At 33.7% G+C, this 109,909-nt stretch overlaps 19 protein-coding genes, 1 long non-coding RNA gene and 1 other non-coding gene across 23 annotated transcripts; 10 read left to right on the top strand and 11 right to left on the bottom strand.

Moving 5' to 3' along the window:
- Positions 1 to 12,727: 12,727 nt before the first annotated feature.
- LOC106394370 (sister-chromatid cohesion protein 3) lies at positions 12,728 to 18,367 on the bottom strand. The gene is made up of 21 exons (XM_048753530.1): positions 18,204 to 18,367; positions 17,907 to 18,108; positions 17,690 to 17,802; positions 17,525 to 17,617; positions 17,276 to 17,439; positions 16,969 to 17,205; positions 16,729 to 16,873; positions 16,461 to 16,639; positions 16,229 to 16,374; positions 16,014 to 16,141; positions 15,724 to 15,900; positions 15,311 to 15,472; positions 15,021 to 15,221; positions 14,807 to 14,944; positions 14,526 to 14,720; positions 14,269 to 14,413; positions 14,089 to 14,195; positions 13,840 to 13,977; positions 13,473 to 13,738; positions 13,256 to 13,380; positions 12,728 to 13,117 (listed from the first exon to the last, which is right to left on the bottom strand). Exons 1-21 carry the CDS (start codon positions 18,213 to 18,215, stop codon positions 12,888 to 12,890), a joined length of 3,303 nt encoding a protein of 1,100 aa, XP_048609487.1. The 5' UTR covers positions 18,216 to 18,367; the 3' UTR covers positions 12,728 to 12,887.
- An 874-nt stretch (positions 18,368 to 19,241) lies between these two features.
- Positions 19,242 to 22,200, bottom strand: LOC106394372 (trafficking protein particle complex subunit 13-like). The gene is made up of 9 exons (XM_013834944.3): positions 21,618 to 22,200; positions 21,442 to 21,544; positions 21,220 to 21,371; positions 20,929 to 21,136; positions 20,396 to 20,470; positions 20,177 to 20,293; positions 19,851 to 19,895; positions 19,679 to 19,777; positions 19,242 to 19,550 (listed from the first exon to the last, which is right to left on the bottom strand). Exons 1-9 carry the CDS (start codon positions 22,115 to 22,117, stop codon positions 19,530 to 19,532), a joined length of 1,320 nt encoding a protein of 439 aa, XP_013690398.1. The 5' UTR covers positions 22,118 to 22,200; the 3' UTR covers positions 19,242 to 19,529.
- A 60-nt stretch (positions 22,201 to 22,260) lies between these two features.
- LOC106394380 (classical arabinogalactan protein 26-like) lies at positions 22,261 to 24,269 on the top strand. Of its 2 annotated transcripts, XM_013834952.2 has the most exons (6): positions 22,261 to 22,406; positions 22,482 to 22,521; positions 22,630 to 22,923; positions 23,038 to 23,121; positions 23,477 to 23,557; positions 23,651 to 24,269. In XM_013834952.2, exons 5-6 carry the CDS (start codon positions 23,535 to 23,537, stop codon positions 24,123 to 24,125), a joined length of 498 nt encoding a protein of 165 aa, XP_013690406.2. In that variant the 5' UTR covers positions 22,261 to 22,406; positions 22,482 to 22,521; positions 22,630 to 22,923; positions 23,038 to 23,121; positions 23,477 to 23,534; the 3' UTR covers positions 24,126 to 24,269. The 2 variants fall into 2 exon arrangements, with proteins under 2 accessions (XP_013690406.2, XP_048609252.1); XM_048753295.1 differs by having other exon boundaries at positions 22,328 to 22,521.
- A 125-nt stretch (positions 24,270 to 24,394) lies between these two features.
- LOC106394377 (protein NETWORKED 3C-like) lies at positions 24,395 to 26,148 on the bottom strand. Its single transcript, XM_013834948.3, has one exon. It carries the CDS (start codon positions 25,264 to 25,266, stop codon positions 24,628 to 24,630), a length of 639 nt encoding a protein of 212 aa, XP_013690402.1. The 5' UTR covers positions 25,267 to 26,148; the 3' UTR covers positions 24,395 to 24,627.
- A 3-nt stretch (positions 26,149 to 26,151) lies between these two features.
- On the bottom strand, positions 26,152 to 27,792 carry LOC106394375 (zinc finger protein CONSTANS-LIKE 13-like). Its single transcript, XM_013834947.3, has 4 exons — positions 27,162 to 27,792; positions 26,872 to 27,054; positions 26,539 to 26,771; positions 26,152 to 26,443 (listed from the first exon to the last, which is right to left on the bottom strand). Exons 1-4 carry the CDS (start codon positions 27,657 to 27,659, stop codon positions 26,353 to 26,355), a joined length of 1,005 nt encoding a protein of 334 aa, XP_013690401.2. The 5' UTR covers positions 27,660 to 27,792; the 3' UTR covers positions 26,152 to 26,352.
- A 991-nt stretch (positions 27,793 to 28,783) lies between these two features.
- Positions 28,784 to 30,347, top strand: LOC125585008. Its single transcript, XR_007321883.1, has 2 exons — positions 28,784 to 29,336; positions 29,907 to 30,347. It is a non-coding gene; the product is annotated as an uncharacterized LOC125585008 (long non-coding RNA).
- A 2,013-nt stretch (positions 30,348 to 32,360) lies between these two features.
- Positions 32,361 to 32,984, bottom strand: LOC106394383 (glutaredoxin-C13-like). Its single transcript, XM_013834955.3, has one exon. The coding sequence runs from the start codon at positions 32,888 to 32,890 to the stop codon at positions 32,582 to 32,584; it is 309 nt and encodes a 102-aa protein (XP_013690409.1). The 5' UTR covers positions 32,891 to 32,984; the 3' UTR covers positions 32,361 to 32,581.
- A 1,422-nt stretch (positions 32,985 to 34,406) lies between these two features.
- On the bottom strand, positions 34,407 to 34,913 carry LOC106394382 (putative glutaredoxin-C12). The gene has a single exon (XM_013834954.3). It carries the CDS (start codon positions 34,844 to 34,846, stop codon positions 34,535 to 34,537), a length of 312 nt encoding a protein of 103 aa, XP_013690408.1. The 5' UTR covers positions 34,847 to 34,913; the 3' UTR covers positions 34,407 to 34,534.
- Positions 34,914 to 38,266: 3,353 nt separating this feature from the next.
- Positions 38,267 to 40,889, bottom strand: LOC106394374 (zinc finger CCCH domain-containing protein 32). Of its 2 annotated transcripts, none has more exons than XM_013834946.3 (7): positions 40,525 to 40,889; positions 40,261 to 40,403; positions 40,012 to 40,074; positions 39,813 to 39,935; positions 39,444 to 39,734; positions 39,100 to 39,378; positions 38,267 to 39,035 (listed from the first exon to the last, which is right to left on the bottom strand). In XM_013834946.3, the coding sequence occupies exons 1-7, from the start codon at positions 40,622 to 40,624 to the stop codon at positions 38,661 to 38,663; spliced, it is 1,374 nt and encodes a 457-aa protein (XP_013690400.2). In that variant the 5' UTR covers positions 40,625 to 40,889; the 3' UTR covers positions 38,267 to 38,660. The 2 variants fall into 2 exon arrangements, with proteins under 2 accessions (XP_013690400.2, XP_013690399.2); XM_013834945.3 differs by having other exon boundaries at positions 40,261 to 40,406; positions 40,525 to 40,881.
- Positions 40,890 to 47,491: 6,602 nt separating this feature from the next.
- On the top strand, positions 47,492 to 48,387 carry LOC106395401 (nuclear transcription factor Y subunit B-5). The gene is made up of 2 exons (XM_022702284.2): positions 47,492 to 47,597; positions 47,731 to 48,387. The coding sequence occupies exon 2, from the start codon at positions 47,736 to 47,738 to the stop codon at positions 48,201 to 48,203; it is 468 nt and encodes a 155-aa protein (XP_022558005.1). The 5' UTR covers positions 47,492 to 47,597; positions 47,731 to 47,735; the 3' UTR covers positions 48,204 to 48,387.
- A 2,482-nt stretch (positions 48,388 to 50,869) lies between these two features.
- On the bottom strand, positions 50,870 to 51,794 carry LOC106395615 (REF/SRPP-like protein At2g47780). The gene is made up of 2 exons (XM_013836019.3): positions 51,476 to 51,794; positions 50,870 to 51,396 (listed from the first exon to the last, which is right to left on the bottom strand). The coding sequence occupies exons 1-2, from the start codon at positions 51,764 to 51,766 to the stop codon at positions 51,013 to 51,015; spliced, it is 675 nt and encodes a 224-aa protein (XP_013691473.1). The 5' UTR covers positions 51,767 to 51,794; the 3' UTR covers positions 50,870 to 51,012.
- A 383-nt stretch (positions 51,795 to 52,177) lies between these two features.
- On the bottom strand, positions 52,178 to 52,946 carry LOC106394778 (translocator protein homolog). Its single transcript, XM_013835337.3, has one exon. It carries the CDS (start codon positions 52,833 to 52,835, stop codon positions 52,287 to 52,289), a length of 549 nt encoding a protein of 182 aa, XP_013690791.1. The 5' UTR covers positions 52,836 to 52,946; the 3' UTR covers positions 52,178 to 52,286.
- Positions 52,947 to 53,049: 103 nt separating this feature from the next.
- LOC106390417 (dol-P-Man:Man(5)GlcNAc(2)-PP-Dol alpha-1,3-mannosyltransferase) lies at positions 53,050 to 55,662 on the top strand. Its single transcript, XM_013830869.3, has 12 exons — positions 53,050 to 53,304; positions 53,397 to 53,569; positions 53,646 to 53,717; positions 53,800 to 53,957; positions 54,040 to 54,106; positions 54,175 to 54,228; positions 54,408 to 54,496; positions 54,598 to 54,714; positions 54,813 to 54,922; positions 55,004 to 55,082; positions 55,175 to 55,231; positions 55,332 to 55,662. Exons 1-12 carry the CDS (start codon positions 53,163 to 53,165, stop codon positions 55,501 to 55,503), a joined length of 1,290 nt encoding a protein of 429 aa, XP_013686323.2. The 5' UTR covers positions 53,050 to 53,162; the 3' UTR covers positions 55,504 to 55,662.
- A 2,621-nt stretch (positions 55,663 to 58,283) lies between these two features.
- Positions 58,284 to 61,246, top strand: LOC106396677 (putative indole-3-acetic acid-amido synthetase GH3.9). The gene is made up of 4 exons (XM_013837142.3): positions 58,284 to 58,698; positions 58,816 to 58,917; positions 59,636 to 60,459; positions 60,523 to 61,246. The coding sequence occupies exons 1-4, from the start codon at positions 58,403 to 58,405 to the stop codon at positions 61,083 to 61,085; spliced, it is 1,785 nt and encodes a 594-aa protein (XP_013692596.2). The 5' UTR covers positions 58,284 to 58,402; the 3' UTR covers positions 61,086 to 61,246.
- A 498-nt stretch (positions 61,247 to 61,744) lies between these two features.
- Positions 61,745 to 61,815, top strand: TRNAG-CCC. Its single transcript has one exon. It is a non-coding gene; the product is annotated as a tRNA-Gly (tRNA).
- Positions 61,816 to 62,237: 422 nt separating this feature from the next.
- LOC106450416 (glutathione S-transferase F8, chloroplastic-like) lies at positions 62,238 to 63,379 on the bottom strand. Its single transcript, XM_013892061.3, has 3 exons — positions 63,133 to 63,379; positions 62,987 to 63,035; positions 62,238 to 62,901 (listed from the first exon to the last, which is right to left on the bottom strand). Exons 1-3 carry the CDS (start codon positions 63,283 to 63,285, stop codon positions 62,453 to 62,455), a joined length of 651 nt encoding a protein of 216 aa, XP_013747515.2. The 5' UTR covers positions 63,286 to 63,379; the 3' UTR covers positions 62,238 to 62,452.
- Positions 63,380 to 63,884: 505 nt separating this feature from the next.
- Positions 63,885 to 65,209, top strand: LOC106396064 (universal stress protein PHOS34-like). Its single transcript, XM_013836360.3, has 4 exons — positions 63,885 to 64,247; positions 64,345 to 64,439; positions 64,708 to 64,829; positions 64,924 to 65,209. The coding sequence occupies exons 1-4, from the start codon at positions 64,064 to 64,066 to the stop codon at positions 65,009 to 65,011; spliced, it is 489 nt and encodes a 162-aa protein (XP_013691814.1). The 5' UTR covers positions 63,885 to 64,063; the 3' UTR covers positions 65,012 to 65,209.
- Positions 65,210 to 65,346: 137 nt separating this feature from the next.
- On the top strand, positions 65,347 to 67,699 carry BNAC04G00170D (E3 ubiquitin-protein ligase RFI2). The gene is made up of 6 exons (XM_013836357.3): positions 65,347 to 65,744; positions 66,201 to 66,373; positions 66,503 to 66,558; positions 66,665 to 66,690; positions 66,787 to 67,075; positions 67,169 to 67,699. Exons 1-6 carry the CDS (start codon positions 65,543 to 65,545, stop codon positions 67,527 to 67,529), a joined length of 1,107 nt encoding a protein of 368 aa, XP_013691811.1. The 5' UTR covers positions 65,347 to 65,542; the 3' UTR covers positions 67,530 to 67,699.
- Positions 67,700 to 67,763: 64 nt separating this feature from the next.
- LOC106396065 (NADH dehydrogenase [ubiquinone] iron-sulfur protein 5-B) lies at positions 67,764 to 68,887 on the bottom strand. The gene is made up of 2 exons (XM_013836361.3): positions 68,683 to 68,887; positions 67,764 to 68,127 (listed from the first exon to the last, which is right to left on the bottom strand). The coding sequence occupies exons 1-2, from the start codon at positions 68,830 to 68,832 to the stop codon at positions 68,026 to 68,028; spliced, it is 252 nt and encodes an 83-aa protein (XP_013691815.1). The 5' UTR covers positions 68,833 to 68,887; the 3' UTR covers positions 67,764 to 68,025.
- Positions 68,888 to 69,132: 245 nt separating this feature from the next.
- Positions 69,133 to 74,814, top strand: LOC106396062 (DExH-box ATP-dependent RNA helicase DExH8-like). Its single transcript, XM_013836356.3, has 14 exons — positions 69,133 to 69,395; positions 69,615 to 69,792; positions 69,951 to 70,124; positions 70,262 to 70,409; positions 70,921 to 71,229; positions 71,549 to 71,695; positions 71,770 to 71,950; positions 72,299 to 72,576; positions 72,662 to 72,784; positions 72,861 to 73,005; positions 73,135 to 73,391; positions 73,483 to 73,671; positions 73,742 to 74,275; positions 74,370 to 74,814. The coding sequence occupies exons 1-14, from the start codon at positions 69,239 to 69,241 to the stop codon at positions 74,580 to 74,582; spliced, it is 3,033 nt and encodes a 1,010-aa protein (XP_013691810.1). The 5' UTR covers positions 69,133 to 69,238; the 3' UTR covers positions 74,583 to 74,814.
- Positions 74,815 to 76,012: 1,198 nt separating this feature from the next.
- LOC106396927 (pectinesterase inhibitor 6) lies at positions 76,013 to 77,157 on the top strand. Its single transcript, XM_013837439.3, has one exon. It carries the CDS (start codon positions 76,407 to 76,409, stop codon positions 77,025 to 77,027), a length of 621 nt encoding a protein of 206 aa, XP_013692893.1. The 5' UTR covers positions 76,013 to 76,406; the 3' UTR covers positions 77,028 to 77,157.
- Positions 77,158 to 109,909: the final 32,752 nt, after the last annotated feature.

Below are 109,909 nucleotides of genomic sequence, written 5' to 3'. Positions count from 1 at the left end.
CAAAGTTTCAAACCTCTTTGAACTTCATCATATTTGGTGAAGGATGCAAACATGCATTAACCGTATTTTCATATTTTTGAATTTTTCTCAAAATCTATGGCGTTAACCCCTACGAAAATATTGAATTTCGGTAATGCTCTATTTACTGAAGCCTATGATCTTTAGTGTTGTTTTTAAATTTTAAACACATTCTACATTTGTATTAATGTATATTAAACTCTCTTTCATGGTACATGGGCATCGTTTTAATTTTTTGTCAATTAATTTACTCAAACTTCATAACAGTCCTTAAATGGTGGATAACCACTATAAAATCGTTATTTGCTAGAGAAACGGACACAACAAAAATTCAAACCTCTTTGAACTTGATAATATGTTGGTGAAGGATGCAACTATGCATTAAAACAGTATTTTCATATTTTTAATTTTTCTCAAATCTATGGGTTAACCCTACGAAAATATTGAATTTTCGTAAATGCTCTATTTACTGAAGCCTATGATCTTTAGTGTTGTTTTTTAATTTCTAAACACATTCTACATTTGTATTAATGTATATTAAACTCTCTTCATGGTACATGGGCATCGTTTTAATTTTTTGTCAATTAATTTACTAAAACTTCATAACAGTCCCTAATTGGTGGATAAACCACTATAAAATCGTTATTTGCTAGAGAAACGGACAAACAAAATTTCAAACCTCTTTGAACTTGATATATGTTGGTGAAGGATGCAACTATGCATTAAAACAGTATTTTCATATTTTTGAATTTTTCTCAAATCTATGCGTTAACCCTACGAAAATATTGAATTTTCGGTAAATGCTCTATTTACTGAAGCCTATGATCTTTAGTGTTGTTTTTAAATTTCTAAACACATTCTACATTGTGTTAATGTATATTTAACTCTCTTTCATAGTACATGGGCATCGTTTTAATTTTTTGTCAATTAATTTACTAAAACTTCATAATACTCCCTAAATTGGTTGACTAACCACTATAAAATCGTTATTTGCTAGAGAAACGGACACAAGAAAAATTTCAAACCTCTTTGAACTTCATCATATGTTGGTGAAGGATGCAACTATGCATTAAAACAGTATTTTCATATTTTTGAATTTTTCTCAATATCTATGGGTTAACCCCTACGAAATATTGAATTTTCGGTAAATGCTCTATTTACTGAAGCCTATGATCTTTAGTGTTTTTTTAAATTTCTAAACACATTCTACATTTGTATTAATGTATATTAAACTCTCTTTCATGGTACATGGGCATCGTTTTAATTTTTTGTCAATTAATTTACTAAAACTTCATAACAGTCCCTAAATTGGTGGATAACCACTATAAATCGTTATTTGCTAGAGAAACGGAGACAAAAAAGTTCCAACCTCTTTGAACTTCATCATATGTTGGTGAGGATGCAACTATGCATTAAATAGTATTTTCATATTTTGAATTTTTCTCAAAATCTATGGTTAACCCTACGAAAATATTGAATTTTCGGTAAATGCTCTATTTACTGAAGCCTATGATCTTTAGTGTTGTTTTAAATTTCTAAACACATTCTACATTTGTATTAATGTATATTAAACTCTCTTTCATGGTACATGGGCATCGTTTTATTTTTTGTCAATTAATTTACTAAAACTTCATAACAGTCCCTAAATTGGTGGATAAACCACTATAAAATCGTTATTTGCTAGAGAAACGGAGACAACAAAAATTTCAAACCTCTTTGAACTGATAATATGTTGGTGAAGGATGCAACTATGCATTAAACAGTATTTTCATATTTTTGAATTTTTCTCAAACTATGCGTTAACCCCTACGAAAATATTGAATTTTCGGTAAATGCTCTATTTACTGAAGCCTATGATCTTTAGTGTTGTTTTTAAATTTCTAAACACATTCTACATTTGTATTAATGTATATTAAACTCTCTTTCATGGTACATGGGCATCGTTTTAATTTTTTTTCAATTAATTTAGTAAAACTTCATAACAGTCCCTAAATTGGTGGACTAACCACTATAAAAATCGTTATTTGCTAGAGAAACGGAGACAACAAGAGTTCGAAACCTCTTTGAACTTCATCATATGTTGGTGAAGGATGCAACTATGCATTAAAACATATTTTCATATTTTTGAATTTTTTTCAAAATCTATGCGTTAACCCCTACGAAAATATTGAATTTTCGGTAAATGCTCTATTTACTGAAGCCTATGATCTTTAGTGTTGTTTTTAAATTTCTAAACACATTCTACATTTTTATTAATGTATATTAAACTCTCTTTCATGGTACATGGGCTTCGTTTTAATTTTTTGTCGATTAATTTAGTAAAACTTCATAATAATCCCTAAATTGGTGACTAACCACTATAAAATCGTTATTTGCTAGAGAAACGGAGACAAAAAAAGTTCCAAACCTCTTTGAACTTCATCATATGTTGGTGAAGGATGCAACTATGCATTAAAACAGTATTTTCATATTTTTGAATTTTCTCAATATCTATGGGTTAACCCTACGAAAATATTGAATTTTCGGTAAATGCTCTATTTACTGAAGCCTATGATCTTTAGTGTTGTTTTTAAATTTCTAAACACATTCTACATTTGTATTAATGTATATTAAACTCTCTTTCATGGTACATGGGCATCGTTTTAATTTTTTGTCAATTAATTACTAAAACTTCATAACAGTCCCTAAATTGGTGGATAAACCACTATAAAATCGTTATTTGCTAGAGAAACGGACACAACAAAAATTTCAAACCTCTTTGAACTTGATAATATGTTGGTGAAGGATGCAACTATGCATTAAAACAGTATTTTCATATTTTTGAATTTTTCTCAAAATCTATGCGTTAACCCTACGAAAATATTGAATTTTCGGTAAATGCTCTATTTACTGAAGCCTATGATCTTTAGTGTTGTTTTAAAATTTCTAAACTCTCTTTCATGGTACATGGGCATCGTTTTAATTTTTTGTCAATTAATTTAGTAAAACTTCATAATACTCCCTAAATTGGTTGACTAACCACTATAAAATTGTTATTTGCTAGAGAAACGGAGACAAAAAAGTTCCAAACCTCTTTGAACTTCATCATATGTTGGTGAAGGATGCAACTATGCATTAAAACAGTATTTTCATATTTTTGAATTTTTCTCAATATCTATGGGTTAACCCCTACGAAAATATTGAATTTTCGGTAAATGCTCTATTTACTGAAGCCTATGATCTTTAGTGTTGTTTTTAAATTTCTAAACACATTCTACATTTGTATTAATGTATATTAAACTCTCTTTCATGGTACATGGGCATCGTTTTAATTTTTGTCAATTAATTTAGTAAAACTTCATAACAGTCCCTAAATTGGTGGATAAACCACTATAAAATCGTTATTTGCTAGAGAAACGGACACAACAAAAATTTCAAACCTCTTTGAACTTGATAATATGTTGGTGAAGGATGCAACTATGCATTAAAACAGTATTTTCATATTTTTGAATTTTTCTCAAAATCTATGCGTTAACCCCTACGAAAATATTGAATTTTCGGTAAATGCTCTATTTACTGAAGCCTATGATCTTTAGTGTTGTTTTTAAATTTCTAAACACATTCTACATTTGTATTAATGTATATTAAACTCTCTTTCATGGTACATGGGCATCGTTTTAATTTTTTGTCAATTAATTTACTAAAACTTCATAATACTCCCTAAATTGGTTGAATAACCACTATAAAATCGTTATTTGCTAGAGAAACGGAGACAAAAAAAAGTTCCAAACCTCTTTGAACTTCATCATATGTTGGTTAAGGATGCAACTATGCATTAAAACAGTATTTTCACATTTTTGAATTTTTTTTCAAAATGTGTAAATCTCTACGAAAATATTGAGTTTTTCGGTAAACGGTCTATATACTGAAGCCTATGATCCTTAGTGTTTTTTTTTACATTTCTAAACACATTCTACATTTTTATTAACGTATATTAAACTCTCTTTCATGGTACATGGGCATCGTTTTGAATTTTTCTCAAAATCTATGCGTCCCTACGAAAATATTGAATTTTATGTAAATGCTCTATTTACTGAAGCCTAGGATCTTTAGTGTTGTTTTTAAATTTCTAAACACATTCTACATTTGTATTAATGTATATTAAACACTCTTTCATGGTACATGGGCATCGTTTTAATTTTTTGTCAATTAATTTACTAAAACTTCATAACAGTTCCTAAATTGGTGGATAAACCACTATAAAATGGTTATTTGCTAGAGAAACGGACAGAACAAAAATTTCAAACCTCTTTGAACTTGATAATATGTTGGTGAAGGATGCAAATATTCATTAAAACAGTATTTTCATATTTTTGAATTTTTCTCAAAATCTATGCGTTAACCCCTACGAAAATATTGAATTTTCGGTAAATGCTCTATTTACTGAAGCCTATGATCTTTAATGTTGTTTTTAAATTTCTAAATACATTCTACATTTGTATTAATGTATATTAAACTCTCTTTCATGGTACATGGGCATCGTTTTAATTTTTTTTCAATTAATTTAATAAAACTTCATAATACTCCCTAAATTGGTTGACTAACCACTATAAAATCGTTATTTGCTAGAGAAACGGAGACATAAAAAGTTTCAAACCTCTTTGAACTTCATCATATGTTGGTGAAGGATGAAACTATGCATTAAAACAGTATTTTCATATTTTTGAATTTTTCTCAAAATCTATGCGTTAACCCCTACGAAAATATTGAATTTTCGGTAAATGCTCTATTTACTGAAGCCTATGATCTTTAGTGTTGTTTTTAAATTTCAAACACATTCTACATTTGTATTAATGTATATTAAACACTCTTTCAAGGTACATGGGCATCGTTTTAATTGTTTGTCAATTAATTTACTCAAACTTCATAACAGTTCTTAAATTGGTGGATAAACCACTATAAAATCGTTATTTGCTAGAGAAACGGACACAACAAAAATTTCAAACCTCTTTGAACTTGATAATATGTTGGTGAAGGATGCAACTATGCATTAAAACAGTATTTTCATATTTTTGAATTTTTCTCAAAATCTATGCGTCCCTACGAAAATGGTAAATGCTCTATTTACTAAAGCCTATGATCTTTAGTGTTGTTTTTAAATTTCAAACACATTCTACATTTGTATTAATGTATATTAAACACTCTTTCAAGGTACATGGACATCGTTTTAATTTTTTGTCAATTAATTTACTCAAACTTTATAACAGTTCTTAAATTGGTGGATAAACCACTATAAAATCGTTATTTGCTAGAGAAACCGACAAAACAAAAATTTCAAACCTCTTTTAACTTGATGATATTTTGGTGAAGGATGCAACTATGCATTAAAACAGTATTTTCAAATTTTTGAATTTTTCTCAAAATCTATGCGTTAACCCCTACGAAAATATTGAATTTTCGGTAAATGCTCTATTTACTGAAGCCTATGATCTTTAGTGTTGTTTTTAAATTTCTAAACACATTCTACATTTTTATTAATGTATATTTAAATCTCTTTCGTGGTACATGGGCATCGTTTTAATATTTTGTCAATTAATTTAGTAAAACTTCATAATAATCCCTAAATTGGTTGAGTAACCACTATAAAATTGTTATTTACTAGAGAAACGGAGACAACGAAAGTTCCAAACTTCTTTGAACTTGATAATATGTTGGTGAAGGATGCAACTATGCATTAAATCAGTATTTTCATATTTTTGAATTTTTCTCAAAATCTATGCGTTAACCCCTACGAAAATATTGAATTTTCGGTAAATGCTCTATTTACTGAAGCCAATGATCTTTAGTGTATTTTTTAAATTTCTAAACACATTCTACATTATTATTAATGTATATTTAACTCTCTTTCATTGTACATGGGCATCGTTTTAATTTTTTGTCAATTAATTTATTAAAAGTTCATAATAATCCCTAAATAGGTGACAAACCACTATAAAATCGTAATTTGCTAGAGAAACGGAGACAAAAAAAGTTCCAAACCTCTTTGAACTTCATCATATGTTCGTGAAGGATGCAACTATGCATTAAAACAGTATTTTCATATTTTTGAATTTTTCTCAGAATCTATGGGTTAACCCATACGAAAATATTGAATTTTCGGTAAATGCTCTATTTACTGATGCCTATGATCTTTAGTGTTGTTTTTAAATTTCTAAACACATTCTACATTTAAATTAATGTATATAAAGCTCTCTTTCATGGTACATGGGCATCGTTTTAATTTTTTGTCAATTAATTTACTAAAACTTCATAACAGTCCCTAAATTGGTGGATAAACCACTATAAAATCATTATTTGCTAGAGAAACGGACACAAAAAAAATTTCAAACCTCTTTGAACTTGATAATATGTTGGTGAAGAATGCAAATATGCTTTAAAACAGTATTTTCATATTTTTGAATTTTTCTCAAAATCTATGCGTTAACCCCTATGAAAATATTGAATTTTCGGTAAATGCTTTATTTTCTGAAGCCTTTCTTTAGTGTTGTTTTTAAATTTCTAAACATATTCTACATTTGTATTAATGTATATTTAACTCTCTTTCATGTTACATGGGCATCGTTTTAATTTTTTGTCAATTAATTTGCTAAAACTTCATAACAGTCCCTAAATTGGTGGATAAACCACTATATAATCGTTATTTGCTAGAGAAACGGAAACAACAAAAGTTTCAAACCACTTTCAACTTCATCATATGTTGGTGAATGATGCAACTATGCATTAAAACAGTATTTTCATATTTTTGAATTTTTCTCAATATCTTTGCGTTAACCCCTAAGAAAATATTGAATTTTTTGTAAATGCTCTATTTACTGAAGCCTATGATCTTTAGTGTTGTTTTTAAATTTCTAAACACATTCTACATTTGTATTAATGTATTGTAAACTCTCTTTCAAGGTACATGGGCTTCGTTTTAATTTTTTGTCAATTAATTTACTAAAACTTCATAACAGTCCATAAATTGGTGGATAAACCACTATAAAATCGTTATTTGCTAGAGAAACGGGGACAAAAAAAGTTCCAAACCTCTTTGAACTTCATCATATGTTGGTGAAGATGAAACTATGCATTAAAACAGTATTTTCATATTTTTGAATTTTTCTCAATAACTGAAGCCTATGATATTTAGTGTTGTTTTTAAATTTGTAAACACATTCTACATTTGTATTAATGTATATTAAACTCTCTTTCATGGTACATGGGCATCGTTTTAATTTTTTGTCAATTAATTTTCTAAAACTTCATAACAGTCCCTAAATTGGTGGATAAACCACTATAAAATCGTTATTTGCTAGAGAAACGGACACAACAAAAATTTCAAACCTCTTTGAACTTGATAATATGTTGGTGAAGGATGCAACTATGCATTAAACAGTATTTTCATATTTTTGAATTTTTCTCAAAACCTATGCGTTAACCCCTACGAAATTATTGAATTTTCGGTAAATGCTCTATTTACTGAAGCCTATGACCTTTAGTGTAGTTTTAAAAGTTCTAAACACATTCTAAATTTGTATTAATGTATATTAAACCCTCTTTAATGGTACATGGGCATCATTTTAATTTTTTTCAATTAATTAAGTAAAACTTCATAACAGTCCCTAAATTGGTGGACTAACCACTAAAAAATCGTTATTTGCTAGAGAAAGGGAGACAACAAGAGTTCGAAACCTCTTTGAACATCATCATATGTTGGGGAAGGATTCAACTATACATTAAAACAGTATTTTCACATTTTTGAATTTTTTTCAAAATCTATATGTAAATCCCTACGAAAATATTGAATTTTCAGTAAATGCTCTATTTACTGAAGCCTATGATCTTTAGTGTTGTTTTTAAATTTCTAAACACATTCAACATTTAAATTAATGTATATTAAACTCTCTTTCATGGTACATGGGCATCGTTTTAATTTTTTGTCAATTAATTTACTAAAACTTCATAACAGTCCCTAAATTGGTGGATAAACCACTATAAAATCGTTATTTGCTAGAGAAACGGACACAGCAAAAATTTCAAACCTCTTAAAACTTCATCATATGTTGTTGAAGGATTCAACTATGTATTAAAACAGTATTTTCATATTTTTGAATTTTTTCTCAAAATCTATGGGTAAACCCTACAAAAATATTGAATTTTCGGTAAACGCTCTATTTACTAAAGCCTATGATCTTTAGTGTTATTTTAAAATTTCTAAACACATTCTACATTTGTATTAATGTTTATTTAACTCTCTTTCATGGTACATGGGCATCGTTTTAAATTTTTGTCAATTAATTTAGTAAAACTTCATAATACTCCCTAAATTGGTTGACTAACCACTATAAAATTGTTATTTGCTAGAGAAACGGAGACAACAAAAGTTCCAAACCTCTTTGAACTTCATCATATGTTTGTGAAGGATGCAACTATGCATTAAAACAGTATTTTCACAATTTTGAATTTTTCTCAAAATCTATGTGTAGATGATCCCTACGAAAATATTTTGTTTTTCGGTAAATGGTCTATATACTGAAGCCTATGATCCTTAGTGTTGTTTTAAAATTTCTAAACACATTCTACAATTTTTTAATGTATATTAAACTCTCCTACATGGTACACGGCATCGTTTTAATTTTTTGTCAATTAATTTAGTAAAACTTCATAATAATCCCTAAATTGGGGGACTAACCACTATAAAATCGTTATTTACTAGAGAAACGGAGACAAAAACAAGTTCCAAACCTCTTTGAACTTCATCATATGTTGGTGAATGATGCAAATATGTATTAAAACTATATTTTTTCATATTTTTGAATTTTTCTCAAAATCTATGGGTCCCTACGAAAATATTGAATTTTCGGTAAATGCTCTATATACTGAAGCTTATGATATTTAGTGTTGTTTTAAAATTTCTAAATACATTCTAAATTTTTATTAATGTATATTAAACTCTCTTTCATGGTATATGGGCATCGTCTTAATTTTTTACAATTAATTTAGTAAAACATCATAATACTCCCAAAATTGGTGGACTAACCACTATAAAATCGTTATTTGCTAGAGAAACGGAGACAACAAAAGTTCCAAACCTCTTTGAACATCATCATATGTTGGTGAAGGATTCAACTATACATTAAAACAGTATTTTCACATTTTTATTTTTTTTCAAAATCTATGTGTAAATTGCTACGAAAATATTGAGTTTTTCGGTAAATGGTCTATATATTGAAGCCTATGATCCGTAGTGTTTTTTTTTATTTTCTAAACACATTCTACATTTTTATTAATGTATATTAAACTCTCTTTTATGGTACACGGGCATCGTTTTAATTTTTTGTCAATTAATTTAGTAAAACTTCATAATAGTCCCTAAATTGGTGGACTAACCACAATAAAATTATTATTTGCTACAGAAAAGGACACAAAAAAAATTTCAAACCTCTTTAAACTTCATCATATGTTGTTGAAGGATGCAACTATGTATTAAAACAGTATTTTCTTAATTTTGAATTTTTTTCTCAAAATCTATGGGTTAACTCTACAAAAATATTGAATTTTCGGTAAATGCTCTGTATACTGAAGCCTATGATCTTTATTGTTGTTTTAAAATTTCTAAACACATTCTAAATTTTATTAATGTATATTAAACTCTCTTTCATGGTACATGGACATCGTTTTAATTTTTTGTCAATTAATTTAGTAAAACTTCATAATACTTCCTAAATTGGTGTACTAACCAATATAAAATCGTTATTTGCTAGAGAAACGGAGACAACAAATGTTCCAAACCTCTTTGAACTTCATCATATGTTGGTGAAGGATTCAACTATGCATTAAAATAGTATTTTCACAATTTTGAATTTTTTTCAAAATCTATGTGTAGATAATCCCTACGAAAATATTTAGTTTTTCGGTAAATGGTCTATATACTGAAGCCTATGATCCTTAGTGTTGTTTTAAAATTTCTAAACACATTCTACATTTTTTTATTGTATATTAAACTCTCCTACATGGTACACGGCATCGTTTTAATTTTTTGTCAATTAATTTAGTAAAACTTCATAATAGTCCCTAAATTGTTGGACTAACCACTATAAAATCGTTATTTGCTAGAGAAACGGACCCAACAAAAATTCCAAACCTCTTTAAACTTTATAATATGTTGGTGAAGGATGCAACTTGGCATTAAAACAGTATTTTCATACTTTTGAATTTTTCTCAAAATCTATGTTTTAACCCCTACGAAAATATTGAATTTTCGGTAAATGTCATATATACTGAAGCCTATGATCTTTAGTGTTGTTTTAAATTTTATAAACACATTCTAAATTTGTATTAATGTATATTAAACTCTCTTTCATGGTACATGGGCATCGTTTTAATTTTTTGTCGATTAATTTAGTAAAACATCATAATACTCCCTAAATTGGTGGACTAACCACTATAAAATCGTTATTTGCTAGAGAAACGGAGACAACAAAAGTTCCAAAACTCTTTGAACTTCATCATATGTTGGTGAAGGATTTAACTATGCATTAAAACAGTATTTTCACATTTTTTAAATTTTTTTCAAAATCTATGTGTAAATCTCTACGAAAATATTGAGTTTTTCGGTAAATAGTCTATATACTGAAGCCTATGATCCTTAGTGTTTTTTTTTTTAATTTCTAAACACATTCTACATTTGTATTAATATATATTAAATTCTCTTACATGATACACGGGCATCGTTTTAATTTTTTGTCAATTAATTTATTAAAACTTTATAATAGTTTCTAAATTGGTGGAATAATCACTATAAAATCGTTATTTGCTAGAGAAACGGACACAACAAAATTTCAAACCTCTTTGAACTTCATCATATGTTGGTGAAGAATTCAACTATGCATTAAAACATTATTTTCATTTTTTTGAATTTTTTTCTCAAAATCTATGGGTTAACCCCTACGAAAATATTGAATTTTCGGTAAATGATCTATATACTGAAGTCTATGATCTTTAGTGTTGTTTTAAAATTTATAAACACATTCTAAATTTGTATTAATGTATATTAAACTCTCTTTCATGGTACATGAGCATCGTTTTAAATTTTTGTCAATTAATTTAGTAAAACTTCATAATAATCCCTAAATTGGTGACTAACCACTATAAAATCGTTATTTGCTAGAGAACATACACAACAAAAATTCCAAACCTCTTTGAACTTCATCATATGTTGGTGAAGGATGCAACTATGCATTAAAACAGTATTTTCATATTTTTGAATTTTTCTCAAAATCTATGGGTTACGAAAATATTGAATTTTTGGTAAATTCTCTATATACTGAAGCCTATGATCTTTAGTGTTGTTTTAAAATTTCTAAACACATTCTAAATTTGTATTAATGTATATTAAACTCTTTTTCATTGTACATGGGCATCGCTTTAATTTTTGTCAATTAATTTAGTAAAACTTCATAATACTCCATAAATTGGTGGACTAACCACTATAAAATCGTTATTTGCTAGAGAAACGGAGACAAAAACAAGTTCCAAACCTCTTTGAACTTCATCATATGTTGGTGAATGATGCAACTATGCATTAAAACAGTATTTTCACATTTTTGAATTTTTTTTCAAAATCTATTTGTTAATCCCTACGAAAGTTCCAAACCTCTTTGAACTTCATCATATGTTGGTGAAGGATTCAACTATGCATTAAAACAGTATTTTCACATTTTTGATTTTTTTTTCAAAATCTATGTGTTAATCCCTACGAAAATATTGAACAACACTAAAAAGTGTAAACTTCACTATATAAAGTATTTACCGAAAACTCAATTTTGTAGGGGTTAACCTGCAGATGCTGAGAAAATTTTTAAAAAATATGAAAATCCTTTTTATTGCATAAGTGCATCATGAACTCACATAGAATGATGGTCAAAGAGGTTTAAAATATTTATTTTGTCAATTTCTCTAGAGAATACATATTTTATAGTAGTTAGTCCACTGATTTAAGCCGTATATAAAATTTTATTAAGTTAATTATTAAAAATTTAGAGCTATGTACCATGAAAGGGAGTTTATCATACATTAATAAAAATTTAGAATGTGGTTTGAAAATTTTAAAAAACACTAAAGAGCGTACACTTCAATATATAGAGAACTTACTGAAAACTCAATTTTGTAGAGGTTAACCTAATAACCTTCATATTTTGAGAAAAAAATCAAAATTTAAATAAATTTCTGCTACTTATTTCTCAAGGAAAATCGTTTTTTTTCTTTGCTTTAATCAAAAATAGAAGACAAATAAATTTAAAGATCAAATTTCTATTAGTCTTCAAAATATTAATTGTATGATCTTTCACTAAATACAAAATTTTAGTCATGTTAATGTATTATTCTTCTATCTTTCATAACTGAATGTGAATAATTGATTTATAATTTGGCTCTCTTTTTCAGAATGCAAATTTGAGATACTATAAATTTGTAAGACATCACGCAGGATTTTGTTAAAGAAAATTGTTACTCCCTCACATGGGCACATTTATACGAAACCGAAGATGAAAATTGCTGAGAGATGATGAATCAATCAACCGATCAATGCAAATTATGTTTGCTTCTTTTACTTTTCTTGATTTTATGCTTTTCAGTTTTTCCTTGTTATAGATTTTACATTTTCATGGTATTGTCTGGATCGATCTACCAATAAACCTTTAAAACAAACACTTAGATTACCATTCATATAACACAGAGCAAGGTTTTGTTTCGTTTCTCCTACATTGTATCAAACAGAATACTAGAAACACTTTAATCTGTCCAAAAGCACATACAAATAAACCGATAGCCGTACACTCTCGAGTCAATTGTCACTTGGACCGTTCTCCTCTTACTGCCCTCCGTCTTGCAGCCGACCTGATTGTCTCAATAAGAGGAGCGTCCTCGTCTACAAAATCTCCCTTGTCTTCTTTGTCCGAGCCACCACTGATGGATTCATCGTCATCGCTTCCGCTTTCCTCATCAAACAGTCTCTTTCGCTCTGTTTCAGCACGTTTTTTGGGCCGTCCCTTTCGTTTTACAGCTACTCCTTCCTTGTCGTCTGTGAAAGAAAATCCCAAACGTCACAAACAATCCATTCAGACATTTTTTTTTTGTAATTCAAGTTACGTAGGACTACACTCATTGGCCGGATTTTGATTAAACAATCGGACGATGTCCAAGTGCACATATAACATACCTTGTACATCCTCGGTTTTTAAGCATTTCTCCTCCAATGTTTCTAAGAAGGTAAAGCAAGGACGCCATCCGCTGGGGTCTTCATCTGTATTAACATGCACCATACGCCCCTGAACCTCCCTCTTACTGTTCAGCAACCAAAAAAGAACACACAATTCAGGTTATTTTGTTATCTATTAGCTTCCTACTTACTAGCTCAAAGAATTTGCCAGTCTTACATGTCAATGATGTCCGGCACTGAGAGTCTCGTTGCAAATGGAAGGATAGCAACTTCCAAAAACAACATTTGTTTCGGTGCGTCCCTAAATGCAAACTCAACACCTTCCTTGACCACGCTCAAAATCTCCAGTCTGTGTTTGTTGCGAGCAGCACCAACATACATTCCTGATAGCCGACCAGCAAGCTCCCGGCACACTTGAAGACATTTTTCCACTCTTGATTCTCCACCGTCACAAGAAAGTTCGCTTTCATACCGTTGATATCCCTGCCCAATTATTTAGTGTCAGCAATTTTTCTTCGAATAATAAACTTTGTGTCTTCCTAAAATAATCATCAACGTTCCATAATCTCTGCAGAAAGCTTTACCCTTTTCAAGGATTCCATATAGATACTGGAGATGTCATCTTCTGTTTTCCTTAAGCATGTTATAAGATTCTTTATGACTTCTGTAACACTAGGTCCATGCATAACAAGATGAGATATTATCTCTGGTCCTAGATAGTCCTGCGACAGACAAAAAAAAAATTACATAGCTTTCAATCACTACATGGCTGATGACTGATAAGTGATAACTATAATATTTACAGCAGCATGGTCAATGCACTTGGTGATTACCTTCGGCACCACACCACAATTAACCAACTTGCAGGCAGCAATGGCTGCAACATCTCTGTTCGTCTCAGCAACATACTCCTTATTTTCATCCTCCTCATCAGTCTCATCTGTTTCAAAGTCCAGCAAACGTAAGTACGTCACTTGAAAAATCAAGAAATGATCAAAGCAAATCATACTCACCTGATGTGTTAAAAATTTCTTCACAGAGTTTCCAAAATTTCTTGAGAATAACACTCTCTGGACAATATCCTAACATTTCAAGTTTACTAGACTCAAAAGTTGACTTTCTAAAAAGACACCACTCTTCCGCAAGTAAAGCACAAATCTGCAGCATTGAAGTTTTCATTGGTTAGGCGAAAATGACTCATTGCTAGATGACACAAACACATACACTAAAGGAAATGTGTCTATTAGATCGGAACGTCAAATCATCTTACCCTGAGAGCTAGCTGATTACCATATTTTCTCGATTCCTCAACTCCATTTAGGAAGTAAGTAAGCTCCGCAAACAGGATATCGCGTTTTGATATAAGGGAAGATAAGGAAGCTTCGGAGACAGTTTCACAATTTACGACGGAGTGCAGAGACCACACCACGTACATATGCATGTTCAGGAGGAGAAAACAGATAACCTAGGCAACCAGCAATCGTTTCATTAAAGATGTGAGGGACAAACAATAAGATATAGTAATAGCTCTAAACGAATTTCCTTGCCCACCTCTTCGTCCAAATTTCTGAAATCATGGAGCGTCATAGCAAGCTCATCGTACATGCTCTCACCAAGAACAGGCTTTAACAACTGAAGCTCATATAACCTTTTCAGATTTACAAGGAGGGAGTATTCATCATTTCCATCCTGCACAGAAAACGGATGTCAGATAGCATCCGTAAAACAGAGTACAAATATAATCGGCAAAGGAAGTAAAACATACCTTGACTTCTTTAATTGCAGAAGTGAGTTTATCGAAAAGCGTATCTTCAAGATCTTTAAGCTTCCCACGGGAAAAATCTTGAAGTTCCCCTTTACTTTCCGACGCACAAAATGTTATAGCCTTAACGCAAGATCTTAGTGCTTCCTTCTCCCCGTTCATGAAAAACGCATCCTTAATCAATCGGACGGCGGCCTTAAAAGTCTGAAACAGAGGACAAAATGTAAATTTCACTAAGAGGGTCGATAACAGGGGAAAGAGCATCCTATATGAAACAAAATGCTTTTAGCCACCTGCTCCTGTCGTTTAAGAGAATAGAGCTCGAGTTTCATAAACATAACAATCTCCACCAGAGATGACACTTTCGCTTTGTCAGCCATGAATTTACGTAGAAGTTGTGGATAGTTCTTCATCATTGCAACCGTTATATCTTTCCTGTTGTTCTCAAACATTTCCTGTTATTCACAGCAATGAAACATCAATGTCACCATTTTCATAATCAAGAACGAAACGGGAGTAACAAAGACTAAAAATGGAACACAGTAGTCCATTTTAGTGCAGTTGTCCCTCATGGTATAGTTCAAGAAAAGAAATTTAACCAAAAAAAAAAAAGAAGAGAAATTGGTATATGGACTACTGCTTTTGCGACGTCATATCATCGGCACAATAAGAAAATTTCTCAGAAAGAGCAAAGACAGAATCTTACTCGCTGAGCTTTACTGTGATACTGCTTTCGATTATCCGTTGAAGGGATTATCTTCTCTCCGACAGCCTTTCTGATTGACGCAAACAGAAGTCTGACCAAGTTTGTTGAGTCTTCGTCAGTAGTAGACCCAGTCCGAGGATTCTGATCCAAAAGCATAGAGATGATACACTTCCAGTCCTGCAAGAAAAGCAGCATCACGAAGATGATACAATAAATGTGCAACAGTGACATACTAGGTACACAACTGCATAATGAATGTGTAACAGTGTAGGAATTTCTCTTAGACCTACCTTCATGGCCTTCATGTACTCCCAAACATCATCAATTACATAAACGCTTAAGATTGGATCTGTGGAAAACTCCCGTAATATTTGTAACATTCTGAAGATATGGATCTCAGAGGAAGAATCATCATGACCTGAAAATAGGATGTGATAGCTGTGAACCAAGTTGTCACTGAAAAAAAATCATAGTGCTCAGAATTTGGCTGATATAAAGGGAAAACCTGTAAGACCGGATGGAGAACTGTTGAACTTTTGTGCGATCAAGTGGTCATACACTAACTCTCCAATGGCACGTCTAATTTCCTGGGGTTGATCAATAAGTAGATCGTACAAAGGGCCAAGGTCGTCATCAGGAATCAGCTGGTGTCTGTAGGACAACAGAAGATCTACTTTTAATGCAGGGCATTCAAACATATATATATGGTGAAAGGAAAATTATCTCGAGGGTAATACCTTAGCAACTGCTTTACAAGGCCTATAGCACAGACAGCTGCAGACAAATCAACATCATCAGCCATCTCGATCATTCGATTGGAAAATCTCTCAGTGAATAGACCAAGAGTGGGGACGTTTTCATCCATCTCATAAAGTTTTCGCAATGCCAGGAGAGAAGCTTTCCTCACTCCGGCAGCCTCGGATAATTGAATACAGAGAGAAGATCAGTGACACTATAACGAATATACAAAATTAATAATCTTGAAGAGAGAAGAAAGGAGCTTACTTTGTCATTAAGCGTCCATCCAAGATACTTTAAGTAGAGATCTTGTAAGAAAAGAGAAGGATAAGAAGAGATCCAAATGCCCAGAGACTGAATGCATGACATCCTAATATCGGGGTCAACATCTCGATATCGGTGTACAAACAACCTTCAAGATAAGATATAATGATTTTGGTCAGCAAGACTTAACATAAAAAAAAAAAAAAAGGAGCTGAGGGTATAATGGTTATGGATTCTTCTTACCCAGTGAAAATTTTGCGCATCATGTCCTCCAAAGTAGTAATGTGTTGGTGAGTAAGAGACAACCTTTTGTTGAGGGAGTCAAGAAGAGGGCCGTCAGGTCTTTTCTTGGTTTCAGCATTCAATTGCCTTTGGGTGGTTTCACGCTGGGAACCGAGAGTGTTGGCTACAGAAATAAAGGAAGTGACTAGTTGGAGACCCATAAGCGTGGCAGTTTGGCGGTAAACTCGAGGAGGAGTACTGCAATACAAGTAGAAAATAAAAAAAAGTGGGAGTGGGAGGGATAAGGTAGTAAAGAAAGAAGAGAAACCATGAGAGTGCGATAATGAAGTCCATGCACTTGTCAAACAAGACTTTATCAAACAAAGGTCCATTCTGGGACTCGGTAATCAAGTAATTCCAGAAAGAAACAAGATTTTCTTTGAAGTTCTTGTGCTCCTTCTTTCTAGAAGTGTGATAATCTTCAATTTCCCCCTAGAGGCAGGCAATCAAAAGAAAGAATAATAATAAGGAAAGTTTGTCAATAAAGGAGAAAAAGAAGAGAGAGAGATGATATTACGGATCTAGCAAGATTAACAAGAGCAACGACAACATCATCGACGTCAGTCTCATCAAGCAGGTCTTCTTTGATGGAGTATTTAGCACCGCAAGCCTAACAAAATGGATGGCTAATGAGATGAGAGAGGGAGTTATATGAAGAGGAAGAGGAAGAGATGGTAACCACCTCAAAGAGCATGGACAAGAGTTGAGAGGTAGCAAGGTTAGGAGAGTTTTCATATCTTTCAACCCAGATCTTGACGGCTTTAGGAATAAGATCCACGTTCCCTTTCACAACCTCTGTTAGAAAACAAAATGAGATTGATTACTCTAAAAACGAAGTGAATCTGAGGCTAATAGCAGTGGTTGGTGGTGGATAATAAATGACACAGATCTCCTATTACCTATGAGATTCTGATGGGGAGGAAGGGTGCGACTACGCTTGGACTGAGGACGGGTTTCCTGGAAATCGTCATCATCGAGCTCTGGGCTTTTCTGGTCTTCGCTGGCGCTCCGCTCCTGTTTCTGATTCTGATTCTGATTCTGATTCTCTCCGCCGCTGTCGTCATCCTGATCCTGATCCTGATCCTGATCTCTTCTCCTTTTCTACGCATTCATACATATTAGAGCAAAAGTAGCGGCGGATTCAATTGAAACGAAGCATAATAATAATTAGCTAAAGAGAAAGGGGGGAGACTCACAGCGCCTTCCATGGTTCCGCACAAAATGTTTCTACCTTAGGGTTTGCTAACCAGACTGGAATTAGTAAAGTCCTCCTCTCCCTCTCTCCCTCCCGCCAATGCCAACAAAATATCCCCTCTCAATTTCTTTTATTTTATTTCCCCTTTTCAACTGGGTGATGCCTGGTAGGCCTGGGACGGATCGGATATCCGGGCAATTTTAAGGTATCCGGATCCGGATCCTTATCCGGCGGATCCATAATTTTACTATCCTTATCCGGATCCGGGGTTCTCGGATATCCGGGTGTCGGATATCCTCCTAAAAATTGTAATATCCGGCGGATATCCGGATCCGGATTTGGATCCTTAAAATAAATAAAAAATAATATTAATATATATATATAAAATATTAACAATAATTTAAAATATATATATATAACATCTTTAATTATTTCTATGTACAATATTACAAAATTTACATAAAATTTATATATATTATTATAAAAATGAAAATATATTAAATAAAATTAATTTTTATATATATATATTACTATTTTTGAAATATTTATTAATAAAACTTACGGATCCGGATATCCGGACTTAAAAATTAAGATATCCGGATCCGGATCCGGCTTTGACGGATCCAACATTTTACTATCCGGATCCGGATTCGGCCCCTCCGGATATCCGGATTTTCGGATCGGATCCGGATCGAATCTCGGATCGAATCCGGATCTCGGATAAAAGTCCCAGGCCTAATGCCTGGTAACTCTTTTACGCAATTATTATTTATGGTGCGACTGTTTCTCTTCCAAATAATTTGTCACCAGTGAATAATATTAGCGACATTTTGCTTTTTCACTAGAGCAAACATGCTATCACTATATATTTCGATTGGTGATCAGTGACACCACACAGGTTTTACATTTTTCTAATTTTTGCGCATTTAAAGCAAATATTTGTATCTTTGTTTTTAGTTGAATAGAAACATCAGGATTTACATTATAAAACCAAAGCTAATCGAAACCACCAACATTGTAGTTCTATGTCAGCCAAAAAAAAAAAAAACCAATACATCTTTTTCATGTCTGTAGATTGATCCTTCATTGGGTGCTGCATACATGATTAACAAATTACAACCAACAATCAACTTTTAAGAAAAAAAAAGCAAATAATCCGCAACAAGATGCAATATGTTAGTAGCCCTTTACTTCTTTTTTTTCTGCATCTAAAAAGCGCATAACCAAACCAAATTTATTTTAAACTAATCGTCAAAAAAAACTTGAACGACACACATGTGTTGCAATTACAAGACCTTTGGAGGAATAACAATCACTCGGAAGATTACTAATCCGACTCTACAAATATCTGCAGTACAAATTTCCAACAACAGTTATTATCCAATTGTGAGGAATCAACAATATCATTGATTTCATATATGAAAAAATGTGGGAGTTGATGCTACCAATGAAAAAGATGGTAAGGAGTACACTAACCTCCATCTCTGGAACAAGCTCGTAGGTTTTCTTCTCTCTTGTGTCCAAGGCTGTGATCCCACCTATTTTCTGGACTCCCAGTTTGGAGGCGATCAGGTTCTGTAAATATTTACATACATTCGGTGTTAAAAGGCCCTTGAGATCATTTTGGAGATATTCAGTTTTGTCATACCAATTGGAAATCACTGGAGCCAAATGCCTCAAGCCTTGGTAACATCTGCAAGAGTTTCAACGGTGTGACTTTCTTTCGTACCACACACACAAAAAAAAGGGTGCAACGGTGAAGCAAAAACACTTCAACTAGCAGTAATGTTAAGTTTGGGTTCAACCCATTGCATAGCCAGTGTGTGATTCATAGTTCTGCCACCGAACTGAACATGGAAGAGTGTAATCTAAACGACTAACAACATGGATTTATGATGACTTTATACTACAAAAGTTTGTAAATGCATTCAATAGGCAGACACAATAGGGGAAAATAATGTATAGATAGGATACCAGTTTCTGGAGACCGTTAATGGCAACCGGCTTCTCCATCTGTGATTCATCTTGCGACAGTGAAACCTCGAAGGGTCCCAACTGCCTATCAGTTTGGTTTGTGAGATTCAAGGATGCCTAAGGATATCATTATACGCTCAGTTTAAAACCAATGTATATTCAGATTCAATCTTTTGGGCACTAAAACATTAGAGAAAGAACAAAAAACAGTTATATTACCGAAAAAGGTCTATTCAAGTGTATAGTAGTTGGAACCTCCACAACTCTCATATTAATCTCTTTGCGGCTGACTGGCTGAGAAGAAAAAAATGTGTTACAACAAAAGAAGTTTGTTAGATGAGATGAGAAGCTGAAGCATGAGCATACAGATGACGAGTACAAGGACATTCAGAGAATTTCATAAACGTGCTTTTATATGTGTTAGAAGTTTTCAGTTGCCGACATAATAGAGATAATGCATTAGTTTGTTTCCACTATAATGATTTCTTTTTTATCAAGCAAACGATCTCAGATATGTAGAGCAAGGTGGTGAGTATAATACTGCTATATAATGATACCAATGCAAAGCGATTTTCCTAGCTGTTCTAATTGGCACCAAATCTAACAATGACACTTGTCCAGGTAGTCTGTATGCTTAAACTAATGACTTCATCAGAATTGGTGTCACAAATGGCCGCAATAAACAGATACAATCAACAAAGAAGCAAATATTCAAGTCATGTTTTGACATAGCAAAAGATGAAGTAACTTACAGCGCCAAGAATTTGTTGGGTCTGTAAGCGACCAGGTTCACCCAAATTTGTGCGCCATGTAATCTGAAATTTACCGAGAATACTACTTCCCTGGAATTTGGTTTGGCCAGAAACATCAGCAGATGGGACTAACTTATAGAGATAGTTGTGGATGCCCCCACCAGATCGGATTATAACTGGCGGATTAGGAATTATTCCACCAAGATCACTGACACGCAGAGAGAGAGAGAGAGAGAGATTCAGTGATTAATTAAGCATGATAACGAACGAGTCAGTGAAAATGGGAGAGACCTGGATGGGGGATGTTGTGAGGAAGGGTCATGTAATCTGAGAGCAGTCCATTGCTTGGCAGGTTCAAAATCAACTTGGTCCATGAAGAGGTTTGCTTTTGTATGGTTCTCAATGCAAGCCTCTAGAAACGTAGTCTCCTTTACAACTCGAACCTGCAAGGCGCAACAATCAGACAAGGCTAGAGAGAGAGAGAGAGAGAGAGAGAGATGGGATGATAATAACCTTGGTCCTGACAGAGAGTGGGTTAGCAACGACAAACTTGAAGAACTGGGGAAGATATTTACGCTCACCATCAGCATCATTGTACAAGGCAGAGCAAACCAACCTAGCGAATTGAGTGGGGGTGAGTCATTGATAAGAAAATAAGAAACAAAAGAGAAAGTGAGAGGAAAACACACGTGTGAGCTCCAAGCTCTTTAACATCGTGTTCCACAATGAAGTCATAGCGGCCACCAGTGCGTATGGATTCAACCGGAGACTTGGACGTATCGAGCAGAAGAATCCTCTGCCTCTCTGTCTGAATCTCTGCCTTGATGGTAACATCCCTAACTTCGGAAGTGGAGCTGTTGTTGACGCTTATATAGCTACAGAACGTCTCTCCCAGATAGATCGCCCCGAATGACTGCGGCAGAAGCAGAAGACCTGAGAGACCGATTGGATCCGTTGGGTGGTTTATGAGGAATCTGTTGCGGTAACTCAGATCGGAGTCGACGCCCTCCGCAGAAGACAAATGGCGTCGGAGCAAGGAGGCGGAAGTGGGATCGTCGGAGAAGTCCTCGCCGGCGAGAAGATCGAAAGGGTCAATGCGGAGGGGTGGGTCGACGTGGAAGGAAGGCTTGCAGAGTCGCATCACCCTGAAGGCGAGCGAGTGCGGTCCCTGCGTCGCGCCGGTGCTCATCCTTTCCGATCTCTTCCGATTTTACCCCTCTGTTAGTTAATACTAGATAGAGATGTTGATGTCCGTCTGTTTTAGTTTCTGCTAGAATTGAATATTACAATCTGATTGTGGGCTGCCCTCAAAATAAAGCAAAACAGGCCCATTGATGTTAAAAGCGTCCATATTAAGATCCAGTAACGAAGCCGATACTCTTCTCCTTCTCCCTGCTGAATGCCACCGTTAAATTCCAATACTCCTCCATCTCTCCACCGCATCGCATCGCCCAAGTCGCTGACCTCGCACAATGGCAGTATGTATTTCTTCTTCTCACTTCCTTTTGACACTAATACTAAATATGGTCTAATGCCATTTCGTTGCTGCCAAGATTCACGCACGATGCATCATTTCGTAACGCCGTCGTAAAGGTTAACACTTTCACATCTCTTCTCCATTCATGAATCGAAGCTACAGTCTTTATATTACTGCCTGTTTCTTATTTCATTTGACTGATCCGTCCGTGGTTGCTTCCTCAGCCTCAGGTTTACTGCCCTTGATTACTCACTCCCATCCCATCCCGTGGCAGAAACAAGCAAAGACAGTTTACCAGCACTCCAAGGCATATGTCTTCTTAATGGAGATTATTCTATTTTCTCAATGATGACCCTAATCGAGTTGATCGTGTGCCAGTGCTTTTTTTATTATAGGAGATGGCAAGAAGCTCTTGACAAACGCTCGTTGTCTCCAACATGATACGCCTGTTTACTTTTCTTCTTCTTTTTTTCAACTTTCTTGATCAAGTTAAAGTTGATTGAAATTATATGGCTAAGGTTAGTTTTACCATCTATCAAAGTTACTTATGCATGTGGCTTTAATATTAAAGTTTAATTTGAACCATCTACCTAATTCTCTTTTAAACTGCCTTCGCATTTTATAATGTACAGCTTTGACCAAGTTATTGGAGACGAAAAGCTCTCCAGTCTCCGCAACATATGGGAAATATTTCAGCTTCATTACTCATTCCTAAGGTCTTGACCTGCTCCAAGTTTACTTCATTCTTTCTTCATATCTCTAGGAGATTGAATTTGATAGAAATTTTGGCATGACAATGCCCGCCTTTGTGTTGAGATTAGTGTGTAATGAGGAAAATCATAGCATGAATCTTAGAGCAAAGTCAACATATTATATACATTTCAATAGTGATGAGAAATGAAATGCCTGCTGCTCTTACATTTTACAGAGAATCTCTGCTTATCTTTTTAACTAAACCTAAGATTATTGCAGAAACAAGTTAAAGCTAGCACTCACTTCAATATTCACTCACGGGTCTCTCTACTTGTTTGTTTGTTTGTTTTTAATTATTTACTTTGCGTTTTTATTCAGAAATCAAAACAAAACAAACACTCCGACACCAAATCAAAACCCGACAATTCCACATTTCATGTGCTCTGCCCCTAGCAAAAGGTACACAACCAAACCAACCAATCTTGTCTTTTACCACCTCTATAGCTGTATACCTTTTATAATTCAGTTTCTCATCCTTTTTAATCTCTAAAGGTCTCTCAGAAACAGAGAGAGAGAGAGACTCATTCACAGAAAGAAAATCATGGGCGTCTCTCTGTTCGTTGGCCTTACCCTTCTCTCACTCTGTCTGCCCACTTCAACATCCGAGCTTCTACAGTTTCAGCTCTCCACCATATCAGCTGCACCTTCGTTTTTGCCCGAAGCGCCTTCTAGTTTCTCAGCTTCACCTCCGGAGGCTATGTCTCCGGATATCTCTCCTCTGTTCCCTACTCCGGGTTCGAGCGAAATGTCTCCTTCTCCGTCAGAATCTTCTGCCATGCCGACAATCCCCTCAAGCCTTAGCCCACCAAACCCAGATGCTGTGGCTCGTGATCCTCTGCTTGACACTTCTCCAGTGGGGTCTCCTCTGCCTGCATCTTCCTCTGTTTCTTTGGTCTCTTCACCACTCTCTCTACTTCTTGTGTTCCCCATGTTGCTGCTGCTACCTTTCTCCAGATTCTCTAGTTAATCACTTAGAAACTGAGAGTAAGGCCCTCTTGACATCAACCTCTGCCAGAAAAAAAAAACAAAAACAATGTATTTTTCTTGTAATTTTGATATTATTATACCTTTTCTATTAATTGTTCGTATGAAAATTGTAATTTTGATTGTTTTTGAGGCACAAAACCCATAAACACGAGAGTTACAAGTAGGAACAACTGCACCAGGCCAAATGGCAGAAGAGTACATCATGAGCAATTTTCATACGAACAATTAAGGGTTTTGTGCCTCAAAAACAATCAAAATTGATCGATCGAAATTATAAATAATAAGTATCTCACATGTAGATGTCTGAAACTGTCGCTTGCTTGTTGTGATTGAACAAATAAGACATGCATATTAAGTAGGTAGAGGATAATTACGATAATCCAGGTTACTATAGAGCATGAAACTAGATGTTTCAATCTTACATAAAAAGAGAGTGTTGAATCAAACACATAAAGAAAGTATTGTACACAGTGCTCATGAGGTTACCATGATGGCGCATTTCCATTGTAGAACAGCTTCCCGAGGAACGTGTAGTCGAGATGGAAAAAGCTGAGTTTCTTGAGAGACACACTGGGAAGAAGACGTCTCTTGAGACTCAAGTTCTCGTCCTTGAGGGTCTCAACAGTAAGGGAAAGCTGCCTAATGACCTCTCTCTTCTCTTCGTCCTTCTCTAGCAGCTGTCTTTTCAAAGCATCATTCTCTTGGATGAGCTTCAACCTTTCTTGTTCCAGTTTCTTCGAAGTGGAGGAGGCGGCTTCAACATCATCTTCGTCAGGGTCTTCAATCTCGGAATGGGGATCATCAAGGAGCTCGGAAAGGGAGTGGTCGATAGGGGAGGATTTAAGGTGATGGAAACGGTGGGCTAAGGAACGGTGAGCACGATAGAAATCGTGGACGAAGGCGATAAGCTCAGGACGTTTCTTGTAGTATGTCTCGGCTCGCTGCGCAAAAGAATCGGCGTTACCCTCCTCAATAAGCGACAACATGGCATTGGTCTTGGAATCAAGCTCTGCAAGTGTGGAATGGAGCCATTGAGAATGCTTAGAGGAGGTCGTCGTCGTTGTCTTGTGATGACTCTCGAACCACCACCATCTTCTTTTCTCTTCTTCCTCTCCAACCATTTCTTCTTCACCAAAACACTTATCTCTCGTATAGCCTCTCTCCCTTCTTATCAGTTGGGTGCGAATAACAGTAAATCTGTTTTCAAATTTTGAATATCTCTATGTCCGCCCCCTTCCCCCCCTTTGTAAATATACAGATTCGAAAATTTACTCTCTTTTTTATTTATTTTTTCCAGATTTCACGGCAATCAATACGTATGTATATTATGGATCAAACTCGTAGATTCTCGGTCTCATATCATAAGCCCATTAACATAATCTTTTTCCCTCTCCTTAATAAAGCCCATTATACAGAGGCAGTCTTCATTGGACGGAGGCAATTCCATACAAATGGGCTTCAGAAGATTAATCAATCATAATGCTCAAACTAAACTAATAGAGTCCATCCTCTCTGCTTGCTCAAATAGTTACATTACAAATAGCCCCCCACTTCATGGGGCCCCCAATTTAAAAAAAAAAACTTATATACATATAAATGTATACTATATAAAACATAAAAATGTTAAAGATATTAAGTAAACTATATTATTAGATAAAATTTATGATTATTCATTTTAAGAATAAGCATTTACAAAATAAAATATATAAACTTTTTTTTTATTTTTACTAAAAATTAGATAAAATTTCAATTTTGTAACGTTAGATCCGGCTCTGCTTCCGGGCCTTCACCATTTGCTTTAGCAGCTTCCGACACCATGTGAATGAATCATTCCTACATGCTATCTTGTATTTGGTTGGAAGAGAATATTGTCTTTAGGCCTCATTGTCTAAGCTGTGTGTGTACATAGTTTCGGTAGTCTTGGCAAAGTCCCATACAAATAGAGAGAGACGCAAAACATGAGAAGACAGTAGATTGTACTAGTTCTAACTATGATCTCATCTCTCTGGTGGTTTTTCTTTTTCTTATACAGCATAGCAAGTTTGGTTGGTAGTAATGATACATATATGTTTCTCCTAGCTCATAATAATACAAATAAAAAGGACTCATCTCATCTCATAGTAGATGTACAAGACATTACAATCAAAGACCTGTTGCCTGCCTGCTACGAAACTAAGCAAACTTGCTATCATCATCAACATGATAGATTATGGATGTGACTTAGCGAAACGTCCCCTGATTCTTGTCCTGCTTTCTGCACGAACCTTGCGTGATTCATATCTAATGTGCTTCTCGTACCTGACATTTTGATCAAACACCCCCAGTGTCTAATTCGTGTGTTTCTAAATTAAGAATAAGAGATGAGGAAGGAGTTAGGTCAAGAAGATAGTTACCTTCGAGATTTCTTCTTGGCTTTGTAGCGAGAGAGAGCAGAGTTTCTCTCAAGACTGTTGATCTCATGTGTCAACCTTGTCGTAGTAGTACTAGTGGAAACCGGAACCATCACAGGCGATGACTCTTGTTGTTGCTGTTGTTGAGTGCTGCAGCCTCTCTGGTTTACATTATTATCATCTGAATACGGATAATAGTCTTCTTGTTGATCCTCGAACCATTTCAGTCCACCCACCTTAAAAAAAAAAAAATTGATTTTTTTTAAAAAAATTGAGAGACCGACCAGCAGAACTGACCAATAAGAAGAAAACAGATGTAGAAGAAACAAATAATACCTGAGATTCAAATGTAGAAGAAAACAGATAGTCATCGTTTCCCGGTTCAAGAAAGAGGAATCCGGTGGTGTCGAGCTCAGCATCAAGGGTCTCGTATTTGAGACAACTAGGCTCGGATCTCGAGAGTTCACGGAGCTGTCTGATCATCTCCTCTTTGTGTCTCCCGCAGGTGGCGTGGCGATTCTACGACAGAGAGAGAGAAATAAATAAATTTTCAAAAACAGAGGATTCATTTCTCTTAAAAGAAACAGTTTTTTTTTTTTTTTTAAGATAAGCATCATGATATGTACCTTAGGGAGAGGAGGAACATCCATGGCCCGGTAATTGTGACTCGACCCGTCCGAAGCAACCAGATCGTTAAGGCTAACGATCTGCGGAGGGGTCTGCTCCGATCCTCCTCGGGGATGGGGAAGGAACAGAGCTTTGTCACTGAGGTCATCGAGGCCCACGAGTGCCAGTAGCTCTGTCACGGAAGGACACCCCGAAAACCCTTCCAAGGGTCTGCGGCTGTGAAGCGAGGAGGAGGAGGTGTGGTGTTGCCAGTCACAGTTCTGGCATAGCACTGAGCTTTCCGTGTCGCAGAACACGGAAGAGGGAGAGTCGTCGCAGGAGTCGCAGAGGAGTGACCTGAAGTGTTTCGAGAAGAGCTGGTTCGTTACGTGGACTTGATTGTCGCAGGCGAGACATAGCTTGGCTGAGTCTGCTTTGCAGTAGACGAGAGCCACCGAGGACTCGCAATAGTCACAGATGCGATGATGGGATCCTTCTTCTTCTTCTTCTTTTTCCATTTGAGGAGACGGTAAGGCTCTCTTTTTTCCTGTGGTAGATATGAAGAAGGAGAAAGAAAGAAAGAATCTTCTTCTTCTTCTTCTTTCGGATCTGATATTTTTTTTGAAGGAAATGCGATATTTTCTTCCAACTAGTTTGGTAGCTTTTTATTTCTCGTGTACAAGTCACAACCAAGTGACGTTTACAGTGACGCCCATTTCTTTTGACAAGTCAACTTTTCTTGGGCAATAAGTTAATCTGCAAACAGTGAACACACAAACACACTCTCCTGCTTCCCGTGAACTGAAAAGGTAGACGACCCCAACCTTTTTACACACTCTGTGGATTAGGCTACCATAAAATACTTTGCTTGGTTGTACTCAAACATATTAAAAGACAAAAAAAAAAAAAATTATTAGGCTCTAAAAAGAAAAAATAGTAATTAGAGGCTTTGATCGATCGGTGGCTTATGATAATGTTTATTTAGCTTGAGTTATAGGTCTAATTCATAAATAACTCGAAAATATTATCAATCACGTATTAAATTTAACTTTCTGATTTAAAGGTTGAATTATTATGTATTATGTTTGAGTTAAAAACTTGAGTTACATTCTTTACAAAATTGTTAAATCAAAACTTAACTCAAGATCATGAGTGTCATTTTTCAGAGTTACAGTTTTCACTAATTTTAAAACTTCCAATTATATAAGTTATTCTTATTTCATTTGATTTATTTTCTTAGTGATATTGAAACAAATAATATTATGAGTAGTTATAGGAATTTTAAAAATATATATATTGCAACTTACTTTCTGTCAAATTTTTACCTTTTACATATTAATAATATAAAATATTATAATTTATTTATTTTTGAACTAGGTTAATATTCTTATGTTACATTTTTTACTTTATTAAAAATACTATACTGCAATTTATATATATAAATATCAGCCTTTAGTAAAATAGTAAATCTTATTTTTAATTCAAATTTACTATATAAATTTACAGTTTTCTCACTTATTATTTACGTCAAATTATAATATATACTATAACTCAACTTTAATTTTACATGTCATCGGTTGGAGCCAAATTAAAGAACTGAAGAAAATATTAGTCAGTTAAAAAAAAAAAAAAAAAAAAAAAAAAAAAAAATATTAGTCTAGAAAAAAGTAATACTAGAAAATTCCCAAACATCGTGGCCAAATAGGGACGATAGAGAAGGAAAGCTCGTTGTTGTTTGTTAATCAGTGTTGTCGATTTGATGGATATTTTAAAAACACGGCAAAAATAAACAAACAATAAATAAAAGACTTTGCCACGTTACCGACATAGCTAGAATGCTCGAAAGTGAGCTCATTTTTTGTTTCTTTCGTTTGAATGATACTACTAGACGAATTGGAACGGATCCCACGATATTAAAACCTTATCGCTCCTCAATTAGTTCATCATCTTAATTTGTTGTCTACGTCGATGCAACTAATTAATTAGACTTCTCTCGAACCCTACTGTTTTTATTTAACCGATATAACTAAACCATGACTGATTGATTGACCTAGTTAGCTCGAAACATGAGTGAAAACACTATCTCGAACATATCAGCGATACATGATAATCTCTGTCAAACTTCATCTCCATTAAGACAACGTGCGTACTCCTCTTGATGAACACTGACACATATGCAGCGATCCATAATCTAGGTTTGCCTTTGCTTACTTTGTATTATGGCTCAAAACTAATGTTACTTAAGTTTATTATCATTCAAACAATGTATATACGACTTTAACAGTATTATAAAATTAAAAATTTAACAAGAAGTATTTTTAGGTCATATCATTTAGGTAGTATTTTACTGTTGTGCTTATTTGTGTTGTTAGATTTGTTTATTCCGTTCGTTAATCAAATTCACTCTTCATGTCCCTATAATTAATGCAGCCAGTGCTTGAAGTTTTTGAATGTGATCTTGTTGAGACATGTGGTACTACATCTCGCATGTCTGATGTGAATTGCACCTCTCTTTGTACTAAATCCAGCTGATTCGTAATCTTATAATAATTGATTACACTATACCTGTTCCGTGTCAACTAATAATTGCCAATCTGCCGGAGCATTAGAGCATCATTAACCCTATAACTTCATTTAAGTTTTTTAATGAGTTGTTTAATAATAAAAGTAAATCAAGAAATTTAATTAAGAAATCCAAAGATTTTGAGATTTATTGGGAGTTTCTAACTCTGTTTCCTAATCCTTAACCTTCGTCGGAATCGAAGACGAAATTGACGGTGAGCTTCGTCGAAATCTTCGAAGAGGCAGTCGACGGATGAGGCTTCATGAAGGAAGGAGTCTGGGGCGGGTCTATGTTCGGTGCGACTTTCTTCCAAGACTCCACAAACGTTCGTCGACGGAATTTCCGTTGAAAAGGCACGAGCCGTCGCCGATTTCGAGGATCTGGCGGCGATCCGTCGTAGAGGAGGCGAGAAGCTTGTCTAAACATGGAGGTGATTTGGTGATGATGAATCCATGTCGCAGATGAGAGAGAGGAAGACGATAAGAAGAAAAAAGAAAGAAAAGAAAAAAAGAAAAAAGAAAAAAGAAAAAGGAAAAAAAATCAAAAACACAATATGCTGACACGTGTGGTAAGGATCTCCTTTGTGATCGGTTGCAAAAACCATGAATTAAAGATCGGTTATATGAATTTAATTTTGTTTCCATTTAATTAAATGCCTAATTTTCTTTAAAAACCCTACCAAGAATCTGGGATAATGGTGGTCTTATAATCTTCCTATAGATGCATGCATAGTTCTATAACATTTCTATTCATGATGCCAGTACTTATAATTAAGACATCCGTGTATAGTTTAAACTTAGATAAATATATCATTCACGAGATGACATAATAAATAAGTGGAGGTTGTATCTATATGTAAGAGAACTAATAGTAATCACAACCAATATGGCTTTGGAGTCCTTAAGCATCTGCTTGAGCGAGCCATCCACGTGAAAGGAGATCGATGATGCCTTTAGCTGAACCGACGTACCTCCCCCTGTCAAAACTGCCCGCTAGAACCGAAGGCTCTGAAGTAGGGTCGTTCCATGTCTCGACCTTGTGGGTCCTTGGTCAAGCTCATGGATTGCAGAGCTCGCCGCGAGCTCGTAGAAGAGAGTCTTGATGGTATGACACATGCAACACGAGCTCTTCGTGAATTTACTGCCATTTTCGTCGACGCCAGATCTCTTACCCGTTTCATCGATTAAGAAATATTATAAGCAACATGGTCTGCCCACAAAGAAAACTTGGGTTAATTGATGCTGAACCCAAGGTTTACATTGCGGTGTTTTCTAATGTCATATTTTCATGCTTTTTGTTCAACTTGTAATTTGATAATGTTTTAATGCGTATTCTGTGGTTGGAGAATGGAGAATACTACTAGAAACTAAACTGAAACTGAATGTTGTATCATTCCACTTTGGTGAATACTAATATTCCACGAGCTTTCCTTACTTTTTAAAAATGGACCACTTTATAAGTGATCATCGAGATTCTGTCTATATATTCTTTTGGGTCTCATGTATAATAGCGACAACAAGTGAACGATGTGGTTCTTACGTCTTACACGTCCTATACACAACTTCCGATTATATTCTCTCCCAACTCCCAAGATCCCAAGTAGTTGGAGGCCAAGAAAAGTTGTTCCATATATCTTGTAAAGCCCCTTCTACTTTTCTTATTTCCCTTCGGCCTTTTGAACTCAAGAGAATCACATTTTCAGAAAATCTCAAAAGTCTATTTTGAAGGCTTTTACTCACTTTGGTTCGATAACTTTGAAGTATTCCTAATCGTGCCATCTTGGTAACTTTAAGATATACGGAAATAATGATGCTTTATAATAAGAAAACGAGAGATTCTCAAGAAAAGAAAACTAATGATTTCTTGTAGCGATCATGATATATTCACGTTGGACCGCGAAAGATCTTCTATTCTCTTACTCAAGTTGCTTTAGTCACATTTAGGCCATCAGTGATATCTTAAGCATTGCCCAATTTATCCTTCTCTCAAATTTTCAGGGTGGAAACTGAGTCTATGATAGCATATATTCAAAACAATTGGAGTTATATATGCTCCGTATATTGGCAATAACTACGAAAAAACACCCTCTAATAAATGTACGCTTTTGACCCTAATCATATCTACCAATGAATCTGCGTTGCTAGATCAATGTGTGCTAATTAATATGCCTATTTAATTAGTTAAATTACAATAACCAGAATACGAGTTCATGTGGTTAATTAGCAAGTCACTTATAATTTAACGTCGGATATTTTCCCTAGATAGTAACAGATTTTTTTTAAAAAGTGATTTATACAATGTATCACAATTTTGTAAATTTTTAAATAAAAACTTGGAAATAACATAATCATATAGTATCTTCTTGTTGAATAGCCAATATGAATACTCTCATCTTTTATATTGTTATGTGAATATGATGCATAAATATAGAGTAGATACTTGTAAGTATTTCAATCCTAAACGAAAATTGTGAATGGAAACCCATGATAATAGTATTATCAGAACTCATGTGTCGTCGTGAACAGAAAAAAAAAGATGATGTTGTTGTCCGTTGGTATTTCTCGTAGTTAAAAGTAGATATGGGAAGTCTTGTCGATCTTGGAGACCCAAATTATTAGTGTGGCAAACAACAAAACTAAAAGAAAAAATTAACATCTGTTGAATACTCTTTTCATTAGCATAAACAGAGATTTTTATTTTTATTTTTGGTAATCATAAACAGAGATTTATACGTACATCAACATACACCAGTTGATTAACTAGACTGAAACATGAAACACAAAAATAAGATACATATGTGATATGACAGAAGAAAAGCGCACACCATAGCTATAAGGGTTTTTATTGTCACGAAGGATCTCTGATTGGTCCAGTTAGCTAGTAAAGGAGAGACTGATAAGGTTTGATCAAGGGGACGAGAGAGCCACTAAGGTGGAGGGACATGACTTCATTGGTGGAACCAACGAGCTTGCCACCTACGAAGACAGCTGGTACCGCCGTGGAGCAGCCTATCCGGAGAAGAGCCTTCTCGATCTCACGGCAGTCGGGGTCGGTGTCAATTTCGTGGACCGTTGGTTGAACCCTAAGGTCACGGAACAGGATCTGAACGGCGTAGCAGAGACAACATGAGCTCTTCGTGATGATCACCACTCCTCTTTCTGACGACATTCTCATCACCTTGTCCATGAGATCTGATGTCTAGCTAGGGTTTAGTTAAGTTTTTTATTGTCTGATCGATGTATGTGTTTGTTTGGTTTGCGTTTGTAAAATGCTTGAAATCTGCTTCGCTATTTATAACAAGTTCGTGAATAAATCTTTACTCTTATTTTGAACCAAAAAAAAAAAAAAACTTTAGACTCTTATTTTTTATTTATTTTATTATTTTCTGGTTAGAAAGAACATTCAAAAAGTTATTATGAATATTATGATAAAATATCAGAAATGAAAGATAAATATCACAGTTACAAAAAAGAAGAAGATAAATATCAGATGCCTAACAGAAAAAAAAAAAAAAAAAAAAAAAAGCTAAAATGACGGCTATTTGAGTGTTTTCTTCTTCTTTATATTCTCTTTGACTGTGCCCGAGTTGTACACATTACTATAGAGTGTATAGAGCAAGGCTGCAGTTGTTTGGATCGTCACTTAACCGTTGATGGGTTGTTCTATACCATTCGAAACATTGTTATTAACTTCACATTTTTATGGGGTCAATCGTGAATAATATCTGACACTGCACGTCGCATAGATGGGTTTGTGTGTGTTTTCTGCATGGCCTGGCCCGCGATAATTTTTCGGATCAAACAATTTGTTAAAATTTGAGTAAGCCGTTTTCCTAAACCGGTATGCATACCAATTTAAGAAGACTAGCGTTTTACTAGCTAGCTAGCTCGTACGTGCCGTATGATTCTGAAACGTACCAGCTAGCTAGCTCGTACGTACCGTATGTATTCTCTTGACAAATCTCCTTTGATCGATGATTGAATCTATGATTCAAATTCAATCTCCTTTGATCGATTATTTGGCTCATTCTCCTACCTTTTATTATTAATGAAGTTTTCAGTGACAAAAAAAAAAAAGATCGATGATTGAATCTTTGCGCCAAAGAATGTTAAAATGAAAGAAGATGCGAGCTCTTACGGTGAGAAGTCCACACACACGCACATATATAGCAAAATACAATATGATTCTGAAACGTACCAACTTGCCAAAAGAATATTGATTCGTTTCTTTATTTTTTCTTATATTCTTAATTAGCTTTCTTCTTATATTACTGATCTCTTCTTTCCAAATGTCCCTATTGCCGGAAGCACGAATCGTACGCTTAGATCCCACGCATGAGCTAGTTTTTTTTTTTTTTTTTTTAAAAAAGGGCTTTTTATGGGCTGCTTTATTCCAATTGTTTTATGGGAGTAGCTTTTCATGTGCTTGCATAGTTCTGTTTTATTCAAGCGATGCTGTTATGCATAGTTTGATATTAATTTGTATATCGTTCAGTTATTCAAGGGATACAGTTTTGTTTTGTCCAATCATCAAAAGATATATTGCTAACTTACTCGGTTTCCATTTACCTTACAAAGTTATGTTATAATTGATTAGCTGGTCCGTATCAACTAATAATTAACTAATCTCCCGGAGCATGGTCTTCTCTGGTTTTTGTTGGGGGCAAACTCAAATGCATAATCTTCTTATATATATGCATGCATGGTTCTATTAACATTTTATTTCATAGTGCCAGCATTTAAGACACATCCCCACAATGTATAGTTTAAAGTTTAAACTTATATAAATATATCATTGATCACGATATGTAAGCGAATTAACAGTAATTAATCACAACCAAATTGCTTTGGAGTCCTTTAGCATTTGCTTGAGCGAGCCATTCACGTGGAAGGAGATGATGTCTTTAGCTGAGCCGACGTACCTCCCACCTATGAAAACCGCCGGGACAGCCTGAGTAGAGCCGAAGGCCCCAAAGAGGGCTTGTTCCATGTCTCGGCCTTGTGGGTCCTTGTCGAGTTCATGGACCGCAGGACTTGCCCCTAGCTCGTAGAAGAGAGTCTTGATGCTATGACACATGCAACACGAGCTCTTCGTGAAAATCACTGCCGCTTTCTTCGATGCCAGATCCCTTACTCGTTCCATTGATCAAGAAATGTTAGAAGAAACAACCTTGGATTAGTTGGTGCTGAACAAGCGCCTGATATTTATAGTCCCTTGTGTGCTAGATTTTGGATATTTAAATCCCATGGATAAAACATACTTTTTTTTGTCACGAGGATAAAACATACTATTATATAACTTTTTTATAGAAAAGGTATATAACTACTCTATGACCAAAAAAAAACACGTCTAGTAAATTCTAAGAAAATATACCAAAATAAATTACCCCCTATACATAGCCGTGCTTAAGAAAAAATAAACATTAGCCTAGAGCATCAAATATTTCCTCTTTTTGTAACTTGGCTTAAAGGCATCTATTTTAAAAAAAAAATTAAAGCACTTCTTAAGATTTATTTCATTTAATTAGATATTATAGAAAACAACTATAAAACATAGCATCGTTAATAGTTTTATGTGTAAGCAAAAAGCTAAAAACAGATATTAAAATGAAAAATGCAATATATGGAAACAGTTTTTTTTCTCTAAAAACTGGGTAAATGATTTATTCTATGGTTCTGTTACATTTTAGATGAAAAAATGATTTGTTCTATGGTTCTGTTGCACTAAGCTAGGATAGCTTTTATTATTGTAGATTCATAAAAAAAAAAAATCTATCGCTTTGCTGCCCCTATATTATGTTTTTTTTTTTCTGAAACGAAAATGTGATTAAAAGGCTAGCCAGGCATATTTTCTCTGAAATAAATTACCCCCTATATTATGTTTTCTTTTCTGAAACAACCCCCTATATTATGTATTTCAGGTTCTATATGTTTAAAAGTTACATAAAGCAGGTGTGTCTGCGACGACAGGCAGCAGCATCACATACCCTTACCATTTATTTATTCATTTGTTTAGAATATTTAACGCTTGCTTTTTTGATAGTTAATGAAACATGTAATCTAATTTTGAGATTTATAAAGGTTAGAGTATCTGTAAAGGACAGAACTTTTAAATTAATCCCACCCTTTAAGACCATTCAAAGTGACACATAAATTATTAATTAAAAAATATTAAATTAAATAAAAAATAGATACAAAAAATAAAAACGCTAATTTTAACAACGTTAACGCTTCCAGAGAAACTCTAAACCCTAAATCTTAAATTCTAAACCCTATACCCTAAATTCTAAACCCAAATTCAAACCTCTAAACCCAAACCATATACCCTAAACCCTAATCCTAGACTCTAAACCCAAATTATATACCTTAAACCCAAAAAATATACTATAAACCGAAATCCTATACCCTAAACCCAAGTCTTAGACCCTAAACTCAAACCGTAAACCTTAACCCAAACCATATAGCATCTAAGTTTGGGGTTTGGGTTTAGGGTTTACCGTTTGGGTTTTCGGTCTAGGATTAGGGTTTAGTTATAGGTTTTGGGTTTAGGATTTACGGTTCGGGTTTAGGATTTACCGTTTGGACTTATGGTTAAGGTGGGTTTAGGGTATATAATTTGAGTTTAAGATTTACGGTTTGGGTTTAGGGTCTACGACTTGGGTTTAGGGTATAGAGTTTAGGTTAATAGTCTAGTTTTTGGGTTTAGGGTCTAGGATTAGGGTTTAGGGTATAGGGTTTGGGTTTAGGGGTTTGGATTTGAGTTTCGAATTTAGGGTATAGGGTTTAGAAATTAAGATTTAGGGTTTAAGGTTTAGCTGGAAGCGTTAGCGTTGTTAAAATTAGCGTTTTTATTTTTTTTAGCTATTTTTTATTTAATTTAATATTTTTTAGTTAATAATCTATGTGTCATTTTGATTAGTCCTAAAGGGTACGGCTAATTTAAAGGTTCAGCCCTAGGGTTGAACCTAAGTTTGTCCATCTGTAAAAGCAAAATTTTGGTGTTGACCGTGTGGACCGGTGTTGTGTGTCATCTTTGTTGAAATTCTGACATCACAAGTTTTTCCGTTCTTATATCACAAGGCCTTAATTTGTCTCCTCTTCGTCAAATTAAAGATAGATATATCAAATTTCCTAAAACTAGTTAAATACCTACCTAAATTAGCTTAATATTTTAAGGAAATAATTATATCGTTAAAATTTAATGTGTTAAATGTTGGTTCTCACAAAAATGTTAGGGTTAACACACTTGTAGATTAGTCTCTAAAAAAAAAAATCATGACTTTTTCTTGCATTTTTATTTTCTTTTTCTTATTTTTTAGTTTATATGTTTTGATAGTCGCTTACGTTCATTTCATCTTCTCCTTTTCTTTTTGGTAAAGACCTTCATTTCATCTTTTTCTTACATTCATTTAAAAAAAAATTAATACAATTTCGTAATTATATAATCTACTAGTATATCATTTACTCCCTCCATTTCAAAATAGATGATGTTTTAGAGAGTTTTTGATGTTTCAAAATACATGATGTTTTGAAATTTTATATTAGTTTTAGTTTTATTGAAAACTGTGTGGCCAATAATGTTTTATAGTTTTTGTGATGATTGGTTGAATTAATTTTATTTTATATTTTTAATGCTACCTTTTAGATAAAAGGTGAATGTCTTAATTCTTGTGCATTTAATCAAAACATTAACTATTTTGAAACAGATGGAGTATACTCTTTTGTACTCCCTCTGTTTTTTAAAGATGCACATTCTAGATTTTTCACATATATTAAGAAAACTCATTAAATATGCATTGTTTTTTGTGAATAACAAATTTTCATAATTTTTACCCAATAGAAATTCAATAAACACCATTAATTTTTTTGAAACTTACAATTTTTCATAAAATCATACATTGAAAAAGTAAAAAATGTATTTTTTTAAAACAAATTTTTTTTCCAGGACATACACATCTTTTAGGAACGGAGGGATTAAATATCTTCATCAAATTCAGGTATGACAGATAAAAAGAGATAAAGTTCCTTGTAGGGATTCAAGGACGTGGCAACACAAAGGACCGATTTATACTAAATAGATTCTTTTAAGTTAGCATCCCGACCGTCAATTAGATTTATAGGTCCTAATTTAGATTCTTGTCTTTTTTTTAAATCAGAATCATCGCAAGGCGTTGACTGTCATGAGGCATACACTCTACCTGCAAGAAGATTAGGCCGTCACCGGCAGGGGAATTTGGAACGCTTTTATCTAATCATGTAAGATTTTCGATGGGCCGTTAAGGCTAACAGGATAATAGATGGGCCCTCCATGGAAAAGGCCGCTCATAGTTTTTTCTTCTGGCTGTTTCCTTTTCCTTCCCTAAACTAGTTTCAGCTTTCATTCCAAAACATTCTCTAAAAATGAACAGATACAAGTATACAACATTAACGTGCCAAGCTTCAAAATGAGCCCTAACTAAACTTAACATGTATCTGGTTCACCACGAAAAAAGAAAAACATAATCTAATGTGTGAAGCAGACACATCAACAAATTAACAACACACATGATACAAGCTACAAATATACAGCACATGAAAAGTTCATCATCATATTTAAGTCACCAATTCACAAAGGAAAGGATAAAAGAACATATAAAAAAAAGGGCATTTGAGTTCATTCTTTTTTTTTTCTAGTGTTTTCTTTCAGCCGCAATGGGTCTGAAGTAGAAGCACGTACAATATAAAGAAACCTCACTATACAAACCTTATACACACACATAAAAAGAGCCTTTTCCTGTTTTGTTTTCGATATATGCACATATACATTTCCTCTTAAATATATGTGACTCTCAATCGGTTCTTCTGCTGAATGAACTAGACTTGTTCTTTTTTTTAGGTAGGGGAGACTATAATCTCACATCACATATGCTTCTACATAATAATAATAATATTAAGAATGATGATGCAAACCACATTTTTCAAAAGGATCGACGGATTTCTCGACCTTGTCTTGTGATTCTGCTACCGGAAAGGGAAAGAGAGGTCTGGCTGGAGAGCTGGAGGTCAGTGAATGGTGGAAGTGAGACGCCAATCTGGGAGAATATCAAACCTGCTGAGATGTTGTTAGATGTGCTTCTTGATCCCGACAAGTAAGGATCCCCCGGAATGAGCTCAGCAGAGGAAGAAGAAGAAGAGGCCAAGAGAGAGGTGACAGGGTAAGGAGCCACGGGTGCATCAGCGAGGGAGGATGCAGAAGGATTGTATCTGATGGTTCCCACTGGATGATCAAATTTACATGTTGATCCAAACTTACAGAAGCCGTTTTGTACGTAGAAAGTGCAACGTTGCACACCCTGTTTACAAAACAAAATGGATTACTATGATGACCATTGCGACAGTTATAGAAAGGGAGCATACCGGACGTAGAGGAAGACCAACGGAGCTGAGGTCGCAATTAGGTCTTGGTGGAACCCGATCTCGAGGATGATGAAACTTGCATGATGTTCCAAACTTACAATCGCCTGTTTTCAAATAGTACTGGCACTCTGGTTCGGCTGGTCTCTCTGGAAAGCTCTCTTCTTTCAGGGTAACAACACCTGATGGATAGACCCCGGGAGTGGTGGAAGAGAGCTGTGTAACTCCATACAAAGAAGCTGCGTGCTGAGCACCAGGAGAAAGAGCAGGGCTCACAGGTGCCTGCATGGGAATCAAAGTCTAAGAAAGAAACGTATTTGATGAAACAAGAATCAAGAAGGGGCTACCGAGTATGGATTCCAGGCTTGAATAGGAAGGACCCCTGGGGTGGTTAATAGCATTGGACCGTAGGCGCCTTGCATATAAGAACCGGGAAGAAGAGGTCTCAAGCTAGAGGAAGGAGGTCCAGGCATAAGTGAGTGCTGCTGCACCGATGAATAAAACTGAGGTGCAGAAGCTGGAGGTGGGAGAGTTGCAGTTGCAGAAGCAGCAGAAGCAGGGTGAGGATGATGGAATTTACAGGTAATACCAAATTTGCATTGCCCCGTTTTCAAAAAGTAAGAGCATTCGTTTTCACCCTACAAAGAGAAGAGAAGAGACCCTCTATCAGATTAAAAGAGAGAGAGAGGGAGGGAAAGAAAGAAAAAGAATTTTACCTGGCGGACAGGGTAGCCATAGATATTGAGAGGAACGTGGGTCATGGAACCACCTGCTGCATTCCTTGGATGGTTGAATTTGCATGAAGCCCCAAATTTACAGGTTCCAGTTTTCAAATAAAACTGCCAAGAAACACTTATTACAAGAGTCAAATTAAAAAGAAAGGAGAAAGTTTGAGTAAGAGGTTGTTGGGGGTACCTGACAAGGGAGGGCACCCAGGCGTTCAGGATACTGTCCTGTGGCTCTAACAGTTGCTTCAACCTACATTATATACATAGAAGCAAAGAGTCTGAGCCATAGCACACCAAAAAAAAAAAAAAGGAATACATATTCTCAGCAGAGAGTAAGGAGGACATAAAACAGGGATAGCAGAGTAAGAATTAAGTTGATTCAAGAGAAAAATACTAAAAGCCCACATTACAGATCAAACAAAAAAGAAGATTGTACCGAGGCACGATCGGGAGGATGGTTGAAACGGCATCTAGAACCGTAACCACAGACACCAGTGCGCATGTAGTAGGCACAGTCAGGAGCACCTGCTCTCTGCGGGTACGCTTCACTACCTAACCCTAATCGCCACATCGATGATTCTGCTGCAGCACATTTTTTACAAAGACAAAATCAAGAACAAAAGCAAAAGAGAGGAGACTGTTTTGTTTGTTAAGGCGCATGCGAATCATAAAAGAAGAAGAGAGAGAGAGAGAGAGAGACCTTGGAGGAGTAGTCCGGTGTCGGCGTCTCCTGGGGTCCATTGAGGAGGAGCATGTGAGCCATTCATCGCCGTTGGAGGAGTGCGTCCATACATGTCCATCGATCGGAACCCTAGGGATTTGCTGTACACTAAAACTCTCTCTCACCTAACCTTCTACACAAACAAGAGAGTAATTAAAAGAAATGTCAAAGCAAGGGTCATCGACCAGCGAAGAAAGCACCCCCCAAGTCTATAGAGAGAGAAAAATAAGAGAGGTTCAGACAGTGACTGATTCTCTTTCTTCTTCTTCTTCTTTCTTATGACTACCGTACTTTCTCTCCAGTGTTTCTTTTTTTAGCTTTCAATTTCTCTCTTCTTTCCTTTTTTTTCTTAATTATTTCCTTTCTGAATATAAAATATATAGAGTCTGATTGGAAACACTTTGTAGTAATTAGGTGAAAAACAAACACTTTGTAGTAATTAGGTGAAAAACAAATAGAGTAAAAGTTAAGAAAAAAAAAGAAGTGGAAACTAGAGTTGAATAAGAGTAAAATAAACACATTTTATTTATTTATATTATTTACTCTTAAGTTCAATTTCAAATAAGCGAGTGTAAAGTTTTACTTGGAAGCATCAAAAGACTAAAAATGTTGGAATAAAATGGAGTGACTACTTTCTTTTTTTTTTTCATTTGAGTGGTGAAATAATAGAGTAAATGAGAGTAAACTAATTTTACTCTATTAATTTTACTGTAAAAGGTCGATACAATCACGCCCATAATAATTTCATATTTTTTCCTTGTTTTATCTTTGGTCCTTCAAATTGAAAATAATATACTTATTTGCTAGGAAACAAATTATAATTTAATCTCTCAACTTTTTTGTTTTTTTAAAGGACGGACGGTAAGATTCTTCAACGGAAATAACGCGCAAATGAATGAAAAAGAGACGGTTATATATCATCAAACTTCATCGCGAATGGTTTTGTTTCAAAACGGTGGATTCTATTCCTTAACCGTCACTAAAAGTTTCTTCTAGTCGTCAGCCAGAGCCGTTTCAAACTTTATATTGTTCAAAAAAAAAGAAAATAAGACCTTCTTTAATAATCTGAAATTATTTAGATTTTTTTTTTACAAAATATCATTATAATATAAAATAAATACATCAATTTAATTATTTTATATCTAAATAACATAATTTCTAGTTTTTAATGCAAATCATTAACCAAATCATTGAACTTGATCATTTGGCATTTTTCAATGCAAATTCATCGATCAAATCATCAAATTTGATCATTCTTTTAACCATTTTTCTAGCTTTTTCAGTTTTTTTTTTGTTTATTATATCCACCATCAGAATTATAATCTATAAATATAATAGAGAAAAATCTGGATAGTAGTTAGACAAAAAGTTATATACTCTTTGATTAGACAATGCACTCTTTTTTGCTTGTCGACAGAAGTTGTAGACTAGTTTTTTCTTTGTGTTTGCTATTTTTGTTAAATAATGGTGAATAAAATATATCTTCTTCTCCCTAGTTATAATCACTAATTGATAATTGTTTCCTAAACATAATCAAATCATAATACTAACTTTCTATACTACCATTGAATATTCAAACAGACATCAACAACTATTTCTTATTTTCCAAAATATATAATTGATATACAGACTAATTACTTTCTAATTTATTGCATTTTAGTTGGTTATATAAACAAAATAAAGAATTGTAATTTATATTTATTGGTTATAAATACGAAATTTAAATTCAAATATAGTTATTATAACTTTCTTATAAATGTATGATTTTAAATTTATAATTATTATTAAAACAAAAAAAAATTGAACCCTTTAGAATTTTGGATCTTGTTCATCCACTCCAATTGTATCTGCTAAAAGACTGCCATGTAAGCTCCGGATCTCACAACTTCACAAGGCAACAAAACATGACATTCATTTTATCAAAGCCCATTAGTAACTTACATAAAATGATTTATATATCTTTTGGCGTCCAAGTTATGTTCTGTGTGCTGAACAATTTCAATCTTCAAAGTCTATAACCTGATGAGCACTAAATCTGCGTTCGATAAGATAACATAACAACTCCCCATATCTCCTTTCAGCCATACAATGAGAAGATAGCAAATTAAAAAGAGCAAAACATTTGTATGTAATTATGTCATTTGCTATATCGACTCTTAACTTGCTAGATTCCTCTCGATTTCGCACTTTCTCTTGAGTTATACACACACAAAATGTCAATTTCATATCAAAGCTGAGTCTCATCAATGTTCGAACTCAAGCGGATGCGCTTTGTTCTTGACTGTTTGCGTCCCCTCGACTTGCGCCCGATACTCCTCCTTGGTTTCCATTCTAGCATATGGTTCCAAGGGGATTCCTTGTTCAATCTCGGCTTTTTGAAAACCTATGCATTTCTCACTTGTCCACATAAAATTGGGATAGGCAAACCAAATGTAACCAGGTGTGGCTCAACATCCAGTAAAGTTGAAACGGTCATACTCTGGGACTAGAGGAGGGATAATTGACCGGTATTGATCGTGGAAACAGTTGGGGCTCTCCATGTAGATGTGGGGAATTCAATTACTCATCGACAATATCTTCCATGTCATTATCTGAATGAAATGGCTCCATCCGAGAAAATCACTAATCTTCACACATTCTAAAGTTAAATATTTACTTTATTATTTTAGTTTTATTTCAAATTAGTTCAAAGTTTTATTTGATTTCTAATATAGTTTCACTACTTATATTTTTGTATTTAAATTCATGTTTTAGTTTTAAAGTATAATTAGATCTTGATCCGCACGGTTGTGCGTGTGATTATTTTTATTTGTACACACATAATTATTTGTTTTACGTGACTAATTGTAATGTTTACAATTATATTGTTTGATATAATATTTTAAAATACAACAATTTTATAGTACACATACAATAAACTTTTTTTTTTAATTTTCAGTGATAGCATATTTTATATTATGTGATACAAAATTCTGAATTGAAATATATTATTGGTAAATGATCAAAATTTTAATTGAAAAGTATTATACTAAATTAATATCACAAATTGAATACAAAATTCTACATGATTTTAGTTATAATTACAAAATTAATTAGATATTTAAAAAGTTTTTTATTGAAAATGAAATATACATTAAATTTTTAAATAAACACGAAATTAACAAATATTTTATAAAAAATATTAGGTGAAAAATGAAATTTACATTTATCTAAATAAATACGAAATTAATTAAATATTTAAAAAGTTTATTTTAATGAAAATGAATAATATATTTATATTGTAAATAAGAAGATATGAAAAGATTTTATTCATATACAATTTCAGAGAAAATATAGAAATATTTATTTGATTTTTGTTTTAAAATAATTAAAAATAATTCATATATTTATAAAAAATATAATTTAAACAACTTTGTAAGGGGTGGTCCAAATAAAAAAATCACACATGAACTAAGTCATGACTTTTGTTTTAATAGATAAAATGTACAGTGTATTCTACAATTTCAGAGAAAATATAGAAATATTTATTTGATTTTTGTTTTAGAATAATTAAAAATAATTCATATATTTATAAAAAATATAATTTAAACAACTTTGTAAGGGGTGGTCCAAATAAAAAAATCACACATGAACTAAGTCATGAATTTTGTTTTAATAGATAAAATGTACAGTGTTGAATACACTGATATTTTTATTTTTCGAACAACAACACTGATCATATTCTTAGAATCAGTCTTTAAATCGTGTTTTTATATAAAGCCCAAATTTAAACCTAACCATTACAATCCTGAAGGCCATATATATAAAGGTCAAAGTTGAGCCGAAGCCTTGTAATCAGTCCCCAAATGTCACTAATTTTAGTTTAATTTGGATTCGGCTGCAGATTCGACCTCATATGTCCCCCGCGGCCCGTGATAGGCCTAACCGGTATTGGATGTGTAAAATTACAATCCTAACGTATGGAAACCTGGTTATACAAAATTCGAAACCCTGATTAAAAGTTTAAAACCTAAGAAAACGAAAAATCGTTTGATTAACTTATATCATTGGAGTCTCCTCAGTCAGTTACTAGAGTTTAATATTGTGCGGCCGAAAGGAAATGAAGCGAAATTAGACTGGTCAAGACAGAACAAAACTAAAAAAAAGTTTGTGTAGAGTGAGCTCCAAATACATTTCCGGGTCAGGCCTAGGCAACATATTTCAGATATGTATAAACATGTTCGCCAGTTGATGTGTTTATATTTAGATTCTAATTGAATTAACGAGAAACTAAGGGTATAATTAACGGGAGTCCTTAGTGGATTTTTTAGGTGGTGTGGGTTTCATGTTTCTTGTAAAAACCGATTCCAAAAGTCATGAATTAAAAACGATTATGGAATGTTTTTTCCACTATTTGCGGGCTCCACCGACACGTGGAGATCCGCGATTTGTTAGCTTTAATTTTTTTTTTTCAGATAAAAAAAATTGCCTAAAAAGCGATAATAATGGTATAAGAGAGAAAGAAAAAAGAATCTAATACACGTAATTAAGTAAAAGACAAGACTAATTTTGTATTTAAACTATTGAAATAATGCTAGTGGATGGACCCACTCACAAAACAAGAGTCGCACGCTTAATCTAATTAAGTACGTTGATTAGATTCACTAAACTCAGTTTTTTTTTGACAATCTTAATAACTAAATAGGAAATAAAAATGCCATGAATAAATTATATACTTTTGCGAAATCAGTTTATTTATTCAAAGTATATCAGTAGTATTTGTTTTTTTATCAAGCCATTGAGAGAATATATATCTTTATCAAAGGGATATATATTTAGTGATCAACTTTAGAATTTAATATCTAATACAGTACTATGTATGTATACTTTTAGTTTCGTTATTAATTATAACAAGTATACTGTTATTCTTACCTAAATCTTATATATGGAACATAATCTTTTACCAAAACAAGTATGGCATATGATTTGACAAATAAAATGTGCATATAAGCTTGACCTAGCTTTCTAAAGAAAATGGCTTTCATTAACTAAAATAAATGGATATATTGTTGGTGCAAAATCTATCCGAGCCACACTATTTGGTCAGGACTCAAGAGAAACAGATAGTTAAAAGTGAAAATTGATTTAACGAGCAAGTAAAATATTATAAATGCTTAAGAATATTGTTGTGAACTGCTTTCGAATATAAATGCTTTGAGCGTCATCATGTAGCAATTAGTCAATTATATAGCCCAAAAACGTACATAATTTGTTTAGCCGCTACAAGGTGGTCCAATCCATCATCTCCAGACACTTGTCCTCAGTTTAATAAAAAACAATTATATTATAATATCTAAATTAACCACCTGACTTAGGTTTTTGGGGAAAGCAAATAACATAAAATAAAACCTAAATATCATACTTCTAGAACATTATACTCACCAAAAATCAAAATCATTTAATGTTTCCTGTCAAAATACATATTGACATATTTTTAGAATATTTCTTCCTGTAACTAAAAAACATATACGGGAATGTTTTGATAATATGCTCAAGTACTTGTCCGTCAACGAGAAGGCAATAAAGATTTCATAAATGTTTTTCGTGTCAAATACATGATTTTCGTATATAAATTAACAAAACACGTAAGTGTAAACAAAGGATCGTCGTTATCTTTAAATTCAATAACACTAAGAGAGGAGTGGCAAATTAATTTCGTGTTATGCTTTTAAAATAAGCTACAAACTACCTAATATTAGGCTCTTCAATGCTTATAGACCACAAGACGTGCTCTTATATGGTCCACAGGACCACAAGTTAGATATTGGTGCTTATTAAATTAACTCTTAGTTCTTAATTATTTAATTCTTAATACTATATAAGGTACTAACTATAGATACTTACTGTTATAAATGTATCTGATCTTTATATTAGCACGTTCCACAACAAGTACCAAATTTACATATTTAATAATAACCTTAGAAAACACTTCTTGTTACCCAGTTTTTTTGGTCAAATTTTTTTTTTTTTGGTCAAAACTTCTTGTTACCCAGTTATATTCACATTTTCCCAACAATAACCCAGCTACTCAGTTACTCATTATTACTATACGATATATGATATGATGGGCTTGTGCACAAAAAAAAAAAATATGATATGATGGGCAAAAAGAAAGAGGAACAAATTATGCAAGGACTGAAATATATATATATTTGACCCAAACAATAATTTTTGAAGAAGCTTTTGTTCAGAAATGATATTTGTGCTAACGATAGCATTTTCTATAAATATACAAGGCACTTCGATCAGATTACGTGTAATAAACAAATTTATAACGTAATGATAAAAACGTTATAAATAGTATTTAAATATTATTTAAAAGTGCGAGTGACAAAAAAGAAGATTTAATTCGTTTTTATTAATACATACCTGTCTTAAAGAAAAAGAAACTAGAGAGAGCATACTACAAAACATAATCGATTAAAAAGTTCAAGATAAATTAATTAGAAGAACTAAATTAATAAAGACGCAGAAGGAGAAATTAGCTTGACCTGCCACATTGTCTCCCCAGTGAGGCTTATTGACCTAGACCTCTCCCATTGGTTGTATGACACGTCCACACCGTTGATGACTGAACATAAATACCCTTTATTACACTCTATTAAGATCGTAGAAACAATAAAAATGAAATAGAAAAGAATCGAATAGAAATAAAATTTTAAAAATGATGAAACATGATTATTTTTTATCAAAATTAATAAAAAATTGATTTGTTCTATAATTCTCTACAAACAAAGAAATGAAAAGAAAAATATTTTTTTTTATGAATGGTAAAAAATTTGAGAAATGTTAATGAACGTAGTGTTCTTCCTTGTTCCTTTGGTCACCGATCACAATTGTATAGATTATACTAATAAATCTATTTTTTTCTTTTTCTTTTTTTTGGATCAAAATATAAGCTTATTTATATATTGTTTAGCTCCATTAATTGTCTACTTATAAATAAAGCTAATCTGACAATACAAATCCATGTCAAAAAGACTATTTATCAGATTTATACATACTAATATAATGTAAGAACCTCTCCGTTCCCTGCTCTTTCTTTTGTGCCATTATCACTTGGCAAATTACATATTTTCGTTTCAAAATTTTAGTATCAACAGCTGTTGATATACACTTATAACGATCTCTCCTCTGTTTTATAAGGTTTGATGGCTGGGAACTATCCTTCCTTCCAAAACCCAATCCCTAGATTCCAAAATTACAACTTTGCGAGCACCTCCTCTCATCATCATCAACATCATGATGGTTTAGTGGTGGAACAAGAGGAAAACATGGTGATAAAAGAACAAGACAGGCTACTTCCGATAGCAAACATAGGAAGGATCATGAAGAACATTCTCCCACCAAACGCAAAGATTTCTAAAGAAGCAAAAGAGACTATGCAAGAATGTGTCTCCGAGTTCATAAGCTTTGTCACTGGAGAAGCCTCCGATAAATGCCACAAGGAGAAGAGAAAGACAGTTAATGGAGACGATATCTGTTGGGCTATGGCAAATCTAGGGTTTGATGATTACGCTGAGCAGCTCAAAAAGTACTTAAATCGCTACCGAGTTATTGAAGGAGAGAAATCTAATCATCACGGCAAAGGAGGAGCTAAATCTTCACCGGATAACTAATTGATCAATGCATGGTTAATTGTTTGATTTCCCTTTTATTTATATGCGCTTGTTTGTTCTTCGACTCTTATATATGATATGTGTATCAGTGTATGTGGTTTGAGGCTGTGGAGAGATCTGTGCTAGTCGTTCTTCTTGAGTTTGTTATCGTGAAATTTAAGGGTTTGATTTTATTTTAGTTATTCATATACATTCATAAAGTATGTATAGGAAAAATTGATGATTATGGTCTATAGATTCAGAAAGTGGGGATTGGTATTTATGTCCATATGCTATATGCGTATGATCAGCGACACATGAACCAATATTAGGAGGATGAGTTTTTCTGCTGTATAACTTGGCCTTCTCTTTTTGATTTTCAAACGAATTCAAGTAAAGTCGACTGATATAAAATAAATCTTCGCAGAACATCATTCGTGCAAGTTTTGCCATAACCCACCTAAACGGCCATCTCTGATCTTATTATTCAATCGTGAATGATGGAAGGTAGAGGTAGACCGATGTATAGTGCAAAATCACGTTCGTTTGTAGGTTTTTTTTTTTGGAAAGTGAAAATCTAGAGAATGAGGTTCTGCTCTAGATTAAACCTACAATAAGATCAAATTATATATCATGTAAAATTTCAACACAGTTTAGTTTTGTACTTGTTGAATTTACATATATATTAATATAAATCAATTAATTTTGAAGTCGCAACTGGCTTGTTCAGTATATATAATGTTATCACTGTTAGCATTTGCACACAGATTTTCACATTAACTAATCAACACTGAAATGTCATTCCGTACAGATATCACAAGTAGATAAAAATTTACTATTTCAGGTGATATTTCCTTAAATCTAATCAATATTTAAACTTTATGTAGCTTTTTTTGTCTTCTTTTAGATTAATAATTTTTTTAAATCGTTTGATACGAAACCTTTCCAGAACCTTTTTTTTTGTCATCTTTTAGATTAATAATTTTTTTAAGCCCACAAGGTAAATATCACCTTTCGGAGCCTTTTTTTTTGTAACACCTCGGAACCAAAATTTAAAACGACAAAAACACAAGACTACACATAAGTAAGGTGACAACGTGATACTAAAATCTTCTTGGAGCACACCAATAATCCACACCGATACGAAGCTGAACGATGACAGAAGCCAAGATGAACGAGAAACTTTATATGTAGTTATGAATTTACTATAGAGAAATTCTCTAGGATAGTTTTTTTAAGTTTTTGTCACAAAAATAGCCATCAATGAAGAAAATGATCAAAATAAGTTTTATTAAAGAGTGAAAATATATTTTTACCCTAAGATTAACTAATCTATACTGAAAGTTTAGAGTTAGTGGGTGGAGTTTTGAGGATAGAATTTCAAATTAAAAAATATATATATATATATTAAAATTTTCAAAACAAAAAAAAGCTATTTTTGTCATTTTTTTTCTTGAGAACTATTTTTGTGATAAAAACTTAAAAACGATTATCCGAGAAAATTGTCCTTTACTATATTTTTGGTACTTCACTTCTTCTTTTTAGACATCATTGGTACTTCACTTTCTAAACAGTAAAGAGTACTCTTAATAAAAATATAAGAATAAATATTTGTTTTGGGAAGTTCTTAGGATGAAGTTCTTATCGGAATATAAGAACCTGTTTCTTAACTTTTAACTAAAAAAGTTAAAAACCGGCTCTTAAATAAGAGTTTTAAGAGCCGATTTTTAGTTTTTTTAGTTAAAAGTTAAGAGACGATTTCTTATATTCCGTTAAGAATCTCACTCTAAGAACCCTCCAATAACCATGCTTAGTTGATTTCTTAAGCGAGTGGTCCATAAATCCAGGACAATTCTCACTTGTCCTTCTTTTCATTTTTATAAACCCTAGCTCCCTCGGACCATCCAAAAAAAGAAGGTTAATTATATATATAAATAGATACTCATGTCTGACTCATGCTATCGTAGTGAGATTTTCCTTGCTTTGAGACCCTCGGCCTCGGGTATGTGGCCGAGAACTGAAAGATCTCCTTCTTTCGTGGAGCTTATGGTCATTAAGTTTTCGAGAAATGAGTGTCTATGTTTTAAAAGGAAAAAAAAAACTGGATGGTTGAATCAGGTATATTTTATAGACACTAGCGTACGGTACATATATTACTGAATGTAGTGAATCAAAATACATTTACAAAAAAGTGAGATGACGCTCATGGCAATAGGCAATAGCACATGATTTGGAAAGGATGTGGTGCTCTTCATTTTGACATGTGATAATAAACTTATTGGTGTTGAAAACATGGGTGTACTAATAAAGACCTTAGCAAAATCATTGCAAATGCAATATACATTTGACAAAATAACATAGGTGTATAGGTAGCTACATAAGGAGCTTCTTTCAGAACCAAACTGTGAAGTTTTAAACTTAATATGTAAACCTTTTTTAGATGAGAGAGTACTAATCTTTTCTTTTTGGCAATTTGGTGGCCATTCTTTAGGTGATCAACGTGGGAACCTGATCAGTTGGCAAAATAGGTTTGCCTTGGAGATTGCTATCAAAAACTATGGTGTCTCTCATTCACATACAAACTCTAAGGTGATTCTTTCGCTCACTCCTGTTCTCTGCGTCTCTTTAAATAAAGAAGACAGTTCGTTAGAGATATTGTCTCTTACACTCTCGTTATTCTTTTTAAAGAAAAGAAAAGGCAAATTCTTTAAATGAAATACTGAGAGAAAATTGAAGTGACAGTTGCGAGAAAAGGGAAAACAAAGAAAAACAAAGTTACATATGTAGAGTGAACTTATAATAGAAGGAATGTTTTTGGCTTCTTCAGTCACTAGTGGGCTCGACAGTGATCTTGTTCCAAAATATCAGAGATTTTCTCGATAGGAATCATTGGTAGATACTCGGCGACGTAGTAGTCTCTGTCCCCAACGTAACGAACGGCGTCGTTATACTTCTCCGACCAGTAAAACGCCGTAGGTATCACTAACTGCGCAACTTCGGGGAATAACGGCACACGATTCAACAAACGCCACACCGTCGCTGCGTAATACTCCGCGACTGGCTCGTACTTGTCGAGAACGCTCCTGGCGATGCTCTTGGTCGTGTCCAGGACGCCGGCGCGTTGCACCTCAGCGGCCACGGTGAGCGCTTGGCTAGAAGCTTGCTTCACCAAAGAGGGAACGTATGTTTCCACATCGTAGAAAACATCGTCCACCTGCAAAGCATCAAGTGTCATCTCCATTGGTGAAAAAATGAGCAATGTTTTAAAAATTCGGAATAACTTTTTTTTTTACCTTGCGATCGACGAATAAGAGAAGTTTGAAAGGAACGTCATTGAACTTGTCGTATAACGGTGAAAGTACCATTTCAACGGTGGCTTCAATATTCTCGACACCGAGTTTGAGAGGACCAGCGTTGTCCTTAGCCAACTCGTAGAGCGTCGACAAACAGACGGCCAAGTAAGTCGCTGCGGTTCTGACGAAACCCAAGTGCTTGAGCTCTGTCCCATCGTCCTCTTCCACAATTAACGAAGACGAAGAAGATGGGGGCACTTCCTCCTCGACTACAATCTCATCTTCAGCCATTCTCAAATCCTATTCGATCCGGTTGAATTTACTCTTTAAATAGAAGGACTGAATACAAGATCTGCTAGGACACGTGTTTTGATGCTAATGGACCGCTCACAGCACGTGTCAGGGCATGGGTCGAGACTGTTGCAAGATAAGAACTCCCATTCCGTCTGGCACGAGTCTCGAGGGAAAATGCAAAAAGAATAGCCCTAACTTTTCCATCACGTCTTCGAACTTATTGGGCCTACTTTATACCGTTATTTTCACCTTGAAAAGCCTAAATATATCGGTTGGGGTAAGAAGTTCGAGTGAACATAAGTCTGCAATAATCAGGAGTTCAGGACCCTAAACTCAAATGTAACCACTTTCATTTTGTCAACCTTGATATATATTAAATTCCCAATGGGCACATACTAACAGATTAGATCACGATAACATGTTTAAGTATATATTATCACAAAACACTTGTAAAAAATACGATTAATTACGACTCCACAACATCGTAGTATCACATCTATGATCTATCGTTGGCTTTTTACGCGATTGCTAGCTTTACATTAACGGCTGCTACAAACGCAGCAAAAGCCAAACACGGCTTTACCATATTACCAGCGACCGGACTGGTCTCATTAAAGGCCTTGTAGCATCCGAACAAGGCCGCAGACTGACCCAAGCACACTGCAAGCCCTGCTAGTCCCGACCCGACCATGCACGTAGTCAAAGAAAGCACAAACTGAGCCAAGTAAAGATAGAGAGCGTTGGGCTTCTTGTGGAACCCACCGTCGACCCATACGAGCCACGCAGCCAAGCCCATCAGACCGCTCGAGGCGAGACGCATGAGGTGAAGGACCCACAGAGGTAGAATCCACGAGGAAGACCGAGCCCGATTCCCGAGGAAGTAGGATGCGAAGAGAGTCAGGAGCACAGGAGCTGCAACAGCTAACGTCAGGGATTTGAGACCGCGTTTAGCCATCGCCCTCTTTTGATCGCGTTTCCCTTTGTTGTTTACGTCGGAGGCGTGTTTCCTCTCGGTCTCAGCCATTGCGGCGTCTCCGGCACGGGACCTGATGTCCTGAGAATCCATAACGAGTTTTAAGATTTGAGATGGAGAAATGAGAGAAGAAGCTTGGTCAAAGAGAATAACGAGGAGCTCAAGTTAATAAAAAGCAGAAGAGTTTTGGATAGACACGGGGGCGGGTAGTTGACACAGACGTTGTACACGTGGAAGTACCGCACGTGTGCTCATGTCAGTAAGCAAAGATTGATTATAAGCCCAATAGTTAGGAATGAATTGGGCTTTACTACTGTGGGGTAAAACTAAGAGTTAGTTGTCTGTTTCGCGGCGTACGCAGGATTCTTCTTTACAACAGTAGACTGGTGCGATTGTTCGTTCGTTCAATCACCGGCGAAAATGGAGGCGAGCTCATCATCATCAAGAGCTTCTCGTAGCCGTAATGTGCCTGATCTGTTTAAGAAGCCTAAAATTCCATTCGCCTTGGCCTTAATCGTGGCTGATGCAGTCCTCGTCGCACTTATCATCGCCTATGTTCCATGTCAGATCTAGTTTCCTTGCTACATTTTTGATTTCGCAATGTGCAATTGGACATGGTGTGTTAAGCTCACTCTTCTTCTTCTTTCTGAACAGACACGAAGATCGATTGGGATGCTTACATGTCACAGGTTAGTGGGTTTCTCGGGGGAGAGAGAGAGTATGGGAGCTTGAAAGGCGACACAGGGCCTTTGGTTTATCCGGCTGGTTTCCTCTATGTTTACTCTGTCATCCAGAATTTGACTGGAGGAGAAGTCTACCCTGCTCAGGTGCCTTCAAATTGACTCTCTTCTCTTTCTTGCCTTCCTGGATTTTGACCTATCGTTCGTTTGATGTTGTCTGCAGATTCTTTTTGGTGTTCTCTACATTGCCAATCTGTCCATCGTCTTGTTCATCTATCTCAAGACTCCTGATGTGGTATGGTATTCAACAAATCAAACCCTTTCTTAATGATATAACAACAGGAGGAGTACTATATGACATTTCTCTCCTCTTATAGGTGCCATGGTGGGCGCTATCTCTACTCTGTTTATCCAAGCGAATACATTCCATCTTTGTTCTCCGTCTCTTTAATGATTGTTTTGCCATGACTCTCCTTCATGCTTCCCTCGCTTTCTTCCTCTTTCATAAATGGCATCTCGGCATGCTTCTTTTCAGGCAAGCTTCTTCCTTGTTTATTTTTTCTTGTCTAAATATAATTATATTTCTATCCTTGTGTGACTCACTATTTTGCTTACAGCGGAGCTGTCTCTATTAAGATGAATGTACTTTTGTATGCTCCTCCTTTGTTACTTCTCCTACTAAAGGTCCGTGGAACTTGCTTTATTATTCTCCTATCGTTGATTCTTCTTATCTCAAGTTTTGCTATTCACAGGCCATGAATATTATTGGAGTCCTATCTGCTTTAGCTAGTGCAGCTCTTGTTCAGGTTTCACCTTTTATCTCTTACATGTCCCCATTTATTATTCACCAAATTGTTGTTTTCCCATGTAAACCTCGAAACTTGTTAACTGGTTGTTTCTTGTCAATAAGTGAGTTGCAGTATCCAGCGAATTATATATGTAACTTTGATAATGCCATTCAACTGGTCTCTTAATGGTTATACAGATACTCGTGGGATTGCCCTTTCTGCTAGCATATCCGGTTTCATACCTAGCCAACGCCTTTGATCTTGGACGTGTTTTTATCCACTTTTGGTATTGTTCTCCACCTTCTTCTTGCTAAGTCTAAATTTAGCTACTAACGAAGATATGAATATAACATGTGATCTCTTAACTCTGATTTGAGCTGTCGACAGGTCTGTTAACTTCAAATTTGTTCCAGAACGAGTTTTTGTGTCCAAAGAATTTGCAGTGTGCTTGTTGATTGCTCACCTATGTCTCCTTGCGGTGTTTGCAAATTATAAATGGTGCAAGTAAGTAGAAACACTCTTTGACTAGCTCAAAAAAGTCATCTCTCATAAAACAGCTGTATTTTTTGTGTGTAAGGAATTTACTATGTTGCCTTTCTTAGGCATGAAGGCGGGATTATAGGCTTCATGCGTTCTAGGCGTTTCTTCTTGACGCTTCCGTCTTCGCTCTCGTTCAGTGATTTGTTAATCTCTGGGAGTCTTGCGAAAGAACGTGCGTAACCACTGACTTTACTTTTAGCATTATATCCGTCTGTGTCCTTCCTTACTCACGGGCTTTCCACTGGATTAACAGATATTGTCACGACCATGTTTGTTGGGAATTTCATTGGCGTTGTTTGTGCTCGTTCTCTGCATTACCAATTCTATTCATGGTAACAAAAGATAATAGTTTTCTGTTTGTTGACATTTCTGCTTAATCCTGATTTCAGAACCCCAAATACTTGTATGATCATATTCATAACAGGTACTTTTATTCCCTGCCATATCTGCTATGGAGAACTTCGTTTCCTACCTGGCTGCGGTAAATCACTCTCTGCATTATTATTACCTGTAAACACAACTAAAAACAAAAAATGACTCTAGTAACCCGTCTTCATGTTTTTTTTTTTGACTGAAAAAAGCTTGATATTGTTCCTGGGTATCGAGCTGTGCTGGAACGTCTATCCATCAACACCAGTCTCATCAGCTTTGTTAATGGGTCTACACTTGACCGTCTTGTTGGGTCTCTGGTTTGCTCCTTCAGATTATCCTTACATATTCAAACCAAATCTAAGACACAAAAAGCACAAGTGAACCTTTTTATATTAGCTAAAGAATTTACAGTTATATGTATGGGTTAAGCTAATCATATGGTGGTTTATACTAAAAGATTTTCTGTTTCTGTCCAAATATACATGTGTTATTTCCTCCTTGAATTAAACGTTTACCAGTTATGCTTATTTGGTTTCGCTCTTTGCTACTACTTTTCTCTCTAAGCGAATTCTCGAATACGCTTAGATTATCTGATTGGGAATCTGCTTAGTTTTTGTAACAATTTATATGTGTGCGTTGGAGAAAGATGGAAAGTCACTTATGAAACAAATGATTTCACTTCTTTTGGTTCTTTTCTTCCCGGAAGCTATTGGCTGTGGTCACAAATGATTCGAAAGTCATGTCCCCAAGGAAAGAAAGTATTTCATAAGCTCTCATCTCAAGAACAATTTGATTTGTCTTTCTCAAATGGCATCCTGTACTAAAAGAATAGCTTCTTTTTCTTTAAGGATTGGTGCTTCATAATCGTTTTATGCTCTTAAACTGAGTTCTTAATCAGCTTCTTCTTGATTTGACGCGCTGTAGAATATGTGCTTCTTTACGAATAACTTGTCTCGATGGAACTGCTAGTTCTTCTTCAACAGATGGTAACTTATGATTAGACTTTTCACTCTTGTTCTGTTTCTCGCTTCAATCCATATGGTAAAATCTCTTTTCTTTCATTTTATGTTATTTAACTTCGCATTTTGATCATGTAGCATAGAACCTACTCATTTATGACTTATGACCAAGACAAGTCAAATCCGATATGGGAGTTGGATCTAGCTGAATCTCACTAAGGACTCCAGGTCATTCTGTTATCCCGGTCATGATACTTTCTGTCTAATATAACCACGAGGGGTTGGTTTACTTATCTTTTATTCTCGACTGCAATGTTTCTGTTTTCTTATTATACGTCGTCTGCTCATGTATGTGTAACCAAGAAAATCCAATGAAGAATGAATACTATTGTCCTTGTTCACTTCCTGCTGATTCGTCTAATTGTTCTCTTGTTATTACTTCTATATTGGAGTGATCAACTGCGAAAAAAACAAGTAAGAAAAAGGACTTTTGGATACAACTGTTTCCTTAACCTCCACAGTGATTAGGACATGGCCATTTTAGGGATTTCTTCTTGGTTTACATTATTCACTGCCTGTCCTCGTGTACTGTTGATCATTGCCTACAGAAAGTAAACAGAGAGTTTTTCAGTTTTAGAAACCCTTTCTTGGTCTCGTGATGTCTCTGGTAAATATTGATAGAAAACTCAAAACTGTTGCTGTTAAAGCATTGGTTGGTGCTGGCAATTGACTCCAGAATAAGTAAGACGTGAGCTTATTTTCATTGGCTTTTGCTTAACCTTGTCGACCTATTTTTATTATTTACTTATTTTTTGTTGCTTTCCATGAGTCCTCTTCATTTACTTTTCTTTCTGTTAATAAATAAGATAAGACTCGGTGGTTACACAGTCCTGATACATGTAATACTGCATCCATTGAATCTAATTTTTTTTTTCTCTCATGAGAAATTAATTGGAAATGCTTACTCTTGAAAATATTCATAGACACCTTTCAAATTTGCCTTAGATAGACTTCTTCTTCTTACAGCTGATAACATCTTGTCTGTTGCTTTTTTGTTGATCATAGATTCCACTAACGCAAAGGTGCAAAGAAAAGGTTGCACAGGAATAATAAATATGACACTAATAGAGTCAAAAGTTTGATTGTGACATTAGAACAGTCATGTATTTTCATATGATGTTTCTTGTTTTAACTTCTCTTTTTCATCTTAGACATAGGGTTCACCAGGGTCTCTACAATATATGATTTCTTGCACTTACATGGTTCAAATTTGAAAAACGTAGATTTAAGTTTTATTGGTTGTATGCTGTTTATCCTCCTCAGCATTAAACATGGAATCTGTAAGAGAGAAGAGATCCTGCTTGTGGATACGGCTGTGAACCAATAGTATCTGAGTTTAAAGAATCTTTGATATATCTCTTTTGTGTTTTTATGGGAATGGTGAGAAGTGAATCACTATGCATGGATTACTCGCAAAAGGGTTAATAGTGCGATACATTATATATGCTAAACTGAGTCACCAAAATGTCAGAGGATCCAAGTTCAGCTTTTTGTATGCTTTGTTTGTCACTAACCTTTCTGCATATGGAAAAAGAATCCACCCCAACAGCCTCCACAATGTCTGGTTAGAGTTGGTCCTCTTCAGGGACAGAGCAGCGTCAGCAATTCTTTAGTTAGTGGTGGACTTTCCGCTAAATTTGTCAGATGCGGCGAGCACCAAACGCATCATGTTCTAAAGCTTGATGATCATGATAGTGGTTGATCATAAAAGATTGTGGTCCCCTTTTCGGATTTCTTGATAAAACAAAAGGATGGTTCACTGATTCTCATGTTGATCAGAGTCTCTTCATTTACTGAGAAATGTTAATGACTCTTATTTGGTAGCTGTAACATGACTCAGGCTGATCATATTCATAGCTTTTAAGGTTCCCTGTTTGTGGTGTTAATGACCAGAAGAGGTGTTATGTGACACTAAGTCAACTTGAAACTGATATGCTAGATTTGGTTCAAAGTAAAAAGTAGAGGGAAGCTATGTGTTTGACGCAATATTGTTTTGTTAGTGTCTTTAAGTACATGGTTTCTTATACGTATTGTCCTTGAAGCTGAGCTTGCATTATTGATGATATCAGCACTCAACTTTTTTTTCTTTCTCTTTTCCTCTAACTGATATATTTCAAGGACAAAGCTAATACCCATTTCTGGGTATGCAAATATGGCTAACCCACTATAAATACACATTCTTGTTTTGAGTCCTGAGGCATTCATCACCTCTCTTCTTCTTCATCCTTCTTCTATATTTTTTCTTTGGTTTAAGCTGGGAAATGGATGTACTGAAGTTTGATTACAACCACAAGGGTGACAATGCATTAAAGGAGCTCGAGAGGATCACCTCGAAGGCTGCTGAAGTCCAAGATAATATGTTAAGTGGGATCTTAGAAAGAAACAAGGACACACAGTACTTGAGAAAGTACATGAAAGGCTCTAAGGACGTTATGGAGTTTAAACGCTCTGTGCCAGTCATCACGTACAAAGATGTATGTCCTTACATTCAGAGAATTGCAAATGGAGAAGACTCTTCTCTGATTACTGGTCATCCTATCACTGAGATACTATGCAGGTCGATTTTTATTTCTAGCCTGAATCTCTTTCTTAGTAACAGCCTCCCCTTCCTTTGTGTTTGAATATAAATTTGTGTATGGCTAAATAAATGTATCTGCTTGCTTTCATGTTGCAGCTCAGGAACTTCTGGTGGAGAGCCGAAGCTAATGCCAACCATTTCGGAAGATCTTGATCGGCGCACCTTTGTCTACAATCTTATCAATCCAATCGCGAACAAGTTAGTACAATGTTTCCTGTTAATATTCAGTCCTGATATACTTTAACATCCTCCTTGTTGCTCTTATAAGAGTAGTGATTAGTGAAGAAGGAATTACATCTTCCATGCACATGAATATTTACTTGATAAAAAACAAAGTGGCTGATCTCATATTCCATAAAAGAACCACTAGGACTGTTCCTGTAGTTGTAGGATAGTGGATATGTCTCAAAATCTGACCTATGGAAGTGGAAGTACACATCACATCACAATTCCTCCATGTTATTATCCACTGGAAACATTTAATAAAAAAGGAAAAAAATTAAAAAGGTTAACGATAGGCTTCAATGTGAATATGGCTTCATAATCATTGTAGGCACTAACATATGGAATCTGGATACACATGCATAGATGTACTGGCCGTGGTACCAATAAATCTTCATAGTAGGTTGCTCACTAAGGAAGTTTGCTTTCTGCTTTGAGTTTTGTGTTTGCTTTTTGTGGAAATTAAGTGGTATCATGTCATGTACTATAAAGTTTGCATCCATCATCTTTTATCCACACGCCATTTTGATGTCCCCACCCAAAGATTCTCTGAGAATTTTGAACAGCACTTACTAAACCTCAAGAATCTTTTCATATCCACTACTAATTTTTCTTTTCTTTCATTTTACCTCTTTTACCATCGTCTCTCTTTACTATGTTTTTGACTGAGATTTATTATATGTATTACTGACAGGTATCTAGAAGGACTTGACAAAGGAAAAACAATGTACCTAAACTTCGTCAAAGCTGAAACATCAACTCCTTGTGGTTTACCAATCAGAACTGTCCTCACTAGCTACTACAAGAGCAAACATTTCCAGTGCCGACCTTACGATCCATTCAACGACTTAACCAGTCCCATACAAACCATCCTTTGTGAAGACAGCAACCAAAGCATGTACTGTCAGTTGCTTGCCGCTCTTATTCACCGTCACAAAGTCATGCGTCTCGGAGCTGTCTTCGCTTCAGCCTTTCTCCGTGCAATCTCTTATCTCGAGCGAAAATGGAGCCAGCTCTGCCAAGACATCCGCACCGGCCATCTCAGTCCCATGATCACCGATCCAGGATGCCAGACGGCTATGACTTCTCTTTTAGCCTCGCCAAATCCTGACTTAGCTGACGAGGTTGAAGAAATCTGTGGACGCCCGTCGTGGAAAGGGATTCTGTGTCAACTCTGGCCTCAAGCAAAGTTCATTGAAGCAGTAGTGACAGGCTCAATGGCTCAGTACATACCAGCGCTTGAGTTCTTTAGCCAAGGCAAGATTCCGTTGGTTTGTCCAATGTATGCTTCCTCCGAGACTTACTTTGGAGTCAACGTGAAGCCACTCTCCAAGCCATCTGACGTCGTTTTCACGCTCTTGCCCAACATGTGCTACTTCGAGTTCATTTCTCTCGGCAAAAACGGAACTCTCTCTTTTGACGTAGAGGACGAAGAAGTCGTCCCCTGTGACAAAGTGGTTGACTTGGTCGACGTCAAACTCGGACGCTACTATGAACTCGTCGTCACAACCTTCGCAGGTAAAGAAACTGGTGGCATTGTCTTCTCCTTTTTAGTCAGCTCTGACTCTTGCATGGAAACAGGATTGTACCGTTACAGAATCGGCGATGTCCTTCAAGTGGCGGGGTTCTACAACAAAGCACCACAGTTCAGGTTTATCTGCAGGAGAAACGTGGTTCTAAGCATCGACTTAGACAAAACCAACGAGGAAGATCTTCACAGGAGCATCACGCTGGCCAAGAAGAAGCTTGAAAACAAGGCATTCCTCGCGGAGTACACGAGCTACGCGGATACTTCATCAGTGCCAGGTCACTACGTGCTTTTCTGGGAGATCCAATGGCTCGAACCTGATGATGAGGAGGAGAAGCTGCTGATGGAAGAGTGTTGCATTGCGGTTGAGGAAGAGCTGGATTACATATACAGGCAATGCAGGAAGAGAGATAGATCGGTGGGGCCTTTAGAGATAAGAGTGGTGAAGCCAGGGACGTTCGAGAAGCTGATGGATATGATAATAAGCCAAGGAGGGTCGCTTAATCAGTACAAAACGCCGAGATGTGTTAAGTCCAACAGTGCTATGCTCAAGCTCTTGGACGGCCACGTGACCGGTTCCTTCTTTAGCCCTCGTGATCCAACCTGGTCCCCTTGATTTCGAACGTATGTATTGATCGGAGAGACTATAGTTTACTAATCAGTATTCGGTAATAACCAAATGGGATCGGATTTGCTGTAATGCTAGCAGTAGCAGGCATGTAATGCTACTACCTGATTGATTAAAAAATGTTATAAGAAACTTCATTTACCGAGTTATCTATCTCTTATAGTTCCTTTCGGTTTCTCGTCGCATAATATAACTTTAGTACCGAGTTACTTATATCGTATGATTTACAATATATTAAGGAATTTTAAGACGATCATCATCCTCAAGCCCTCTTGAAACAAAAGCTACTGTGGGATTCTTTTTTTGTATTCTCTGGCATGGCTTCTGAGGAAGAGTTGTATTCATTGGGTGTTTGAAGTGTGTTTCCCGGCCCAAACATATAACACAAGAGTCCAATCTGTTTATCCAACTGTCGTTGGTTACAAATTTAATTACATCATCATCCACTTTGTCGGCACTTAATCTTATCAGGATCATGGATAAATGCCATGTGATCTGTGAACATGGCTTCTTAACGGACAGAAACCCCACGTACGCTGTCTCCCAAAACTTGATTCGGATAATACTGAAATGAAAAAGCAATTATTATGATTGTTTTTTGATTTTTCTCTTGTGTTGAACATATATAGTCAGCCAAAAGACATGAAGCGCATCTGGTGTAGTGGTATCATAGTACCCTCCCACGGTACTGACCAGGGTTCGATTCCCTGGATGCGCATTTTTTTTTGTGCAAGAGTGTTCCGGTTTGGTTTGCATAGGCTTTTTGGGCTTGGTTAAGGACTAGTAGTGGAAACTGGCTTAGATGCATTCAGATTATCCATGTCTTGGCCTAGATTCCCAGTTAGTCTCTTAAACTAATTATGCTCCTCTCTTTCCATTTTCTTTAACTGGAAGGGAACCAATTAAGATCATGAGCTCTTGTCTCATTAATTAGAAGGAAGAGGTCCTGTTAAGCCGAAAGGTCTAGAGTTCTACAAGAACTAATATATTCAGTATTGGAGGCTACAAAAATGGGGGGTACAAAACCACCTGGTCGTTGTTCGGCCTGCTTCTCAGGGAACTCTTCCACTGAACCATATATGGTAGCACATAACTTGCTGCTTGCCCACGCCTCTGCTTCTAGACTATATAAGCAAAAGTACAAGGTAATATTTCAAAGTCGGGTAATTGAATATGATAAAGCTTATTGTTTAGCTGCATGATCTCAGTTGTTTTATTGCACAGCATACACACAACACATAAAAAAAAGAGCAGGAGGTACATAACCTAATAATAATGATAATAAGCAACAAAGGAACAAATCATTTATGTCAAACGAAGGAAAAATCTCAGGGATGTAACAAAAGCACCATATGTCACTGCTTCTGGAGGTGAAGAACCTTAACCCAAGCAGGCCTGGCAGTGATCTTCTTGATCCACTCCTTAACCTTAGGGCGAGACTCAAAGAGCTTCTTGGAGTCGGTACCCATCAAGTAATAGATGATTGGGAGGTGGTGAAGATCAGCCAGAGTGAAGCAATCACCAGCCAAGAAGGGTGATTTGGAGAGCCTGGCCTCGTAGATATCCAAGACCTTCACCAACTTAGCTTCGAGGTCTTCCACAGCGGCAGGGTCAGTGGTCATGCCAAGCATGCCTTTGAAGACACGCTCGAAGGCTAGCTTAGAGGCGATAGGGTCAAACTGTTGACCTTCAACTTGAAGCCAGACCTTTGTGGTGGCCTTGAGTTTCTTGCAGCCTTGGCAGAGAAGCTTCTCGCCTTTGTCGCTGTACTCCTCCGCTATGTACTCTGTGATGGCTCTTGACTCTGAAAAACAAAAATGAATTCATGTGTATCATTGATACTTAACCAACACGTAATGAAAACAGATTAAGAAAAAAAAGGAACTAACCGAAAAGCGTCAGATCACCGTCTAGGAGAGCAGGGATTTGACCGAAGGGCTAAAAAAAAGAAAAAGGAAAGAGCAGAGTGGTCAGATATGTGAATGTGATGATGAAAACCAAATTAACCAAAGCTGTGTAGAGAGTTATTACGTACGTTGAGGGAGATGAGAGGCTCCTGCTTGTGAGCACCGGCTTTCATGTCGACGGGGACTATCTCGAAATCGAGGCCCTTCTCGTAAAGAGTAGCCAGAACGCGCATTGTGGCCGTTGATATTGGAAGTCCGTGTACTTTGATGCCGCCGCCCATGCTTATAAGCTTTTAATTGGATCTGAAGGGGTGAATGGTGGTGCATGGTGTTTTATAGGTGGAGGAGGAGGCAAGGCAAGAGAAGAATAAGTCGTTGTTGCCATTCTTTTCGTTTGCACAAACTTCTCACCACCACATCACCACGTCTCCTCTTCCTCCTCCTTCTCCCACTTTCTCTCTGTTTATTTGTAACCTCTATTTTTTTTTTTTATCGTTTTAACCCATTTGGTTTTGTAACTACAGATTCATATACATACATAAAATAAATAAAGAAGTTAACGTTGGTTATGCCCCCATGCATGTTTAAGAAAAGTAATTTAATATTTCATGCATGGTATCAGGTATCAATCCACCAAATTTGTTTAACGATGGTAACGTTTTAAATTTGATTTATATCCGAATTTAACGTTTAGGATGGTTATACCTAATATCAGTCAACAAAAAGATAAAATAAAATAGATAGATAGATATATATTAGCGCCTATTCAAATCACAAAACAACAAGTGTAGGTCGGTGTATATGGGGTACATAAAAAAAATATGTGGTGGAGGCATATGTTGGGTATAATAATTACACCAATCAAAAGAGAGCATAATCTAACGAGGACCATCCACGTAATAAAAAAATATCGCATTCATTCCTTACTCTTTCAGTTGTACTTGTATACAAACTCCTTTCTAAATTTTATAATCGGGATCGATCTCTCTTTCTCTGAAACATTTTGGAAACTTCTAGGTAAGGCTTCTTCATTCCAAAGCAAGACCACAATTTTTCTTCATGGCCACCGGAGAGGAGAAACCTGTTATGGTCGTCGGTATCGACGAAAGCGAGCAGAGCACTTACGCCTTGGAGTGGACCCTCGATCGTTTCTTCACTCCCTACGCTCCTAATTTTCCTTTCAAGCTCTTCATCGTCCACGCCAAACCTAACGCCGTCTCTGCCGTTGGTCTTGCTGGTCCCGGTACCCTCTTTTGATTGACTAGCTAGGAACTGTCTTCTTCTATCTAGGTTTCTCTGTTTCAGATATATATCATTTGCGGTTTCTTTTTTCTTTTTAGGAGCTGCGGAGGTTCTGCCTTATGTTGATACCGATTTGAAGCATATTGCTGCCAGGGTTATCGAGATGGCTAAAGGTATCTGTCAGAGCAAATCGGTAAGTATTCACTCATTAATTCTTCGACTATTTCATAAAGGATAATTATAAGAGAGCGTATACAATGATGTTTCAATGTTTGATGAGCTATATTTGTTTTGAATCTCTACATCATTCAAGCTTAGATACTCCTTATAGTTTTTTCCTTCTTTACTTTATAATTGATCTTTTATATTTTTTTGTTTTTTTTTGTAAAAGTAATTTATCTATTTTTAGTTACGTACTAGCTTCTTCTCAATCATTGATTCTCTAGGTTTGTGCCGTGTAGGTTAATGGCGCTATGTTCGAAGTTTTTGAAGGTGATGCAAGAAGTATACTGTGCGATGTTGTGGATAAACATCATGCTTCTCTTCTTGTCGTGGGAAGCCATGGTTATGGAGCTATCAAGAGGTATATAATATCTTTGTGTATTTAATTATTATAATACTCACAATCATCAATCTTGACTATTTTTCTCGGCTTTAATTCCCGACTCCTATCACAGGGCGGTTCTAGGGAGCGTGAGCGACTACTGTGCTCATCATGCTCATTGCTCGGTGATGATCGTGAAGAAGCCTAAGATCAAGCACTGATGATCACCTAAACCCAAGCTGTTATATCAGTCAAAGCAAAGCAAAGTCTCATCTGCATAGTCGTCAGTTTCGGTGAAATGAAATAAAATTGTGAAACGATCCAATCTATATATTAATATTCGTGTGTAAATTGGTTATTGTATTCATAAACTATTTTATATATTGACGTTTGATAATACTATTGTGGTTATCTGCTTACCTACAAACAAGTAAACAAAATAAGTTTTAAAAAACCTCATATGAGTGAGAAGACTGTTATGGATGAATATTGTTGGCTAATGATTCAGGGACATGGATATATCCGAATAAAATAAAAAAAAGAGAAGTGTTGAGACCAATGTCATTGTCTGGTTTTCAACAAGGGGAGGCATGATGACATATATGTGAAAAAAGATTATTACCGCATCGGCTTTCGAAAAGGCAGACTAATTCGGAGAGAGAGAGAGAGCGACTGAGATGATTTTTGTTTGACATTTTTCGAAAACGAGATTTTTTTTGTTGTGTTCCGTCCGATTGAGGCTTGGTGGAGACATGGCCGGAGCTAATGATGATGATTATGATCGTAACAACCGCCGGATTGCTAGCCAATCGACGGATGTCCCTGGAAAACGCGGGAACGAGGATTCTGCTTCGTCTCTTGTTGAAGTCCCGTGCTCGATTTGCCTCGAACTGGTGGTCGACGACGGTACCAGATCCATGGCTAAGCTCCAATGTGGTCACCAATTCCATTTGGGTAACAAACTTTCCTTTTGTTGATCTGTCTCTTGTTTCGTTTTTTGCATTTACTCTATCAGAATTGGTTAAATATGCTTTCGTTCGTTCGTTTGATCCTGCTTTCTGGTTATATTGATTCCCGGATCCAGTTCAATTTCATCTTAATTAGACCATAATCAAAGTGTAAATTTTTGATGAATCAATGACTTAAAAGGCTTGTCCCTTTGTGTATTATCCTCTAATGATAGATTTGTTAGTACAACGGCTTGTGAAATTTCGTATGAACATCAATCAGCATATGAGAGTATAGATTATATTATTTAGCAAAGCTTAAATCGCCATTGACTTATGCACTTGTATAAGGATGAAGTGACAGTCTCCAACAAATGTTGGCTACTATCTTGTGATGTATTCTGTTGCTACATATATAGATGGCTTTTTAGCTTCAGCTGCCTTTTGTTCTGGTTTCTTGCAGACTGCATTGGATCGGCTTTCAACATGAAAGGAACCATGCAATGCCCTAACTGTCGTAATGTTGAAAAGGGTCAGTGGCTCTTTGCAAATGGCTCCACTCGCCTGTTTCCTGAGTTTGTCATGGAAGATTGGATCCCTGAAGAAGATTTGTATGCTTTAAGCTATCCCGAAATGGTATTAACAGCTCCACTACTTTGTTTTCCTTTCCTGTACGTTGATAACTGTGCTTTTATCATATCAATACAAGGGACCCCCTTGCTTCTATCAACTATATGAGATCGTTTATCCTCAAAATTTCTGCAGCAATATCGGGTCCATTGGTGCCCCTTTGGTGAGCTCTCTCAAGCAGGTTCATTCGAGTAAGCCTACTACACCCTTTACTATTATTTTCCTATCATCTCTCTTTTTGCTACTGCTATAGAATACTCATCCTTTTTTTCTCCTATTCTTTGCTCTATGTTTCAGGGAACTGGAATCTTCAGCCACTACATGTAAGTTAGTTAGACGCTGTTGATTGAATCATTTCGTTTTGGCTAGCAAACCGTCGATGATTTGAGATGGCATTTCTCTTCTCTTCGCTTATTTAGATCATAATGGGCACCATGCCGTTGCTATGAACCATTCATATCCTGCATACATTGCACCGGGCCCAGCCTCCACTCCAAGAACTAGCGATACCAGCAACAACGCAGATGACCATCCCTGGAACAGCCACTCCAGTGACCACTTTCACCAGCTCTCTGTTGCTCCCCAGTATCATCATCATCATCATTCCACATCGTTTTCTCTTCCAGGTGCTCATGTGATTGATGGTGAAATCGACTCCTCAGCAGCACGGGGCATATCTCATCCACACCCATTTCTCTTCGGTTACCGGTTAGCTTCTACAGTATTGCTCTCAGTAATATCTTCCCAACTTTTGCAGCAAGTTTTAGAATGCTTTTCTTTTGTTGGATTTGCGCAATGTAGGTCTAATCCAAGAACCTCCCCAGCAATCCAAGGAAGCAGCAGCGCCCAAATGCGTGAACACCTTCACACGCAGCAGCAGCAGCATCATGTTTATAATAACCAGAGGCAACATCATGTTAATGGTCCCAATCTCGCATCACCTCTGGTCTCTCTGACAAGAAGGGGACTGCAGCCACTACCCATGCCAGACCAGAACGTTGGATTCTTCCTTTATCCACCACCACAACCACTGAGCACATCAGGTGGACACCGTGAACCCGAAAGCGATCAGTTTCATCCTTGGGAGAGAGATTGGTTCCCACATTTCCCTATCCCCTCGATTCACCGCACAATATCCAGCTTCTGGCACAGACACTTCTGAGAAAAGTGTTGTGGAAGAATTCTACCAGGCGTATGAACCAACCATGTATAAAAACTGGGAAGACTTGTTTGATGGATCAAAACTTGTTTATGATGTAACTATAACTTGGTTTCCAATGTACATTGTGGCCTTGCCAAGGATAGTTGTTACCAAACAGAAGATTCAACCGATTCTTTATCTTGCCAAAAATGAAGCAGTTAAATAAGTTTCGTGGTTGGTTGGATAGAGTTGAACTGAATAAAAGTAGAGCAGATATCCATAATGTCAGGTGTCTGAAAAGAGTATAGATACGTCTCTCAAGGTATGTTAGCAACTCCAAAGATGAGACGAATGAACATGAAAAAAGAAAGCAGAACATCATTCGATACACTTGTAAAGAGAAAAAAGACCAGTGATTTTGAGATTCGGCTCTAAACAAGATGCAAAATCTTGCATTTATTCTTCTTGTCTGGAATGGGATGGGGATGAAGAAGCAAACTTGGAGGAAGATTGGTGACTAGTGATGTGTATGAGTACCATCCACAACTTGTTCACCTTTCCTAGAGGCTGCCCTTAGTTTACGTTGCTCCTCCTTGTAGATCCTGTTTCTTCTTTGAAACTGCAAACAAACAAATGCCATGCCGCTCAGTATCAGTTCAATTAGGAATCAACTGCTACTCTTAAGATATTCTCTAACACTAGGGAAATAAATGAGCAGTAATATATTTGTAAGAGAGCCCATTTGCATTATTGCATTTGGTTTTAAAACAGGAGCCTCTTTTGAATTTTGTTGATGGGATACATATGCAGGCAGCTATTTGTATAGAGAAAGAAACACACAAGCAAGCAGTAAAGGGCAATTTTATGGTCCAATGTGTGAGCAAATTTCTAGCTTTTAACTCGGGCAGCACAATCTCAATGAGCTCAGTGAATAATATGAACAAGAGGAAGCAGAGTTTACAATTTATCTATAAAAAGGGCTATATTATTATAATCTAGCATGAAGACAGATGATGCACCTAAGTCAAAGGAAACCCCGATCTAGGATTAATTGGAATTACTCCAATCTATTCATCATCTGTAACCTACCTGATCAATCTATGGTATTTCTTAAAAAAATCGGAAACAGTGGGGTTACATGGTAATCAGAAGCATCAAATGAAATGAAAAGTACCTCTTTGGAATGGTGGAGGCACTCGAGGTAATCCTCACGGAGAAGAGAGCAGTCCTTGGGCTCTCTGCAGTGAGACATACATTCACTGAAATCCATCCAGAAATCGTAGCATCTCCCTTTGTTCCCCGTTATTCCCCATCCCGACGCCATTTGATTTGATGCTCTGATCGATTGATTCAACGGTTCGGGTTTTCTCCATCTTCTAATGGACTTTTAATAGTTTAATGGGCCTTTAGTGGCCTGATTCACTTTTTCCCCCTTTTTTTCATTGGCGGCACTTTTTCCCAAGTGGGACCCTCCTCTTTTCGTGGGGGAAGCTCTCATGTGTGTGTGTGTGGAGCACCATACACCCTCCCCACAACAACAACGGAGATCTCTCATTTGACTAGTCAGAGCAAGTCAAAATTAAGTTGACTACAAATCAAACCTTAGCGTACACTCGTCGCACCAGATCATCGCCTTCCCCTATAGAGCAAGGAAGTGACTGGCAAAAAAACAGGGCTAGCCTGCGTACGTCGTACTGACGAAGAGGGAGGGAGCAGAGCAGCACTCGATAATGGCGCCTTCTTCACCATCCTTGTCTTCGTCTTCGGAATCCTTTCCGTTACCCTCGTCGAACTTCGCCTCGCTTCCTGTTGCGGCGATGAAGAGGAGAATCGTCGAGAAAATCCTCGAGAATCGCGTCACCCTCATCGTCGGCGAACCCGGTTGCGGTACGTACGCTCTTTCGCGTCGCCGTTGAGTTTTTTTTTTTCCGTTCGGCGTTGATTCTGGTTCCGTTGATCAGTTCTTTTTTCCTTTTCCGTTGGAAGGATGGTTCATTTGATTCGCTTCTCTCTTTTACGGAAATGAGATCAAATGTTTTTTCTAATAGTAATGAATAGCTGTATTTCCATTTTATCTCATTCCTTGCGCTCGTTGATTTGGTTCAGGGAAGAGTTCGCAAGTTCCACAGTACCTTCTGGAAGCAAACATGTCACCCATTCTCTGTACTCAGCCTCGCCGTTTTGCGGTTGTTGCTGTTGCTAAGATGGTTGCTAAATCTCGCAACTCTGATTTAGGCGATGAAATTGGTTACCACATTGGTCACTCCAAGAACCTCTCTCCAGGGTATGCATCATATCCCCATTTCCATGACTGATCGATTCCATTATACACATTTTTCTAATATCTTCTTTGTATCCGCCTCAGGACAAATGTTAACCTTTGATATAATTTGGCTTTTTCCTCTTATGCTTATTTTTTTTTCTTGTTTTTGTTGGATGCAGCTCGAAAATTGTGTTCAAAACTGCTGGAGTTTTGTTGGATGAAATGCTAGACAAGGGCTTGAGCGCACTTAAGTACAAGGTTATCATTCTTGATGAAGTGCATGAAAGATCCGTGGAGTCCGACCTTGTTCTTGTCTGTGTTAAGCAGTTTCTCATGAAGAATAGTGACCTCAGGTTACAACCTCTTTCTATATTCTCATGTTGTTTATTTTTAAAGTTCTTAAGTCTTCCGATTCAACCGTGTTATTACGGTAAAATTTTCAACTGAAATCACCTTCCTTAAAGAGTTGATGTTATTTTTTTTTTTCCAGGGTTGTCTTAATGTCTGCAACTGCTGATATAACAAGATACAGAGACTACTTTAAAGAACTCGGCAGGGGTGAACGGGTTGAAGTAGTCGCTATTCCTAGCCCTGATCAGAGAACCATTTTCCAGAGAAGAGTATTCTATCTTGAGCAGGTCAAACTATATTTGATATTTGTTGCTCTTAGGAAACTATTTAATCATCCCACTGATTCTCTTCCACTTATAGCTTCTTATAAATCACTAGTGTTGGTTACCTATTTTTCTTTTGTTGGAGAACATTGCTTCATTGTTGCCTGGCATTCCCTTTTAATATCACACACTGGATCTGTATCCCTATGTGAGATGAGCTAACACCCTTATGACAATTTAGAATCATGTTATTTCAATCTAGGAATCAAAATAAGTTACAGTTTTAGCGAACTAGAATATCATGCTTATCAAAGTATGCTTACTACTAGAAGTGATTTAAATTGTTTGGTGCACTGCTTAGAAGCATAATGTTGTAAACAAAACAACTAAAACTGTTCCTGGTAAAAATTTCAAATTTCTGCATCCATGAGAGTATCAATGGAAGGACTAAGGTGTATGACTATGTTTCCTGATTTTCTTATTTGATTGTGTGCCTTTCCCAGTTTATTGAATACAACATTGTTTCATGAAGCAGGTTGCAGGATTGCTTGGTGTGAGTTCTGATCTTTCAGCTTACTGTCCTGGTCCAAGTCCTTCTTCAGCTGATACTGAAATCAAACCTGATCTGCAGAATCTTATTCATGATCTCATCTTACATATTCATGAAAAGGAACCAGACATTGAGAAGAGTATTTTGGTTTTCCTTCCAACATACTACTCACTTGAGCAGCAGTGGTATCAATTGGAACCATTTCGGGCATCTTTTGAGGTTCACATACTGCACCGAAGCATTGACACCGAACGAGCTCTGGCGGCTATGAAGATATGCAGATTCCGTCGCAAGGTTTCTCTTTTAACTTTCCATGTTTCTTCTTCTTTGTATTATCTGTGACATGCAGGTGAGAGGACTCAACTGAAATTTAAGTAACTAGAGAAGATCTTCATTTAAGAGTGATGCAAACAAATGTATTTTCACGTGTAGGGTGTTAAACATCTTGTAGTTCAGGGATCGTTTTGTTGAGTATATTGGTTAATGACGTTGGCTAGTGTAGTTTTGTACTTGATGAGATGATAAAATTTTACTTTCCATTTCAACTTAACTAACAGTTAAAATGTCGTTGTACTAGAGGACTTATCATTTAAACGTTAACTGTTATTCTCAGGTAATATTGGCTACAAATATTGCGGAATCTTCAGTGACAATACCCAAAGTGGCCTATGTCATAGACTCGTGCCGGTCTCTGCAAGTGTTCTGGGATGCATCCAGGAAAAGAGATGCAGTTCAGCTTGTTTGGGTCTCTAGATCTCAGGTATTGTCGGACTTTACCATTAGTGGATCAAAAGCGGATGTCCTAAAATTTAGTTTTTTCATGTGGATTTATAGGCCGAGCAGCGTAGAGGGAGGACAGGTCGAACATGTGATGGTGAGGTTTATCGCCTGGTGCCGAGTGCATTCTTCAACAAGCTTGAAGAGCATGAGACCCCAGCTATACTTCAGCTGTCATTGAGACAACAAGTTCTCCACATTTGCTGCACAGAATCCAGAGCCATTAATGATGCAAACGGTAATAGTGTTAGAATCCTGTAGAGAATGCTTGACTTCTTTCTTAACAGACTTGGGTTCCCAGAGAACTAGTAAGGACAATCAGATTTGCTAGGTCTCCTGATACTGCAAAACTACTTATCGCATCAAATTCCTATTTGCATATTACCCGTATGAATGCTCTGTAGGTATAGTAATTGAACATTAACAGTGAGGTACCTTAGATGAAGCTAAATAAATGCCTATGGTGGAAATATTCTTTCATTTATTCATAGAAAAAGGGAGTTTATATGATTTATGAATACAGTAGGTTGGGACTAAAAGACAGTATATATGATGCTTGTGAGTGTAATTGTTTTCTATATCTTAGCATTGCTCGGAAAAGCTATGGATCCACCGAACCCAGAAGTCATTGATGATGCTTTGAGTATGCTATTAAGCATACAAGCATTGCGAAAATCTCATAGGGGACGCTACGAGCCAACATTTTATGGAAGGTTGGTTGCCAGCTTTCCATTGTCCTTTGATGCGTCCATTCTCGTCGTCAAGTTCGGCGAAATGGGAATGCTAAGAGAAGGGATTCTATTAGGTGTCTTGATGGATACCCAACCGCTTCCTATCAATCATCCATTTGGAGATGATGCACAGGTGTTTCCTCTTGGTGAATTATCTGCAATTCTGCATGCCTTTTTGATCATAATTTTAACATCGACACCTATGTCTTCTTTTACAGTTTTTGGAGTATGTTGACCACTATTTTTGTGGAGAGAGCAGCAAGACCATTTCTGGTGGCCGGAGGGAGATGGTACTCATGGCGAACCTATGTGCGTTTCAGTTTTGGCAGCGTCTCTTTAAGGTAATAAAATAGTTACGTTATATTCCCAAGGAGAATTAGCTTTTATTCTTCAAGATCAATGTTTTTCTCCTTGAAGGATAAGCATCGTCTTGAAAGCTTAAAACAACTATTGTCGAAGGAGAAAGACAAAGATGTCAAGTTGATACTTCCTGCGATTGAACAAGAGTGGTGTGATTTCCACAATATTTCCCGGTCATCGTTCTATCATGTGTCTGAGATGTGTAAGTTTGTCACCGACTCTTTTCTGATAAGCTTTCCATTTTACTAATAGAAAACAATTTATAGATAACATGCTAATTACCCTTTTTATTTATTTCTCCCTCTTTATTGAAATTTTACCGGTTTTACAGATGAAGATACACTAAGCTCACTTCATCGTTTCAGACCTCAATTCATTAGCTCTTCTGATTCTCTACCAACCTATTACGATCCATATGAATTTGATCACACATGCTGTGTTGAGTGCCAAGCCTCTGGGGATAGATATCAACACTCTGAGGATCAACCTCCCCTTGAAACAAGAAAATGTATATCGCTGCCGTTTGTTCCTCCTAACGCATTCCAAGCTAATGTCATCGCAAAAAACATGGCCAATATTATCAAAGAGGTATTCATTTGCCGACCTCGTTTCCTTTTTATAGCACTGGCGCTTACTTGCTTACAGCACATTGATCTTTTGCTGTTTCTATTTGCCGTAGATAAGAACGCAGGGCACAACATCTGATAATGGCCATGGAGCAATCGAACCTGAGGCTTACGCTGACAATGGAGAGGCCCCAGTCTGCGTATATTTTCTTAATGGATTTTGCAATCGAGGTGACCAATGCCCGTTCTCTCATACTCTTCAGTCAACAAGACCAGCCTGCAGATTCTTCACGTCATCGCAGGTTTGTTTTGTTACCGTCCTAGTTGGATTGTTATCCTCAGATTGTCTGCTAATGAGAGTCGGTCTTGCAGGGATGTCGGAACGGAGAATCTTGTATGTTTTCACATGCCATGCGAAGACAGACAACACCATACTATTCTACTCCCCCATGCCTTCCAGAAGAAGATGACTCGTCCACATCGCCACTCCTGGATTTATTTCCAACTTCTTCTGAGGGATGCATTCTTGTACTCGATGACTCTGACATGCATTTCACTTCAAGTATAGCCAACCGTTATCCGTCCTGGAAAATACTCTCCACGTCATCTTCTTCAGAGACGCTTTTCTGTCATTCTTCACTTGGGGACACAAGAATCTTCTGGGGTCTCAGTCATCCTTACGAAACCATCATCTCAAAAGCAGGAGAGGAGAACCCAATCCCATGGAATGAAGTGACATGCGTGCTGTGGTTCCTTAACCCAGACAACTATGGCGAAACTCCTGAGAAACAGAAAGCAGTTGTGCAGAATTTCTTCGAGTACATGGCAATCAGAATACTCGGCGATGGTCTTTACGATATCCGAGTAGTTCTGACTATGAACAACATCATGTTCTCAAACTTACAGGTAGAATATTTGTCTTGTTGCTTTCAGTTTCTCCGATTGTTTTGCTTGTCTACTCTCATTCATTTTTTATTGATTGCTTTCATCTTTAAATAAGGTTGAGAAGCTAGCCAGAGACAGCTTCTTCTTCCTTGGAGAGTCTTTCCCGCACAATTCAGTGATGTTCGGTGAATTCTCTGACACAGTCACTATCCAGAAGCCTATGCTAGTGTCTAGACCAGTCTCCTACGTCTTTGATCTCCATCCACCTACTGACACCCAGTTTGGTGAGTACACCTGTGGCCTTCACAACTCTCTTCACAACCAATGACCTTATGGTGTTAGAAAAGGAGTCTACTTTTGTGATACTTTTGTCTCTGTCGTCTATTTCTAGATGGCTTTTACTTTTGTGAATCTCGGAAATATTGTCTGAAACTTGTTAAGACTATCAACTCCCACTGGAGTAGATAATGGTCGCTCTGTGTCCTGAAATGATTGCTTTGGTCCCTATTTTGCTTTGTCTTGTTTCATGCATGAGCTTTTATTAAAGTGACTCCTCCATTCTTGCTTGTTCAGTAGGAGATATACATCATCCATCACTCATATACCGTTTTTATCATTTCACATAAAACATAGAGAGTGGCATCTTGACCATCATGAACCAAAACTCTCCTAGTCATTCATTGGTAGCTAGAGCCTAGTTCTTATACCGATAATAATAATACGTTAATGCTTGTTATGCTCTAAACATATCTGCAGTCATGCTATCAAATATCAAATTTGTATATCCATGTTTTTCGTATTCATATCATTTTCATCCATTGGTTTAATCTCCCTCATTTTCTCATACATTTCCTCTTCGTTTCAAACCCGATAATTGAGCTCAATCTTTACACGACATGTAGGTTTTGTAACGATCTCTTCTATTTCTACCTGAAATCTTATAGATGTTTCTGTTTTATACGAACCAAACTCATAACAAACCTTGCCGCTATTTATATTATAGTAGGAGAGATGCACGGCACATCAAAATGTGGTTAGGCCATGGATTTGGGCTAACATTTATATAAAAATAACTAAGTGGGCTCAATCATTTTCAATGCGAAACACATCAAATATTTAATGTGAATCAACCGGTTAAGACAACGATATTGTAACCGGTCCTTTTTTGGGTATTGAGTGAATTGATTCGGACATCCCAAGTCTTATTTAGCTATATTTGTGAAACTAACGCCACGTTCCAAAATGTTCTTAAATAAACTAAAGTTTCCCTCTTGCTTCAAGAGAATCAATAATCCAAATTTAATAATTCACAGCATTAAATGATTAAGGGATCAAAAACCAAGCTTAAAGAATTACCAATCCAAGTGATCTTTTCATAGTGTTTTAACTTTCATTATTGCTTCTCACCTTTCTCTTGCTTCATCTGCAACCCTCTTTAGATTAGCCTCTTTTGTTTACTAATTCTATTGACTTCCCGTATGCCCATAATACCCATCCTCAGATACAAAATCTACATTTTTAAAATATGATAAATCTATCATAGTTTACTTTGAGTTGTTTTTCCCACTATCATCACAATCTTCTATATGTTTTTTGTTAAGTTATTCATTAATCTGTGGTTATTATAGTACATGAATATATACAAAATTAATCATATCTTGTACAAATTTATTATTAAGCTTATTTTGTTGCGATTTAACTATGTAAAGTTATGCAGTGATTTATCCTGTCAATTTCCTTATATATATAGCATAAATGGGGAAAAATCAAAACAAGTAAGCAACTCAAAATATTGTTTTATTCTTAAAAAGAAATAAATATAGTTTTAGGAGGTTGTGGTAGTTCTACTTATGGTACAAGATACTGAAAATCGAAGTTGAAAACTACACCATAGAAGTAAACCCAAAAATGGTTTTTAGATTACTACAAATGGACCGCCCCTTCCATGCTCTAAAACTTCAGTTCCACGTCCTTGTTGTATCTTGATTCAGAAGGTTAAAAACTTAAATCCTTAATTACGAAAGTTAATCCCATCGCAGGTCCTTTCGTCTATATATTATATATAGACCATATCTCTATCTCTCTCAGTCTAAAATATATTCTTACAAGTTTGGATATTGTCTTCTACTTTTAACCTATAAACAAAACACACATGAATTCTTATCTGATCATGTTTACTCTCCTCTCTCTTCTCCTTCTGGCGCTTAGCTTAAATCCGTCCCTAGCCTCCAGCCGCAACTACACAGACGATACAAACGCCTCTATTGTACCGCGGTACAGCAGGTACGTTAAAGACGCGTGTAACGTAACCCGATACAAACAACTCTGCCTCCGAACGCTTTGGCCGTTTACAATCGTCGCTAAAAACAACTCGAGCAAGTGGGCCCGAGCTGGCGTCGCCGTGACCATCACCGACACCAAACGGATCCTGAGACTCTTGCTCAAAACGCGGAATTCTTCAGCGGTCGGGAAACGCGAGAGGATCGCGTTGTCGGATTGCCGGGAGCTGTACGTTGACTCCCTCGGCAATCTTTACCAGTCTCTCTCCGTTCTCCGGAAACTTGACGCCGACCAGTTTCAGCAGCAGATGAGCGATCTCGCCACGTGGCTAAGCGCTGCACTCACGGATGAGGACACGTGTCTCGACGGATTTGAGGAGACGATGAGTAAATCATCGACGGTCAGGATGATTAAGAGGAAAGCGACCAGGTGTATGCACTTGTGCAGCAATGCTCTGGCTCTCACCAACAAGCTTGCTTATGACGGCTTGTAATCTACGCTTATGATATATAATATACAGTTTATTACACTAAAGTATTGTATTATTACATTAAAGGAAAAATAATATTTAATTACTCGAAAGAAATATCATGAAATTTATGATAATAATGACTGTTTGTCTTCGTTCTCTCTCTGCTTTTATTTTGTTTTGTATATATAATCTTGTATGATCGGCCAGTCAAATTGTTATTTAGATCTAGCGGCTTTGATATTCCGTAGTACGCTAAATGACAACCGACAAACAATGGTAGGCCTGGCTTTGATATTCCGTAGTAAGCTAAATGACAACCGACAAACAATGGTAGGCCTGAGCGTTTTTACCTCAACCCAAAGTACCTACCTAAATCCGAACCGAAAAAACCGAAACCGAATCCGACCTGTTATGCAAAAATATCGGGACTTATGAGCTTAGTACTATAGTGTTTGGTTATAACCCGAACCGAACCGAAATCCGAACTATGATCCGAAGATATCCGAAATTAGTAAAATATGTTAATGTTTTTATATATTTTAAGAAGATTTAGATATTTTAGAATATTCAAAATATTTTTTAGTTTGTTTTAATTATTATTTTGAATACTTTTTAGTTAATTTAGATAGTTTAACTAATTTTTAATTAGATTTGTAAACAATTTATATATTTTGAAAAAAAAATTTGTCAATTTTTGAGGTTTAAAAAATATATTTTTGGACGATTTTAAACTTTGGTTACATCCGATCCGAACCGAACCCGGAAGGAACCGAACCGAATCCGATCCGATAATTAGTAAAACCCGAATGGTACTTCTGAACATAACACCGAAAATCCGAAAATCCGAATCACCCGGACCGAAACCGAACGGTCCACCGAACGCCCATGCCTAAACAATGGAATAAAAATGTTGTTTTCAATTATACTTCGTAAGATTCATTTAGTGATTTATTACTCACTCGAAGAATCTGTTCTCTCCGCTCTAACGAATTCTTCATTCCACAATAAGTAGTATAATATTAGTGAACGATGTATATTACGTTTAGATATTCTTGTAAGGATATGAATTATACGGGATTTAAATTCCGATGCTGATATTAAGACAAGCCTCCAAGCTTGTCCTAGTCATATGTATAAATATACTATTAGTACTTTGGGTCTACAATTTTAAAAATAATTGATATTCGCGAGTGTCCAATAATTCACTAGTGGATGAGGAGTGAGTATTGTTTGTTCTCTGTGGAATCAGAATGTGATGCTATCAAATTTTCAATGATTTTTTTTTTTTTTTGAACAACTATCAAATTTTCAATGATTTGAGGCGAATAATATCAAATTGTTGCTTTAGTAGCTAAGCCCAAGTTAGAAAAGGACGGGGCTTATCACGTTTCAAATATTTAAGCCTATAATAAGCCCAATAAGCGAATTCAGATGTGATTTGTCTTCTATCTTTCTGGCCATTTCATTCACTCTAGCCGCGCTTTCGGTTATGGCCCTCCTTGTCCCCTCCTTGTCCAAGTGAGTCTCCACGGAGGTAAACTGTTTGCTGTCTCTAGATGCAGTTTTTATCTTTTAGTCGTGCTTTGAGATTTCTTCTCTAAGTAACATGGTTGAACCTATATATTAAAAAAAAATGGTAAACCGTTCTCCGGAGAAAGAATGTAAAACCCCGGTGGCCACGCGCATGAAAATCTGGTGTGATGCGAATTTGAACTCGGATCCATTGGGAATCCATGGAACGCCTTGACCACTCGACCACAGACGCGTGGTTTTGAACCTATATATATTAATAAAACTCCAGTGAAGAAGGGGCTCGAAAATGGGGAAAAAGAGGGTGTAAAAAACTTGGGACTTAATCGTAGAGCTTCACGTTGCATTGCACGGGGTCAACGATCAATTCCTCCTCCATATGTCTTCTCCTCCAACTTGCGACCCCTTCTCTCCCTTATCGCTGGGCATTTTTATACTACTAAATTTTATACTCGCGCGATTAATAATTTAGTTTAGTTTTATAATAATTTTAAATTAATTATTTAATTGATTTACATATATTTTTTTATCTGAAATATAATTTGTTGATTTTATTATTTATGTTTATTTATAACTATACCCTCTTATTAGCTATTTAGTTATTTGTATTTCTAAATGTAATAATAGTGTTTATTAACATATTCACAATATTTGAGAAATGTTAATTTGTATTTTAAAATATTATATAAGATGCTTGATGCATGTAAACCATTAATACATTATTATAATATTTTATCATACATTTTACATATATTTTATTTGAATACATAAATTATTGAACTATGTGCATAATATTTAATTTTGCTTTGTAGTGAGAAATACTTTACAATTAATACGTGATTGTTATATATATATGTGATAGTATAATATTTAGATTTAAAATTTAATCACAATAAATATTTTGATGAACTTTAATTAATATTAAATAGCCTTTGTAAGATAATATAAAAAGTAAAGTAAATATAATAAATTTAACTAATGTTATGTAACATTTTATTTATTGAATTAACAATATTGAGGATCTAAATTATTAGAGTTATCTACTACTTGATCTAATTAACTATTTGTATTGCAGTTAAGCTTATATGATCATATAATTTATTACAATATATTATAATTTTTTTTGTATAATAGTTAATATTTGTTTGTTTTGGAGTTTACATGAAGATTAATAAGATCTTTTGAAAACTATTACATAATTTTGATCATTGTTTTTTTCTTTCTAGTAGCTAAAATGCTGACGATAAGATAGCAAACATCTTAGATAGCGTATTCATTGTAATCTTGATATTTTTTTTCTAAACGTTCGAAATTTGTAAAGTTTTATGTTTTTAGTTTGTTGATTATAATACTTAGATAGTATATTTATATTTATAAATTCATATCGATTGTTCCTTCTATCATTTTTTATGTTATCTATCATACTAATTTATCGTTGGTATTTGTTATAAATTTTATTTAAAATCTTAACTAACTTATTTGACATGCTTTCTTAGGCTCTTTATTTTTCATCTACCTTATAGACATTATTCTCTAAATATTGTCTTTGACATAACTCAACAGCGAGCATCTTAAATTTTATATGTTATATGAGGTGAATCAGACTAATATTATAAAAATTCATCATGTAGTTTGCTTTAAGAACAATAAATTTTTTAAATCTTGAAAATTACACCATGTTAGATTTATTTCAGTATAGTTTATTTGGTTAGTTTCTATGAAGATTTTCACCCTGACTGACTAAAATAATATTTGTCAAAACATAAGATAACAATGTTGATTAATATAAAAAATATGGATAAATAAATTTGTTAATTTCTTTTGATTGATTAAAAATATTTTGAAACTCATAAATAAATTGTGGCTTGGAGCTCTCACTTTGTTCTCTTACGTAACATCTTTCAGAGAAAGCGAGTGTAAATTTCTAATCTTGTTTTTATATTGGAATTATTCTCCAGTATATCCGATATTTTCTGGTGTAATACATTTTTTCTCTATCGGATTTTGTCTTCGACTTGTATGATTTACTATCCGTCGCGGATGTTTTCATTTTCGTTCACTGTTATTCTTCATTACTTCAAACCCTATATTTTTTTATTTGTTCTACGATTCTTTGATTTAGATATTATTAAAGAAAATACATTTGATATTGATCTCTAATTTATTTTGAAGATACACTTTTTGAAAAGTTATTTTGAAGAGTATTTTGTGTTTTTGCAATTTAAAATTATGTATTCTTTATATTTAATTTAATTTTATTTTTGTTATTTTTTTTTGTTAAATTTACAAATATTTGGTATATATATGAGTCAATTCCATTTTAATGATTTGTTTATTAGTTTTCCTTATTTGATGTTGAATTCTATTTGAAATAATAAGTTTTGAAAATTTTAAAAATTTAAAAATAGTAAACTATAATGATGATTTTTCATATTTTGATTGGTTGTTTATAATCCTATGTATGCATACTCTCAATGACTTATAGTCTCAACTTTTAAATAGTAAATAAAATGATGATTTAGCATATTTTGGTGTTTTAAAATAATATGTGAATATTCTTAATGATTTCTAGCCTCAACTTATATATAGTATATGTTTTTGTGAATATTTTCAATTTTAAAAGCCTTAATAAAATGATGATTTAGCCACTTAATAAACATGAAATTCCCCCTAAGATGAAGGTATAAATAATTGAGAATGTTTTGCATAATATTTTTAGAACACCAAAATATATATAATATTTTCAAATATTAACATTAAAATAAAATGCAAAACATTCTCAATTATTTATACCTTCATCTTAGGGGGAATTTCATGTTTACTAAGTGGCAAAAGACTTTTATACCTTTGTTCTCTAGATATATAATAAATAATTATTTAAATAAATAAAAAAGTAAAAAAAAAAATATATTCTTTATGTTTTCGAATTATACTTTTTAAAATTCACTTTTTTATTATTTTTTTCGAATTTATTTTTCAAATATTTATTTTGAAAATCGAAAATTATGTTTGAAACTATTTTTAAATTTTTTCAATTTTTTTTTTATATATTTATTAGAATCCTAAATTTCTATAGAAACAGACACAAAAAATATTTCAAACCTTTTTGACCATTATCCTATGTCAGCGCATGATGCAAATATAAAATAAAACAAGTTTGTCATATTTTGACTTTTCTCAAAATCTGAAGGTTAATAATACCCCTACGAAATTGGGTTTTCGGTAAATGCTTTATATAATGAAGTTTACACACTTTAGTGTTGTTTAAAAATTTCTAACCACATTCTACATTTGTCTTAATATACTCTAAACTATCTTGCATGGTACATGAGTATCCTCTCTAATTGTTTTAACAACTAATTTAATAAAACTCCATACATTACCTAAATTAGTTAACACTATGAAATCTCTGTTCTCTAAAGAAACATGCACAGAAAAAATTCCAAACCTCTTTAACCATCATCTTATATCAGTATAAGATGTAACTATGAATTAAAGCAAAATTTTCATAATTTTAGTTTTTTCTCAAAATATGAAGGTTAACCCCTACAAAATTGAGTTTTTCGGTAAGTGCTCTATATATTGAATTTTATACTCTTTAGTGTTGCTTAAAAATTTCTAACCACATTCTACATTTGTATTAATGTATGATAAACTCTCTTACATAGACATCGATCTATTTTCTTAACAATTAATTTAATAAAACTTTATATATTGCTTAAATAAGTGGACTAACCACTAAAAAATATTTATTCTCTAGAGAAATGGACACAATAAGGATTTCAAACCTATTTGATCATCTTCTTATGTCAGTTCAGGATGCACTTATGCAATAAAACAAGATTGTTATATCTTTTCAATTTTTTTCTCAAAATCTGAAGGTTAACTAACCACTACGAAAATTGCGTTTTCGGTAAATGCTTTATATAATGAAACTTATACTCTTTAGTGGTGTTTAAAAATTTGTAACCACGTTATACATTTGTATTAATGTATTTTAAACTCTCTTTCATGATACCTTAGTATTGTCTCAAAAATTTTAAACGTTAATTTAATAAAACTTCATATATTGCCTAAATCAGTGGACTAATAACCACTATGAAATCTCTATTCTCTAGAGAAACAGACAATAAAAAAATTCCAAACCTCTTTGAAAATCATCATATGCCAGTTCAGGATGCAACTATGTAATAAAGCAAAATTGTCATACTTTTTAATTTTCTCAAAATTTGAAGGTTAACTAACCCCTACGAAACTAAGTTTTTCGGTAAGTGTTCTATATATTTATGTTTACACTCTTTAGTGTTGCTTATAATTTTCTAGCCACATTCTACATTTGTGATAATGCATACTAACTCTATTTAATGGCACATAGACATCGCTCTAATTTGTTTAACAATTAATTTAATAAAAATATATATACTGCTTAAATCATTAGACTAACCAATATAAATATCTATTCTCTAGAGAAACAGACACAAAAAAATATTTCAAACCTTTTTGACCATCATCCTATGTTAGAGCAGGATGGAACTATGCAATAAAAAAAACTGTTATAATTTTTTAATTTTTCTCTAAATTAAAGGGTAACCCCTACGAAATTGAGTTTTCGGTAAATGCTCTATATAATGAAGTTTACACTTTTTAGTGTTGTTTAAATTTGTTTAACCATATTCTGCATTTGTATTAATATATTCCCCTGTTCGGAAACGCGCTAGGCGCTAGTCGGACGGTCGGTTGGGCCTAGCTCCTAAAGAGAAAATCGGGGATTAATCGGAAATTATGCGGGGTGGAATTTTTAGATGGTTTACTATGTTATAAAACATGTTAATCTTTAATTGTGTATAACATTAATACATTTTCATGTTTAAGATTGTATAAAACACATAAATAGAATATATAAACTTAATATAGTGTAATTTTCATCAAAATTATGAATATAAATGATATTTATAAAATTTTAGATCAAATAAACAAATAAAAATATTATTAAATAAAACAATAGATTAGGCGGCCGCCTAGGCGGCTAGGCGGTCATTTAGACGGTCTAGGTGGAAAAATCGGATATCCGATTTTTAAAACCGAGGCGGCTAGGCGGCCGATTTTTAGTATCCGATTTTTAAAACCGAGGCGGCTAGGCGGCCGATTTTTAGAACATGAATATATTCTAAACTCTCTTTCATGCTACATGAATATCATCTCTAATTGTTTTACAGTTAATTTAATAGAACTTCATATATTGCCTAAATCAGTGCACTAACCACCATGAAATATATATTCTCTAGAGAAATGAAGACAAAAAAGATTTCAAACCTCTTTGACCAACATCCTATGTTAGTTCAAGATGCACTAATGCAATAAAACAAGATTGTCATATTTTTTGATTTTTTCTCAAAATTTGAATGTTAACCCCTATGAGATTGAGTTTTCGTTAAATGCTATATATAATAAAGTTTACACTCTTTTGTGGTGTTTAAAAATTTATAACCACATTATACATTTGTATTAATTTATTCTAAACTCTCTTTCGTGGTACATTAGTATTTTCTCTAACTTTTAACTGTTAATTTAATAAAACTTCATTTATTTCCTAAATCAGTGGACTAACCACTATGAAATCTCTATTCTCTAGAGAAACAGACAACAAAAAAATTCCAAACCTCTTTGAAAATCATCCTATGCCAGTTTAGGATGCAACTATATAATAAAGCAAGATTGTCACACTTTTTAATTTTCTCAACATCTGAAGGTTAACTAACCCCTACGAAACTAAGTTTTTTGGTAAGTTTTCTATATATTGAAATTTACAGTCCTCAGTGTTGTGTCTTCAGTGTTGTATATAAATTTATAACCACATTATACATTTGTATTAATGTATGCTACATAAATATTGCTTAAAATTTTAACAATTAATTTAATAAAACTCAATATACTTCGTAAATCAGTGGAATAACCACCATAAAATATTTATTCTCTAGAGAAACAGACACGCAAAGAAAAGATTTCAAACCTTTTTTACCATCATCATATGTCAGTACAAAATGCAACTATGCAATAAAAAAATTGTTATAATTTTTGAATTTTCTCTAAATCTGATGGTTAACCCCCTACGAAATTGAGGTTTTGGTAAATGCTCTATATAATGAAGTTTATATTTTTTAGTGTTGTTTAAAAATTTCTAACCACATTCGACATTTTTATTGATGTATTCTAAACTCTCTTTCGTGGTACATGAGTATCGTCTCTAATTGTTTTGCAGTTAATTTAATAGAACTTCATATATTGCCTAAATCAGTGCACTAACCACTATGAAATATATATTCTCTAAAGAAATAGACACAAAAAAAAATTTCAAACCTCTCTGACTATCATCCTATGTCAGTTCAGGATGCAACTATGCAATAAAACAAAATTGCCATAATTTTTGAAGTTTTTTCAAATTCTAAAGGTTAACACCTATACGAAATTTGATTTTTGGTAAATTCTCTATATAATGAAGTTTTCTCTCTTTGAATATCATCCTATGTCAGTTTAGGATGCAACTATTCCATAAAGCAAGATTTTCATATTTTTGATTTTTTCTCAAAATCTGAAGGTTTAACCCCTACGAAATTCAGTTTTTTTTTCCGGTAAATACTCTATATATTGAAGTTTACACCCTTAAGTGTTGCTTAAATGCTTCTAACCACATTCTAAATTTGTACTATTGTATGATAAACTCTCTTTTATGGTAAAATAGACATAGCTCTAATTTTTTAACAATTAATTTAATAAAAAATTTTATACTGCTTAAATCAGGGGACTAACCACTATAAAATATATATTCTCTAGAGAAATGGACACAACAAAGATTTCAAAACTCTTTAACCATCATCCTATTTCAGTTCATGATGCACTTATGCAATAAATTAAGATTGTCATATTTTTTTATTTTTTCTCAAAATCTGAAGGTTTATAACCCCTACGAAATTGAGTTTTCGGTAAATTCCATATATAATGTAATTTAATTGCTTAAAAATTAATTTAATAAAACTTCATTTATTTCTCAAATGAAAGGACTAACCACTATGACATCTCTGTTCTCTAGAAAAACGGACACGAAAAATATTCTAAACCTATTTGACCATCATCCTATGTCACTTCAGGATGCAACAATTCGATAAAGCAAGACTGTCATATTTTTTAATTTTTATTATAATCTGAAGGTTAACCCCTACGAAATTTAGTTTTTCGATAAGTGCTCTATATATTGAAATTTACAGTGTTCAGTGTTTTATATAAATTTATAACTATATTATACATTTGTATTATTGTATGCTAAACTCTCTTTCATGGTACATAAATATCGCTCAAAATTTTAACAATTAATTTAATAAAACTCAATATACTTCGTAAATCAGTGGAATAACCACTATAAAATATATATTCTCTAGAGTAACAGACACAAAAGAAGATTTCAAACCTCTTTGACCATCATCCTATGTCAGTACAGAATGCAACTATGCAATAAAAAAAAATTGCTATAATTTTTGAAATTTTCTCTAAATCTGAAGGTTAACTAACACCCATACAAAATTTGATTTTTGGTAAATGCTCTATATAATGAAGTTTTCTCTGTTTAGTATTGTTTTAAAAAATTCTAACCACATTATAAATTTGTATTAATGTATTATAAACTCTTTTTCATGGTACATGAGTATTGTCTTTAATTTTTTAAATGTTAATTTAATAAAACTTCATATGTTTGCTAAATCAGTGGACTAACATGAAACTCTATTCTCAAGAGAAACATACACAATAAAGATTCCAAACCCCTTTGACTATCATCCTATGTCACTTTAGGATGCAACTATTCCATAAAGCAAGATCTTCATATTTTTGATTTTTTTAATCAAAATCTGAAGGTTAAATGCTCTATATATTGAAGTTTATACTCTTTTGTGTTGTTTAAAAATTTCTAACCGCATTATACATTAATGTATGCTAAAATCTCATTCATGGTACATAGAAATCACTCAAATATTTTAACAATTAATTTAATAAAACTTTTTATACTGCTTAAATCAGTGGACTAGCCAGCGGATATAAAATATCTATTCTCTAGAGAAACGGATACAAAAAATGTTTCAAACTTTTTTGCCAATCATCATTTGTAAGTGCAGGATGCAACTATGCAATAAAACATTTTGTCATATTTTTGAATTTTTGTCAAAATCTAAAGGTTAACACCCCTACGAAATTGGGTTGTAGGTAAATGCTCTATAGAATGAAGTTTACACTCTTTATTGTTGTTTAAAATTTTCTAACCACATTCTAAATTTGTATTAATATATTCTAAACTCTTTTCAATGGTACATGAGTATCCTCTCTAATTTTAAACAATTAATTTAATAAAACTTCCTATGTTAGTGCAAGATGCAACTATGCAATAAAGGAATTTTTCATATTTTTGATTTTTTTCTCAAAATTTTGAACCCTACGAAATTGAGTTTTTTTCGGTAAATACTCTGTATATTGAAGTTTACACCCTTTAGTGTTGCTTAAATATTATAACCATATTCTAAATATGTACTATTCTATGATAAACTCTCTTTCATGGTAAATAGACATCGCTCTAATTTTTTAACAATTAATTTAATAAAATTTACCGAAAATACAATATTTTGTAGGGGTTAACACATAGATTTTGAAAAAAAATTCAAAAATATGAAAATACTGTTTTAATGCATAGTTGCATCTTTCACCAACATATATTGAACTTCAAAGATGTTTGGAACTTTTGTTGTCTTCATTTCTCTAAAAAATAGCGATTTTGTAGTGCTTAGTCCACCAATTTAGGGAGTATTACGAAGTTTTACTAAATTAATTGACAACAACTTAAAACGATGCCCATGTACCATGAAAGAGAGTTTAATATACATTATTAAAAATGTAGAATGTGTTTAGAAACTTTAAAACAACACTAAAAATCATAGGCTTCAGTATATATAGCATTTAACAAAAATTCAATATTTTCGTAGGGGTTAAGTTAACACATAAATTTTGAAAAAAAATTCAAAAATATGAAAATACAGTTTTAATGCATGGTTGTATCCTTCACCAACATATGATGAAGTTCAAAGAGGTTTGGAACTTTTGGTGTCTTCGTTTCTCTAGAAAAAAGCTATTTTGTAGTGCTTAGTCCACCAATTTAGAGAGTATTACGAAGTTTTACTAAATTAATTGGCAAAAACTTAAAACGATGCCCATGTACCATGAAAGAGAGTTAAATATACATTAATAATAATGTAAAATGTATTTAAAATTTTTAAAACAACACTAAAGATCATAGGCTTCAGTATATAGAGCATTTACCGAAAATTCAATATTTTCGTAGGGGGGTTAACACATAGATTTTGAAAAAAATCCAAAATATGAAAATACGGTTTTAATGCATAGTTGCATCCTTCACCAACATATGATGAAATTCAAAGAGGTTTGGAACTTTTGTTGTCTTCGTTTCTCTAGAAAATAGCGATGTTATAGTGCTTAGTCCACCAATTTAGGGAGTATTATGAAGTTTTACTAAGTTAATTGGCAAAAAAAAATAAAAAGATGCCCATGTACCATGAAAGAGAGTTTAATATACATTAATACAAATGTAGAATGTATATAGACCATTTACCGAAAATTCAATATTTTCGTAGAGGGTTATAACACATAGATTCTGAAAAAAATTTAAAAATATGAAAATACTGTTTTAATGAATAGTTGCATCCTTCACCAACATATGATGAAGTTCAAAGATGTTTGGAACTTTTGTTGTCTTCGTTTCTCTAAAAAATAGCGATTTTGTAGTGCTTATTCCACCAATTTAGGGAGTATTATGAAGTTTTACTAAATTATTTGACAAAAACTTAAAACAATGCCCATGTACCATGAAACAGAGTTTAATATACATTAATACAAATGTAGAATGTGTTTAGAATTTTTAAAACAACACTAAAGATCATAGGCTTCAATATATAGAGCATTTACCGAAAATTCAATATTTTCGTAGGGGTTAACTTATAGATTTTGAGAAAAATTCAAAAATATGAAAATATTGTTTTAATGCATACTTGCATCGTTCACCAACATATGATAAAGTTCAAAGAGGTTTAGAACTTTTGTTGTCTTCGTTTCTCTAGAAAATAGCGATGTTATAGTGCTCAGTCCACCAATTTAAGGAGTATTATGAAGTTTTACTAAGTTAATTGACAAAACGATGCCCATGTACCATGAAAGAGAGTTTAATATACATTAATACAAATGTACAATGTGTTTAGAAATTTTAAAACAACACTAAAGATCATAGGCTTCAGTATATAGAGCATTTACCGAAAATTCAATATTTTCGTAAGGGTTAGTTAACACATAGATTTTGAAAAAAAATCAAAAATATGAAAATACTGTTTTAATGCATAGTTGCATCCTTCACCAACATATAATGAAGTTCAAAGAGGTTTGGAACTTTTGTTGTCTTCGTTTCTCTAAAAAATAGCGATTTTGTAGTGCTTAGTCCACCAATTAAAGGAGTATTACGAAGTTTTACTAAATTAATTGACAAAAACTTAAAATGATGCCCATGTACAATGAAAGAGAGTTTAATATACATTATTACAAATGTATAATGTGTTTAGAAATTTTAAAACAACACTAAAGATCATAGGCTTCAGTATATAGAGCATTTACCGAAAATTCAATATTTTCGTAGGCGTTAGTTAACACATAGATTTTGAAAAAAATTCAAATATATGAAAATACTGTTTTAATGCATTGTTGCATCCTTCACCAACATATGATGAAGTTCAAAGATGTTTGGAACTTTTGATGTCTTCGTTTCTCTAAAAAATAGCGATTTTGTAGTGCTTAGTCCACCAATTTAGGGAGTATTGCGATGTTTTACTAAATTAATTGACAAAAACTTAAAACGATGCCCATGTACCATGAAAGAGAGTCTAATATACATTAATACAAATGTATAATGTGTTTAGAAATTTTAAAACAACACTAAAGATCATAGGCTTCAGTATATAGAGCATTTACCGAAAATTCAATATTTTCGTAGGGGTTAGTTAACACATAAATTTTGAAAAAAATCCAAAAGCATAAAAATACAGTTTTAATGCATAGTTGCATCCTTCACCAACATATGATGAAGTTAAAAGAGGTTTGCAAGTTTTGTTGTCTTCGTTTCTCTAGAAAATAACGATTTTGTAGTGCTTAGTCCACCAATTTAGGGAGTATTACGAAGTTTTACTAAATTAATTGGGAAAAACCTAAAACGATGCCCATGTACCATGAAATAGAGTTAAATATACATTAATACAAATGTAGAATGTTTTTAGAAATTTTAAAACAACACTAAAGATCATAGGCTTCAGTATATAGAGCATTTACCGAAAATTCAATATTTCCGTAGGGGGTTAAACACATAGATTTTGAGAAAAATTCAAAAATATGAAAATATTGTTTTAATGCATACTTGCATCCTTCACCAACATATGATGAAGTTCAAAGAGGTTTGGAACTTTTGTTGTCTTCGTTTCTCTAGAAAATAGCGATGTTATAGTGCTTAGTCCACCAATTTAAGGAGTATTATGAAATTTTACTAAGTTAATTGACAAAACAATGCCCATGTACCATGAAAGAGAGTTTAATATACATTAATACAAATGTACAATGTGTTAAGAAATTTTAAAACAACACTAAAGATCATAGGCTTCAGTATATAGAGCATTTACCGAAAATTCAATATTTTCGTAAGGGTTAGTTAACACATAGATTTTGAAAAAAAATAAAAAATATGAAAATATTGTTTTAATGCATAGTGGCATCCTTCACCAACATATGATGAAGTTCAAAGATGTTTGGAACTTTTGTTGCCTTCGTTTCTCTAAAAAATAGCGATTTTGTAGTGCTTAGTCCACCAATTAAAGGAGTATTACGAAGTTTTACTAAATTAATTGACAAAAACTTCAAACGATGCCCATGTACAATGAAAGAGAGTTTAATATACATTATTACAAATATAGAATGTGTTTAGAAATTTTAAAACAACACTCAAGATCATAGGCTTCAGTATATAGAGCATTTACCAAAAATTCAATATTTTCGTAGGGGTTAGTCAACACATAGATTTCGAAGTAAATCCAAAAATATGAAAATACAGTTTTAATGCATAGTTGCATCCTTCACCAACATATGATGAAGTTCAAAGAGGTTTGGAAGTTTTGTTGTCTACGTTTCTCTAGAAAATAGCGTTTTTGTAGTGCTTAGTCCACCAATTTAGGGAGTATTACGAAGTTTTACTAAATTGATTGGCAAAAACTTTAAACGATGCCCATGTACCATGAAAGAGAGTTAAATATACATTAATACAAATGTAGAATGTTTTTAGAAATTTTAAAACAACACTAAAGATCATAGGCTTCAGTATATAGAGCATTTACCGAAAATTCAATATTTCCGTAGGGGGGTTAACACATAGATTTTGAGAAAAATTCAAAAATATGAAAATATTGTTTTAATGCATACTTGCATCCTTCACCAACATATGATGAAGTTCAAAGAGGTTTGGAATTGTTGTCTTCGTTTCTCTAAAAAATAGCGATGTTATAGTGCTTAGTCCACCAATTTAAGGAGTATTATGAAGTTTTACTAAGTTAATTGACAAAAAAATAAAACGATGCCCATGTACCATGAATGAGAGTTTAATATACATTAATACAAATTTGGAATGTGTTTAGAAATTTTAAAACAACACTAAAGATCATAAGCTTCAGTATATAGAGCGTTTACCGAAAAGCCAATATTTTCGTAAGGGTTACTTAACACATAGATTTTGAGAAAAAATTAAAATTATGAAAATATTGGTTTAATGCATAGTTGCATCATTCACCAACATATGATGAAGTTCAAAGAGGTTTGAAATTTTTGTTGTCTCTGTTTCTCTAGCAAATAACGATTTTATAGTGGTTAATCTACCAATTTAGGGAGTATTATGAAGTTTTACTAAGTTAATTGACAAAAAAAATAAAATGATGCCTATGTACCATGAAAGAGAGTTTAATATACCTTAATACAAATGTAGAATGTGTTTAGAATTTTTAAAACAACACTAAAGATCATAGGCTTCAGTATATAGAGCATTTACCGAAAATTCAATATTTCTGTAGGGGTTAACACATAGATTTTGAGAAAAATTCAATAAATATGAAAATATTGTTTTAATGCATAGTTGCATCCTTCACCAACGTATGAAAAAGTTCAAATAGGTTTGGAACTTTTGTTGTCTTCGTTTCCCTAGAAAATAGCGATGTTATAGTGCTTAGTCCACCAATTTAAGGAGTATTATGAAGTTTTACTAAGTTAATTGACAAAAACATAAAACGATGCCCATGTACTATGAATGAGAGTTTAATATACATTAATACAAATGTAGAATGTGGTTAGAAATTTTAAAACAACACTTAAGATCATAGGCTTCAGTATATAGAGCATTTACCGAAAATTCAATATTTTCGTAGGGGTTAAAACATAGATTTTGAAACAAATTAAAAAAAAATGAAAATACAGTTTTAATGCATAGTTGCATCCTTCACCAACATATGATGAAATTAAAAGATGTTTGGAACTTTTGTTGTCTACGTTTCTCTAAAAAATTGCGATTTTGTAGTGCTTAGTCAGCCAATTTAGGGAGTATTACGAAGTTTTACTAAATTAGTTGACAAAAAGTTAAAGCGATGCCCATGTACCATGAAAGAGAGTTTAATATATATTAATACAAATGTAGAATGTGTTTAGAAATTTTAAAACAACACTAAATATCATAGGCTTCAGTATATAGAACATTTACCGAAAATTCAATATATTCGTAGGGACACATAGATTTTGAGAAAAATTAAAAAAATATGAAAATATTGTTTTAATGCATAGTTGCATCCTTCACCAACATATTATGAAGTTCAAGGAGGTTTGGAACTTTTGTTGTCTTCGTTTCTTTAAAATAGTCTACCAATTTAGGGAGTATTACGAAGTTTTACTAATTTAATTGACAAAAACTTAAAACGATTCCCGTGTACCATGAGGGAGAGTTTAATATACATTAATACAAATGTAAAATGTGTTTAGAAATTTTAAAACAACACTAAAGAACATAGGCTTCAGTATATAGAGCATTTACCGAAATTTTAATATTTTCGTAGGGACACATAGATTTTGAGAAAAATTCAAAAATATGAAAAGACTGTTTTAATGCATAGTTGCATCCTTCACAAACATATGATGAAGTTCAAAGAGGTTTGGAACTTTTGTTGTCTCCGTTTCTCAAGCAAATAAAGATTTTATAGTGGTTAATCCACCAGTTTCGGGAGTATTATGAAGTTTTACTAAATTAATTCAAAAAATATGAAAATATTGTTTTAATGCATAGTTGCATCCTTCGCCAATATATGATGAAGTTCAAAGAGGTTTGGAACTTTTGTTGTCTTCGTTTCTCTAAAAAATAGCGATGTTATAGTACTAGTCCACCAATTTAAGGAGTATTATGAAGTTTTACTAAGTTAATTGACAAAAAATAAAATAAAACGATGCCCATGTACCATGAAAGAGAGTTTAATATACATGAATACAAATGTAGAATGGGTTTAAAATTTTTAAAACAACACTAAAGATCATAGGCTTCAGTATATAGAGCTTTAAACCGAAAATTCAATATTTTCGTAGTTAACACGTAGATTTTGAAAAAAATTCAAAAATATGAAAATATAGTTTTAATGCATAGTTGCATCCTTCACCAACATATGATGAAGTTCAAAGGGGTTTAGAACTTTTGTTGTCTTCGTTTTTCTAGCAAATAACGATTTTATAGTGGTTAATCCACCAATTTAGGGAGTATTATGAAGTTTTACTAAGTTAATTCACAAAAAAATAAAACGATGCCATGTACCTTGAAATAATACAAATGTAGAATGTGTTTAGATTTTTTAAAAGAACACTAAAGATCATAGGCTTCATTATATATAGAGCATTAATCAAAAATTCAATATTTCCGTAGTGGGGTTAACACATAGATTTTGAGAAAAATTCAAAAAATATGAAAATATTGTTTTAATGCATAGTTGCATCCTTCACCAACATATGATGAAGTTCAAAGAGGTTTGAAACTTTTGTTGTCTCCGTTTCTCTAGCAAATAACGATTTTATAGTGGTTAATCCACCAATTTAAGGAGTATTATTAAGTTTTACTAAGTTAATTGACAAAAAATTAAAACGATGCCCATGTACCATGAAAGAAAGTTTAATATACATTAATACAAATGTAGAATGTGTTTAGAAATTTCAAAACAACACTAAAGATCATAGGCTTCAATATTTTCGTAGAGGTTAACACGTAGATTTTGAGAAAATTCAAAAAATATGAAAATTTTATTTTAAAGGATAGTTGCATCTTTCACCAACATATGATGAAGTTCAAAGATGTTTGGAACTTTTGTTGTCTTCGTTTCTATAGAAAATAGAGATGTTATAGTGCTTAGTCCACCAATTTAGGAAGTATTATGAAGTTTTGCTAAGTTAATTGACAAAAAATATAAAACGATGTCCATATACCATGAATGAGAGTTTAATATACATTAATACTAATTTAGAATGTGTTTAGAAATTTTTAAACAACACAAAAGATCATAGGCTTCAGTATATAGAGAATTTACCGGAAAACACAATATTTTCGTAGGAGTTAACACATAGATTTTGAAAAAATTCTAAAATATGAAAATACTTTTTTAATGCATAGTTTCATCCTTCACCAACATATGATGAAGTTCAAAGAGGTTTGGAACTTTTGTTGTCCCAGTTTCTCCACCAATTTAGGGAGTATTATGAAGTTTTACTAAATTAATTAACAAAAAAATTAAAACGATGCCCATGTACCATGAAAGAGAGTTTAATATACATTAATGCAAATGTAGAATGTGTTTAAAAATTCTAAAACAACACTAAAGATCATCAGCTTCAGTATATAGAGCATTTACCGAAAAACACAATATTTTCGTAGGGGTCCGGAAAGCTAGAGTTGGATTGCTGCTTACTAGCTCGGGCTGACGTAGAAGATCCTGACCGAGACTCTGACCACACTGTGCGTAGTTGTAGTTCCATGATAACTGAATCGGACCACGACCGTAGTAGGTTGTTAACACATAGATTTTGAGAAAAAATCGAAAATATGAAAAGTCTGTTTTAATGCATAGTTGCATCATTCACCAACATATGATGAAGTTCAAAGAGGTTTGAAACTTTTGCTGTCTTCGTTTCTCTAAAAAATTGCGATTTCATAGTGCGTAGTCAACCAATTTAGGGAGTATTACGAAGTTTTACTAAATTAATTGACAAAAACTTAAAACGATGTCCATGTACCATGAAAGAGAGTTCAATATACATGAATACAAATGTAGAATGTGTTTAGAAATTTTAAAACAACGCTAAAGATCATAGGCTTCAATATATAGAGCATATACCGAAAATTCAATATTTCCGTAGGGTGACACATAGATTTTGAGAAAAATTCAAAAAATATGAAAATATTGTTTTAATGCATAGTTGCATCCTTAACCAACATATGATGAAGTTCAAAGAGGTTTAGAACTTTTGTTGTCTTCGTTTCTCTAGAAAATAGTGATGTTATAGTGCTTAGTCCATCAAGTTAGGGAGTATTACGAAGTTTTACTAAATTAATTGACAAAAAATTAAAACGATGCCCGTGTACTGTGAAAGAGAGTTTAATATACATTAATACAAATTTAGAATGTGTTTCGAAATTTTAAAACAACACTAAAAATCATAGGCATCAGTATATATAGCATTTACCGAAAATTTAATATTTCCGTAGGGGTTTAACACATAGATTTTGAGAAAAAATCAAAAAATATGAAAATATTGTTTTAATGCCTAGTTTCATCCATCACCAACATATGATGAAGTTCAAAGAGGTTTAAAACTTTTGTTGTCTTCGTTTCTCTAGAAAATAGCGATGTTATAGTGTTTAGTCCACAAATTTAAGGAGTATTATGAAGTTTTACAAAGTTAATTGACAAAAAAAATAAAACGATGCCCATGTACCATGAAAGAGAGTTTAATATACATAAATACAATTGTAGAATGTGTTTAGAAATTTTAAAACAACACTAAAGATCATAGGCTTCAGTATATTGAGCATTTACCGAAAAATACAATATTTTCGTAGGGTTTAACACATAGATTTTGAGAAAAATTAAAAAATATGAAAAGACTGTTTTAATGCATAGTTGCATCCTTCACCAACATATGATGAAGTTCAAAGAGGTTTTAAACTTTTGTTGTCTCCGTTTCTCTAGCAAATAACGATTTTATAGTTGTTAATCCACCAATTTAGGGAGTATTATGAAGTTTTACTAAATTAATTGACAAAAAATAAAACGATGCCCATGTACCATGAAAGAGAGTTTAATATACATTAATACAAATGTAGAATGTGTTTAGAATTTTTAAAACAACACTGAAGATCATAGGCTTCAGTATATAAAACATTTACCGAAAATTCAAAATTTCCGTAGGGGTTAACATATAAATTTTGAGAAAATTCAATTAATATGAAAATATTGTTTTAATGCATAATTTCATCCTTCACCAACATATGATGAAGGTCAAAGAGGTTTGAAACTTTTGTTGTCTTCGTTTCTCTAAAAAATAGCGATGTTATAGTGCTTAGTCCACCAATTTAGGGAGTATTATGAAGTTTTACTAAGTTAATTGACAAAAAATATAAAACGATGTCCATGTACCATGAATGAGAGTTTAATACACATTAATACAAATTTAGAATGTGTTTAGAAATTTTAAAAGAACACTAGAGATCATAGGCTTTAGTATATAGAGAATTTACCGGAAAACACAATATTTTCGTAGGAGTTAGCACATAGATTTTGAAAAAATTCTAAAATATGAAAATACTTTTTTAATGCATAGTTTCATCCTTCACCAACATAGGATGAAGTTCAAAGAGGTTTGGAACTTTTGTTGTCCCATTTTCTCCACCAATTTAGGGAGTATTATGAAGTTTTACTAAATTAATTGACAAAAAAATTAAAACGATGCCAATGTACCATGAAAGAGAATTTAATATACATTAATACAAATGTAGAATGTGTTTAAAAATTCTAAAACAACACTAAAGATCACAGGCTTCAGTATATAGAGCTTTTACCGAAAAACACAATATTTTCGTAGGGGTTAACACATAGATTTTGAGAAAAAATCAAAAATATGAAAATACTGTTTTAATGCATAGTTGCATCCTTCACCAACATATGATGAAGTTCAAAGAGGTTTGGAACTTTTGTTGTCTCCGTTTCTCTAGCAAATAAATATTTTATAGTGGTTAATCCACCAGTTTCGGGAGTATTTTGAAGTTTTACTAAATTAATTCAAAAAATATGAAAATATTATTTTAATGCATAGTTGCATCCTTCGCCAATATATGATGAAGTTCAAAGAGGTTTGAAATTTTTGTTGTCTCCGTTTCTCCAAAAAATACCGATGTTATAGTGCTTAGTCCACCAATTTAAAGAGTATTATGAAGTTTTACAAAGTTAATTGACAAAAAAAATAAAACGATGCCAATGTACCATGAAAGAGAGTTTAATATACATGAATACAAATGTAGAATGTGTTTAGAAATTTAAAAACAACACTAAAGATCATAGGTTTCAGTATATAGAGCATTTACCGAAAATTCAATATTTTCGTGGGGGTGGGGGGTGGGGGTGGTTTAACACATAGATTTTGAAAAAACTTCAAGAATTTGAAAATATTGTTTTAATACATAGTTGCATCATTCACCAACATATGATGAAGTTCAAAGAGGTTTGAAACTTTTGCTGTCTTCGTTTCTCTAAAAAATTGCGATTTCATAGAAATGTAGAATGTGTTTAGAATTTTTAAAACAACACTAAAAATCACATGCTTCAGTATATAGAGCATTTACCGAAAATTCAATATTTCCGTAGGGGTTAACACATATATTTTGAGAAAAATTCAATAAATATGAAAATATTGTTTTAATGCATAGTTGCATCCTTCACCAACATATGATGAAGTTCAAAGAGGTTTGGAACTTTTGTTGTCTTCGTTTCTCTACAAAATAGCGATGTTATAGTGCTTAGTCCACCAATTTAGGGAGTATTATGAATTTTTACTAAGTTAATTGACAAAAAATATAAAACGATGTCCATGTACCGTGAAAGAGAGTATAATATACATTGATACAAATTTAGAATGTGTTTAGAAATTTTAAAACAACACTAAAGATCATAGGCTTCAGTATATAGAGAATTTACCGGAAAACACAATATTTTCGTAGGAGTTAACACATAGATTTTGAAAAAATTCTAAAATATGAAAATACTTTTTTAATGCATAGTTGCATCCTTCGCCAACATATGATGAAGTTCATAGAGGTTTGGAACTTTTATTATCCCAGTTTCTCCACCAATTTAGGGAGTATTATGAAGTTTTACTAAATTAATTGACAAAAAATTAAAACGATGTCCATGTACCGTGAAATAGAGTTTAACATGCATTAATGCAAATGTAGAATGTGTTTAAAAATTCTAAAACAACACTAAAGATCATAGGCTTCAGTATATAGATTTTGAGAAAAATTAAAAAATATGAAAAGACTGTTTTAATGCATAGTTGCATCCTTCACTAACATATGATGAAGTTCAAAGAGGTTTGGAACTTTTGTTGTCTCCGTTTCTCTTGCAAATAAATATTTTATAGTGGTTAATCCACCAGTTTTGGGAGTATTATGAAGTTTTACTAAATTAATTCAAAAAATATAAAAATATTGTTTTAATGCATAATTGTATCCTTCGCCAATATATGATGAAGTTCAAAGAGGTTTGGAATTTTTGTTGTCTTCGTTACTCTAAAAAATAGCGATGTTATAATGCTTAGTCCACCAATTTAAGGAGTATTATGAAGTTTTACTAAGTTAATTGACAAAAAAAATAAAACGATGCCCATGTACCATGAAAGAGAGTTTAATATACATGAATACAAATGTAGAATGTGTTTAGAAATTTTAAAACAACGCTAAAGATCATAGGTTTCAGTATATAAAGCATTTACCGAAAATTCAATATTTTCGTGAGAGGGGGGGGGGGGTTAACACATAGATTTTGAAAAAAATTTAAAAATCTGAAAATATTGTTTTAATGCATAGTTGCATCATTCACCAACATATGATGAAGTCCAAAGAGGTTTGAAACTTTTGCTGTCTTCGTTTCTCTAAAAAATTGCGATTTCATATTGCGTAGTCCACCAATTTAGGGAGTATTACGAAATTTTACTAAATTAATTAACAAAAACTTAAAACGATGTCCATGTACCTTGAAAGAGAGTTTAATATACATTAATATAAATGTAGAATGTGTTTAAAATTTTTAAAACAACACTAAAGATCACTTGCTTCAGTATAGTATATAGAGCATTTACCAAAAATTCAATATTTCCGTAGGGGTTCGTTCACACATATATTTTGAGAAAAATTCAATAAATATAAAAATATTGTTTTAATGCATAGTTGCATCCTTCACCAACATATGATGAAGTTCAAAGAAGTTTGGAACTTTTATTGTCCCAGTTTCTCCACCAATTTAAGGAGTATTATGAAGTTTTACTAAATTAATTGACAAAAAATTAAAACGATGCCCATGTACCATGAAAGAGAGTCTAATATGCATTAATGCAAATGTAGAATTTGTTTAAAAATTCTAAAACAACACTAAAGATCATATGCTTCACTATATAGAGAATTTACCGGAAAACCCATATATTTTAAGAAAAATTCAATAAATATGAAAATACTTTTTTAATGCATAGCTTCATCCTTCACAACCATATGATGAAGTTCAAAGAGGTTTGGAACTTTTGTTGTCCCAGTTTCTCCACCAATTTAGGGAGTATTATGAAGTTTTACTAAATTAATTGACAAAAAAAATTAAAACGATGCTCATGTACCATGAAAGAGAGTTTAATATACCTTAATACAAATGTAAAATGTGTTTAAAAATTCTAAAACAACACTAACGATCATAGGCTTCAGTATATAGAACATTTACCGAAAAACACAATATATTCGTAGGGGTTAAACACATAGATTTTGAGAAAAATTCAAAAATATGAAAAGACTGATTTAATGCATAGTTGCATCCTTCACCAACATATGATGAAGTTCAAAGAGGTTTGGAACTTTTGTTGTCTCCGTTTCTCTAGCAAATAAATATTTTATAGTGGTTAATCCACCAGTTTCAAAAGCATTATGAAGTTTTACTAAATTAATTCAAAAAAAATGAAAATATTGTTTTAATGCATAGTTGCATCATTCGCCAATATATGATGAAGTTCAAAGAGGTTTTGAATTTTTGTTGTATTCGTTTCTCTAAAAAATAGCGATGTTATAGTGCTTAGTCCACCAATTTAAGGAGCATTATGAAGTTTTACTAAGTTAATTGACAAAAAAAATAAAACGATGCCCATGTACTATGAAAGAGAGTTTAATATACATGAATACAAATGTAGAATGTGTTTAGAAATTTTGAAACAACACTAAAGATAATAGGCTTCAGTATATAGAGCATTTACCGAAAATTCAATATTTTCGTGAGGGGAGGTTAACACATAAATTTTGAGAAAAAATCAAAAAAGATGAAAATATTGTTTTAATGCATAGTTGCATCATTCGCCAACATATGATGAAGATCAAAGAGGTTTGGAACTTTTGTTGTCTTCGTTTCTCTAAAAGATAGCGATGTTATAGTGCTTAGTCTACCAATTTATTGAGTATTATGAAGTTTTACTAAGTTAATTGACAAACAAAATAAAACAATACCCATGTATAATGAAATAGAGTTTAATATACATTAATACAAATTTATAATGTTTTTAGAAATCTTAAAACAACACTAAAGATCATAGGCTTCAGTATATAGAAAAAAATTCAAAAATATGAAAATACTGTTTTAATGCATAGTTGCATCCTTCATCAACATATAATGAATTTCAAAGAGGTTTGGAATTTTTGTTGTCTTCGTTTCTCTAAAAAATAGCGATGTTATAGTGCTTAGTCCACCAATTTAAGGAGTATTATGAAGTTTTACTAAATTAATTGACAAAAAATAAAACGATGCCCATGTACCATGAAAGAGAGTTTAATATACATTAATACAAATGTAGAATGTGTTAAGAAATTTTAAAACAACACTGAAGATCATAGGCTTCAGTATATAGAACATTTACCGAAAATTCAATATTTTCGTAGGGGTTAACACATATATTTTGAGAAAAATTCAAAAAATATGAAAATATTGTTTTAATGCATAGTTGCATCCTTCGCCAATATATGATGAAGTTCAAAGAGGTTTGGAACTTTTGTTGTCTTCGTTTCTCTAAAAAATAGCGATGTTATAGTGCTTAGTCCACCAATTTAAGGAGTATTATGAAGTTTTACTAAGCTAATTGACAAAAAAAAAATAAAACGATGCCCATGTACCATGAAAGAGAGTTTAATATAAATTAATACAAATGTTGAATGTGTTTAGAAATTTTAAAACAACACTAAAGATCATAGGCTTTAGTATATAGAGCATTTACCGAAAATTCAATATTTTCGTAGGGGTTAGTTAACACTTAGATGTTTTACTAAGTTAATCTGAAAATATTGTTTTAATGCATAGTTGCATCCTTCACCAACATATGATGAAGTTCAAAGAGGTTTGAAACTTTTGTTGTCTTCGTTTCTCTAAAAAATTGCGATTTTATAGTGCGTAGTCCACCAATTTAGGGAGTATTACGAAGTTTTACTAAATTAATTGACAAAAAATTAAAAATATGCCCATGTACCATGAAAGAGCGTTTAATATACGTTAATACAAATGTAGAATGTGTTTATAAATTTTAAAACAACACTAAAGATCATAGGCTTTAGTATATAGAGCATTTACCGAAAAACACAATATTTTCGTAGGGGTTAACACATACATTTTGAGAAAAATTCAAAAATATGAAAAGACTGTTTTAATGCATTTTTGCATCATTCACCAACATATGATGACGTTCAAAGAGGTTTGGAACTTTTGTTGTCTCTGTTAATCTAGCAAATAATGATTTTATAGTGGTTAATCTACCAGTTTTGGTGGTATTATGAAGTTTTACTAAATTAATTGACAAAAAATTAAAACGATGCCCATGTACCTTGAAAGAGAGTTTAATATACATTAATACAAATGTAAAATGTGTTTAGAAATTTTAAAATAACACTAAAGATCATAGGTTTCAGTATATAGATCATTTACCGAAACTTCAATATTTTCGTAGGTGGGGTGGTTAACACATAGATTTTGAGAAAAAATAAAAAAATATGAAAATATTGTTTTAATGCATAGTTGCATCCTTCGCAAACATATGATGAAGTTCAAAGAGGTTTGAAACTTTTGTTGTCTTCGTTTCTCTAAAAAATTGCGATTTTATAGTGCTTTTTTTTGAGAAAACATACTTAAATTCTATGAAAGCGGTTAGATGGGGTCATTAAACACCTCCCCAACTACCAGCGAGTTTGGTACACTCAATGCCACTTTGGCTAAGTTATCCGCAAGGGAGTTCCTCTCACGTGGAATCCAAACAAAGCTTACATTCTCAAAGTTAGCTACAAAGGATAAAATATCAGAGATAACTCCATATAGCTCCAAGACAAAATTCCCAGAGTTGAGAGCTTTGATCAGTTGTACAGAATCAGATTCAAATCTGACTGTTCTGTTTTCCAACGTTGAGCAACTGCTAACCGCTTCCCGCATCGCCATTCCTTCCGCCAGGAGAGGGGAGTGCACAAAAGAAGAAACCTTCCGGTGATTTTGAATTCCATCTGCAGAAAATATAGCCCATCCCAATCCCACCTTTTCCTGTTGTCTATCCCACGCTGCATCTGTTCTGACCACTACGGAGTGTGGTGAGTCAGTCGGGGGGATTTTGAAAGGTCTGAGGCGATCAGCAGACAGCACTGGTTTGTCTTGGTTAATACTCCACTCCCGTGCCAACCCAATGGCTGTAGACAGAGTATCTTCGGAGGAAACAGAGTGTTCCTCAAAAACAAACTTGTTGCGGGCTCTCCATAGAGACCAGAGGACCCAGGGAACAGGAGATCCCGATACAATTCCGGTCGGTGGGAGGCATTGTGCAGCACAAAGTAGAGTCCAGTTCGATTCTAAATCTATAATTCCTCTGAAATCCACCTCTGTCACAAGGGAGGCAAGGAGCCAAACCTGTTGAGCAAAACGACAATGGAACAAGAGATGAATGATTGATTCTGAATCACCACATCATTTACATTTCGGGTCCGCTTCTATGTGTCTCTCAATAAGTCTCTCTCCCACCGGGAGTGCACCTTTAAAGAGTTTCCATACGAAGAGCTTGACTTTAGGGGAACAAGGTAAATTCCAGACATTCTTCGACCAATTAAATTCTCCCCCGTCAGGACAATTAAGATGATTATCCTCAATATCAACAGCAGCAAAGTAGCCCGATTTAGTGGTGTACTCACCGGTCTTCGTGCCTAGCCAAACAAACTTATCGGGGGTTTAATATCGGGAGAAAAATTCAAAAATATGAAAAGACTGTTTTAATGCATAGTTGCATCCTTCACCAACATATGATGAAGTTCAAAGAGGTTTGGAACTTTTGTTGTCTCCGTTTCTCTAGCAAATAAAGATTTTATAGTGGTTAATCCACCAGTTTCGGGAGTATTATGAAGTTTTACTAAATTAATTCAAAAAATATGAAAATATTGTTTTAATGCATAGTTGCATCCTTCGCCAATATATGATGAAGTTCAAAGAGGTTTGGAACTTTTGTTGTCTTCGTTTCTGTAAAAAATAGCGATGTTATAGTGCTTAGTCCACCAATTTAAGGAGTATTATGAACTTTTACTAAGTTAATTGACAAAATAAAATAAAACGATGCCCATGTACCATGAAAGAGAGTTTAATATACATTAATACAAATGTAGAATGTGTTTTGAAATTTTAAAACAACACTAAAGATCATAGGCTTCAGTATATAGAGCATTTACCGAAAATTCAATATTTTCGTAGGGGTTAGTTAACACTATGATGCTTTACTAAGTTAATCTGAAAATATTGTTTTAATGCATAGTTGCATCCTTCACCAACATATGATGAAGTTCAAAGAGGTTTGAAACTTTTGTTGTCTTCGTTTCTCTAAAAAATTGCGATTTTATAGTGCTTAGTCCACCAATTTAGGGAGTATTACGAAGTTTTACTAAATTAATTGACAAAAAATTAAAACTATGCCCATGTACCATGAAAGAGACTTTAATATACATTAATACAAATGTAGAATATGTTTAGAAATTTCAAAACAACACTAAATATCATAGGCTTCAGTATATAGAGCATTTACCGAAAAAACAATATTTTCGTAAGGGTTAACACATAGATTTTGAGAAAAATTCAAAACTGTGAAAAGACTGTTTTAATGCATAGTTGCATCCTTCACCAACATACGATGAAGTTCAAAGAGGTTTGAAACTTTTGTTGTCTCCGTTTCTCTAGCAAATAAAGATTTTATAGTGGGTAATCCACCAGTTTCGGGAGTATTATGAAGTTTTATTAAATTAATTCAAAAAATATGAAAATATTGTTTTAATGCATAGTGACATCCTTCGCCAACATATGATGAAGTTCAAAGAGGCTTGGAACTTTTGTTGTCTTCGTTTCTCTAAAAAATAGCGATGTTATAGTGCTTAGTCCACCAATTTAAGGAGTATTGTGAAGTTTTACTAATTTAATTGACAAAAAAAAAACGATGCCCATGTACTATGAAATAGAGTTTAATATATATTAATACAAATGTAGAATGTGCTTAGAAATTTTAAAACAACTCTAAAGATCATAGGCTTCAGTATATAGAGCATTTACCGAAAATTCAATATTTTCGTAGGGGTTAGTTGACACTTAGATGTTTTACTAAGTTAATCTGAAAATATTGTTTTAATGCATAGTTGCATCCTTCACCAACATATGATGAAGTTCAAAGAGGTTTGAAACTTTTGTTGTCTTCGTTTCTCTAAAAAATTGTGATTTTATAGTGCTTAGTCCACCAATTTAGGGAGTATTACAAAGTTTCACTAAATTAATTGACAAAAAATTAAAACTATGCCCTTGTATCGTGAAAGAGAGTTTAATATATATTAATACAAATGTAGAATGTGTTTAGAAATTTTAAAACAACACTGAAGATCATAGGCTTCAGTATATAGAGCATTTACCGAAAAACAAAATACTTTCGTAGGGGTTAACACATAGATTTTGAGAAAAATTCAAAAAATATGAAAAGACTGTTTTAATGCATAGTTGAATCATTCACCAACATATGATGAAGTTCAAAGAGGTTTGGAACTTTTGTTGTCTCCGTTTCTCTATAAAACTTCATATATTGCCCAAATGAAATGACTAACCACTACTACATCTCTATTCTCTAGAAAAACGGACATGAAAAATTTGATAAACCTCTTTGACCATCATCCTATGTCACTTCAGGATGCAACTACTCCATAAAGCAAGATTGTCATATTTTTGAATTTTTATTAAAATCTGAAGGTTTACCCCTACGAAATTTAGTTTTTCGGTAAGTGCTCTATGTATTGAAATTTACAGTCTTCAGTGTAGTATATAAATTTATAACCACATTATACATTTGTAGTAATTTATGCTAAACTCTCTTTCATATTACATAAATATCGCTCAAAATGTTAACAATTAATTTAATAAAACTCAATATACTTCGTAAATCAGTGGAATAACCACTATAAAATATATATTCTCTAGACGAACAGACACAAAAAAAAAAGATTTCAAACTTCTTTGACCATCATCCTATGTCAGTACTGAATGCAACTATGCAATAAAAAAATTTTGTTACAAATTTTGAATTTTTCTCTAAATCTGAAGGTTAACCCCTACGAAAGTTTTCGGTAAATGCTCTATATAATGAAGTTTACATTCTTTAGTGTTGTTTAAAAATTTCTAACTATATTCTACATTTGTATTAATGTATTCTAAACTCTCTTACGTGGTACATGAGTATCGTCTCTATTTTGTTTACAGTTAATTTAATACAACTTCATATATTGCCTAAATCATTGCACTAACCACTATGAAATATATATTCTCTAAAAAAATGGACCCAAAAAAATTTTCAAACTTCTTTAACCATCATCCTATGTCAGTTCAGGATGCAACTATGCAGTAAAACAAGATTGTCATAATTTTTGAAGTTTTCTCAAAATCTGAAGATTAACACCCATACGAAATTTGATTTTCGGTAAATGCTCTATATAATAAAATTTTCTCTGTTTAGTGTTGTTTTAAAATTTCTAACCATATTATAAATTTGTATTAATGTATTAGAAACTCTCTTTCATGGTACTTGAGTATTGGCATTAATTTTTTAACTGTTAACATAAAACTTCATATATTCGCTAAATCAGTGGACTATAACATGAAATCTCTATTCTCTAGAGAAACATACACAATAAAGATTTCAAACCTCTTTGACCATCATCCTATGTCACTTTAGGATGCAACTATTCCATAAAGCAAGATTTTCATATTTTTGATTTTTTTCTCAAAATCTGAAGGTTAACTACGAAATTGAGTTTTTTCCGGTAAATACTCTATATATTGAAGTTTACACCCTTTAGTGTTGCTAAAATGTTTCTAGCCACATTCTAAATTTGTACTATTGTATGATAAACTCTCTTTCATGGTAAATAGACATAGCTCTAATCTCTTAAAAATTAATTAAATAAAAATTTATATATTGCTTAAATTAGGGGACTAACCACTATAAAATATATATTCTTTAGAGAAATGGACACAACAAAGATTTCAAAACTCTTTAACCATCATCCTATTTCAGTTCAGGATGCTATTATGCAATAAAATAAGATTGTCATATTTTTTGGATTTTTTCTCAAAATCTGAAGGTTTTAACCTCTACGAAATTGAGTTCTCGGCAATATCCTTATATAATGAAGGTTACAATTTTTAAAGTTGTTTAAAAATTTCTGACCACATTATACATTTATATTAATGTATTCTAAACTCTCTTTCAAGACACATGAATATTGTCTTTAATTTTTTAACAATTAATTTAATAAAACTTCATATATTGCCCAAATGAAATGACTAACCACTATGACATCTCTATTCTCTAGAAAAACATACACGAACAATTTTCTAAACCTCTTTGACCATCATCCTATGTTACTTCAGGATGCAACTATTCCATAAATAAGGATTGTCATATTTTTGAATTTTTATTAAAATCTGAAGGTTAACCCCTATGAAATTTAGTTTTTCGGTAAGTGCTATATATATTGTAATTTACATTCTTCAGTGTAGTATATAAATTTATAACCACATTATACATTTGTATTAGTGTATGCTAAAATCTCTTTCATGGTACATAAATATCGTTTAAAATTTTTACAATTAATTTCATAAAACTCAATATACATCGTAAATTAGTGAAATAACCACTATAAAATATATATTCTCTAGAGAAACAGACAAAAAAAAAAAGATTTCAAACCTTTTTGGCCATCATCCTATGTCAGTACAGAATCCATTTATGCAATAAAAAAAGATTGTTATAATTTTTGAATATTTCTCTAAATCTGAAGTTAAACCAACGAAAGTTTTCAGTAAATTCTCTATATAATGAAGTTTACACTCTTTAGTGTTGTTTAAAAATTTATAACCATATTTTACATTTGTATTAATGTATTCTAAACTCTCTTACGTGGTACATGAGTATCGTCTCTAATTGTTTTACAGTTAATTTAATACAACTTCATATATTGCCTAAATCATTGCACTAACCACTATGACATATATTCTCTAAAGAAATGGACCCAAAAAAAATTCAAACATCTTTGACCATCATCCTATGTTAGTTCAGGATGCAACTATGTAATAAAACAAGATTGTCATAATTTTTGAAGTTTTCTCAAAATCTGAAGGTTAACTAACACCCTTAGGAAATTTGAATTTCGGTAAATGCTCTATATAATGAAGTTTTCTCTGTTTAGTGTTGTTTTAAAAAAATTTGACCACATTATAAATATGTATTAATGTATTATAAACTCTCTTTCATGTTACTCGAGTATTGTCTTTAATTTTTTAACTGTTAATTTAATAAAACTTCATATATTCGCTAAATCAGTGGACTAACATGAAATCTCTACTCTCTAGAGAAACATACACAATAAATATTTCAAACCTCTTTGACCATCATCCTATGTCACTTTAGGATGCAACTATTCCATAAAGCAAGATTTTCATATTTCTGATTTTTTTCTCAAAATCTGAAGGTTAAACCCTACGAAATTGAGTTTTTCCGGTAAAGACTCTATATATTGAAGTTTACACCCTTTAGTGTTGCTTAAATGTTTCTAACCACATTCTAAATTTGTACTATTGTATGATAAACTCTCTTTCATGGTAAATAGACATAGCTCTAATTTCTTAAAAATTAATTTAATAAAAAATTATATACTGCTTAAATCAGGGGACTAACCACTATAAAATATATATTCTCTAGAGAAATGGACACAACAAAGATTTCAAAACTCTTTAACCATCATCCTATTTCATTTCAAGATGCACTTATGCAATAAAATAAGATTGTCATACTGTTTTGATTTTTTCTCAAAATCTAAAGGTTTAACCCCTACGAAATTGAGTTTTCGGCAATTTCCTTATATAATGAAGGTTACAATTTTTAGTGTTGTTTAAAATTTTTTAACCACATTATACATTTATATTAATATATTCTAAACTCTCTTTCAAGGTACATGAATATTGTCTTTTATTTTTTAACAATTAATTTAATAAAACTTCATATATTGCCCTAATGAAATGACTAACCACTATGACATCTCTATTCTCTAGAAAAACAGACACAAACAATTTTCTAAACCTCTTTGACCATCATCTTATGTCACTTCAGGATGCAACTATTCCATAAAGAAGGATTGTCATATTTTTGAGTTTTTATTAAAATCTGAAGGTTAACCCCTACGAAATTTAGTTTTTCGGTAACTGCTATATATATTGAAATTTACATTCTTCAGTGTAGTATATAAATTTATAACCACATTATACATTTGTATTAATGTATGCTAAAATCTATTTCATGTTACATAAATATCGTTTAAAATTTTAACAATTAATTTCATAAAACACAATATACTTCGTAAATTAGTGGAATAACCATTATAAAATATATATTCTCTAGAGAAACAGACACAAAAAAGAAAATTTCAAACCTTTTTAACCATCATCCTATGTAAGTACTGATTGCATTTATGCAATAAAAAAAGATTGTTATAATTTTTGAATTTTTCTCTAAACCTGAAGTTTAACCCCTACAAAATTGGGTTTTCGATAAAGGCTCTATATAATGAAGTTTATACTCTTTAGTGTTGTTTAAAAATTTCTAACCACATTCTACATTTCTACTAATGTATTCTAAACTCTCTTTCGTGGTACATGAGTATCGTCTCTAATTGTTTTACAGTTAATTTAATACAACTTCATATATTGCCTAAATCAGTGCACTAACCATTATGAAATATATATTCTCTAAAGAAATGGACCCAAAAAAAATTCAAGCATCTTTGGCCATCATCCTATGTCAGTTATGAATGCAACTATGCAATAAAACAAGATTGTCATAATTTTTGAAGTTTTCTCAAAATCTGAAGGTTAACTAACACCCTTAGGAAATTTGATTTTCGGTAAATTCTCTCATACTACTAAGTTTTCTTTCTCCTGTTTAGTGTTGTTTTTAAAAAAAATTTAACCACATTATATAATTAATGTATTATAAACTCTCTTTCATGTTACTTGAGTATTGTTTTATTTTTTAAAACTAGTTATTTAATAAAACTTCATATATTCGCTAAATCATTGCTAACTGAAATCTTCTATTTTTAGAGAAAAACAAAACAACAATAAAGATTTCAAACTCTTTGACCATCATCCTATGTCACTTTTAGGATGCAACTATTCCATAAAGCAAGATTTTCGTATTTCTTTTTTTTTTTCTCAAAATTTGAAGGTTAACCCCTACGAAATTGAGTTTTTTTCGTAAAGACTCTATATATTGAAGTTTACACTCTTTAGTGTTGCTTAAATGTTTTTAACCACATTCTAATTTGTACATAAATTGTA

Source organism: Brassica napus, chromosome C4 (genome assembly GCF_020379485.1).
Source record: "Brassica napus cultivar Da-Ae chromosome C4, Da-Ae, whole genome shotgun sequence".
Lineage (NCBI taxonomy): Eukaryota > Viridiplantae > Streptophyta > Magnoliopsida > Brassicales > Brassicaceae > Brassica > Brassica napus.
Note: the sequence above shows the minus strand (reverse complement) of the source record. Positions and strands in the feature narration are given on the sequence as shown.

What these genes read in the sequence shown, in the direction of transcription:
- LOC106394370 (XM_048753530.1), bottom strand. An exon ending in GATGGACGCTTAATGACAAA is followed by an intron (nt 16,640 to 16,728) that starts GTAAGCTCCTTT and finishes CAATTATCCGAG; the next exon opens with GCTGCCGGAGTGAGGAAAGC. An exon ending in ATCACAGTAAAGCTCAGCGA is followed by an intron (nt 15,473 to 15,723) that starts GTAAGATTCTGT and finishes TGTGAATAACAG; the next exon opens with GAAATGTTTGAGAACAACAG.
- LOC106394372 (XM_013834944.3), bottom strand. Translation starts at nt 22,117, where the DNA reads ATGAGCACCGGCGCGACGCAGGGACCGCACTCGCTCGCCTTCAGGGTG. An exon ending in AAAGAGCTTGGAGCTCACAC is followed by an intron (nt 21,545 to 21,617) that starts GTGTGTTTTCCT and finishes TCAATTCGCTAG; the next exon opens with GTTGGTTTGCTCTGCCTTGT. An exon ending in CACTCTCTGTCAGGACCAAG is followed by an intron (nt 21,372 to 21,441) that starts GTTATTATCATC and finishes TGCGCCTTGCAG; the next exon opens with GTTCGAGTTGTAAAGGAGAC.
- LOC106394380 (XM_013834952.2), top strand. Translation starts at nt 23,535, where the DNA reads ATGTGCTCTGCCCCTAGCAAAAG. An exon ending in TGCTCTGCCCCTAGCAAAAG is followed by an intron (nt 23,558 to 23,650) that starts GTACACAACCAA and finishes TAATCTCTAAAG; the next exon opens with GTCTCTCAGAAACAGAGAGA.
- LOC106394377 (XM_013834948.3), bottom strand. Translation starts at nt 25,266, where the DNA reads ATGGTTGGAGAGGAAGAAGAGAAAAGAAGATGGTGGTGGTTCGAGAGT.
- LOC106394375 (XM_013834947.3), bottom strand. Translation starts at nt 27,659, where the DNA reads ATGGAAAAAGAAGAAGAAGAAGAAGGATCCCATCATCGCATCTGTGAC. An exon ending in ATGTTCCTCCTCTCCCTAAG is followed by an intron (nt 27,055 to 27,161) that starts GTACATATCATG and finishes TCTCTGTCGTAG; the next exon opens with AATCGCCACGCCACCTGCGG. An exon ending in CTTCTACATTTGAATCTCAG is followed by an intron (nt 26,772 to 26,871) that starts GTATTATTTGTT and finishes TTTTTTTTTAAG; the next exon opens with GTGGGTGGACTGAAATGGTT.
- LOC106394383 (XM_013834955.3), bottom strand. Translation starts at nt 32,890, where the DNA reads ATGGACAAGGTGATGAGAATGTCGTCAGAAAGAGGAGTGGTGATCATC.
- LOC106394382 (XM_013834954.3), bottom strand. Translation starts at nt 34,846, where the DNA reads ATGGAACGAGTAAGGGATCTGGCATCGAAGAAAGCGGCAGTGATTTTC.
- LOC106394374 (XM_013834945.3), bottom strand. Translation starts at nt 40,624, where the DNA reads ATGGACATGTATGGACGCACTCCTCCAACGGCGATGAATGGCTCACAT. An exon ending in AAGCCTGGAATCCATACTCG is followed by an intron (nt 39,379 to 39,443) that starts GTAGCCCCTTCT and finishes ATTCCCATGCAG; the next exon opens with GCACCTGTGAGCCCTGCTCT. An exon ending in TTGGTCTTCCTCTACGTCCG is followed by an intron (nt 39,036 to 39,099) that starts GTATGCTCCCTT and finishes TTTTGTAAACAG; the next exon opens with GGTGTGCAACGTTGCACTTT.
- LOC106395401 (XM_022702284.2), top strand. Translation starts at nt 47,736, where the DNA reads ATGGCTGGGAACTATCCTTCCTTCCAAAACCCAATCCCTAGATTCCAA.
- LOC106395615 (XM_013836019.3), bottom strand. Translation starts at nt 51,766, where the DNA reads ATGGCTGAAGATGAGATTGTAGTCGAGGAGGAAGTGCCCCCATCTTCT. An exon ending in TCTTATTCGTCGATCGCAAG is followed by an intron (nt 51,397 to 51,475) that starts GTAAAAAAAAAA and finishes GATGCTTTGCAG; the next exon opens with GTGGACGATGTTTTCTACGA.
- LOC106394778 (XM_013835337.3), bottom strand. Translation starts at nt 52,835, where the DNA reads ATGGATTCTCAGGACATCAGGTCCCGTGCCGGAGACGCCGCAATGGCT.
- LOC106390417 (XM_013830869.3), top strand. Translation starts at nt 53,163, where the DNA reads ATGGAGGCGAGCTCATCATCATCAAGAGCTTCTCGTAGCCGTAATGTG. An exon ending in CTAGTGCAGCTCTTGTTCAG is followed by an intron (nt 54,229 to 54,407) that starts GTTTCACCTTTT and finishes ATGGTTATACAG; the next exon opens with ATACTCGTGGGATTGCCCTT. An exon ending in CATTACCAATTCTATTCATG is followed by an intron (nt 55,083 to 55,174) that starts GTAACAAAAGAT and finishes TATTCATAACAG; the next exon opens with GTACTTTTATTCCCTGCCAT.
- LOC106396677 (XM_013837142.3), top strand. Translation starts at nt 58,403, where the DNA reads ATGGATGTACTGAAGTTTGATTACAACCACAAGGGTGACAATGCATTA. An exon ending in ATCACTGAGATACTATGCAG is followed by an intron (nt 58,699 to 58,815) that starts GTCGATTTTTAT and finishes TTCATGTTGCAG; the next exon opens with CTCAGGAACTTCTGGTGGAG. An exon ending in CGTCGTCACAACCTTCGCAG is followed by an intron (nt 60,460 to 60,522) that starts GTAAAGAAACTG and finishes GCATGGAAACAG; the next exon opens with GATTGTACCGTTACAGAATC.
- LOC106450416 (XM_013892061.3), bottom strand. Translation starts at nt 63,285, where the DNA reads ATGGGCGGCGGCATCAAAGTACACGGACTTCCAATATCAACGGCCACA. An exon ending in AGCCTCTCATCTCCCTCAAC is followed by an intron (nt 63,036 to 63,132) that starts GTACGTAATAAC and finishes TCTTTTTTTTAG; the next exon opens with CCCTTCGGTCAAATCCCTGC. An exon ending in CGGTGATCTGACGCTTTTCG is followed by an intron (nt 62,902 to 62,986) that starts GTTAGTTCCTTT and finishes TTTGTTTTTCAG; the next exon opens with AGTCAAGAGCCATCACAGAG.
- LOC106396064 (XM_013836360.3), top strand. Translation starts at nt 64,064, where the DNA reads ATGGCCACCGGAGAGGAGAAACCTGTTATGGTCGTCGGTATCGACGAA. An exon ending in GTATCTGTCAGAGCAAATCG is followed by an intron (nt 64,440 to 64,707) that starts GTAAGTATTCAC and finishes TGTGCCGTGTAG; the next exon opens with GTTAATGGCGCTATGTTCGA. An exon ending in GGTTATGGAGCTATCAAGAG is followed by an intron (nt 64,830 to 64,923) that starts GTATATAATATC and finishes CTCCTATCACAG; the next exon opens with GGCGGTTCTAGGGAGCGTGA.
- BNAC04G00170D (XM_013836357.3), top strand. Translation starts at nt 65,543, where the DNA reads ATGGCCGGAGCTAATGATGATGATTATGATCGTAACAACCGCCGGATT. An exon ending in CTTTAAGCTATCCCGAAATG is followed by an intron (nt 66,374 to 66,502) that starts GTATTAACAGCT and finishes AAATTTCTGCAG; the next exon opens with CAATATCGGGTCCATTGGTG. An exon ending in GGAATCTTCAGCCACTACAT is followed by an intron (nt 66,691 to 66,786) that starts GTAAGTTAGTTA and finishes TCGCTTATTTAG; the next exon opens with ATCATAATGGGCACCATGCC.
- LOC106396065 (XM_013836361.3), bottom strand. Translation starts at nt 68,832, where the DNA reads ATGGCGTCGGGATGGGGAATAACGGGGAACAAAGGGAGATGCTACGAT. An exon ending in GCCTCCACCATTCCAAAGAG is followed by an intron (nt 68,128 to 68,682) that starts GTACTTTTCATT and finishes GTTTGTTTGCAG; the next exon opens with TTTCAAAGAAGAAACAGGAT.
- LOC106396062 (XM_013836356.3), top strand. Translation starts at nt 69,239, where the DNA reads ATGGCGCCTTCTTCACCATCCTTGTCTTCGTCTTCGGAATCCTTTCCG. An exon ending in CTATCATGTGTCTGAGATGT is followed by an intron (nt 73,006 to 73,134) that starts GTAAGTTTGTCA and finishes CCGGTTTTACAG; the next exon opens with ATGAAGATACACTAAGCTCA. An exon ending in TGGCCAATATTATCAAAGAG is followed by an intron (nt 73,392 to 73,482) that starts GTATTCATTTGC and finishes TATTTGCCGTAG; the next exon opens with ATAAGAACGCAGGGCACAAC.
- LOC106396927 (XM_013837439.3), top strand. Translation starts at nt 76,407, where the DNA reads ATGAATTCTTATCTGATCATGTTTACTCTCCTCTCTCTTCTCCTTCTG.